The sequence below is a fragment of the Pristiophorus japonicus genome, chromosome 8, assembly GCF_044704955.1.
Source record: "Pristiophorus japonicus isolate sPriJap1 chromosome 8, sPriJap1.hap1, whole genome shotgun sequence".
In the NCBI taxonomy this organism is placed as follows: Eukaryota; Metazoa; Chordata; class Chondrichthyes; family Pristiophoridae; genus Pristiophorus; species Pristiophorus japonicus.
The window spans coordinates 45,823,849-45,965,892 of NC_091984.1; the positions used below are offsets into that span (position 1 = coordinate 45,823,849).

The 142,044-nt window shown below is 49.5% G+C and overlaps 1 protein-coding gene across 1 annotated transcript; it reads left to right on the plus strand.

Moving 5' to 3' along the window:
- The first annotated feature begins 10,365 nt into the window (after positions 1–10,365).
- On the plus strand, positions 10,366–118,210 carry kiss1ra (KISS1 receptor a). Its single transcript, XM_070886745.1, has 5 exons — positions 10,366–10,661; positions 107,019–107,143; positions 108,644–108,779; positions 112,496–112,734; positions 115,093–118,210. The coding sequence occupies exons 1-5, from the start codon at positions 10,427–10,429 to the stop codon at positions 115,447–115,449; spliced, it is 1,092 nt and encodes a 363-aa protein (XP_070742846.1). The 5' UTR covers positions 10,366–10,426; the 3' UTR covers positions 115,450–118,210.
- The last annotated feature ends 23,834 nt before the right edge of the window (positions 118,211–142,044 follow it).

The window sequence follows — 142,044 nt, forward strand, 5'->3', positions numbered from 1 at the left end:
CTTTTCTCATAAGTCAACCCCCTCATCTCCGGAATCGACTTAGTGAACCTTCTCTGAATTGCCCCCAGAGCAAGTATATCCTTCTGTAAATATGGAAACCAAAACTGTACGCAGTATTCCAGGTGTGGCCTCACCAATACCTTACATAACTGTAGCAACACATCCCTGCTTTTATATTCCATCTCCTTTGCAATAAAGGCCAAGATTCCATTGGCCTTCCTGATCACTTGCTGTACCTGCATACTTTCGTGTTTCATGCACAATGTGATAATGACCAGATAATCTGTTTTGTTATGTTAATTGAGGGATAAATATTGGCCAGGACTCTGGGGATAACTCCCCTGCACTTCTTCGAAATAGTGCCATGGGATCTTTTACGGCTGCCTGAGAGTGCAAACAGGATCTTGGTTTAACGTCTCATCTGAAAGACATCACCTTCGACAGTGCAGCACTCCCTCAGCATTGCACTGTTGCGTCAGCCTAGATTTATGTGCTCAAGTGTTGTAAAGAGAACCAAACTTTCATAAGAGCATAAGAAATAGGAACAGGAGGAGGCCATACAGCCCCTCGAGCCTGCTCCGCCATTAAATAAGATCATAGCTGATCTGATCTTGATTTCAACGAAGTCAGGATTGTGAACAATTCTTCCAAATATGAAGGCATCACTACCAGATATAAATCTTCCAGCTTACCTGTTCTTAGTAACATAATTTCAAATAATTGCAGGTACCCGTGACACAAGATTGGGAGCTGTCCTGGAAGAAAATAGCAAAGTTACATCATGCAAGAACCAAACCTTGAATTGCAACATAAGTATTTATAGCTCTTCCCGCTCCTCTGCTGTACCTGGGTCCTGATGATGTTACCCAATCGCCCACCTCGAAGCCGTCACATACCTGGACCAGCTCACGCTGGAAGCTGCAGTGGCGAGGAGTGTTGAGGGACCGTGGCTGAGATTCGGTGGATGATTGTGGCGGAGGTTCTGCGATTGTTTGGTGCGGAGGTGCGGTGGGGGATTGTGGTGAGGTGCGGCGAGTGTTTTGTGGTGGAGGAGCAGTGAGGGATTGTGGCAGAGGTGTGGCGAACGTTTGAAACATAGAAACATAGAAAATCGGTGCAGGAGTAGGCATTCGGTCCTTTGGGCCAGCACCACCATTCAATATGATCATGGCTGATCATGCAACCTCAGTACCCCACCCCTGCCTTCTCTCCATACCCCCTGATCCCTTTAGCCGTAAGGGCCACATCTAACTCCCTCTTGAATATGTCCAACGAACTGGACTCAACAACTTTCTGTGGCAGAGAATTCCATATCTTCACAACTCTCTGCGTGAAAAAGTTTCTCCTCATCTCGGTCCTATATGGCTTACCCCTTATCTTTAGACTGACTCCTGATTCTGAACTTCCCCAACATCGGGAACATTCTACCTGCATCTAACCTGTCCAGTCCCGTCATAATTTTATAAATTTCTTTGAGATCCCCTCTCAGTCTTCTAAATTCTAGTGAGTATAAGCCTAGCCGATCAAGTCTTTCCTCATATGTCAGTCCTGCCATCCTGGGAATCAGTCTGGTGAACCTTCGCTGCACTCGCTCAATAGCAAGAACGTCCTTCCTCAGATTAGGAGACCAAAACTGAACACAATACTCAAGGTGTGGTCTCACCAAGGTCCTGCACAACTGCAATAAGACCTCCCTGCTCCTATACTCAAATCCCCTCGCTATGAAGGCCAGCATGCCATTTGCTTTCTTTACTGCCTGCTGTACCTGCATGCCTACCTTCAATGACTGATGTACCATGACACCCAGGTCTCTTTGCACCTCCCCTTTTACTAATCTGTCACCATTCAGATAATAATCTGCCTTCGTGTTTTTGCCACCAAAGTGGATAACCTCACATTATACTGCATCTGCCATGCATTTGCCCATTCACCTAACCTGTCCAAATCCCCCCTGCAGCCTCTTAGCATCCTCCTGGCAGCTCGCACTGCCACCCAGCTTAGTGTCATCTACAAACTTGGAGATATTACTGTTGTAGGAGGTAGGCACCTTTAGAATATACCAGAATACTAGGCATTAGGCACCTGCTAGATATATCTAAACGCATATAAGTTTAAAGTGGCCACACATAAAATGGCTGCCCAGGCATGATGGGAAATCAGGTAGTCAAGCTGTGAACTGTTGAATGTTCAATGACCGAGCAATAACCCTGTGAGGCCCACTATAGGAATGCCTTGGATGCAGGATAAGAATAATGAGGAGAGAACCCATCTCCCATATTCAAGGCCATAAACCAATTAATTCCCCAGGAAGAAAGAGATAAGAGAACCCATCTCCTGTAAACAAGGTTAGAAACCAATTATTTCTCCAAGAAGAAAGAACTAGTGAGAGAACCTATATCAATCAGCCCAAGCTGACAAAAGACGAACACATGGTTCCTGAGACATAAGGGGAATTCTATTGGGTTAAAATAACCTATATGTAATCTATAATCATTGTGATTGGCTTGTGTCCAGCCGTGATGGGCTGTGTAGCTGTAGTAAAATGTTTTGTAACTGTTGTGAAACATATAAAGGTGCATGTAATCCTTTGTTCTGTGAAGAGAAACCTGGATACGGTCCTGAGTTTTTCCTTCCCGCTGAGCGTAATAAAAGCTGCTTCAGCATTGGAACCGACCCTGAGTGTTGAGTGATTCTTCTAAGAAAACACTAACGCTAACAATGGCGTAGTCGGCAGGATTTCCCGGAGTCGCTGGACGCCCTTGGAAAAAACCCGGGTGAGTATAAAAAAACTATTTTTAAGTATAAAGGGTGCGGAAGGTGGAAGCTGGTTGATCGACATGAGGAGACGGTCTAATATCTCAAACGCCTAGCCTGAGCCTGAATTAAGAGGACTTTTGTCCCACGTGACGGCCAGGAACCAAGTAGGCGTAGGGAACACACTTAGACCGTGGGATCGTGATACCGAGAGACATCTTCCGGACCCAGTAGTGTAATTTGAAATACCCCGGGATAGAACCAAGCGGTGTACAGCGGCTAACGGAATCCAAACCTGTGAACAGGGTCGGACCAACGGGCTGAGCGGTGGTAGGTAGTCGTTAAGGATATGTAGAGCACTGCGGGAATTGCTTAAACGCGTTTTTAAGAATTGTATAAGTTTGTGCAACAGCAGAACTTGTGACCTGACAGTAGCCAAGAGACAGTTTACTACAAGTCGCGCTAGAAAGAAAGCGGACCTCTGAGAGTAGATTCCTAACGGTAGTAGTCCTACCCAGGAATGGCCATGAAAACAAGTAAACTCGAGTGGGGACCAGAAGGGTCGCTTACCCGCCACCTGGCGGAAAAACAAAAGAAGCTAATTGAAAAAAATGATTAAAGCAGGGTGGAATCCTCAGGAATTAGTTATGTGAGGAATTATTTAGATAAAACTACGAATTCCCTGAAAGGTCATGGATCCAAAAATAGAGCCGGCCAAAACAAGAAGAGAGACTGTTGTAAATGTCTGATCGTTGAGTGAGAAGTGTCTGTGTGATTTTTGACTGCAGAATGAATTTTTTTATGTTTTCATGTTCCGAAAGTCTGGTTGGAAGAGGAATGCAAGTGTCTGTTTATTTTAGAAACAGAGTGAAAGTCTTTTTTTTAAACCCTTTGTAATGTTGTCCTGTATGTGGGAAGTTTTAAGACATTTAAGTTAGAAACGCAGGTGTGGATTTATTCGGATGATAAGTTACGGAGCTAGGAAAATAAACAAATAAAGAATAGGTTTGTTGAGCAAAATATTTATTTGACATGCTCACTTACTTGCCGAAAGAAAACATGCAATGATTGATTGGGCTGAAAGACATAAATTTAGTCTCGGAGTGAGATAAAGAATGCTTTAAAAAAAAAAGAGCTTCTAAAAAAAAAAAGTTTTAAATAAAGATTGAAATTACAAAGTTTGAATTGGGATTTTGAGATATTCAGAGAAGGCACAGGAAATACTGAGGTGGATTTAAAAAAAAAAAAGAAAAAGATTAAATTAAATCTGATCAGGTCAAACTCCTGGGCAAGTGGCGAGCTATCTGCGAAGGTGTAAAAGGAACTTTTGGAAAATGTTAAAAAAAAACAGCAAGCTTTAGTAACGACTTTGAAACTGGAGCATTTTGAGATAACGAAAAAGCACTCAAACTCTCAAAGATGGACTTCATTCCAGTTATGGAGAAAAAGAAAAAGATAAAGACGCCACTTTGAAAGTAAACAAATGATTTTAAATTAACAACTTTATGGAGTTACGAACCCTCCGTGTAAAATACAAAACCTAATTTGAAGAAAGGAAAAAAAGATGTAACGGACTAAATGGAAAAAGACATAACTTACTAAATACTAGTTGATGTTTGCTGTGAAAAAGATATTGGTTTAATTAGAAGAAAAAAAAAAAAATTGGAATAAGTAAAAAACACTCTACATGGATTCGAATTTTCAATTATGAAAAAGTTTCAATGCAGTTTGAAAAGATTTCCAAAATGGACAGTGTTTATCAAAAATGTCCCGAACAGTCTAAACAAGCAGGAGGGTTTTGAAGATAACGAGGAGAAAGAGAGAAATAAAAAAAACAGAATTGAATTTCAGTAAACAAAATTGCTATTGTATGTGTGGTCTTGTTTTAAAACAATTTAAAAAAAAAAATTCTTTGGCAAGTACTTGAATTAGAAGTTAAGAAAACATTGGAGTTTACTCTAATGATTTATGCTGTTTAACGGATTCCTAATTTCGAAGCCAGTTTTGAAGGCACAAAGACTTTTTTTTTCAGATGATTACGTGAAGTCACGTAATGACATCAGGTCTTCTTACAAACCTGGAAAGGAGTTAACCCTTTCCATTGACAGCCGTTTTATACTGAACATTATTAATTTGGATTTCTTAATAGGGAAAAAAAAAGACTCACCTAACAGAGGAAACAAAAATAAAAACAGAACTAGCTTATGTAATAATACTTGCCTGATACAATAAAGAAATAGATATTCAATAAAACAAATTGAAGAGTTAAAAGCTAAGATAAACAGGCTGGAAGAGATAACGGGACTAGACGGATAGTGCAGTGCGCAGCCATAGCACCATCACCTCTGGCAATAGAGCCAATGTACCCCACGGTGGGTAGGTGTAGTCCACAAACCCAACCTAACGGTAAAGCAGACAGCGATGTTTGGAGGAATAGCTTTGGCCTTGGTCATAATAGGAGTTTGGGTAATATTTAAGTGGGTAAAGACACGGGCGCACGCCCTACAGATTCAGCTCGAAATGGTTCGATTATAACCTTGTCCTTCTGATTTTGCAGGGTGACAGGGACACTCGTAGAGCAAAAAAACTTAACCCCTGGTGACGACCAGGCCGTCTGTTTAAAATTACAGATAATACTTACCGGAATGGGAATACGAACGGCGCTACTCGTAATATGGATAGCCCTGCGACATGCACGTACCCTGGGCAACACCGACGGACAGCAGAGCACGCTGGAAATAAACAACTATATGAACTATGGAGTCTTGTTTAATTTAACGGACGGAATGTGCATCCCAGCAGCCAAGGACTGGAGCAAGGACAGGACTTATTTTAATGCATGGTTACAAGTGAATCCTAATAAGAATCCTAATAAGAATAAGAGTATGTGTACAGTGCTCCACGGGTATAAGGAGCAGATGCATTAAACGGAGGGATGTCAAAGGGCCTGATGAATGTACTTTCGGCATAATTTGCGCGCCTCCGGGACAATCCCAGCAATCAGTCATCCGCAAGAAGGGAATGGGGCTGTGTGGGTATTACGAGGAGGCGGGGGCGGCTGCAATATAATTGTATGTATGTTTCTCACCCCCTCCGACACCGCGCCCCATAAGAATCACTACATTGCCCGAAGAACTGCCTTGTCCCATAACTACTAAGGGACCAGAAAATGGGATTGCAATGTACAAAAGGGGAATTATTGTATGATAATGTTAAACATGAAATTGTGCCTGTTCTGATCAATATTTCAGGCATCCAGATGCCGGAATATTGTACCGAACAGTCAAGGAAGATGTACAATGTATTAAGTAAAGTCGTAATGCAGCAGGCTGCCGATGCCATGGGTGCCAGTAAGTTCCGGGGACAGGGGTTAGCACCCAAGGTGAAGAGGGAAATAGTAAATGATGTTGCTACCGTTTTCAATACAGGAACCTCCGTAGTGAACTCGATAGACATACAAGGGCTAAATGAGAGGGTAGAACAGCTTAAAGGGGTGATGAAGGGGTTATTGGAGAGGGTGGAGCAAAACCAGGAAGACCAGGCCAACCTAGGAAAGGAGGGTGCCGAAATCCAGTTGGATGGCATCTCAGTCCTGGAAGCTCACGCTAAAACCATCAATCACCTCATTGATAGAGAACAAGAAGATACAATAAAGCAAAGACAGGGGCAACTCTGTCATGCTTATGGTCTGTGGATGGTGGGACAGATCCGCCACAACCTCGACCAGATCCAACGCGGGGAAGTACCCGATTGGATAGACAGTTCACATTTAGCTCAGTTGGCGAACCAAAGGGGGACACTGGATAATTGTACTCTGAAGGGACTGACCCGAGTATACCCCGCAATTCCAGATTGCCAGATGGGTAGGACTACCGGGATAGGGATAGTCCTGTTGATCCCTATAGCAACGCCGGACTCAGGGCCGTTCCCCTTATACCAACTAGAGAATATCGGAGTAATACGGGAAAATGTCTCCATACGCTACTACCTGACCACCACCTCTGCCGTTCGTCGAAACAACATACTTACTGGGATTTCCCTAGCAGATTGCAAGCAAAGGGGGGGAAATCACAGTATGCCCTCACCCGGTGGGCCGAGGTGAACTAGACGAGTGCGGGTTTAACCGAACCAACGGGTGTGTACTAGAAATAGTGCCCGCACACAGGCACTTCGCGAAGGCAGGCTACGGAGGGAGGGGAAGATACTGCGTCTCTACCACAGAGCGTTCATACCAGTATAATGACCTGCAGTGCCCTATACCGCAGCCAAACTTTTGCTTTACACCACGACGACCTGTCGCGATCGGGCAAGCGCATATCACCCAGGTTAGGCGCCGGAAGTCCGAAGTTATTGAAGTAACTGATCAGCTCCATGATCATTTGCAGGATTATGACGAGCCAGAGCAGGTCCCTATCCCACATCTCACGGAGGTATTACGGGAGTTAAGGCTCAGAGTGGGGCAATCCGTAAAACTCTATCACCAGCTACAAACTAAAATCAAAGAACTGGAAGAAGATACCGAGGTAGACTTACAAAGTCAGAGTTGGTGGAGAAAGGTCTGGGACTGGGGAATAAATGTGAACATCCACCCATGGATCCGAATTATTTCACACACACTGGTCGGTATACAATTGATCTTAGCAATAACATGGGGCGTAATGGCCTGCCAGGCATGCAGACACCATGCACAACGAAGACGGACAAATCACCGTTCCCTGGATACTAAACAAGCCTGTTTTATAAGGGGGCAGGAGGATTTGGCCTTTGTCAATTCGATTTAAGCAACCGGGACTCCTGAAACCGCGTGACTGGCCAGCACGTTGAGGCAGGGAGTACCGGGCCGTGCACAAAATCTAATAAAGGTCGAATGATCGGTTAAAAGGGGACTAGGACTAGTCCCTTTACCGAAAGGGGGAGTTGTTGTAGGAGGTAGGCACCTTTAGAATATACCAGAATACTAGGCATTAGGCACCTGCTAGATATATCTAAACGCATATAAGTTTAAAGTGGCCACACATAAAATGGCTGCCCAGGCATGATGGGAAATCAGGTAGTCAAGCTGTGAACTGTTGAATGTTCAATGACCGAGCAATAACCCTGTGAGGCCCACTATAGGAATGCCTTGGATGCAGGATAAGAATAATGAGGAGAGAACCCATCTCCCATATTCAAGGCCATAAACCAATTAATTCCCCAGGAAGAAAGAGATAAGAGAACCCATCTCCTGTAAACAAGGTTAGAAATCAATTATTTCTCCAAGAAGAAAGAACTAGTGAGAGAACCTATATCAATCAGCCCAAGCTGACAAAAGACGAACACATGGTTCCTGAGACATAAGGGGAATTCTATTGGGTTAAAATAACCTATATGTAATCTATAATCATTGTGATTGGCTTGTGTCCAGCCGTGATGGGCTGTGTAGCTGTAGTAAAATGTTTTGTAACTGTTGTGAAACATATAAAGGTGCATGTAATCCTTTGTTCTGTGAAGAGAAACCTGGATACGGTCCTGAGTTTTTCCTTCCCACTGAGCGTAATAAAAGCTGCTTCAGCATTGGAACCGACCCTGAGTGTTGAGTGATTCTTCTAAGAAAACACTAACGCTAACAATTACCATCAATTCCTTCATCTAATTCATTAATGTATATTGTAAATAGCTGGGGTCCCAGCACTGAACCCTGCGGCACCCAACTAGTCACTGCCTGCCATTCTGAAAAAGACCCATTTATTCCTACTCTTTGCTTCCTGTCAGCCAACCAGTTCTCTATCCACGTCAATACATTATCCCCAATATCATGTGCTTTAATTTTGCACATTAATTTCTTGTGTGGGACCTTATCAAAAGCCTTTTGAAAGTCCAAATTTCCCCCCCCCCCACCGATGTCAGGCTAACCGGTCTATAATTCCCTGTTTTCTCTCTCGCTCCTTTTTTAAAAAGTGGGGTTACATTAGCTACCCTCCAATCCATAGGAACTGATCGGTGGTGGGAAAAATGCTGGAATCAATTATTAAAGATGAAATAGCAGCATATCTGGAAAGCAATGATAGGCTTGGTCCAAGGCAGCATGGATTTATGAAAGGGAAATCATGCTTGACAAATCTTACAGAGTTTTTGAGGATTTTGAGTTTTTTGAGGATGTAACTAGTAGAGTGGATAAGGGAGAACAAGTGGATGTGGTGTATTTCTAGGGCCACTTCCTTAAGTACTGTGGGATGCAGACTATCAGGACCTGGGGATTTATCGGCCTTCAATCCCATCAATTTCCCTAACACCATTTCCTGACTGATAAGGAATTCCCTCAGTTGCCCCTTCTCGCTAGACCCTCGGTCCCTTAGTATTTTCGGGAGGTTATTCGTGTCTTCCTTAGTGAAGACAGAACCAAAGTATTTGTTCAATTTGTCTGCCATTTCCTTGTTCCCCATTTGTGGCAGAGGAGCAGCGAGAAATCGTGGTGGAGGTACCGCAAATGAGGGTACGGGGCCCAGAAGAGGCGAAGGCCAGGGGCAGCACGGGCCAGCCCACACTGCGATATGTGTGTGCACTGGGCCCGTGCAGCAGAGCAGGTCTCCAGTCGTCTTGGTTAACTCTTGCCACTGAATAAAGGCCTAGCTCTGTCAAACCTGTGTGGTGGCTGTTGTGCAACGGTCACCACACGTTAAAAATATCCACGCACAGGCATCTTCCACCCTTTCAACTGGAGTTCAGGACTGGAACATCTGTGAACTCATGTGGAAGCAAGTCATCCGAGTTCGAGGGACCGCCGATATTGATGATTTATAGTTGGACAAGAGGAAATAATTCATTGACTAAAATCAAGCCCATTGTGATTTTTCAAATCCTTTTTTATGATCTACATTGATTGATATTTGGCCAACTGAAGAATGATACGCCATGAAAAATGAAAGGCGATGATAGCACTTGGTTAGCAAACTTTTGCTGAGCTTTAGTTCCTGACAGAACTGGCAACACTCCGTTGTGAACATGCAACCGAGCAACTGCCGGTTGCCATTGCATGGCGACGTAAGCATTTGCAATGTGATTTTCTGATTTCTATTCTTGTGGTTAACTCGTACAAAAACGTCTTTAAAAATGCAGCAGGTATAATCAACAAGATTATGAAATTGTATTGGTAATTATATCACTATACACTGCTCTATAAACACTCAGAGAATAAAGATTGGCAAAATTGCATTCTGAGACAATACTTGGATAGTGCAGCACGGCAGATCAGTTACAAACCTTGTCTTCGGTTCTGAAAGCAGCTTTCTCTGTACTTACATCGACCACCAGTTTGCGGCGGGGTGAAATCATCTGTTCATGTCATTCCACAACGTAAATCTGAACGTTCAATCAGTGACTCAATTTAAAACAAAATGATTGGACTTGGGTCTAAAACAGAAATCCTGCCGCTAAATGAAATGTAAACTCCATGAAAACACACTGAAAAGGAGACCACCCACCCTGATCTACTGATAGTTTACACGATTGGGCAATCACAGGACCCACTTGGAAGCAGCTCTGCCTGAGCTGAAATTGACCACCACTGCGGGGCGCAGGCGCTGCCCGCGCTCTACTCACGTGCTGGCACCTCCGGGAGCTATAAAGATCCCAGATAGCGGAGCCCGGGGGATCAGAGCCGCGGTACCTGCCTGGGGAATCTGTCCGCCTGCCGATGGAGCCGGTTGCCGGAAGCCCGGCCGCTCTCCTGGAGACCGGGACCGTATCCGAGCTGAACGTGTCCCTGGTGAACGGCACCGGGGACGGGGAGCCGCCGTTCCTGACCGACGCCTGGCTGGTGCCGCTCTTCTTCGCTCTGATCATGCTGCTGGGACTGCTCGGTAACGCGCTGGTCATCTTCGTGATCACCAAACATCGGCAGATGAGGACAGCCACCAACTTCTACATCGGTAAGGACAGGGGTTGGGTAAGGTCAGGGGACAGGAGGAGAGAGAATGGTCAGGAGTTAGGGAATGGTCAGAGGAGAGAGGGAATGGTCAGAGGAGAGTGGTATTGGTCAGAGGAGAGAGGGAATGGTCAGGGGAGATAGGGATGGTCAGAGGAGAGAGGGAATGGTCAAGGGAGAGAGGGAATGGTCAGAGGAGAGAGGGATGGTCAGAGGAGAGAGGGAATGGTCAGAGGAGAGAGGGAATGGTCAGAGGAGAGAGGGAATGGTCAGAGGAGAGAGGGAATGGTCAGAGGAGAGAGGGAATGGTCAGAGGAGAGAGGGAATGGTCAGAGGAGAGAGGGAATGGTCAGAGGAGAGAGGGAATGGTCAGAGGAGAGAGGGAATGGTCAGAGGAGAGAGGGAATGGTCAGAGGAGAGAGGGAATGGTCAGAGGAGAGAGGGAATGGTCAGAGGAGAGAGGGAATGGTCAGAGGAGAGAGGGAATGGTCAGAGGAGAGAGGGAATGGTCAGAGGAGAGAGGGAATGGTCAGAGGAGAGAGGGAATGGTCAGAGGAGAGAGGGAATGGTCAGAGGAGAGAGGGAATGGTCAGAGGAGAGAGGGAATGGTCAGAGGAGAGAGGGAATGGTCAGAGGAGAGAGGGAATGGTCAGAGGAGAGAGGGAATGGTCAGAGGAGAGAGGGAATGGTCAGAGGAGAGAGGGAATGGTCAGAGGAGAGAGGGAATGGTCAGCGGAGAGAGGGATGGTCAGAGGAGAGAGGGAATGGTCAGAGGAGAGAGAGGAGAGAGGGATGGTCAGAGGAGAGAGAGGAGAGAGGGATGGTCAGAGGAGAGAGATATGGTCACAGGAGAGAGGGATGGTCAGAGGACAGAGAGGAGAGAGGGAATGGTCAGAGGAGAGAGGGAATGGTCAGAGGAGAGAGAGGAGAGAGGGAATGGTCAGAGGAGAGAAGGATGCTCAGGGGAGAGAAAGGGGTGGGCAGAGGAAAGAGAGGGAATGGTCAAAGGAGAGAGGGATGGTCAGAGGAGAGAGAGCGAGAGAGAGAGAATGGTCAGAGGAGAGATGGAATGGTCAGAGGAGAGAGAGGAAAGAGGGAATGGTCATAGGAGAGAGGGATGGGCAGAAGAGAGAGGGAATGGTCAGAGGAGAGAGAGAGGGAATGGTCAGAGGAGAGAGAGGGAATGGTCAGAGGAGAGAGAGGGATGGTCAGAGGAGAGAGGGATGGTCAGAGGAGAGAGGGAATGGTCAGAGGAGAGAGGGAAATGTCAGAGAAGAGAGAAATGGTCAGAGGAGAGAGAGGGAATGGTCAGCGGAGTGAGGGAATGGTCAGAGGAGAGACAGGAGAGAGGGAATGGTCAGAGGAGAAAGGGAATGGTCAGAGGAGAGAGAGGAGAGAGGGAATGGTCAGAGGAGAGAAGGATGCTCAGGGGAGAGAGAGGGGTGGGCAGAGTAAAGAGAGGGAATGGTCAAAGGAGAGAGGGATGGTCAGAGGAGAGAGCGAGAGAGAGGGAATGGTCAGAGGAGATAGGGAATGGTCAGAGGAGAGAGGGAATGGTCAGGGGGGAGAGGGAATGGTCAGAGGAGAGAGGGAATGGTCAGAGGAGAGAGGGAATGGTCAGAGGAGAGAGGGAATGGTCAGAGGAGAGAGGGAATGGTCAGAGGAGAGAGGGAATAGTCAGAGGAGAGAGGGAATGGTCAGAGGAGAGAGGGAATGGTCAGAGGAGAGAGGGAATGGTCAGAGGAGAGAGGGAATGGTCAGAGGAGAGAGGGAATGGTCAGAGGAGAGAGGGAATGGTCAGAGGAGAGAGAGGAGAGATGGAATGGTCAGAGGAGAGAGGGAATGGTCACAGGACAGAGAGGAGAGAGGGAATGGTCAGAGGAGAGAGAGGGGTGGGCAGAGGAAAGAGAGGGAATGGTCAGAGGAGAGAGGGAATGGTCAGAGGAGAGAGGGAATGGTCAGAGGAGAGAGGGAATGGTCAGAGGAGAGAGGGAATGGTCAGAGGAGAGAGGGAATGGTCAGAGGAGAGAGGGAATGGTCAGAGGAGAGAGGGAATGGTCAGAGGAGAGAGGGAATGGTCAGAGGAGAGAGGGAATGGTCAGAGGAGAGAGGGAATGGTCAGAGGAGAGAGGGAATGGTCAGAGGAGAGAGGGATGGTCAGAGGAGAGAGAGCGAGAATGGTCAGAGGAGAGAGGGAATGGTCAGAGGAGAGAAGGATGCTCACGGGAAAGAGAGGGAATGGTCAGAGGAGAGAGGGAATGGTCAGAGGAGAGAGGGAATGGTCAGAGGAGAGAGGGAATGGTCAGAGGAGAGAGGGAATGGTCAGAGGAGAGAGGGAATGGTCAGAGGAGAGAGGGAATGGTCAAAGGAGAGAGGGATGGTCAGAGGAGAGAGAGCGAGAGAGAGAGAATGGTCAGAGGAGAGATGGAATGGTCAGAGGAGAGAGGGAATGGTCAAAGGAGAGAGGGATGGTCAGAGGAGAGAGAGCGAGAGAGAGAGAATGGTCAGAGGAGAGATGGAATGGTCAGAGGAGAGAGAGGAAAGAGGGAATGGTCATAGGAGAGAGGGATGGGCAGAAGAGGGAGGGATGGTCAGAGGAGAGGGAGGGATGGTCAGAGGAGAGGGAGGGATGGTCAGAGGAGAGAGAGGGATGGTCAGAGGAGAGAGAGGGATGGTCAGAGGAGAGAGGGAATGGTCAGAGGAGAGAGGGAAATGTCAGAGAAGAGAGAAATGGTCAGAGGAGAGAGAGGGAATGGTCAGCGGAGCGAGGGAATGGTCAGAGGAGAGACAGGAGAGAGAGAATGGTCAGAGGAGAGAGAGAATGGACAGAGGAGAGAGAGGAGAGAGGGAATGGTCAGAGGAGAGAGGGAATGGTCAGAGGAGAGAGGGAATGGTCAGAGGAGAGAGGGAATGGTCAGAGGAGAGAGGGAATGGTCAGAGGAGAGAGGGAATGGTCAGAGGAGAGAGGGAATGGTCAGAGGAGAGAGGGAATGGTCAGAGGAGAGAGGGAATGGTCAGAGGAGAGAGGGAATGGTCAGAGGAGAGAGGGAATGGTCAGAGGAGAGAGGGAATGGTCAGAGGAGAGAGGGAATGGTCAGAGGGAGGAGAGAGGGAATGGTCAGAGGAGAGTGAGGGAATGGTCAGAGGAGAGTGAGGGAATGGCCAGAGGAGAGAGGGACTGGCCAGAGGAGAGAGGGACTGGCCAGAGGAGAGAGGGACTGGCCAGAGGAGAGAGGGACTGGCCAGAGGAGAGAGGGACTGGCCAGAGGAGCGAGAGGGACTGGCCAGAGGAGAGAGAGGGACTGGCCAGAGGAGAGAGAGGGACTGGCCAGAGGAGAGAGAGGGACTGGCCAGAGGAGAGAGAGGGACTGGCCAGAGGAGAGAGAGGGACTGGCCAGAGGAGAGAGAGGGACTGGCCAGAGGAGAGAGAGGGACTGGCCAGAGGAGAGAGAGGGACTGGCCAGAGGAGAGAGAGGGACTGGCCAGAGGAGAGAGAGGGACTGGCCAGAGGAGAGAGAGGGACTGGCCAGAGGAGAGAGAGGGACTGGCCAGAGGAGAGAGAGGGACTGGCCAGAGGAGAGAGAGGGACTGGCCAGAGGAGAGAGAGGGACTGGCCAGAGGAGAGAGAGGGACTGGCCAGAGGAGAGAGAGGGACTGGCCAGAGGAGAGAGTGAATGGTCAGAGGGAAGAGATAATGGACAGAGGAGAGAGAGGAGAGAGGGAATGGCGAGAGGAGAGAGGGAATGGCGAGAGGAGAGAGGGAATGGCGAGAGGAGAGAGGGATGGTCAGAGGAGAGAGGGATGGTCCAAGGAGAGCGAGGAAATGGTCAGAGAAGAGCGAGTGAATGATCAGAGAGAGGAGAGAGGGAATGGTCGGAGGAGAGAGAGAATGGTCGGAGGAGAGAGAGAATGGTCGGAGGAGAGAGAGGAGAGAGGGAATGGTCAGAGGAGAGAGTGAATGGTCGAGGATAGAGGGAATGGACAGAGAGAGAGATAGGAGAGAGGGCATGGTCAGAGGAGAGAGGGCATGGTCAGAGGAGAGAGGGCATGGTCAGAGGAGAGAGGGCATGGTCAGAGGAGAGAGGGTTGGACAAAGGAGAGAGAGGGAATGGTCAGAGGAGAGAGGGAATGGTCAGAGGAGAGAGAGGAGAGAGGGAATGGTCAGCGGAGCGAGGAGAGAGGGAATGGTCGGAGTAGAGAGAGGGAATGGTCAGAGGAGAGAGGGAATGGTCAGAGGAGAGAGGGAATGGTCAGAAGAGAGAGGGAATGGTCAGAGGAGAGAGAGAATGGACAGAGGAGAGAGAGGAGAGAGGGAATGGTCAGCGGAGCGAGGAGAGAGGGAATGGTCGGAGTAGAGAGAGGGAATGGTCGGAGTAGAGAGAGGGAATGGTCGGAGTAGAGAGAGGGAATGGTCGGAGTAGAGAGAGGGAATGGTCAGAGGAGAGAGAGGGAATGGTCAGAGGAGAGAGAGGGAATGGTCAGAGGAGAGAGAGGGAATGGTCAGAGGAGAGAGAGGGAATGGTCAGAGGAGAGAGAGGGAATGGTCAGAGGAGAGAGAGGGAATGGTCAGAGGAGAGAGAGGGAATGGTCAGAGGAGAGCGAGGGAATGGTCAGAGGAGAGCGAGGGAATGGTCAGAGGAGAGCGAGGGACTGGTCAGAGGAGAGAGAGGACTGGTCAGAGGAGAGAGAGGACTGGTCAGAGGAGAGAGAGGACTGGTCAGAGGAGAGAGAGGACTGGTCAGAGGAGAGAGAGGAATGGTCAGAGGAGAGAGAGGAATGGTCAGAGGAGAGAGAGGAATGGTCAGAGGAGAGAGAGTGAATGGTCAGAGGAGAGAGTGAATGGTCAGAGGATAGAGGGAATGGTCAGAGAGAGATAGGAGAGAGGGAATGGTCAGAGGAGAGAAGGACGGTCAGGGGAGAGAGGGAATGATCAGAGGAGAGAGGGATCATCAAAGGAGAGAGGGATGGTCAGAGGGAAGAGATAATGGACAGAGGAGAGAGGGAATGGCCAGAGGAGAGAGAGTAGAGAGGGAATGGCGAGAGGAGAGAGGGAATGGCGAGAGGAGAGAGAGATGGTCAGAGGAGAGAGGGATGGTCCAAGGAGAGCGAGGAAATGGTCAGAGAAGAGCGAGTGAATGGTCAGAGAGAGGAGAGAGGGAATGGTCGGAGGAGAGAGAGAATGGTCGGAGGAGAGAGAGGAAAGAGTGAATGGTCAGAGGAGAGAGTGAATGGTCGAGGATAGAGGGAATGGACAGAGAGAGAGATAGGAGAGAGGGCATGGTCAGAGGAGAGAGGGCATGGTCAGAGGAGAGAGGGCATGGTCAGAGGAGAGAGGGCATGGACAAAGGAGAGAGAGGGTTGGACAAAGGAGAGAGAGGGAATGGTCAGAGGAGAGAGGGAATGGTCAGAGGAGAGAGGGAATGGTCAGAGGAGAGAGGGAATGGTCAGAGGAGAGAGGGAATGGTCAGAGGAGAGAGGGATGGTCAGAGGGGAGAGAGAATGGACAGAGGAGAGAGAGGTGAGAGGGAATGGCCAGAGGAGAGAGAGGAGAGAGGGAATGGTCAGAGAAGAGAGAGATGGTCAGAGGAGAGAGAAAATGGAGAGGAGAGAGGGATGGTCAGAGAAGAGAGAGGGAATGGTCAGAGGAGAGAGGGATGGTCAGAGGAGAGCGGGGGAATGGTCAGAGAAGAGAGAGTGAATGGTCAGAGAGAAGAGAGAGGGATTGCTTAGAGGAGGGAGGGAATGGTCAGAGGAGAGAGGGCTGGGCAGAGAGGAGAGAGAATTGTCAGAGGAGAGAGAGGAGAGAAGGAATGCTCAGAGGAGAGAAGGAATGCTCAGAGGTGAGAAAGGGATGGGCAGAGAGGAGAGAGGGAATGGTCGGAGGAGAGAGGGAATGGTCGGAGGAGAGGGAATGGTCGGAGGAGAGAGGGAATGGTCATAGGAGAGAGAGGAGAGAGGGAATGGTCAGAGGAGCGAGGGAGTGGTCAGAGAAGAGCGAGGGAATGGTCAGAGAGAGGAGAGAGGAACTGGTCAGAGGAGAGAAGGAATGGTCAGAGGAGAGAGAGGAGGGAGGGCATGTTCAGAGGAGGGAGGGCATGGTCAGAGGAGAGAGGGAATGGTCAGAGGAGAGAGTGAATGGCCAGAGGAGATAGGGATGGTCAGAGGAGGGAGAGAGGGAATGGTCAGAGGAGAGAGGGAATGGTCAGAGGAGAGGGAATGGTCAGAGGAGAGAGGGAATGGTCAGAGCATAGAGGGAATGGTCAGAGAGAGATAGGAGAGAGGGCATGGTCAGAGGAGAGTGGGAATGGTCAGAGGAGAGAGGTTTAGAGAGGAGAGAGGGCTGGTCAGAGGACAGAGACGAGAGAGGGAATGGTCAGAGGAGAGACGGAATGGTCAGAGGAGAGAGATGAGCGATGGAATGGTCAGAGGAGAGAGAGGGAATGGTCAGAGGAGAGAGAGGGAATGGTCAGAGGAGAGAGAGGGAATGGTCAGAGGAGAGAGAGGGAATGGTCAGAGGAGAGAGAGGGAATGGTCAGAGGAGAGAGAGGGAATGGTCAGAGGAGAGAGAGGGAATGGTCAGAGGAGAGAGAGGGAATGGTCAGAGGAGAGAGAGGGAATGGTCAGAGGAGAGAGAGGGAATGGTCAGAGGAGAGAGAGGGAATGGTCAGAGGAGAGAGAGGGAATGGTCAGAGGAGAGAGAGGGAATGGTCAGAGGAGAGAGAGGGAATGGTCAGAGGAGAGAGAGGGAATGGTCAGGGGGGAGAGGGGAATGGTCAGAGGAGAGAGGGAATGGTCAGAGGAGAGAGAAAATGGTCAGAGGAGAGAGAGGAGATAGGGAATGGTCAGAGGAGAGAGAGGGAATGGTCAGAGGAGAGAGGGATGGTCAGAGGAGAGAGGGATGGTCAGAGGAGAGAGGGATGGTCAGAGGAGAGAGGGATGGTCAGAGGTGAGTGAGGGAATGGTCAGAGGTGAGTGAGGGAATGGTCAGAGGAGAGTGAGGGAATGGTCAGAGGAGAGTGAGGGAATGGCCAGAGGAGAGAGGGAATGGCCAGAGGAGAGAGGGAATGGCCAGAGGAGAGAGGGAATGGCCAGAGGAGAGAGGGAATGGCCAGAGGAGAGAGGGACTGGCCAGAGGAGGGAGGGACTGGCCAGAGGAGAGAGGGACTGGCCAGAGGAGAGAGGGACTGGCCAGAGGAGAGAGAGGGACTGGCCAGAGGAGAGAGAGGGAATGGTCAGAGGAGAGAGAGGGAATGGTCAGAGGAGAGAGTGAATGGTCAGAGGATAGAGGGAATGGTCAGAGAGAGATAGGAGAGAGGGAATGGTCAGAGGAGAGAAGGACGGTCAGGGGAGAGAGGGATGATCAGAGGAGAGAGGGATCATCAAAGGAGAGAGGGATGGTCAGAGGGAAGAGATAATGGACAGAGGAGAGAGAGGAGAGAGGGAATGGCCAGAGGAGAGAGAGGAGAGAGGGAATGGCGAGAGGAGAGAGAGAGATGGTCAGAGGAGAGAGAGATGGTCAGAGGAGAGAGAGATGGTCAGAGGAGAGAGGGATGGTCCAAGGAGAGCGAGGAAATGGTCAGAGAAGAGCGAGTGAATGGTCAGAGAGAGGAGAGAGGGAATGGTCGGAGGAGAGAGAGAATGGTCGGAGGAGAGAGAGAATGGTCGGAGGAGAGAGAGGAGAGAGGGAATGGTCAGAGGAGAGAGTGAATGGTCGAGGATAGAGGGAATGGACAGAGAGAGAGATAGGAGAGAGGGCATGGTCAGAGGAGAGAGGGCATGGTCAGAGGAGAGAGGGCATGGTCAGAGGAGAGAGGGCATGGTCAGAGGAGAGAGGGCATGGTCAGAGGAGAGAGGGTTGGACAAAGGAGAGAGAGGGAATGGTCAGAGAAGAGAGAGAGGAGAGAGGGAATGGTCAGCGGAGCGAGGAGAGAGGGAATGGTCGGAGGAGAGAGAGGGAATGGTCGGAGGAGAGAGAGGGAATGGTCGGAGGAGAGAGAGGGAATGGTCGGAGGAGAGAGAGGGAATGGTCAGAGGAGAGAGAGGGAATGGTCAGAGGAGAGAGAGGGAATGGTCAGAGGAGAGAGAGAATGGTCAGAGGAGAGAGAGGAGATAGGGAATGTTCAGAGGAGAGAGGGAATGGTCAGAGGAGAGAGGGAATGGTCAGAGGAGAGAGGGAATGGTGAGAGAAGAGCAAGGGACTGGTCAGAGGAGAGAGGGACTGGTCAGAGGAGAGAGGGACTGGTCAGAGGAGAGAGTGAATGGTCAGAGGATAGAGGGAATGGTCAGAGAGAGATAGGAGAGAGGGAATGGTCAGAGGAGAGAAGGACGGTCAGGGGAGAGAGGGAATGGTCAGAGGAGAGAGGGATGGTCAGAGGGGAGAGGGATCATCAAAGGAGAGAGGGATGGTCAGAGGGAAGAGATAATGGACAGAGGAGAGAGGGAATGGCCAGAGGAGAGAGAGGAGAGAGGGAATGGCGAGAGGAGAGAGGGAATGGCGAGAGGAGAGAGAGATGGTCAGAGGAGAGAGGGATGGTCCAAGGAGAGCGAGGAAATGGTCAGAGAAGAGCGAGTGACTGGTCAGAGAGAGGAGAGAGGGAATGGTCGGAGGAGAGAGAGAATGGTCGGAGGAGAGAGAGGAGAGAGTGAATGGTCAGAGGAGAGAGTGAATGGTCGAGGATAGAGGGAATGGACAGAGAGAGAGATAGGAGAGAGGGCATGGTCAGAGGAGAGAGGGCATGGTCAGAGGAGAGAGGGCATGGTCAGAGGAGAGAGGGCATGACAAAGGAGAGAGAGGGAATGGTCAGAGGAGAGAGGGAATGGTCAGAGGAGAGAGGGTTGGTCAGAGGAGCGAGGGATGGTCAGAGGGGAGAGAGATGGTCAGAGGAGAGAGAGGAGAGAGGGAATGGTCAGAGGAGAGAGGGAATGGTCAGAGGAGAGAGAGATGGTCAGAGGAGAGAGAGGAGAGAGGGAATGGTCAGAGGAGAGAAGGATGCTCAGGGGAGAGAGAGGGGTAGGCAGAGTAAAGAGAGGGAATGGTCAAAGGAGAGAGGGATGGTCAGAGGAGAGAGAGAGCGAGAGAGAGGGAATGGTCAGAGGAGAGAGGGAATGGTCAGAGGAGAGAGGGAATGGTCAGAGGAGAGAGGGAATGGTCAGGGGGGAGAGGGAATGGTCAGGGGGGAGAGGGAATGGTCAGGGGGGAGAGGGAATGGTCAGGGGGGAGAGGGAATGGTCAGAGGAGAGAGGGAATGGTCAGAGGAGAGAGGGAATGGTCAGAGGAGAGAGGGAATGGTCAGAGGAGAGAGGGATGGTCAGAGGAGAGAGAGGAGAGAGGGAATGGTCAGAGGAGAGAGGGAATGGTCAGAGGAGAGAGAGGAGAGAGGGAATGGTCAGAGGAGAGAAGGATGCTCAGGGGAGAGAGAGGGGTGGGCAGAGGAAAGAGAGGGAATGGTCAAAGGAGAGAGGGTTGGTCAGAGGAGAGAGAGCGAGAGAGAGAGAATGGTCAGAGGAGAGATGGAATGGTCAGAGGAGAGAGAGGAAAGAGGGAATGGTCATAGGAGAGAGGGATGGGCAGAAGAGGGAGGAATGGTCAGAGGAGAGAGGGAATGGTCAGAGGAGAGAGGGGAATGGTCAGAGGAGAGAGGGAATGGTCAGAGGAGAGACAGGAGAGAGAGAATGGACAGAGGAGAGAGAGGAGAGCGGGAATGGTCAGCGGAGCGAGGAGAGAGGGAATGGTCGGAGGAGAGAGGGAATGGTCGGAGGAGAGAGGGGGAATGGTCAGAGGAGAGAGAGGGAATGGTCAGAGGAGAGAGAGGGAATGGTCAGAGGAGAGAGAGGGAATGGTCAGAGGAGAGAGGGGGAATGGTCAGAGGAGAGAGGGGGAATGGTCAGAGGAGAGAGGGAATGGTCAGAGGAGAGAGGGAATGGTCAGAGGAGAGAGGGAATGGTCAGAGGAGAGAGGGAATGGTCAGAGGAGAGAGGGAATGGTCAGAGGAGAGAGAGGAGAGAGGGAATGGTCAGAGAGAGGAGAGAGGGAATGGTCAGAGGAGAGCAAGGGAATGGTCAGAGGAGAGAGGAATGGTCAGAGAAGAGAGAGGAGAGAGGGACTGGCCAGAGGAGAGAGAGGGACTGGCCAGAGGAGAGAGAGGGAATGGTCAGAGGAGAGAGAGGGAATGGTCAGAGGAGAGAGAGGGAATGGTCAGAGGAGAGAGAGGGAATGGTCAGAGGAGAGAGAGGGAATGGTCGGAGGAGAGAGAGGGAATGGTAGGAGGAGAGAGAGGGAATGGTCAGAGGAGAGAGGGAATGGTCAGAGAGAGATAGGAGAGAGGGAATGGTCAGAGGAGAGAAGGACGGTCAGGGGAGAGAGGGATGGACAAAGGAGAGAGAGGGAATGGTCAGAGGAGAGAGGGATGGTCAGAGGAGAGAGGGATCATCAAAGGAGAGAGGGATGGTCAGAGGGATGAGATAATGGCCAGAGGAGAGAGAGGAGAGAGGGAATGGCCAGAGGAGAGAGAGGAGAGAGGGAATGGCGAGAGGAGAGAGGGAATGGCGAGAGGAGAGAGAGATGGTCAGAGGAGAGAGGGATGGTCCAAGGAGAGCGAGGAAATGGTCAGAGAAGAGCGAGTGAATGGTCAGAGAGAGGAGAGAGGGAATGTCGGAGGAGAGAGGGAATGGTCGGAGGAGAGAGAGAATGGTCGGAGGAGAGAGAGAATGGTCGGAGGAGAGAGAGGAGAGAGGGAATGGTCAGAGGAGAGAGTGAATGGTCGAGGATAGAGGGAATGGACAGAGGGAGAGATAGGAGAGAGGGCATGGTCAGAGGAGAGAGGGCATGGTCAGAGGAGAGAGGGCATGGTCAGAGGAGAGAGGGCATGGTCAGAGGAGAGAGGGTTGGACAAAGGAGAGAGAGGGAATGGTCAGAGGAGAGAGGGAATGGTCAGAGGAGAGAGAGAATGGACAGAGGAGAGAGAGGAGAGAGGGAATGGTCAGCGGAGCGAGGAGAGAGGGAATGGTCAACGGAGCGAGGAGAGAGGGAATGGTCGGAGGAGAGAGAGGGAATGGTCAGAGGAGAGAGAGGGAATGGTCAGAGGAGAGAGAGGGAATGGTCAGAGGAGAGAGAGGGAATGGTCAGAGGAGAGAGAGGGAATGATCAGAGGAGAGAGAGGGAATGGTCAGAGGAGAGAGGGAATGGTCAGAGGAGAGAGGGAATGGTCAGAGGAGAGCGAGGGACTGGTCAGAGGAGAGAGGGACTGGTCAGAGGAGAGAGGGACTGGTCAGAGGAGAGAGGGACTGGTCAGAGGAGAGAGAGGAATGGTCAGAGGAGAGAGAGTGAATGGTCAGAGGATAGAGGGAATGGTCAGAGAGAGATAGGAGAGAGGGAATGGTCAGAGGAGAGAAGGACGGTCAGGGGAGAGAGGGAATGGTCAGAGGAGAGAGGGAATGGTCAGAGGAGAGAGGGATCATCAAAGGAGAGAGGGAATGGTCAGAGGAGAGAGGGAATGGCCAGAGGAGAGAGAGGAGAGAGGGAATGACGAGAGGAGAGAGGGAATGGCCAGAGGAGAGAGGGATGGTCCAAGGAGAGCGAGGAAATGGTCAGAGAAGAGCGAGTGAATGGTCAGAGAGAGGAGAGAGGGAATGGTCGGTGGAGAGAGAGAATGGTCGGAGGAGAGAGAGGAGAGAGTGAATGGTCAGAGGAGAGAGTGAATGGTCGAGGATAGAGGGAATGGACAGAGAGAGAGATAGGAGAGAGGGCATGGTCAGAGGAGAGAGGGTTGGACAAAGGAGAGAGAGGGAATGGTCAGAGGAGAGAGGGAATGGTCAGAGGAGAGAGGGAATGGTCAGAGGAGAGAGGGATGGTCAGAGGAGAGAGGGATGGTCAGAGGGGAGAGAAAATGGACAGAGGAGAGAGAGGAGAGAGGGAATGGCCAGAGGAGAGAGAGGAGAGAGGGAATGGTCAGAGAAGAGATAGATGGTCAGAGGAGAGAGAAAATGGAGAGGAGAGAGGGATGGTCAGAGAAGAGAGAGGGAATGGTCAGAGGAGAGAGGGATGGTCAGAGGAGAGCGGGGGAATGGTCAGAGAAGAGCGAGTGAATGGTCAGAGAGGGATTGCTTAGAGGAGAGAGAGTGAATGGTCAGAGGAGAGAGAGGAGGGAGGGAATGGTCAGAGGAGAGAGAGGGATGGGCAGAGAGGAGAGAGAGGGATGGGCAGAGAGGAGAGAGAGGGAATGGTCAGAGGAGAGAGAGAGCGAGAGAGAGGGAATGGTCAGAGGAGAGAGGGACTGGTCAGAGGAGAGAGGGACTGGTCAGAGGAGAGAGGGAATGGTCAGAGGAGAGAGGGAATGGTCAGAGGAGAGAGGGAATGGTCAAAGGAGAGAGGGATGGTCAGAGGAGAGAGAGCGAGAGAGAGAGAATGGTCAGAGGAGAGATGGAATGGTCAGAGGAGAGAGGGAATGGTCAAAGGAGAGAGGGATGGTCAGAGGAGAGAGAGCGAGAGAGAGAGAATGGTCAGAGGAGAGATGGAATGGTCAGAGGAGAGAGAGGAAAGAGGGAATGGTCATAGGAGGAAGGGATGGGCAGAAGAGGGAGGGATGGGCAGAGGAGAGGGAGGGATGGTCAGAGGAGAGAGAGAGGGATGGTCAGAGGAGAGAGAGGGATGGTCAGAGGAGAGAGAGGGAATGGTCAGAGGAGAGAGGGAATGGTCAGAGGAGAGAGGGAATGGTCAGAGGAGAGAGGGAAATGTCAGAGAAGAGAGAAATGGTCAGAGGAGAGAGAGGGAATGGTCAGCGGAGCGAGGGAATGGTCAGAGGAGAGACAGGAGAGAGGGAATGGTCAGAGGAGAGAGAGAATGGACAGAGGAGAGAGAGGAGAGAGGGAATGGTCGGAGGAGAGAGGGAATGGTCGGAGGAGAGAGGGAATGGTCGGAGGAGAGAGAGGGAATGGTCGGAGGAGAGAGAGGGAATGGTCAGAGGAGAGAGAGGGAATGGTCAGAGGAGAGAGAGGGAATGGTCAGAGGAGAGAGAGGGAATGGTCAGAGGAGAGAGAGGGAATGGTCAGAGGAGAGAGAGGGAATGGTCAGAGGAGAGAGGGAATGGTCAGAGGAGAGAGGGAATGGTCAGAGGAGAGAGGGAATGGTCAGAGGAGAGAGGGAATGGTCAGAGGGAGGAGAGAGGGAATGGTCAGAGGAGAGTGAGGGAATGGCCAGAGGAGAGAGGGACTGGCCAGAGGAGAGAGGGAATGGTCAGAGGAGAGAGAGGGAATGGTCAGAGGAGAGAGAGGGAATGGTCAGAGGAGAGAGAGGGAATGGTCAGAGGAGAGAGTGAATGGTCAGAGGATAGAGGAAATGGTCAGAGAGAGATAGGAGAGAGGGAATGGTCAGAGGAGAGAAGGATGATCAGGGGAGAGAGGGATGGACAAAGGAGAGAGAGGGAATGGTCAGAGGAGAGAGGGATGGTCAGAGGAGAGAGGGATCATCAAAGGAGAGAGGGATGATCAGAGGGAAGAGATAATGGACAGAGGAGAGAGAGGAGAGAGGGAATGGCCAGAGGAGAGAGAGGAGAGAGGGAATGGCGAGAGGAGAGAGGGAATGGCGAGAGGAGAGAGGGAATGGCGAGAGGAGAGAGGGAATGGCGAGAGGAGAGAGAGATGGTCAGAGGAGAGAGGGATGGTCCAAGGAGAGCGAGGAAATGGTCAGAGAAGAGCGAGTGAATGGTCAGAGAGAGGAGAGAGGGAATGGTCGGAGGAGAGAGGGAATGGTCGGAGGAGAGAGAGAATGGTCGGAGGAGAGAGAGAATGGTCGGAGGAGAGAGAGGAGAGAGGGAATGGTCAGAGGAGAGAGTGAATGGTCGAGGATAGAGGGAATGGACAGAGAGAGAGATAGGAGAGAGGGCATGGTCAGAGGAGAGAGGGCATGGTCAGAGGAGAGAGGGTTGGACAAAGGAGAGAGAGGGAATGGTCAGAGGAGAGAGGGAATGGTCAGAGGAGAGAGGGAATGGTCAGCGGAGCGAGGAGAGAGGGAATGGTCGGAGTAGAGAGAGGGAATGGTCGGAGTAGAGAGAGGGAATGGTCAGAGGAGAGAGGGAATGGTCAGAGGAGAGAGGGAATGGTCAGAGGAGAGAGGGAATGGTCAGAGGAGAGAGGGAATGATCAGAGGAGAGAGAGAATGGACAGAGGAGAGAGAGAATGGACAGAGGAGAGAGAGGAGAGAGGGAATGGTCAGCGGAGCGAGGAGAGAGGGAATGGTCGGAGTAGAGAGAGGGAATGGTCGGAGTAGAGAGAGGGAATGGTCGGAGTAGAGAGAGGGACTGGTCAGAGGAGAGAGAGGGACTGGTCAGAGGAGAGAGAGGGACTGGTCAGAGGAGAGAGAGGAATGGTCAGAGGAGAGAGAGGAATGGTCAGAGGAGAGAGAGGAATGGTCAGAGGAGAGAGAGGGAATGGTCAGAGGAGAGCGAGAATGGTCAGAGGAGAGCGAGAATGGTCAGAGGAGAGCGAGGGAATGGTCAGAGGAGAGCGAGGGAATGGTCAGAGGAGAGCGAGGGACTGGTCAGAGGAGAGAGGGACTGGTCAGAGGAGAGAGGGACTGGTCAGAGGAGAGAGAGGAACTGGTCAGAGGAGAGAGAGGAATGGTCAGAGGAGAGAGAGGAATGGTCAGAGGAGAGAGAGTGAATGGTCAGAGGAGAGAGTGAATGGTCAGAGGATAGAGGGAATGGTCAGAGAGAGATAGGAGAGAGGGCATGGTCAGAGGAGAGAGGGCATGGTCAGAGGAGAGAGGGCATGGACAAAGGAGAGAGAGGGTTGGACAAAGGAGAGAGAGGGAATGGTCAGAGGAGAGAGGGAATGGTCAGAGGAGAGAGGGATCATCAAAGGAGAGAGGGATGGTCAGAGGGAAGAGATAATGGACAGAGGAGAGAGAGGAGAGAGGGAATGGCCAGAGGAGAGAGAGGAGAGAGGGAATGGCGAGAGGAGAGAGGGAATGGCGAGAGGAGAGAGAGATGGTCAGAGGAGAGAGGGATGGTCCAAGGAGAGCGAGGAAATGGTCAGAGAGAGGAGAGAGGGAATGGTCGGAGGAGAGAGAGAATGGTCGGAGGAGAGAGAGGAAAGAGTGAATGGTCAGAGGAGAGAGTGAATGGTCGAGGATAGAGGGAATGGACAGAGAGAGAGATAGGAGAGAGGGCATGGTCAGAGGAGAGAGGGCATGGTCAGAGGAGAGAGGGCATGGACAAAGGAGAGAGAGGGTTGGACAAAGGAGAGAGAGGGAATGGTCAGAGGAGAGAGGGAATGGTCAGAGGAGAGAGGGAATGGTCAGAGGAGAGAGGGAATGGTCAGAGGAGAGAGGGAATGGTCAGAGGAGAGAGGGATGGTCAGAGGGGAGAGAGAATGGACAGAGGAGAGAGAGGAGAGAGGGAATGGCCAGAGGAGAGAGAGGAGAGAGGGAATGGTCAGAGAAGAGAGAGATGGTCAGAGGAGAGAGAAAATGGAGAGGAGAGAGGGATGGTCAGAGAAGAGAGAGGGAATGGTCAGAGGAGAGAGGGATGGTCAGAGGAGAGCGGGGGAATGGTCAGAGAAGAGCGAGTGAATGGTCAGAGAGAAGAGAGAGGGATTGCTTAGAGGAGGGAGGGAATGGTCAGAGGAGAGAGGGATGGGCAGAGAGGAGAGAGAGGGAATGGTCAGAGGAGAGAGAGGGAATGGTCAGAGGAGAGAGAGGGAATGGTCAGAGGAGAGAGAGAATTGTCAGAGGAGAGAGAGGAGAGAAGGAATGCTCAGAGGAGAGAAGGAATGCTCAGAGGTGAGAAAGGGATGGGCAGAGAGGAGAGAGGGAATGGTCGGAGGAGAGAGGGAATGGTCGGAGGAGAGGGAATGGTCGGAGGAGAGAGGGAATGGTCATAGGAGAGAGAGGAGAGAGGGAATGGTCAGAGGAGCGAGGGAGTGGTCAGAGAAGAGCGAGGGAATGGTCAGAGAGAGGAGAGAGGAACTGGTCAGAGGAGAGAAGGAATGGTCAGAGGAGAGAGAGGAGAGGGCATGTTCAGAGGAGGGAGGGCATGGTCAGAGGAGAGAGGGAATGGTCAGAGGAGAGAGTGAATGGCCAGAGGAGATAGGGATGGTCAGAGGAGGGAGAGAGGAATGGTCAGAGGAGAGAGGGAATGGTCAGAGGAGAGAGGGAATGGTCAGAGCATAGAGGGAATGGTCAGAGAGAGATTGGAGAGAGGGCATGGTCAGAGGAGAGAGGGCATGGTCAGAGGAGAGAGGGCATGGTCAGAGGAGAGTGGGAATGGTCAGAGGAGAGAGGTTTAGAGAGGAGAGAGGGCTGGTCAGAGGACAGAGACGAGAGAGGGAATGGTCAGAGGAGAGACGGAATGGTCAGAGGAGAGAGATGAGCGATGGAATGGTCAGAGGAGAGAGGGAATGGTCAGAGGAAAGAGAGGGAATGGTCAGAGGAGAGAGAGGGAATGGTCAGAGGAGAGAGAGGGAATGGTCAGAGGAGAGAGAGGGAATGGTCAGAGGAGAGAGAGGGAATGGTCAGAGGAGAGAGAGGGAATGGTCAGAGGAGAGAGAGGGAATGGTCAGAGGAGAGAGAGGGAATGGTCAGAGGAGAGAGAGGGAATGGTCAGAGGAGAGAGAGGGAATGGTCAGAGGAGAGAGAGGGAATGGTCAGGGGGGAGAGGGGATGGTCAGAGGAGAGAGAAAATGGTCAGAGGAGAGAGAGGAGATAGGGAATGGTCAGAGGAGAGAGAGGGAATGGTCAGAGGAGAGAGGGAATGGTCAGAGGAGAGAGGGAATGGTCAGAGGAGAGAGGGATGGTCAGAGGAGAGAGGGAATGGTCAGAGGAGAGAGGGAATGGTCAGAGGAGAGAGGGAATGGTCAGAGGAGAGTGAGGGAATGGTCAGAGGAGAGTGAGGGAATGGTCAGAGGAGAGTGAGGGAATGGTCAGAGGAGAGTGAGGGAATGGTCAGAGGAGAGTGAGGGAATGGTCAGAGGAGAGTGAGGGAATGGTCAGAGGAGAGTGAGGGAATGGTCAGAGGAGAGTGAGGGAATGGTCAGAGGAGAGTGAGGGAATGGTCAGAGGAGAGTGAGGGAATGGTCAGAGGAGAGAGAGGGACTGGCCAGAGGAGAGAGGGACTGGCCAGAGGAGAGAGGGACTGGCCAGAGGAGAGAGGGACTGGTCAGAGGAGAGAGAGGGAATGGTCAGAGGAGAGAGAGGGAATGGTCAGAGGAGAGAGTGAATGGTCAGAGGATAGAGGGAATGGTCAGAGAGAGATAGGAGAGAGGGAATGGTCAGAGGAGAGAAGGACGGTCAGGGGAGAGAGGGATGGACAAAGGAGAGAGAGGGAATGGTCAGAGGAGAGAGGGATGGTCAGAGGAGAGAGGGATCATCAAAGGAGAGAGGGATGGTCAGAGGGAAGAGATAATGGACAGAGGAGAGAGAGGAGAGAGGGAATGGCCAGAGGAGAGAGAGGAGAGAGGGAATGGCGAGAGGAGAGAGGGAATGGCGAGAGGAGAGAGAGATGGTCAGAGGAGAGAGAGATGGTCAGAGGAGAGAGGGATGGTCCAAGGAGAGCGAGGAAATGGTCAGAGAAGAGCGAGTGAATGGTCAGAGAGAGGAGAGAGGGAATGGTCGGAGGAGAGAGAGAATGGTCGGAGGAGAGAGAGAATGGTCGGAGGAGAGAGAGGAGAGAGGGAATGGTCAGAGGAGAGAGTGAATGGTCGAGGATAGAGGGAATGGACAGAGAGAGAGATAGGAGAGAGGGCATGGTCAGAGGAGAGAGGGCATGGTCAGAGGAGAGAGGGCATGGTCAGAGGAGAGAGGGCATGGTCAGAGGAGAGAGGGCATGGTCAGAGGAGAGAGGGCATGGTCAGAGGAGAGAGGGCATGGTCAGAGGAGAGAGGGTTGGACAAAGGAGAGAGAGGGAATGGTCAGTGGAGAGAGAGAATGGACAGAGGAGAGAGAGGAGAGAGGGAATGGTCGGAGGAGAGAGAGGGAATGGTCGGAGGAGAGAGAGGGAATGGTCAGAGGAGAGAGAGGGAATGGTCAGAGGAGAGAGAGGGAATGGTGAGAGGAGAGAGAGGGAATGGTGAGAGGAGAGAGAGAATGGTCAGAGGAGAGAGAGGAGATAGGGAATGGTCAGAGAGAGGAGAGAGGGAATGGTCAGAGGAGAGAGGGAATGGTCAGAGGAGAGAGGGAATGGTCAGAGGAGAGAGGGAATGGTCAGAGGAGAGAGGGAATGGTCAGAGGAGAGCGAGGGAATGGTCAGAGAAGAGCAAGGGAATGGTCAGAGGAGAGAGGGACTGGTCAGAGGAGAGAGCGACTGGTCAGAGGAGAGAGTGAATGGTCAGAGGATAGAGGGAATGGTCAGAGAGAGATAGGAGAGAGGGAATGGTCAGAGGAGAGAAGGACGGTCAGGGGAGAGAGGGAATGGTCAGAGGAGAGAGGGATGGTCAGAGGGGAGAGGGATCATCAAAGGAGAGAGGGATGGTCAGAGGGAAGAGATAATGGACAGAGGAGAGAGGGAATGGCCAGAGGAGAGAGAGGAGAGAGGGAATGGCGAGAGGAGAGAGGGAATGGCGAGAGGAGAGAGAGATGGTCAGAGGAGAGAGGGATGGTCCAAGGAGAGCGAGGAAATGGTCAGAGAAGAGCGAGTGACTGGTCAGAGAGAGGAGAGAGGGAATGGTCGGAGGAGAGAGAGAATGGTCGGAGGAGAGGAGAGAGTGAATGGTCAGAGGAGAGAGTGAATGGTCGAGGATAGAGGGAATGGACAGAGAGAGAGATAGGAGAGAGGGCATGGTCAGAGGAGAGAGGGCATGGTCAGAGGAGAGAGGGCATGGTCAGAGGAGAGAGGGCTGGACAAAGGAGAGAGAGGGAATGGTCAGAGGAGAGAGGGAATGGTCAGAGGAGAGAGGGAATGGTCAGAGGAGAGAGGGTTGGTCAGAGGAGAGAGGGATGGTCAGAGGGGAGAGAGATCGTCAGAGGAGAGAGAGGAGAGAGGGAATGGTCAGAGGAGAGAGAGATGGTCAGAGGAGAGAGAGGAGAGAGGGAATGGTCAGAGGAGAGAAGGATGCTCAGGGGAGAGAGAGGGGTGGGCAGAGTAAAGAGAGGGAATGGTCAGAGGAGAGAGGGAATGGTCAGAGGAGAGAGGGAATGGTCAGAGGAGAGAGGGAATGGTCAGAGGAGAGAGGGAATGGTCAGAGGAGAGAGGGAATGGTCAGAGGAGAGAGGGAATGGTCAGGGGAGAGAGGGAATGGTCAGGGGGGAGAGGGAATGGTCAGGGGGGAGAGGGAATGGTCAGGGGAGAGAGGGAATGGTCAGAGGAGAGAGGGAATGGTCAGAGGAGAGAGGGAATGGTCAGAGGAGAGAGGGATGGTCAGAGGAGAGAGAGGAGAGAGGGAATGGTCAGAGGAGAGAGGGAATGGTCAGAGGAGAGAGAGGAGAGAGGGAATGGTCAGAGGAGAGAAGGATGCTCAGGGGAGAGAGAGGGGTGGGCAGAGGAAAGAGAGGGAATGGTCAAAGGAGAGAGGGTTGGTCAGAGGAGAGAGAGCGAGAGAGAGAGAATGGTCAGAGGAGAGATGGAATGGTCAGAGGAAAGAGGGAATGGTCATAGGAGAGAGGGATGGGCAGAAGAGGGAGGAATGGTCAGAGGAGAGACAGGGATGGTCAGAGGAGAGAGGGGAATGGTCAGAGGAGAGAGGGAATGGTCAGAGGAGAGAGGGAATGGTCAGAGGAGTGAGGGAATGGTCAGAGGAGAGACAGGAGAGAGAGAATGGACAGAGGAGAGAGAGGAGAGAGGGAATGGTCAGCGGAGCGAGGAGAGAGGGAATGGTCGGAGGAGAGAGGGAATGGTCGGAGGAGAGAGGGGGAATGGTCAGAGGAGAGAGGGGGAATGGTCAGAGGAGAGAGAGGGAATGGTCAGAGGAGAGAGAGGGAATGGTCAGAGGAGAGAGAGGGAATGGTCAGAGGAGAGAGAGGGAATGGTCAGAGGAGAGAGAGGGAATGGTCAGAGGAGAGAGAGGTAATGGTCAGAGGAGAGAGGGAATGGTCAGAGGAGAGAGGGAATGGTCAGAGGAGAGAGGGAATGGTCAGAGGAGAGAGGGAATGGTCAGAGGAGAGAGGGGAGAGAGGGAATGGTCAGAGAGAGGAGAGAGGGAATGGTCAGAGAGAGGAGAGAGGGAATGGTCAGAGAGAGGAGAGAGGGAATGGTCAGAGGAGAGAGGGAATGGTCAGAGGAGAGAGGGAATGGTCAGAGGAGAGAGGGAATGGTCAGAGGAGAGTGAGGGAATGGTCAGAGGAGAGTGAGGGAATGGTCAGAGGAGAGTGAGGGAATGGTCAGAGAAGAGCGAGGGAATGGTCAGAGGAGAGAGGGGAGAGAGGGACTGGCCAGAGGAGAGAGAGGGACTGGCCAGAGGAGAGAGAGGGACTGGTCAGAGGAGAGAGAGGGAATGGTCAGAGGAGAGAGAGGGAATGGTCAGAGGAGAGAGTGAATGGTCAGAGGAGAGAGGGAATGGTCAGAGAGAGATAGGAGAGAGGGAATGGTCAGAGGAGAGAGGGATGGTCAGAGGAGAGAGGGATCATCAAAGGAGAGAGGGATGGTCAGAGGGAAGAGATAATGGCCAGAGGAGAGAGAGGAGAGAGGGAATGGCCAGAGGAGAGAGAGAGGAGAGAGGGAATGGCGAGAGGAGAGAGGGAATGGCGAGAGGAGAGAGGGAATGGCGAGAGGAGAGAGAGATGGTCAGAGGAGAGAGGGATGGTCCAAGGAGAGCGAGGAAATGGTCAGAGAAGACGAGTGAATGGTCAGAGAGAGGAGAGAGGGAATGGTCGGAGGAGAGAGGGAATGGTCGGAGGAGAGAGAGAATGGTCGGAGGAGAGAGAGAATGGTCGGAGGAGAGAGAGGAGAGAGGGAATGGTCAGAGGAGAGAGTGAGTGGTCGAGGATAGAGGGAATGGACAGAGGGAGAGATAGGAGAGAGGGCATGGTCAGAGGAGAGAGGGCATGGTCAGAGGAGAGAGGGCATGGTCAGAGGAGAGAGGGCATGGTGAGAGAGAGGGAATGGTCAGAGGAGAGAGGGAATGGTCAGAGGAGAGAGGGAATGGTCAGAGGAGAGAGAGAATGGACAGAGGAGAGAGAGGAGAGAGGGAATGGTCAGCGGAGCGAGGAGAGAGGGAATGGTCAGCGGAGCGAGGAGAGAGGGAATGGTCAGCGGAGCGAGGAGAGAGAGGGAATGGTCAGAGGAGAGAGAGGGAATGGTCAGAGGAGAGAGAGGGAATGGTCAGAGGAGAGAGAGGGAATGGTCAGAGGAGAGAGAGGGAATGGTCAGAGGAGAGAGGGAATGGTCAGAGGAGAGAGGGAATGGTCAGAGGAGAGAGGGAATGGTCAGAGGAGAGCGAGGGAATGGTCAGAGGAGAGAGGGACTGGTCAGAGGAGAGAGGGACTGGTCAGAGGAGAGAGAGGAATGGTCAGAGGAGAGAGAGTGAATGGTCAGAGGATAGAGGGAATGGTCAGAGAGAGATAGGAGAGAGGGAATGGTCAGAGGAGAGAAGGACGGTCAGGGGAGAGAGGGAATGGTCAGAGGAGAGAGGGATGGTCAGAGGAGAGAGGGATCATCAAAGGAGAGAGGGAATGGTCAGAGGAGAGAGGGAATGGCCAGAGGAGAGAGAGGAGAGAGGGAATGACGAGAGGAGAGAGGGAATGGCGAGAGGAGAGAGAGATGGTCAGAGGAGAGAGGGATGGTCCAAGGAGAGCGAGGAAATGGTCAGAGAAGAGCGAGTGAATGGTCAGAGAGAGGAGAGAGGGAATGGTCGGAGGAGAGAGGGAATGGTCGGAGGAGAGAGAGAATGGTCGGAGGAGAGAGAGGAGAGAGTGAATGGTCAGAGGAGAGAGTGAATGGTCGAGGATAGAGGGAATGGACAGAGAGAGAGATAGGAGAGAGGGCATGGAGAGAGGGTTGGACAAAGGAGAGAGAGGGAATGGTCAGAGGAGAGAGGGAATGGTCAGAGGAGAGAGGGAATGGTCAGAGGAGAGAGGGATGGTCAGAGGAGAGAGGGATGGTCAGAGGGGAGAGAGAATGGACAGAGGAGAGAGAGGGAATGGCCAGAGGAGAGAGAGGAGAGAGGGAATGGTCAGAGAAGAGATAGATGGTCAGAGGAGAGAGAAAATGGAGAGGAGAGAGGGATGGTCAGAGAAGAGAGAGGGAATGGTCAGAGGAGAGAGGGATGGTCAGAGGAGAGCGGGGGAATGGTCAGAGAAGAGCGAGTGAATGGTCAGAGAGAAGAGAGAGGGATTGCTTAGAGGAGAGAGAGTGAATGGTCAGAGGAGAGAGAGGAGGGAGGGAATGGTCAGAGGAGAGAGAGGGATGGGCAGAGAGGAGAGAGAGGGATGGGCAGAGAGGAGAGAGAGGGATGGGCAGAGAGGAGAGAGAGGGAATGGTCAGAGGAGAGAGAGGGAATGGTCAGAGGAGAGAGAGGGAATGGTCAGAGGAGAGAGAGGGAATGGTCAGAGGAGAGAGAGGGAATGGTCAGAGGAGAGAGAGAATTGTCTGAGGAGAGAGAGGAGAGAAGGAATGCTCAGAGCAGAGAAGGAATGCTCAGAGGAGAGAAAGGGATGGGCAGAGAGGAGAGAGGGAATGGTCGGAGGAGAGAGGGAATGGTCGGAGGAGAGGGAATGGTCGGAGGAGAGAGGGAATGGTCATAGGAGAGAGAGGAGAGAGGGAATGGTCAGAGGAGAGAGAGGGATGGTCAGAGGAGCGAGGGAGTGGTCAGAGAAGAGCGAGGGAATGGTCAGAGAGAGGAGAGAAGGAATGGTCAGAGGAGAGAGAGGAGAGGGCATGTTCAGAGGAGGGAGGGCATGTTCAGAGGAGGGAGGGAATGGTCAGAGGAGAGAGTGAATGGCCAGAGGAGATAGGGATGGTCAGAGGAGGGAGAGAGGAATGGTCAGAGGAGAGAGGAATGGTCAGAGGAGAGAGAGGAGAGAGGGAATGGTCAGAGGAGAGAGGGAATGGTCAGAGGAGAGGGAATGGTCAGAGGAGAGAGGGAATGGTCAGAGCATAGAGGGAATGGTCAGAGAGAGATAGGAGAGAGGGCATGGTCAGAGGAGAGAGGGCATGGTCAGAGGAGAGTGGGAATGGTCAGAGGAGAGAGGTTTAGAGAGGAGAGAGGGCTGGTCAGAGGACAGAGACGAGAGAGGGAATGGTCAGAGGAGAGACGGAATGGTCAGAGGAGAGAGATGAGCGATGGAATGGTCAGAGGAGAGAAGGATGCTCAGTGGAGAGAGAGGGATGGGCAGAGGAAAGAGAGGGAATGGTCAGAGGACAGAGGGATGGTCAGAGGAGAGAGAGAGAGAGAGAGAGAATGGTCAGAGGAGAGATGGAATGGTCAGAGGAGAGATGGAATGGTCAGAGGAGAGATGGAATGGTCAGAGGAGAGATGGAATGGTCAGAGGAGAGATGGAATGGTCATAGGAGAGAGGGAATGGTCATAGGAGAGAGGGAATGGTCATAGGAGAGAGAGGGAATGGTCATTGGAGAGAGAGGGAATGGTCATTGGAGAGAGAGGGAATGGTCATTGGAGAGAGAGGGAATGGTCATTGGAGAGAGAGGGAATGGTCATTGGAGAGAGAGGGAATGGTCATTGGAGAGAGAGGGAATGGTCAGAGGAGAGAGAGGGAATGGTCAGAGGAGAGAGAGGGAATGGTCAGAGGAGAGAGAGGGAATGGTCAGAGGAGAGAGAGGGAATGGTCAGAGGAGAGAGAGGGAATGGTCAGAGGAGAGAGAGGGAATGGTCAGAGGAGAGAGAGGGAATGGTCAGAGGAGAGAGAGGGAATGTCAGAGGAGAGAGAGGGATGGTCAGAGGAGAGAGAGGGATGAGCAGAGGGGAGAGAGAATGGACAGAGAGAGAGGAGAGAGGGAATGGTCAGAGGAGAGAGAAAATGGAGAGGAGAGAGGGATGGTCAGAGAAGAGAGAGGGAATGGTCAGAGGAGAGAGGGATGGTCAGAGGAGAGCGGGGGAATGGTCAGAGAAGAGCGAGTGAATGGTCAGAGAGAAGAGAGAGGGATTGCTTAGAGGAGAGAGAGTGAATGGTTAGAGGAGAGAGAGGAGGGAGGGAATGGTCAGAGGAGAGAGAGAGAGGGAATGGTCAGAGGAGAGAGAGAGAGGGAATGGTCAGAGGAGAGAGAGAGAGGGAATGGTCAGAGGAGAGAGAGGGAATGGTCAGAGGAGAGAGAGGGAATGGTCAGAGGAGAGAGAGGGAATTGTCAGAGGAGAGAAAGGGATGGGCAGAGGAGAGAGAGGAGAGAGGCAATGGTCGGAGGAGAGGGGGAATGGTCGGAGGAGAGGGAATGGTTGGAGGAGAGAGGGAATAGTCATAGGAGAGAGAGGAGAGAGGGAATGGTCAGAGGAGAGAGAGGGATGGTCAGAGGAACGAGGGAGTGGTGAGAGAAGAGCGAGGGAATGGTCAGAGAGAGGAGAGAGGAACTGGTCAGAGGAGAGAAGGAATGGTCAGAGGAGAGAGAGGAGAGGGAATGGTCAGAGGAGGGAGGGAATGGTCAGAGGAGAGAGGGAATGGCCAGAGGAAAGAGGGAATGGTCAGAGGAGAGCGTGAATGGCCAGAGGAGATAGGGATGGTCAGAGGAGGGAGAGAGGAATGGTCAGAGGAGAGAGGAATGGTCAGAGGTTAGAGAGGAGAGAGGGCATGGTCAGAGGAGAGAGGGCATGATCAGAGGAGAGAGGGCATGGTCAGAGGAGAGAGGTTTGGTCAAGAGAAAGAGGAGAGAGTGCTGGTCAGAGGACAGAGACGAGAGAGGGAATGGTCAGAGGAGAGACGGAATGGTCAGAGGAGAGAGATGAGCGATGGAATGGTCAGAGGAGAGAAGGATGCTCAGTGGAGAGAGAGGGATGGGCAGAGGAAAGAGAGGGAATGGTCAGAGGACAGAGGGATGGTCAGAGGAGAGAGAGAGAGAGAGAATGGTCAGAGGAGAGAGGAGAGATGGAATGGTCAGAGGAGAGATGGAATGGTCAGAGGAGAGAGAGGAAAGAGGGAATGGTCATAGGAGAGAGGGGAAAGAGGGGATGGTCAGAGGAGAGAGAGGGATGGTCAGAGGAGAGAGAGGGATGGTCAGAGGAGAGAGAGGGATGGTCAGAGGAGAGAGGGATGGTCAGAGGAGAGAGAGAGAGAATGGATAGAGAAGAGAGAGGAGAGAGGGAATGGTCAGAGGAGAGAGGGAAATGTCAGAGAAGAGAGAAATGGTCAGAGGAGAGAGAGGAGAGAGGGAATGGTCAGCGGAGCGAGGGAATGGTCAGAGGAGTGACAGGAGAGAGGGAATGGTCAGAGGAGAGACAGGAGAGAGAGGGAATGGTCAGAGGAGAGAGAGGGAATGGGCAGAGAGGAGAGAGGGAATGGTCGGAGGAGAGAGAGAATGGTCGGAGGAGAGAGAGAATGGTCGGAGGAGAGAGAGAATGGTCAGAGGAGAGAGAGGAGCGAGGGAATGGTGAGAGGAGCGAGGGAATGGTGAGAGGAGAGAGGGAATGGTGAGAGGAGAGAGGGAATGGTGAGAGGAGAGAGGGAATGGTGAGAGGAGAGAGGGAATGGTGAGAGGAGAGAGGGAATGGTGAGAGGAGAGAGGGAATGGTCAGAGAGGAGAGAGGGAATGGTCAGAGAAGAGCGAGGGAATGGTCAGAGAAGAGCGAGGGAATGGTCAGAGGAGAGAGGAATGGTCAGAGGAGAGAGAGGAGAGAGGGACTGGCCAGAGGAGAGAGGGACTGGCCAGAGGAGAGAGGGACTGGCCAGAGGAGAGAGGGACTGGCCAGAGGAGAGAGGGAATTGTCAGAGGAGAGAGGGGGAATTGTCAGAGGAGAGAGGGAATGGTCAGAGGAGAGATAGGAGAGAGGGAATGGTCAGAGGAGAGAGGGCATGATCAGAGGAGAGAGGGCATGGTCAGGGGAGAGAGGGATGGACAAAGGAGAGAGAGGGAATGGTCAGAGGAGAGAAGGATGGTCAAAGGAGAGAGGGATGGTCAGAGGGGAGAGAGAATGGGCAGAGGAGAGAGAGGAGAGAGGGAAATGCCAGAGGAGAGAGAGGAAAGAGGGAATGGTCAGAGGAGAGAGAGATGGTCAGAGGAGAGAGAGGGAATGGTCAGAGGAAAAAGGAATGGTCAGAGGAGAGCGAGGAAATGGTCAGAGAAGAGCGAGTGAATGGTCAGAGGAGAGAGAGAGAGAATGGTCAGAGGAGAGAGGGAATGGTCAGAGGAGATAAGAAATGAGCAGGAGTGAAGGATGGTCAGAGGAGTCAGAGGGGAGAGGGAATGGTCAGAGGGGAGAGGGAATGGTCAGAGGGGAGAGGGAATGGTAAGAGAATAGAGGGAATGGTAAGAGAATATAGGGAATGGTAAGAGAATAGAGGGATGGTCAGAGGAGAGAGCGGAGCGAGGGAATTGTCAGAGGAGAGAGAGAATGGTCAGAGGAGAGAGAGGATAGAGGAAATGGTCACAGGAGAGAGGGAACAGTCACAGGAGAGAGGGAATAGTCACCGGAGAGAGTGATGGTGAGAGGACAGAGAGGGATGGTGAGAGGAGAGAGGGATGGTGAGAGGAGAGAGGGATGGTGAGAGGAGAGCGAGGGAATGGTCAGAGGAGAGCGAGAAGAGTGGAATGGCCATAGGAGAGAGTGAATGGTCAGAGGAGGAGGGGGGGAATGGGCAGGAGAGTGGGATGGTGAGAGAAGAGAGGGATGGTGAGAAGAGATAGAGAATGGTCAGAGGAGAGAGGGAATGGTGAAAGGAGAGACGGTTGGTCAGAGGAGAGAGAGGGAATGGTCAGAGGAGAGAGCGGAGCGAGGGAATTGTCAGAGGAGAGAGAGAATGGTCAGAGGAGAGAGAGGATAGAGGAAATGGTCACAGGAGAGAGGGAACAGTCACAGGAGAGAGGGAATAGTCACCGGAGAGAGTGATGGTGAGAGGACAGAGAGGGATGGTGAGAGGAGAGAGGGATGGTGAGAGGAGAGAGGGATGGTGAGAGGAGAGCGAGGGAATGGTCAGAGGAGAGCGAGGAGAGTGGAATGGCCATAGGAGAGAGTGAATGGTCAGAGGAGGAGGGGGGGAATGGGCAGGAGAGTGGGATGGTGAGAGAAGAGAGGGATGGTGAGAAGAGATAGAGAATGGTCAGAGGAGAGAGGGAATGGTGAAAGGAGAGACGGTTGGTCAGAGGAGAGAGAGGGAATGGTCAGAGGAGAGAGAGGGAATGGTCAGAGGAGAGAGAGGGAATGGTCAGAGGAGAGAGAGGGAATGGTCAGAGAGTAGAGAGGGAATGGTCAGAGAAGAGAGGGTATGGACAGAGGAGCGTGAGGGAATGGTCAGAGGAGAGTGAGCAGAGAGGGATGTCCATAGGATAGAGAGAGATTGGTCAGAGGAGAGAGAGGAGAGAGGGATGGTCAGAGGAGAGCGAGGGAATGGTCAGAGGAGAGCGAGGAGTGAGGGATGGCCAGATTGGAGAGGGATGGTCAGAGGAGAGAGGGATGGTCAGAGAAGAGGGGGAAAGAATGGTCTGGGGAGTGAGAGGAGATAGGGAATGGTCAGAAGGGAGAGGGATGGTCAGAGGAGAGAGAGGGAATGGTCAGCGGAGAGAGGGAATGGTCAGCAGAGAGAGGGAATGGTCAGAGGAGAGAGGGTATGGACAGAGGAGCGTGAGCGAATGGTCAGAGGAGAGTGAGGAGAGAGGGATGTCAAAAGGATAGAGAGAGATTGGTCAGAAGAGAGAGAGGAGAGAGGGATGTCAATAGGATAGAGAGAGATTGGTCAGAGGAGAGAGAGGAGAGAGGGATGTCAATAGGATAGAGAGAGATTGTCAGAGGAGAGAGAGGAGAGAGGGATGGTCAGAGGAGAGTGAGGGGATGGTCAGAGGAGAGAGGGATGGTCAGAGGAGAGAGGGATGGTCAGAGGAGAGAGGGATGGTCAGAGGAGAGAGAGTGAATGGTGAGAGGAGAGAGGGAATGGTCAGAGGAGAGAGAGGAGAGTGGGAATGGTCAGAGGAGAGAGAGTGAATGAATGGTCAGAGGAGAGCAGGAATGGTCAGAGGAGAGAGGGAATGGTCAGAGGAGAGAAGAAATGAGCAGGAGAGAAGGATGGTCAGAGAAGTCAGAGGGGAGAGAGGGAATGGTCAGAGGGGAGAGAGGGAATGGTCAGAGGAGAGAGGGAATGGTCAGAGGAGAGAGGAAATGGTCAGAGAAGAGAGGGTATGGACAGAGGAGCATCAGGGAATGGTCAGAGGAGAGTGAGGAGAGAGGGATGTCCATAGGATAGAGAGAGATTGGTCAGAGGAGAGAGAGGAGAGAGGGATGATCAGAGGAGAGTGAGGGAATGGTCAGAGGAGAGCGAGGAGTGAGGGATGGTCAGATTGGAGAGGGATTGTCAGAGGAGAGAGGGATGGTCAGAGACGAGGGAGAAAGAATGGTCTGGGGAGTGAGAGGACAGAGGGGATAGTCAGAGGAGAGAGAGGGTATGGTCAGAGGAGAGAGGGTATGGTCAGAGGAGAGAGGGTATGGTCAGAGGAGAGAGGGGGTATGGTCAGAGGAGAGAGGGGGTATGGTCAGAGGAGAGAGGGGGTATGGTCAGAGGAGAGAGGGGGTATGGTCAGAGGAGAGAGGGAATGGTCAGAGGAGAGAGGGAATGGTCAGAGGAGAGAGGGTATGGTCAGAGGAGACAGGGTATGGACAGAGGAGCGTGAGGGAATGGTCAGAGGAAAGTGAGGAGAGAGGGATGTCCATAGGATAGAGAGAGATTGGTCAGTGGAGAGAGAGGAGAGAAGTATGGTCAGAGGAGAGTGAGGGAATGGTCAGAGGAGAGAGGGATGGTCAGAGGAGAGAGGGATGGTCAGAGGAGAGAGGGATGGCCAGAGAAGAGGGAGAAAGAATGGTCTGGGGAGAGAGATGAGAGAGAGGGAATGGTCAGAGGAGAGAGAGGGAATGGTCAGAGGAGAGAGAGGGAATGGTCAGAGGAGAGAGAGGGAATGGTCAGAGGAGAGAGGGAATGGTTAGAGGAGAGCGAGGAGAGGCGGATGTCCAGAGGATAGAGAGAGAATGATCAGAGGAGAGAAGGATGGTCAGAGAAGAGCGAGGGAATGGTCAGAGGAGAGAGAGGAGAGAGGAAATGGTCAGAGGAGTGAGGGAATGGTCAAAGGAGAGAGGGCTGGTCGGAGGAGAGAGAGAATGGTCAGAGGGAGTGGTCAGAGGAGAGAGGGAGTGGTCAGAGGAGAGAGGGAGTGGTCAGAGGAGCGAGGGAATGGTCAGAGGAGTGAGAGGAGAGAGGGAATGGTCAGAGGGGAGAGGGAATGGTCAGAGGAGAGAGGGAATGGTCAGAGGCAAGAGGAAATGGTCAGTGGAGCGAGGAAATGGTAAGAGAAGAGAGGGATGGTCAGAGGAGAGAGAGCGATGTTCAGAGGGGAGAGAGGAGAGAGGGAATCGTCAGAGGAGAGGGAAAGAATGGTCAGATGAATGAGGGATGGTCAGAGGATAGAGGGATGGTCAGAGGAGCGAGAGAAAGGTCTGAAGAGAGAGGGAATGTTCAGAGGAGAGGGAATGTTCAGGGTGGGAGAGAGGGAATGGTCAGAGGAGAGAGGGAATGGTCAGAGAAGAGAGAGAATGGAGAGAGGAGAGAGGGAATGGTCAGAGGAGAGAGAGGAGAGAGAGGGAATGGTCAGAGGAGAGAGAGGGAATGGTCAGAGGAGAGAGAGGGAATGGTCAGAGGAGAGAGAGGGAATGGTCAGAGGAGAAAGGGAATGGTCAGAGGAGAGCGAGAATGGTCAGAGGAGAGAGGGAATGATCAGAGGAGAGAGAGAGAGAGAGAGAGAATGGTCAGAGGAGAGAGAGAATGGTCAGAGTAGAGAGGGAATCGTCAGAGGAGAGAGAGGGGAGAGGGAATGGTGAGAGGAGAGAGGGAATGGTCACAGGAGAGAGGGATGGTTAGAGGACAGAGAGGGATGGTCAGAGGATAGAAGGATGGTCAGAGGAGAGAGAAAGGTCTGAAGAGAGAGGGAATGTTCAGAGGAGAGGGAATGTTCAGGGTGGGAGAGAGGGAATGTTCAGGGTGGGAGAGAGGGAATGGTCAGAGGAGAGAGAGGGAATGGTCAGAGGAGAGAGAGGGAATGGTCAGAGGAGAGAGAGGGAATGGTCAGAGGAGAAAGGGAATGGTCAGAGGAGAGCGAGAATGGTCAGAGGAGAGAGAGGAGAGAGAGAGAATGGTCAGAGGAGAGAGAGGGAATGGTCAGAGGAGAAAGGGAATGGTCAGAGGAGAGCGAGAATGGTCAGAGGAGAGAGGGAATGATCAGAGGAGAGAGAGAGAGAGAGAGAGAGAGAGAGAATGGTCAGAGGAAAGAGAGAATGGTCAGAGGAGAGAGAGGGAATGGTCAGAGGAGAGAGAGGGAATGGTCAGAGGAGAGAGAGGGAATGGTCAGAGGAGAAAGGGAATGGTCAGAGGAGAGCGAGAATGGTCAGAGGAGAGAGAGGAGAGAGAGAGAATGGTCAGAGGAGAGAGAGGGAATGGTCAGAGGAGAAAGGGAATGGTCAGAGGAGAGCGAGAATGGTCAGAGGAGAGAGGGAATGATCAGAAGAGAGAGAGAGAGAGAGAATGGTCAGAGGAAAGAGAGAATGGTCAGAGGAGAGAGGGAATGGTCAGAGGAGAGAAGAAATGAGCAAAAGTGAAGGATTGTCAGAGGAGTGAGAGGGGAGAGGGAATGGTCAGAGGAGAGAGGGAATGGTCAGAGGCAAGAGGAAATGGTCAGTGGAGCGAGGGAATGGTAAGAGAAGAGAGGGATGGTCAGAGGAGAGAGAGTGATGTTCAGAGGGGAGAGAGGATAGAGGGAATTGTCAGAGGAGAGGGAAAGAATGGTCAGATGAATGAGGGATGGTCAGAGGAGAGAGGGATGGTCAGAGGAGAGAGAGAGGAGAGAGGAAATGGTCAGAGGAGAGAGAGGACAGAGGGAATGGTCACAGGAGAGAGGGAATAATCACAGGAGAGAGTGATGGTCAGAGGAGAGAGGGATGGTCAGAGGAGAGAGGGATGGTCAGAGGAGAGAGGGATGTTCAGAGCGAGGGAATGGTCAGAGGAGAGCGAGGAGAGTGGGATGGCCATAGGAGAGAGTGAATGGTCAGAGGAGGGGGGAAATGGGCAGGAGAGAGGGATGGTGAGAGAAGAGAGGGATGGTGAGAGGAGAGAGTGAATGGTCGGAGTGGAGAGAGGGAATGCTCAGAGGAGAGAGGGAATCATCAGAAGAGATAGAGAATGGTCAGAGGAGAAAGGGAATAGTCAGATGAATGAGGGATGGTCAGAGGAGAGAGGGATGGTCAGAGGAGAGAGAGAGGAGAGAGGAAATGGTCAGAGGAGAGAGAGGACAGAGGGAATGGTCACAGGAGAGAGGGAATAATCACAGGAGAGAGTGATGGTCAGAGGAGAGAGGGATGGTCAGAGGAGAGAGGGATGGTCAGAGGAGAGAGGGATGTTCAGAGCGAGGGAATGGTCAGAGGAGAGCGAGGAGAGTGGGATGGCCATAGGAGAGAGTGAATGGTCAGAGGAGGGGGGAAATGGGCAGGAGAGAGGGATGGTGAGAGAAGAGAGGGATGGTGAGAGGAGAGAGTGAATGGTCGGAGTGGAGAGAGGGAATGCTCAGAGGAGAGAGGGAATCATCAGAAGAGATAGAGAATGGTCAGAGGAGAAAGGGAATAGTCAGAGGAGAGAGGGAATGGTCAGAGGAGAGAGGGAATGGTCAGAGGAGAGACGGTTGGTCGGAGGAGAAAGAGAATGGTCAGCGGAGAGATTGAGTGGTCAGAGGAGAGATTGAGTGGTCAGAGGCGAGAGAGAATGGTCAGAGGCGAGAGAGAATGGTCAGAGGAGAGAGGGAATGGTCAAAGGAGAGAGGGAATGGTCAGAGGAGAGGGAATGGCCAGGAGAGAGAGAGAATGGTCCATGGAGGGAGGGAATGGTCAGAGGAGAGCGAGGGAATGGTCAGAGGAGAGCGAGGGAATGGTCAGAGGAGAGCGAGGGAATGGTCAGAGGAGAGAGGAAATGGTCAGAGGAGAGAGAGGGAATGGTCAGAGGAGAGAGGGAATGGTCAGAGGAGAGGGGGAATGATCAGAGGAGAGAGGGAATGGTCAGAGGAGGGAAGAAATGAGCAGGAGAGAAGGATGGTCAGAGGAGTGAGAGGAGAGAGGGAATGGTCAGGGGGGAGAGGGAATGGACAGAGGAGCGTGAGGGAATGATCAGAGGAGAGTGAGGAGAGAGGGATGTCCATAGGATAGAGAGAGATTGGTCAGAGGAGAGAGGGAATGGTCAGAGGAGAGCAAGGAGTGAGGGATGGTCAGATTGGAGAGGGATGGTCAGATGAGAGTGGGATTGTCAGAGGAGAGAGGGATGGTCAGAGAAGAGGGAGAAAGAAAGGTCTGGGGAGTGAGAGGAGAGAGGGAATGGTCAGAAGGGAGAGGGAATGGTCAGAGGAGCGTGAGGGAATGGTCAGAGGAGAGTGAGGAGAGAGGGATGTCCATAGGATAGAGAGAGATTGGTCAGAGGAGAGAGAGGAGAAAGGGATGGTCAGAGGAGTGCGAGGGAATGGTCAGACGCGAGCGAGGAGAGAGGGATGGTCAGAGGAGAGAGGGATGATCAGAGGAGAGAGAGGAGAGAGTGGGAATGGTCAGAGGAGAGAGTGGGAATGGTCAGAGGAGAGAGTGGGAATGGTCAGAGGAGAGAGAGAATGGTCAGAGGAGAGAGGGAATGGTCAGAGGAGGGAAGAAATGAGCAGGAGAGAAGGATGGTCAGAGGAGTGAGGAGAGAGGGAATGGTCAGGGGGGAGAGGGAATGGTCAGAGGAGAGAGGGAATGATCAGAGAAGAGAGCAGGAATGGTCAGAGGAGAGAGAGAGGGATGATCAGAGGAGAGAGGGAATGGTCAGAGGAGAGAAGAAATGAGCAGGAGAGAAGGATGGTCAGAGGAGTGAGAGGAGAGAGAGGGAATGGTCAGAGGAGAGAGAGAGGGAATGGTCAGAGGAGAGAGAGGGAATGGTCAGAGGAGAGAGAGGGAATGGTCAGAAGAGAGAAAGGGATGGTCAGAGGAGAGACGGAATGGTCAGAGAAGAGAGGGAATGGTCAGAGGAGAATGAGGAGAGAGGGATGTCCATAGGATAGAGAGAGATTGGCCAGAGGAGAGAGAGGAGAGAGGGATGGTCAGAGGAGAGCGAGGGAATGGTCAGAGGAGAGCGAGGAGAGAGGGATGGTCAGAGGAGAGAGGGATGGTCAGAGAAGAGATGGATTGTCAGAGGAGGGAGGGATGGTCAGAGAAGAGGGAGAAAGAATGGTCTGGGGAGTGAGAAGAGAGAAAGAATGGTCAGAAGGGAGAGGGATGGTCAGAGGAGAGAGGGTATGGTCAGAGGAGAGAGGGTATGGTCAGAGGAGAGAGGGTATGGTCAGAGGAGAGAGGGAATGGTCAGAGGAGAGAGGGAATGGTCAAAGGAGGTATAGGAGAGGGGGAATGGTCAAAGGAGAGAGCGAATGGTCAGAGGATAAAGAGGTGAGCGGAATGGTCGGAGTAGAGGATGGTGGTCAGAGTAGGGAGAGGGAATTGTCGGAGGAGAGAGAGGAGAGAGGGAATGGTCAGAGGAGAAAAAGAATGGCCTGAGGAGAGAGGGATAGTCAGAGGAGAGTGAGGAGAGAGGGAATGATTAGAGGATAGAGGGATATTCAGAGGAGAGAGAGAAAGGTCCGAAGAGAGAGGGAATGTTCAGAGGAGAGGGAATGGTCAGGGGGGAGAGAGGGAATGGTCAGAGGAGAGAGGGAATAGTCAGAGGAGAGAGAGAGAGAATGGTCAGAGGAGAGAGAGGGATTGGTCAGAGGAGAGAGAGGGATTGGTCAGAGGAGAGAGAGGGATTGGTCAGAGGAGAGAGAGGGAATGGATAGAGGAGAGAGGGAATGGTCAGAGGAGGGAAGAAATGAGCAGGAGAGAAGGATGGTCAGAGGAGTGAGGAGAGAGGGTATGGACAGAGGAGAGTGGGATTGTCAGAGGAGAGTGGGATGGTCAGAGAAGAGGGAGAAAGAAAGGTCTGGGGAGTGAGAGGAGAGAGGGAATGGTCAGAAGGGAGAGAGGGAATGGTCAGAGGAGAGAGAGGAGAGAGGGAATGGTCAGAGGTGAGAGAGGGAATAGTCAGAGGACAGGGAGGAGAGAGGGATTTGTCAGAGGAGAGAGGGATGGTCAGAAGAGAGAGGGATGGTCAGAGATGAGTGCGGGAATGGTCAGAGGAGAGAGAGGAGAGAGGGAATGGTCAGAGGTGAGAGAGAGAATGGTCAGAGGAGAGCGAGGGAATGGTCAGAGGAGAGCGAGGAGTGAGGGATGGTCAGAGGAGAGAGGGATAGTCAGAGAAGAGGGAGAAAGAATGGTCTGGGGAGTGAGAAGGGAGAGGGAATGGTCAGAGGAGAGAGGGAATGGTCAGAGGAGAGAGGGAATGGTCAGAGGAGAGAGGGAATGGTCAGAAGAGAGAGCGATGTTCAGAGGGGAGCGAGGATAGAGGGAATCGTCAGAGGAGAGGGAAAGAATGGTCAGATGAATGACGGATGGTCAGAGTAGAGAGAGAATGGTCAGAGTAGAGAGAGAATGGTCAGAGTAGAGAGGGAATCGTCAGAGGAGAGAGAGGGGAGAGGGAATGGTGAGAGGAGAGAGGAAATGGTCACAGGAGAGAGGGAATGGTCACAGGAGAGAGGGAATGGTCACAGGAGAGAGGGATGGTTAGAGGACAGACAGGGATGGTCAGAGGAGACAGGGATGGTCAGAGGAGAGAGGGATGTTCAGAGGAGAGCGTGGGAATGGTCAGAGGAGAGCGAGGAGAGTGGGATGGCCATAGAGAGTGAATGGTCAGAGGAGGGGGCAAATGGGCAGGAGAGTGGGATGGTGAGAGGAGCGAGTGAATGGTCGGAGGAGAGAGAGGAGAGAGGGAATGGTCAGAGGAGAGAGGGAATGGTCAGAGGAGAGAGGGAATGGTCAGAGGAAAAATAGGTGAGCGGAATGGTCGGAGTAGAGGGTGGTGGTCAGAGTAGAGAGAGGGAATTGTCGGAGGAGAGAGAGGAGAGAGTGAATGGTCAGAGGAGAAAAAGAATGGCCTGAGAGAGGGATAGTCAGAGGAGAGTGAGGAGAGAGGGAATGATCAGAGGATAGAAGGATGGTCAGAGGAGAGAGAAAGGTCTGAAGAGAGAGGGAATGTTCAGGGTGGGAGAGAGGGAATGTTCAGGGTGGGAGAGAGGGAATGGTCAGAGGAGAGAGAGGGAATGGTCAGAGGAGAGAGAGGGAATGGTCAGAGGAGAGCGAGAATAGTCAGAGGAGAGAGGGAATGATCAGAGGAGAGAGAGAGTGAGAGAGAATGGTCAGAGGAGAGAGAGAATGGTCAGAGGAGAGAAGAAATGAGCAAAAGTGAAGGATGGTCCGAGGAGTGAGGGGAGAGGGAATGGTCAGAGGAGAGAGGGAATGGTCAGAGGCAAGAGGAAATGGTCAGTGGAGCGAGGGAATGGTAAGAGAAGAGAGGTATGGTCAGAGGAGAGAGAGCGATGTTCAGAGGGGAGAGAGGATAGAGGGAATCGTCAGAGGAGAGGGAAAGAATGGTCAGATGAATGAGGAATGGTCAGAGGAAAGAGGGATGGTCAGAGGAGAGAGAGGAGAGAGGAAATGGTCAGAGAGAGAGGACAGAGGGAATGGTCACAGGAGAGAGGGAATAATCACAGGAGAGAGTGATGGTTAGAGGACAGAGAGGGATGGTAAGAGGAGAGAGGGATGGTCAGAGGAGAGAGGGATGTTCAGAGCGAGGGAATGGTCAGAGGAGAGCGAGGAGAGTGGGATGGCCATAGGAGAGAGTGAATGGTCAGAGGAGGGGGAAAATGGGCAGGAGAGTGGGATGGTGAGAGAAGAGGGATGGTGAGAGGAGAGAGTGAATGGTCGGAGGAGAGAGGGAATCATCAGAAGAGATAGAGAATGGTCAGAGGAGAATGAGAATAGTGAGAGAGGAGAGAGGGAATGGTCAGAGGAGATAGGGAATGGTCGGAGGAGAATGAGAATGGTCAGCGGAGAGAGAGAATGGTCAGAGGAAAGATGGATGGTCAGAGGAGAGAGAGAGGGATGGTCAGAGGAGAGAGGGAATGGTTAAAGAGAGGGAATGGTCAGAGGAGAGAGGGAATGGTCAGAGGAGAGAGGGAATGGTCAGGGGAGAGAGAGAATGGCGAGTGGATAGACAGAATGGTCAGAGGGGGTAGAGGAGAGGGGGTATGGTCAGAGGAGAGAGGGAATGGTCAGAGGAGAAAAAGAATGGCCTGAGGAGAGAGGGATAGTCACAGGAGAGTGAGGAGAGAGGGAATGATCAGAGGATAGAGGGATGGTCAGAGGAGAGAGATAAAGGTCTGAAGAGAGAGGGAATGTTCAGAGGTGAGGGAATGGTCAGGGGGGAGAGAGGGAATGGTCAGAGGAGAGAGGGAATGGTCAGAGGAGAGAGAGGAGAGAGAGGGATTGGTCAGAGGAGAGAGAGGGATTGGTCAGAGGAGAGAGAGGGAATGGTCAGAGGAGAGAGGGAATGGTCAGAGGAGGGAAGAAATGAGCAGGAGAGAAGGATGGTCAGAGGAGTGAGAGGAGAGAGGGAATGGTCAGGGGGGAGAGGGAATGGTCAGAGGAGAGAGGGTATGGACAGAGGAGTGTGAGGGAATGGTCAGAGGAGAGTGAGGAGAGAGGGATGTCCATAGGATAGAGAGAGATTCGTCAGAGGAGAGAGAGGAGAGAGGGAATGGTCAGAGGAGAGCGAGGAGTGAGGGATGGTCAGATTGGAGAGGGACGGTCAGAGAAGAGGGAGAAAGAAAGGTCTGGGGAGTGAGAGGAGAGAGAGGGAATGGTCAGAGGAGAGAGAGGGAATGGTCAGAGGAGAGAGGGGGATGGTCAGAGGAGAGAGGGGATGGACAAAGGAGCGTGAGGGAATGGTCAGAGGAGAGTGAGGAGAGAGGGATGTCCATAGGATAGAGAGAGATTGGTCAGAGGAGAGAGAGGAGAAAGGGATGGTCAGAGGAGTGCGAGGGAATGGTCAGACGAGAGCGAGGAGAGATGGATGGTCAGAGGAGAGAAGGATGATCAGAGAAGAGAGAGGAGAGAGAGGGAATGGTCAGAGGAGAGAGGGAATGGTCAGAGGAGAGAGAGAATGGTCAGAGGAGAGAGGGAATGGTCAGAGGAGAGCAGGAATGGTCAGAGGAGAGAGAGAGGGATGATCAGAGGAGAGAGGGAATGGTCAGAGGAGAGAAGAAATGAGCAGGAGAGAAGGATGGTCAGCGGAGTCAGAGGAGAGAGAGGGAATGGTCAGAGGAGAGAGAGGGAATGGTCAGAGGAGAGAGAGGGATGGTCAGAGGAGAGACGGAATGGTCAGAGAAGAGAGGGAATGGTCAGAGGAGAATGAGGAGAGAGGGATGTCCATAGGATAGAGAGAAATTGGCCAGAGGAGAGAGAGGGATGGTCAGAGGAGAGCGAGGGAATGGTCAGAGGAGAGCGAGGAGTGAGGGATGGTCAGAGGAGAGAGGGATGGTTAGAGGAGAGATGGATTTTCAGAGGAGAGAGGGATGGTCAGAGAAGAAGGAGAAAGAATGGTCTGGGGAATGGTCAGAGGAGAGAGGGAATGGTCAGAGGAGAGAGGGAATGGTCAGAGGAGAGAGGGAATGGTCAGAGGAGAGACGTAATGGTCAGAGGGGGTAGAGGAGAGGGGGAATGGTCAGAGGAGAGAGGGAATGGTCAAAGGAGGTATAGGAGAGGGAGAATGGTCAGAGGAGAGAGCGAATGGTCAGAGGATAAAGAGGTGAGCGGAATGGTCGGAGTAGAGGATGGTGGTCAGAGTAGGGAGAGGGAATTGTCGGAGGAGAGAGAGGAGAAAAAGAATGGCCTGAGGAGAGAGGGATAGTCAGAGGAGAGTGAGGAGAGAGGGAATGATTAGAGGATAGAGGGATAGTCAGAGGAGAGAGAGAAAGATCCGAAGAGAGAGGGAATGGTCAGGGGAGAGAGGGAATGGTCAGAGGAGAGAGGGAATGGTCAGAGGAGAGAGAGAGAGAGAGAATGGTGAGAGGAGAGAGGGATTGGTCGGAGGAGAGAGAGGAGAGCGCGGGAATGGTCAGAGGAGAGCGCGGGAATGGTCAGAGGAGAGCAGGAATGGTCAGAGGAGAGAGAGAGGGATGGTCAGAGGAGAGAGGGAATGGTCAGAGGAGAGAGGGAATGGTCAGAGGAGGGAAGAAATGAGCAGGAGAAGGATGGTCAGAGGAGTGAGAGGAGAGAGGGATGTCTAGAGGATAGAGAAAGAATGGTCAGAGGAGAGAAGGATGGTCAGAGGAGAGAGGGATGGTCAGAGATGAGCGAGGGAATGGTCAGAGGAGAGAGGTGAGAGAGGGAATGGTCAGAGGAGAGAGAGGAGAGAGGGAATGGTCAGAGGAGAGAGGGAATGGTCAGAGGAGAGAGGGAATGGTCAGAGGAGAGAATGATGGTCGGAGGAGAGAGAGAATGGTCAGCGGAGAAAGGGAGTGGTCAGAGGAGAAAGGGAGTGGTCAGAGGAGAAAGGGAGTGGTCAGAGGAGAGTGGGAATGGTCAGAGGAGAGAAGAAATGAGCAGGAGAGAAGGATGGTCAGAGGAGGGAGAGAGGGAATGGTCAGAGGAGAGAGAGGGAATGGTCAGAGGAGAGAGAGGGAATGGTCAGAGGAGAGAGGGAATGGTCAGAGGAGAGAGGGTATGGACAGAAGAGCGTGACGGAATGGTCAGAGGAGAGTGAGGAGAGAGGGATGTCCATAGGATAGAGAGAGAGAGGTGAGAGAGAGAATGGTCAGAGGAGTGAGGGAATGGTCAGAGGAGAGAGAGGAGAGAGGGAATGGCCAGAGGAGAGAGAGAATGGCCAGAGGAGAGTGGGCTTGTCGGAGGAGGCAGAATGGTCAGAGAAGAGGCAATGGTCAGAGGAGAGAGGGAACGGTCAGAGGAGAGAGAGAGGGATGGTCAGAGGTGAGAGGGATGGTCCAAGGAGAGCGAGGGATGGCCAGAGGAGAGAGAGGAGAGGAAATGGTCATGGGGAGAGAGAGAATGGTCAGAGGAGAGAGGGAATGGTCAGAGGAGAGAGAGGGAATGGTCAGAGGAGAGAGGGAATGGTCAGAGGAGAGAATGATGGTCGGAGGAGAGAGAGAATGGTCAGCGGAGAAAGGGAGTGGTCAGAGGAGAAAGGGAGTGGTCAGAGGAGAGTGGGAATGGTCAGAGGAGAGAAGAAATGAGCAGGAGAGAAGGATGGTCAGAGGAGGGAGAGGGAATGGTCAGAGGAGAGAGAGGGAATGGTCAGAAGAGAGAGAGGGAATGGTCAGAGGAGAGGGGGAATGGTCAGAGGAGAGAGGGTATGGACAGAAGAGCATGACGGAATGGTCAGAGGAGAGTGAGGAGAGAGGGATGTCCATAGGATAGAGAGAGATTGGTGAGAGGAGAGAGGAGATGGTCAGAGGTGAGAGAGAGAATGGTCAGAGGAGTGAGGGAATGTTCAGAGGAGAGAGGGATGGTCAGAGAAGAGGGAGAAAGAATGGTCTGGGGAGAGAGGGAATGGTCAGAGGAGAGAGGGATGATCAGAGCGAGAGAGGGAATGGTCAGAGGAGAGACGGATGGTCAGAGGAGAGAGGGAATGGTCATAGGAGAGAAGAAATGAGCAGGAGAGAGGGATGGTCAGAGGAGTCAGAGGAGAGAGAGGGAATGGTCAGAGGAGAGAGAGGGACTGGTAAGAGGAGAGAGAGGAATGGTCAGAGGACAGAGGGAATGGTCAGAGGAGAGCGAGGAGAGACGGATGTCCAGAGGATAGAGAGAAGGATGGTCAGAGGAGAGAAGGATGGTCAGAGGAGAGAGGGATGGTCAGAGAAGAGTGAGTGAATGGTCAGAGGAGAGAGAGGAGATGGTCAGAGGTGAGAAAGAGAATGGTCAGAGGAGAGAGGGAATAGTCAGAGGAGAGAGGGATGATCAGAGGAGAGAGAACGATGTTCAGAGGGGAGAGAGGAGAGATGGAATCGTCAGAGGAGAGGGAAAGAATGGTCAGATGAATGAGGGATGGTCAGAGGAGAGAGGAATGGTCAGAGGAGAGAGAGGGAATGGTCAGAGGAGAGAGGGAATGGTCAGAGGAGAGAATGATGGTCGGAGGAGAGAGAGAATGGTCAGCGGAGAAAGGGAGTGGTCAGAGGAGAAAGGGAGTGGTCAGAGGAGAGTGGGAATGGTCAGAGGAGAGAAGAAATGAGCAGGAGAGAAGGATGGTCAGAGGAGGGAGAGGGAATGGTCAGAGGAGATAGAGGGAATGGTCAGAAGAGAGAGAGGGAATGGTCAGAGGAGAGAGGGAATGGTCAGAGGAGAGAGGGAATGGTCAGAGGAGAGAGGGTATGGACAGAAGAGCGTGACGGAATGGTCAGAGGAGAGTGAGGAGAGAGGGATGTCCATAGGATAGAGAGAGATTGGTCAGAGGAGAGAGAGGAGAGAGGAGATGGTCAGAGGTGAGAGAGAGAATGGTCAGAGGAGTGAGGGAATGGTCAGAGGAGAGAGGGATGGTCAGAGAAGAGGGAGAAAGAATGGTCTGGGGAGAGAGGGAATGGTCAGAGGAGAGAGGGATGATCAGGGCGAGAGAGGGAATGGTCAGAGGAGAGACGGTTGGTCAGAGGAGAGAGGGAATGGTCATAGGAGAGAAGAAATGAGCAGGAGAGAGGGATGGTCAGAGGAGTCAGAGGAGAGAGAGCGAATGGTCAGAGGAGAGCGAGGAGAGACGGATGTCCAGAGGAGAGAAGGATGGTCAGAGGAGAGAGGGATGGTCAGAGAAGAGTGAGTGAATGGTCAGAGGAGAGAGAGGAGATGGTCAGAGGTGAGAAAGAGAATGGTCAGAAGAGAGAGGGAATAGTCAGAGGAGAGAGGGATGATCAGAGGAGAGAGAACGATGTTCAGAGGGGAGAGAGGAGAGATGGAATCGTCAGAGGAGAGGGAAAGAATGGTCAGATGAATGAGGGATGGTCAGAGGAGAGAGAGGGAATGGTCAGAGTAGAGAGGGAATGGTCAGAGGAGAGAGAGGAGAGAGGGAATGGTCACAGGAGAGAGGGAATGGTCACAGGAGAGGAGGATGGTTAGAGGACAGAGAGGGATGGTCAGAGGAGAGAGGGATGTTCAGAGGAGAGCGAGGGAATGGTCAGATGAGAGCGAGGAGAGTGGGATGGCCATAGGAGAGAGTGAATGGTCAGAGGAGGGGGGAAATGGGCAGGAGAGTGGGATGGTGAGAGGAGAGAGGGAATGCTCGGAGGAGAGAGGGGGAATGGTCAGAGGCGAAAGGGAATGGTCAGTGGAGCGATGGAATGGTCAGAGGAGAGAGGGAATGGCCAGGAGAGAGTGCGAATGGTCTGTGGAGAGCGGGAATGGCCAGAGGAGAGAGCGGGAATGGCCAGAGGAGAGATAGTGATGTTCAGAGGAGAGATAGTGATGTTCAGAGGAGAGAGAGGGAATGGTCATAGGAGAGAGGGAATGGTCATAGGAGAGAGGGAATGGTCAGAGGATAGAGGGAATGGTCAGAGGAGAGAAAGAATGGTGAGAGGATCGACGGAATGGTCAGAGGAGGTATAGGAGAGGGGGAATGGTCAGAGGAGAGAGGGAATGGTCAAAGGAGGTATAGGAGAAGGGGAATGGTCAGAGGAGAGAGGGAATGGTCAGAGGAGAGAGGGAATGGTCCGAAGAGAGCGGGAATGTTCAGAGTAGAGGGAATGGTCAGAGGAGAGATGGAATGGTCAGAGGAGACAGAGGAGAGAGGGAATGGTCAGAGGAGAGAGAGGGAATGGTCAGAGGAGAGAGAGGGAATGGTCAGAAGAGAGAGAGATTAGTCAGAGGAGAGAGAATGATGGTCAGAGGCGAGAGAGTGAGTGTCAGAGGAAAGCGAGGGATGGTCAGAGGAGAGAGAGGGAATGGTCAGAGGAGAGAGAGGGAATGGTCAGAGGAGAGAGAGGGAATGGTCAGAGGAGAGAGAGGGAATGGTCAGAGGAGAGTGAGGAGAGAGGGATGTCCATAGGATAGAGAGAGATTGGTCAGAGGAGAGAGAGGAGAGAGGAGATGGTCAGAGGTGAGAGAGAGAATGGTCAGAGGAGTGAGGGAATGGTCAGGGGAGAGAGGGAATGGTCAGAGGAGAGAGGGATGATCAGGGCGAGAGAGGGAATGGTCAGAGGAGAGACGGTTGGTCAGAGGAGAGAGGGAATGGTCATAGGAGAGAAGAAATGAGCAGGAGAGAGGGATGGTCAGAGGAGTCAGAGGCGAGAGAGCGAATGGTCAGAGGAGAGAGAGGGAATGGTCAGAGGAGAGAGAGGGACTGGTAAGAGGAGAGAGAGGAATGGTCAGAGGAGAGCGAGGAGAGACGGATGTCCAGAGGATAGAGAGAAGGATGGTCAGAGGAGAGAAGGATGGTCAGAGGAGAGAGGGATGGTCAGAGAAGAGTGAGTGAATGGTCAGAGGAGAGAGAGGAGATGGTCAGAGGTGAGAAAGAGAATGGTCAGAAGAGAGAGGGAATAGTCAGAGGAGAGAGGGATGATCAGAGGAGAGAGAACGATGTTCAGAGGGGAGAGAGGAGAGATGGAATCGTCAGAGGAGAGGGAAAGAATGGTCAGATGAATGAGGGATGGTCAGAGGAGAGAGAGGGAATGGTCAGAGGAGTGAGGGATGGTCAGAGTAGAGAGGGAATGGTCAGAGGAGAGAGAGGAGAGAGGGAATGGTCACAGGAGAGAGGGAATGGTCACAGGAGAGGAGGATGGTTAGAGGACAGAGAGGGATGGTCAGAGGAGAGAGGGATGTTCAGAGGAGAGCGAGGGAATGGTCAGATGAGAGCGAGGAGAGTGGGATGGCCATAGGAGAGAGTGAATGGTCAGAGGAGGGGGGAAATGGGCAGGAGAGTGGGATGGTGAGAGGAGAGAGGGGGAATGCTCGGAGGAGAGAGGGGGAATGGTCAGAGGCGAAAGGGAATGGTCAGTGGAGCGATGGAATGGTCAGAGGAGAGAGGGAATGGCCAGGAGAGAGTGCGAATGGTCTGTGGAGAGCGGGAATGGCCAGAGGAGAGAGCGGGAATGGCCAGAGGAGAGAGAGTGATGTTCAGAGGAGAGATAGTGATGTTCAGAGGAGAGAGAGGGAATGGTCATAGGAGAGAGGGAATGGTCATAGGAGAGAGGGAATGGTGAGAGGATCGACGGAATGGTCAGAGGAGGTATAGGAGAGGGGGAATGGTCAGAGGAGAGAGGGAATGGTCAAAGGAGGTATAGGAGAAGGGGAATGGTCAGAGGAGAGAGGGAATGGTCAGAGGAGAGAGGGAATGGTCCGAAGAGAGCGGGAATGTTCAGAGTAGAGGGAATGGTCAGAGGAGAGATGGAATGGTCAGAGGAGACAGAGGAGAGAGGGAATGGTCAGAGGAGAGAGAGGGAATGGTCAGAGGAGAGAGAGGGAATGGTCAGAAGAGAGAGAGATTAGTCAGAGGAGAGAGAATGATGGTCAGAGGCGAGAGAGTGAGTGTCAGAGGAAAGCGAGGGATGGTCAGAGGAGAGAGAGGGAATGGTCAGAGGAGAGAGAGGGAATGGTCAGAGGAGAGAGAGGGAATGGTCAGAGGAGAGAGAGGGAATGGTCAGAGGAGAGAAGAAATGAGCAGGAGAGAAGGATGGTCAGAGGAGAGAGAGGGAATGGTCAGAGGAGAGAGAGGGAATGGTCAGAGGAGAGAGAGGGAATGGTCAGAGGAGAGTGAGGAGAGAGGGATGTCCATAGGATAGAGAGAGATTGGTCAGAGGAGAGAGGCAATGGTCAGAGGAGAGCGAGGAGTGAGGGATGGTCAGAGGAGAACGAGGGAATGGTCAGAGAAGAGGGAGAAAGAATGGTCTGGCGAGTGAGAGGAGAGAGGGAATGGTCAGAACGGAGCGGGAATGGTCAGAGGAGAGAGCGGGAATGGTCAGAGGAGAGCGGGAATGGTCAGAGGAGAGAGGGAATGGCAGAGGAGAGAGGGTATGGACAGAGGAGCGTGAGCGAATGGTCAGAGGAGAGTGAGGAGAGTGGGATGTCCATTGAATAGAGAGATAGACTGGTCAGAGTAGAGCGAGGAGAGAGGGATGGTCATAGGAGAGAGGGATGGTCAGATGAGAGAGGCATGGTCAGAGAAGAGGGAGAAAGAATGGTCTGGGGAGAGAGATGAGAGAGGGAATGGTCAGAGGAGAGAGAGGGAATGGTCAGAGGAGAGAGGGGGATGGTCAGAGGAGAGAGGGTATGGACAAAGGAGCGTGAGGGAATGGTCAGAGGAGAGTGAGGAGAGAGGGATGTCCATAGGATAGAGAGAGATTGGTCAGAGGAGAGAGAGGAGAAAGGGATGGTCAGAGGAGTGCGAGGGAATGGTCAGACGAGAGCGAGGAGAGATGGATGGTCAGAGGAGAGAAGGATGATCAGAGGAGAGAGTGGGAATGGTCAGAGGAGAGAGAGGGAATGGTCAGACGAGAGCGAGGAGAGAGGGAATGGTCAGAGGAGAGAGGGAATGGTCAGAGGAGAGCAGGAATGGTCAGAGGAGAGAGAGAGGGAATGGCCAGAGGAGAGAGGGAATGGCCAGAGGAGAGAGGGAATGGCCAGAGGAGAGAGGGAATGGCCAGAGGAGAGTGGGAATGGTCATACGAGAGAAGAATTGAGCAGGAGAGAGGGATGGTCAGAGGAGTGAGAGGATGAGCGAATGGTCAGAGGAGAGAGGGAATGGTCAGAGGAGAGAGGGGGAATGGTCAGAGGAGAGAGAGGGAATGGTCAGAGGAGAGAGGGAATGGTCAGAGGAGAGAGAGAATGGTCAGAGGAGAGAGGGAATGGTCAGAGGAGAGCAGGAATGGTCAGAGGAGAGAGAGAGGGATGATCAGAGGAGAGAGGGAATGGTCAGAGGAGAGAAGAAATGAGCAGGAGAGAAGGATGGTCAGAGGAGTCAGAGGAGAGAGAGGGAATGGTCAGAGGAGAGAGAGAGGGAATGGTCAGAAGAGAGAAAGGGATGGTCAGAGGAGAGACGGAATGGTCAGAGAAGAGAGGGAATGGTCAGAGGAGAATGAGGAGAGAGGGATGTCCATAGGATAGAGAGAAATTGGCCAGAGGAGAGAGAGGAGAGAGAGGGATGGTCAGAGGAGAGCGAGGGAATGGTCAGAGGAGAGCGAGGAGTGAGGGATGGTGAGAGGAGAGATGGATTGTCAGAGGAGAGAGGGATGGTCAGAGAAGAGGGAGAAAGAATGGTCTGGGGAGTGAGAAGGGAGAGGGAATGGTCAGAGGAGAGAGGGGATGGTCAGAGGAGAGAGGGGATGGTCAGAGGAGAGAGGGAATGGTCAGAGGAGAGAGAGAATGGTGAGAGGAGAGACGTAATGGTCAGAGGGGGTAGAGGAGAGGGGGAATGGTCAGAGGAGAGAGGGAATGGTCAGAGGAGAGAGCGAATGGTCAGAGGATAAAGAGGTGAGCGGAATGGTCGGAGTAGAGGATGGTGGTCAGAGTAGGGAGAGGGAATTGTCGGAGGAGAGAGAGGAGAAAAAGAATGGCCTGAGGAGAGAGGGATAGTCAGAGGAGAGTGAGGAGAGAGGGAATGATTAGAGGATAGAGGGATAGTCAGAGGAGAGAGAGAAAAGTCCGAAGAGAGAGGGAATGGTCAGGGGGGAGAGAGGGAATGGTCAGAGGAGAGAGAGAGAGAGAATGGTGAGAGGAGAGAGGGATTGGTCGGAGGAGAGAGAGGGAATGGTCAGAGGAGAGAGCGGGAATGGTCAGAGGAGAGCAGGAATGGTCAGAGGAGAGAGGGAATGATCAGAGGAGAGAGAGAGGGATGGTCAGAGGAGAGAGGGAATGGTCAGAGGAGAGAGGGAATGGTCAGAGGAGGGAAGAAATGAGCAGGAGAGAATTATGGTCAGAGGAGTGAGAGGAGAGAGGGATGTCCAGAGGATAGAGCAAGAATGGTCAGAGGAGAGAGGGATGGTCAGAGATGAGAGAGGGAATGGTCAGAGGAGAGAGAGGAGAGAGGGCATGGTCAGAGGAGTGAGAAGGAATGGTCAGAGGAGAGAGGGAATGGTCAGAGGAGACAGAGAGAATGGTCAGAGGAGAGAGGGATTGGTCAGAGGAGAGAGGGATGGTCAGAGGAGAGAGGGAATGGTCAGAGGAGAGAGGGAATGGTCAGAGGAGAGTGGGAATGGTCAGAGGAGAGAAGAAATGAGCAGGAGAGAAGGATGGTCAGAGGAGGGAGAGGGAATGGTCAGAGGAGATAGAGGGAATGGTCAGAGGAGAGAGAGGGAATGGTCAGAAGAGAGAGAGGGAATGGTCAGAGGAGAGGGGGAATGGTCAGAGGAGAGGGGGAATGGTCAGAGGAGAGAGGGTATGGTCAGAGGAGACAGGGATGGTCAGAGGAGAGAGAGAATGATGGTTGGAGGAGAGAATGATGGTTGGAGGAGAGAGAGAATGGTCAGCGGAGAGAGGGATGGTCAGAGGAGAAAGGGAATGGTCAGAGGAGAGTGGGAATGGTCAGAGGAGAGAAGAAATGAGCAGGAGAGAAGGATGGTCAGAGGAGGGAGAGGGAATGGTCAGAGGAGATAGAGGGAATGGTCACAGGAGAGAGGGAATGGTCACAGGAGAGAGGGATGGTTAGAGGACAGAGAGGGATGGTCAGAGGAGACAGGGATGGTCAGAGGAGAGAGGGATGTTCAGAGGAGAACGAGGGAATGGTCAGAGGAGAGCGAGGAGAGTGGGATGGCCATAGAGATTGAATGGTCAGAGGAGGGGGGAAATGGGCAGGAGAGTGGGATGGTGAGAGGAGCGAGTGAATGGTCGGAGGAGAGAGAGGAGAGAGGGAATGGTCAGAGGAGAGAGGGAATGGTCAGAGGAGAGAGGGAATGGTCAGAGGAGAGAGGGAATGGTCAGAGGAGAGAGGGAATGGTCAGAGGAGAGAGGGAATGGTCAGAGGAGAGAGGGATGGTCAGAGGAGAAAGGGAGTGGTCAGAGGAGAGTGGGAATGGTCAGAGGAGAGAAGAAATGAGCAGGAGAGAAGGATGGTCAGAGGAGGGAGAGGGAATGGTCAGAGGAGATAGAGGGAATGGTCAGAGGAGATAGAGGGAATGGTCAGAGGAGAGAGGGAATGGTCAGAGGAGAGAGGGAATGGTCAGAGGAGAGAGGGTATGGACAGAAGAGCGTGACGGAATGGTCAGAGGAGAGTGAGGAGAGAGGGATGTCCATAGGATAGAGAGAGATTGGTCAGAGGAGAGAGAGGAGAGAGGAGATGGTCAGAGGAGAGAGAGGGAATGGTCAGAGGAGAGAGAAGAGAGCGGGAATGGTCAGAGTAGAGTGAGGAGAGCGGGAATGGTCAGAGGAGAGCGGGAATGGTCAGAGGAGAGAGGGAATGGTCAGAGGAGAGAGGGAATGGTCAGAGGAGAGAGGGTATGGACAGAAGAGCGTGACGGAATGGTCAGAGGAGAGTGAGGAGAGAGGGATGTCCATAGGATAGAGAGAGATTGGTCAGAGGAGAGAGAGGAGAGAGGAGATGGTCAGAGGAGAGAGAAGGAATGGTCAGAGGAGAGAGAAGAGAGAGGGAATGGTCAGAGTAGAGTGAGGAGAGAGGGAATGGTCAGAGGAGAGCGGGAATGGTCAGAGGAGAGACAGGAGAGAGGGAATGGTCAGAGGAGAGAAAGAATAGCCAGAGGAGAGAGGGATGTTCAGAGGAGAGAGAGGGAATGGTCAGAGGAGAGAGAAGAGAGAGGGAATGGTCAGGGGAGAGAGGGAATGGTCAGGGGAGAGAGAGAATGGTCAGGGGAGAGAGAGAATGGTCAGAGGAAGAAGGTAATGGTCGGGAGAGAGAGAATGGTCAGTGGAGAGGGGAAATGGTCAGTGGAGATGGAATGGTGAGAGGAGAGATGGAATGGTGAGAGGAGAGATGGAATGGTCAGGGGAGAGAAAGAGAATGTTCAGGGGAGAGAGAGAATGTTTGGAGGAGAGAGGGAATGGTCAGAGGAGAGAGGGAATGGCCAGAGGAGAGAGAGAATGGCCAGAGGAGAGTGGGCTTGTCGGAGGAGGCAGAATGGTCAGAGAAGAGGCAATGGTCAGAGGAGAGAGGGAACGGTCAGAGGAGAGAGAGAGGGATGGTCAGAGGTGAGAGGGATGGTCCAAGGAGAGCGAGGGATGGCCAGAGGAGAGAGAGGAGAGGAAATGGTCATGGGGAGAGAGAGAATGGTCATGGGGAGAGAGGGATGGTCAGAGGAGAGAGGGAATGGTCAGAGGAGAGAGAGGGAATGGTCAGAGGAGAGAGGGAATGGTCAGAGGAGAGAATGATGGTCGGAGGAGAGAGAGAATGGTCAGCGGAGAAAGGGAGTGGTCAGAGGAGAAAGGGAGTGGTCAGAGGAGAGTGGGAATGGTCAGAGGAGAGAAGAAATGAGCAGGAGAGAAGGATGGTCAGAGGAGGGAGAGGGAATGGTCAGAAGAGAGAGAGGGAATGGTCAGAAGAGAGAGAGGGAATGGTCAGAGGAGAGAGGGAATGGTCAGAGGAGAGGGGGAATGGTCAGAGGAGAGAGGGTATGGACAGAAGAGCGTGACGGAATGGTCAGAGGAGAGTGAGGAGAGAGGGATGTCCATAGGATAGAGAGAGATTGGTGAGAGGAGAGAGGAGATGGTCAGAGGTGAGAGAGAGAATGGTCAGAGGAGTGAGGGAATGTTCAGAGGAGAGAGGGATGGTCAGAGAAGAGGGAGAAAGAATGGTCTGGGGAGAGAGGGAATGGTCAGAGGAGAGAGGGATGATCAGAGCGAGAGAGGGAATGGTCAGAGGAGAGACGGATGGTCAGAGGAGAGAGGGAATGGTCATAGGAGAGAAGAAATGAGCAGGAGAGAGGGATGGTCAGAGGAGTCAGAGGAGAGAGAGCGAATGGTCAGAGGAGAGAGAGCGAATGGTCAGAGGAGAGAGAGGGAATGGTCAGAGGAGAGAGAGGGACTGGTAAGAGGAGAGAGAGGAATGGTCAGAGGACAGAGGGAATGGTCAGAGGAGAGCGAGGAGAGACGGATGTCCAGAGGATAGAGAGAAGGATGGTCAGAGGAGAGAAGGATGGTCAGAGGAGAGAGGGATGGTCAGAGAAGAGTGAGTGAATGGTCAGAGGAGAGAGAGGAGATGGTCAGAGGTGAGAAAGAGAATGGTCAGAGGAGAGAGGGAATAGTCAGAGGAGAGAGGGATGATCAGAGGAGAGAGAACGATGTTCAGAGGGGAGAGAGGAGAGATGGAATCGTCAGAGGAGAGGGAAAGAATGGTCAGATGAATGAGGGATGGTCAGAGGAGAGAGGAATGGTCAGAGGAGAGAGAGGGAATGGTCAGAGGAGAGAGGGAATGGTCAGAGGAGAGAATGATGGTCGGAGGAGAGAGAGAATGGTCAGCGGAGAAAGGGAGTGGTCAGAGGAGAAAGGGAGTGGTCAGAGGAGAGTGGGAATGGTCAGAGGAGAGAAGAAATGAGCAGGAGAGAAGGATGGTCAGAGGAGGGAGAGGGAATGGTCAGAGGAGATAGAGGGAATGGTCAGAAGAGAGAGAGGGAATGGTCAGAGGAGAGAGGGAATGGTCAGAGGAGAGAGGGTATGGACAGAAGAGCGTGACGGAATGGTCAGAGGAGAGTGAGGAGAGAGGGATGTCCATAGGATAGAGAGAGATTGGTCAGAGGAGAGAGAGGAGAGAGGAGATGGTCAGAGGTGAGAGAGAGAATGGTCAGAGGAGTGAGGGAATGGTCAGAGGAGAGAGGGATGGTCAGAGAAGAGGGAGAAAGAATGGTCTGGGGAGAGAGGGAATGGTCAGAGGAGAGAGGGATGATCAGGGCGAGAGAGGGAATGGTCAGAGGAGAGACGGTTGGTCAGAGGAGAGAGGGAATGGTCATAGGAGAGAAGAAATGAGCAGGAGAGAGGGATGGTCAGAGGAGTCAGAGGAGAGAGAGCGAATGGTCAGAGGAGAGAGAGGGAATGGTCAGAGGAGAGAGAGGGACTGGTAAGAGGAGAGAGAGGAATGATCAGAGGAGAGCGAGGAGAGACGGATGTCCAGAGGATAGAGAGAAGGATGGTCAGAGGAGAGAAGGATGGTCAGAGGAGAGAGGGATGGTCAGAGAAGAGTGAGTGAATGGTCAGAGGAGAGAGAGGAGATGGTCAGAGGTGAGAAAGAGAATGGTCAGAAGAGAGAGGGAATAGTCAGAGGAGAGAGGGATGATCAGAGGAGAGAGAACGATGTTCAGAGGGGAGAGAGGAGAGATGGAATCGTCAGAGGAGAGGGAAAGAATGGTCAGATGAATGAGGGATGGTCAGAGGAGAGAGAGGGAATGGTCAGAGGAGTGAGGGATGGTCAGAGTAGAGAGGGAATGGTCAGAGGAGAGAGAGGAGAGAGGGAATGGTCACAGGAGAGAGGGAATGGTCACAGGAGAGGAGGATGGTTAGAGGACAGAGAGGGATGGTCAGAGGAGAGAGGGATGTTCAGAGGAGAGCGAGGGAATGGTCAGATGAGAGCGAGGAGAGTGGGATGGCCATAGGAGAGAGTGAATGGTCAGAGGAGGGGGGAAATGGGCAGGAGAGTGGGATGGTGAGAGGAGAGAGGGAATGCTCGGAGGAGAGAGGGGGAATGGTCAGAGGCGAAAGGGAATGGTCAGTGGAGCGATGGAATGGTCAGAGGAGAGAGGGAATGGCCAGGAGAGAGTGCGAATGGTCTGTGGAGAGCGGGAATGGCCAGAGGAGAGAGCGGGAATGGCCAGAGGAGAGAGAGTGATGTTCAGAGGAGAGATAGTGATGTTCAGAGGAGAGAGAGGGAATGGTCATAGGAGAGAGGGAATGGTCATAGGAGAGAGGGAATGGTCATAGGAGAGAGGGAATGGTCAGAGGAGAGAAAGAATGGTGAGAGGATCGACGGAATGGTCAGAGGAGGTATAGGAGAGGGGGAATGGTCAGAGGAGAGAGGGAATGGTCAAAGGAGGTATAGGAGAAGGGGAATGGTCGGAGGAGAGAGGGAATGGTCAGAGGAGAGAGGGAATGGTCCGAAGAGAGCGGGAATGTTCAGAGTAGAGGGAATGGTCAGAGGAGAGATGGAATGGTCAGAGGAGACAGAGGAGAGAGGGAATGGTCAGAGGAGAGAGAGGGAATGGTCAGAGGAGAGAGAGGGAATGGTCAGAAGAGAGAGAGATTAGTCAGAGGAGAGAGAATGATGGTCAGAGGCGAGAGAGTGAGTGTCAGAGGAAAGCGAGGGATGGTCAGAGGAGAGAGAGGGAATGGTCAGAGGAGAGAGAGGGAATGGTCAGAGGAGAGAGAGGGAATGGTCAGAGGAGAGAGAGGGAATGGTCAGAGGAGAGAGAGGGAATGGTCAGAGGAGAGAAGAAATGAGCAGGAGAGAAGGATGGTCAGAGGAGAGAGGGAATGGTCAGAGGAGAGAGAGGGAATGGTCAGAGGAGAGAGAGGGAATGGTCAGAGGAGAGTGAGGAGAGAGGGATGTCCATAGGATAGAGAGAGATTGGTCAGAGGAGAGAGGCAATGGTCAGAGGAGAGCGAGGAGTGAGGGATGGTCAGAGGAGAACGAGGGAATGGTCAGAGAAGAGGGAGAAAGAATGGTCTGGCGAGTGAGAGGAGAGAGGGAATGGTCAGAAGGGAGCGGGAATTGTCAGAGGAGAGAGCGGGAATGGTCAGAGGAGAGCGGGAATGGTCAGAGGAGAGAGGGAATGGCAGAGGAGAGAGGGTATGGACAGAGGAGCGTGAGCGAATGGTCAGAGGAGAGTGAGGAGAGTGGGATGTCCATTGAATAGAGAGATAGACTGGTCAGAGTAGAGCGAGGAGAGAGGGATGGTCATAGGAGAGAGGGATGGTCAGATGAGAGAGGCATGGTCAGAGAAGAGGGAGAAAGAATGGTCTGGGGAGAGAGATGAGAGAGGGAATGGTCAGAGGAGAGAGAGGGAATGGTCAGAGGAGAGAGGGGGATGGTCAGAGGAGAGAGGGTATGGACAAAGGAGCGTGAGGAAATGGTCAGAGGAGAGTGAGGAGAGAGGGATGTCCATAGGATAGAGAGAGATTGGTCAGAGGAGAGAGAGGAGAAAGGGATGGTCAGAGGAGTGCGAGGGAATGGTCAGACGAGAGCGAGGAGAGATGGATGGTCAGAGGAGAGAAGGATGATCAGAGGAGAGAGTGGGAATGGTCAGAGGAGAGAGAGGGAATGGTCAGACGAGAGCGAGGAGAGAGGGAATGGTCAGAGGAGAGAGGGAATGGTCAGAGGAGAGCAGGAATGGTCAGAGGAGAGAGAGAGGGAATGGCCAGAGGAGAGAGGGAATGGCCAGAGGAGAGAGGGAATGGCCAGAGGAGAGTGGGAATGGTCAGAGGAGGGAAGAAATGAGCAGGAGAGAATTATGGTCAGAGGAGTGAGAGGAGAGAGGGATGTCCAGAGGATAGAGCAAGAATGGTCAGAGGAGAGAGGGATGGTCAGAGATGAGAGAGGGAATGGTCAGAGGAGAGAGAGGAGAGAGGGAATGGTCAGAGGAGAGAGGGAATGGTCAGAGGAGAGCAGGAATGGTCAGAGGAGAGAGAGAGGGAATGGCCAGAGGAGAGAGGGAATGGCCAGAGGAGAGAGGGAATGGCCAGAGGAGAGTGGGAATGGTCATACGAGAGAAGAATTGAGCAGGAGAGAGGGATGGTCAGAGGAGTGAGAGGATGAGCGAATGGTCAGAGGAGAGAGGGAATGGTCAGAGGAGAGAGAGGGAATGGTCAGAGGAGAGAGAGGGAATGGTCAGAGGAGAGAGGGAATGGTCAGAGGAGAGAGAGAATGGTCAGAGGAGAGAGGGAATGGTCAGAGGAGAGCAGGAATGGTCAGAGGAGAGAGAGAGGGATGATCAGAGGAGAGAGGGAATGGTCAGAGGAGAGAAGAAATGAGCAGGAGAGAAGGATGGTCAGAGGAGTCAGAGGAGAGAGAGGGAATGGTCAGAGGAGAGAGAGAGAGGGAATGGTCAGAAGAGAGAAAGGGATGGTCAGAGGAGAGACGGAATGGTCAGAGAAGAGAGGGAATGGTCAGAGGAGAATGAGGAGAGAGGGATGTCCATAGGATAGAGAGAAATTGGCCAGAGGAGAGAGAGGAGAGAGAGGGATGGTCAGAGGAGAGCGAGGGAATGGTCAGAGGAGAGCGAGGAGTGAGGGATGGTGAGAGGAGAGATGGATTGTCAGAGGAGAGAGGGATGGTCAGAGAAGAGGGAGAAAGAATGGTCTGGGGAGTGAGAAGGGAGAGGGAATGGTCAGAGGAGAGAGGGGATGGTCAGAGGAGAGAGGGGATGGTCAGAGGAGAGAGGGAATGGTCAGAGGAGAGAGGGAATGGTCAGAGGAGAGAGAGAATGGTGAGAGGAGAGACGTAATGGTCAGAGGGGGTAGAGGAGAGGGGGAATGGTCAGAGGAGAGAGGGAATGGTCAGAGGAGAGAGCGAATGGTCAGAGGATAAAGAGGTGAGCGGAATGGTCGGAGTAGAGGATGGTGGTCAGAGTAGGGAGAGGGAATTGTCGGAGGAGAGAGAGGAGAAAAAGAATGGCCTGAGGAGAGAGGGATAGTCAGAGGAGAGTGAGGAGAGAGGGAATGATTAGAGGATAGAGGGATAGTCAGAGGAGAGAGAGAAAAGTCCGAAGAGAGAGGGAATGGTCAGGGGGGAGAGAGGGAATGGTCAGAGGAGAGAGAGAGAGAGAATGGTGAGAGGAGAGAGGGATTGGTCGGAGGAGAGAGAGGGAATGGTCAGAGGAGAGAGCGGGAATGGTCAGAGGAGAGCAGGAATGGTCAGAGGAGAGAGGGAATGATCAGAGGAGAGAGAGAGGGATGGTCAGAGGAGAGAGGGAATGGTCAGAGGAGAGAGGGAATGGTCAGAGGAGGGAAGAAATGAGCAGGAGAGAATTATGGTCAGAGGAGTGAGAGGAGAGAGGGATGTCCAGAGGATAGAGCAAGAATGGTCAGAGGAGAGAGGGATGGTCAGAGATGAGAGAGGGAATGGTCAGAGGAGAGAGAGGAGAGAGGGCATGGTCAGAGGAGTGAGAAGGAATGGTCAGAGGAGAGAGGGAATGGTCAGAGGAGACAGAGAGAATGGTCAGAGGAGAGAGGGATTGGTCAGAGGAGAGAGGGATGGTCAGAAGAGAGAGAGCGATGTTCAGAGGGGAGCGAGGATAGAGGGAATCGTCAGAGGAGAGGGAAAGAATGGTCAGAGGGGAGAGGGAATGGTCAGAGGAGAGAGGGAATGGTCAGAGGAGAGAGGGAATGGTCAGAGGAGAGAGGGAATGGTCAGAGGAGAGAATGATGGTTGGAGGAGAGAGAGAATGGTCAGCGGAGAGAGGGATGGTCAGAGGAGAGTGGGAATGGTCAGAGGAGAGAAGAAATGAGCAGGAGAGAAGGATGGTCAGAGGAGGGAGAGGGAATGGTCAGAGGAGAGAGAGGGAATGGTCAGAAGAGAGAGAGGGAATGGTCAGAGGAGAGAGGGAATGGTCAGAGGAGAGAGGGAATGGTCAGAGGAGAGGGGGAATGGTCAGAGGAGAGAGGGTATGGTCAGAGGAGACAGGGATGGTCAGAGGAGACAGGGATGGTCAGAGGAGAGAGAGAATGATGGTTGGAGGAGAGAGAGAATGGTCAGCGGAGAGAGGGATGGTCAGAGGAGAAAGGGAATGGTCAGAGGAGAGTGGGAATGGTCAGAGGAGAGAAGAAATGAGCAGGAGAGAAGGATGGTCAGAGGAGGGAGAGGGAATGGTCAGAGGAGATAGAGGGAATGGTCACAGGAGAGAGGGAATGGTCACAGGAGAGAGGGATGGTTAGAGGACAGAGAGGGATGGTCAGAGGAGACAGGGATGGTCAGAGGAGAGAGGGATGTTCAGAGGAGAACGAGGGAATGGTCAGAGGAGAGCGAGGAGAGTGGGATGGCCATAGAGATTGAATGGTCAGAGGAGGGGGGAAATGGGCAGGAGAGTGGGATGGTGAGAGGAGCGAGTGAATGGTCGGAGGAGAGAGAGGAGAGAGGGAATGGTCAGAGGAGAGAGGGAATGGTCAGAGGAGAGAGGGAATGGTCAGAGGAGAGAGGGAATGGTCAGAGGAGAGAATGATGGTCAGCGGAGAGAGGGATGGTCAGAGGAGAAAGGGAGTGGTCAGAGGAGAGTGGGAATGGTCAGAGGAGAGAAGAAATGAGCAGGAGAGAAGGATGGTCAGAGGAGGGAGAGGGAATGGTCAGAGGAGAAAGAGGGAATGGTCAGAGAAGATAGAGGGAATGGTCAGAGGAGAGAGGGAATGGTCAGAGGAGAGAGGGAATGGTCAGAGGAGAGACGGTATGGACAGAAGAGCGTGACGGAATGGTCAGAGGAGAGTGAGGAGAGAGGGATGTCCATAGGATAGAGAGAGATTGGTCAGAGGAGAGAGAGGAGAGAGGAGATGGTCAGAGGAGAGAGAGGGAATGGTCAGAGGAGAGAGAAGAGAGCGGGAATGGTCAGAGTAGAGTGAGGAGAGCGGGAATGGTCAGAGGAGAGCGGGAATGGTCAGAGGAGAGAGGGAATGGTCAGAGGAGAGAGGGAATGGTCAGAGGAGAGAGGGTATGGACAGAAGAGCGTGACGGAATGGTCAGAGGAGAGTGAGGAGAGAGGGATGTCCATAGGATAGAGAGAGATTGGTCAGAGGAGAGAGAGGAGAGAGGAGATGGTCAGAGGAGAGAGAAGGAATGGTCAGAGGAGAGAGAAGAGAGAGGGAATGGTCAGAGTAGAGTGAGGAGAGAGGGAATGGTCAGAGGAGAGCGGGAATGGTCAGAGGAGAGACAGGAGAGAGGGAATGGTCAGAGGAGAGAAAGAATAGCCAGAGGAGAGAGGGATGTTCAGAGGAGAGAGAGGGAATGGTCAGAGGAGAGAGAAGAGAGAGGGAATGGTCAGGGGAGAGAGGGAATGGTCAGGGGAGAGAGAGAATGGTCAGGGGAGAGAGAGAATGGTCAGAGGAAGAAGGTAATGGTCGGGAGAGAGAGAATGGTCAGTGGAGAGGGGAAATGGTCAGTGGAGATGGAATGGTGAGAGGAGAGATGGAATGGTGAGAGGAGAGATGGAATGGTCAGGGGAGAGAAAGAGAATGTTCAGGGGAGAGAGAGAATGTTTGGAGGAGAGAGGGAATGGTCAGAGGAGAGAGAGGAGAGAGGGAATGGCCAGAGGAGAGAGAGAATGGCCAGAGGAGAGTGGGCTTGTCGGAGGAGGCAGAATGGTCAGAGAAGAGGCAATGGTCAGAGGAGAGAGGGAACGGTCAGAGGAGAGAGAGAGGGATGGTCAGAGGTGAGAGGGATGGTCCAAGGAGAGCGAGGGATGGCCAGAGGAGAGAGAGGAGAGGAAATGGTCATGGGGAGAGAGAGAATGGTCATGGGGAGAGAGGGATGGTCAGAGGAGAGAGGGAATGGTCAGAGGAGAGAGAGGGAATGGTCAGAGGAGAGAGAAGAGAGAGGGAATGGTCAGAGTAGAGTGAGGAGAGAGGGAATGGTCAGAGGAGAGAGAGGAGAGAGGGAATGGCCAGAGGAGAGAGAGAATGGCCAGAGGAGAGTGGGCTTGTCGGAGGAGGCAGAATGGTCAGAGAAGAGGCAATGGTCAGAGGAGAGAGGGAACGGTCAGAGGAGAGAGAGAGGGATGGTCAGAGGTGAGAGGGATGGTCCAAGGAGAGCGAGGGATGGCCAGAGGAGAGAGAGGAGAGGAAATGGTCATGGGGAGAGAGAGAATGGTCATGGGGAGAGAGGGATGGTCAGAGGAGAGAGGGAATGGTCAGAGGAGAGAGAGGGAATGGTCAGAGGAGAGAGAAGAGAGAGGGAATGGTCAGAGTAGAGTGAGGAGAGAGGGAATGGTCAGAGGAGAGAGGGAATGGTCAGAGGAGAGACAGGAGAGAGGGAATGGTCAGAGGAGAGAAAGAATAGCCAGAGGAGAGAGGGATGTTCAGAGGAGAGAGAGGGAATGGTCAGAGGAGAGAGAAGAGAGAGGAAATGGTCTGAGGAGAGAGGGAATGGTCAGGGGAGAGAGAGAATGGTCAGGCGAGAGAGTGCGAATGGTCAGAGGAGAAAGGTAATGGTCGAGAGAGAGAGAATGGTCAGTGGAGAGGGGAAATGGTCAGTGGAGATGGAATAGTGAGAGGAGAGATGGAATGGTCAGGGGAGAGAGAGAGAGAATGTTCAGGGGACAGAGGGAATGTTTGGAGGAGAGAGAGGAGAGAGGGAATGGTCATGGGGAGAGAGGGATGGTCAGAGGCGAGCGGGAATGGTTAGAGGAGAGAGAGGAGGGAGGGAATGGTCAGAGGAGAGAGAGGGATGGTCAGAGGAGAGAGAGAGGGATGGTCAGAGGAGAGAGAGAGAATGGTCAGAGGAGAGAGAGAATGGTCAGAGGAGAGAGGGATGGTCTGAGGAGAGAGAGGAGCGAGGGAATGGTCAGAGAGGAGAGAGGGAATGGTCAGAAGAGAGAGGGAATGGTCAGAGGAGAGATAGGAGAGAGGGAATGGTCAAATGGTCAGAGTAGAGCGAGGAGAGAGGGAATGGTCAGAGGAGAGAGGGAATAGTCAGAGGAGAGAGAAGAGAGAGGGAATGGTCAGGGGAGAGAGGGAATGGTCAGGGGAGAGAGGGAATGATCAGAGGAGAGAGGGAATGGTCAGGGGAGAGAGAGAGAATGGTCAGAGGAGAAAGGTAATGGTCGGGAGAGAGGGAATGGTCAGGGGAGATGGAATAGTGAGAGGAGAGATGGAATGGTCAGGGGAGAGAGAGAGAGAATGTTCAGGGGACAGAGGGAATGTTTGGAGGAGAGAGAGGAGAGAGGGAATGGTCATGGGGAGAGAGGGATGGTCAGAGGCGAGCGGGAATGGTTAGAGGAGAGAGAGGAGGGAGGGAATGGTCAGAGGAGAGAGAGGGATGGTCAGAGGAGAGAGAGAGGGATGGTCAGAGGAGAGAGAGAGAATGGTCAGAGGAGAGAGAGAATGGTCAGAGGAGAGAGGGATGGTCTGAGGAGAGAGAGGAGCGAGGGAATGGTCAGAGAGGAGAGAGGGAATGGTCAGAAGAGAGAGGGAATGGTCAGAGGAGAGATAGGAGAGAGGGAATGGTCAAATGGTCAGAGTAGAGCGAGGAGAGAGGGAATGGTCAGAGGAGAGAGGGAATAGTCAGAGGAGAGAGAAGAGAGAGGGAATGGTCAGGGGAGAGAGGGAATGGTCAGGGGAGAGAGGGAATGATCAGAGGAGAGAGGGAATGGTCAGGGGAGAGAGAGAGAATGGTCAGAGGAGAAAGGTAATGGTCGGGAGAGAGGGAATGGTCAGGGGAGAGAGAGGGAATGGTCAGGGGAGAGAGAGGGAATGGTCAGGGGAGAGAGAGGGAATGGTCAGGGGAGAGAGATGGAATGGTGAGAGGAGCGATGGAATGGTGAGAGGAGCGATGGAATCGTCAGGGGAGAGAGGGAATGTTCGGAGGAGAGAGGGAATGGTCAGAGGAGAGAGAGAGGGAATGTTCAGGGGAGAGAGGGAATGATAAGAGGAGAGAGGGAGAATGGTCAGAGTGAGAGCCAGAATGGTCAGAGGAGAGAGAGGAGAAAGGAAATGGTCAGAGAAGGGAGAGAATGGTCAGGAGAGAGAGAAAATGGTTGGAGGAGAGAGGGAATGGTCAGGGGAGGGAGAGAATGGTCAGAGGAGAGAAGGATGGTGTTAGCGCGAATGTTCCCTCCCAAGAATCACCCATCACTCTGGGTTGGTTCCATACATCAAAACGGTTTATTACGCAGGCGGGGAGATGAAGCCAATGGTTCATCTAGGCACCCCTCTCCACTGACCAAAGGATTTCATGGATATTTATATGTTTTACAACAGTTTGCTACAGTTACATCAGCCCATTTCGGCAGGACACATCCAATCATATTGATTATAGATTACATATAGATTTAATTAGACCAATAGAATTGGTCTCTAAACATCAAGTGGCTGTGTGATCGCCTCATGTGTTGCTAAGTGTGGTGTATGTAGCACCCAAATCACTGACACCACACGGTCTGGTATTGATCTAACTGCCGTGACCTTAGTCCTTTATTGAACAGCTCCAGAGTGGCCTCCAGGTGTGGTGGACAGCCTTTTGCACTGATTCGTGCAGGTACTTTCAGGTCTCCCACCACAGCGCCCTCTGTGGTGCACCATTGTAATTATATCATACATTTAATGTACCAGAGCAACACACAACATCTCACTCCACCCCGCTCCAGTTCAAAAAGCCGTTGCTTGAATCCCCTAAATCGAACTTCGCATTAGCCCATGTCCCTTTTTCTTGAACCTCGTGGTATCAACTCTTCCCATGATTCATGTCCATGATTTCAAGCACAGTGACCATTCAGCATTGAAATATTAACTCTTGTCGTAATTCGCAATTCATATCCACTATTTTAAACACGGCAACCATCCAGGATTAAAATATTAATTTTTATCATAAATCCATCATCCTACATTCACATAGCACATTTAGACTCGTTCTTGCCTTACAAAAATCTTTACGTGGGGACCGCCAATGGTGTAAGGCCCTTTTAAGACTCCCGGGAGCATTTCCCTTTTAACACGCCATCTTGTGGCTTCCCACGAGGCGCAGTCATCTTGAGCTCACTGGCGAAGAAAGAAGAGGGGTCAAGGAAGCAGGGAAGGGGAAAAAGAGAAAAAAAACCGGCCCATCTTGCAGAAGTCGGTCTGGACTCGATCAGGCACTGTCCCTGTGAATCGCTCCGTGCCTGCTGCCGCATCCACCGCTCTGGCTCGCGTTCTCCCGAGTCACGCCCGCTGCTGCCGCAGCCTCTGCTCCCGTCGTTGTCTCCACACTTGCCCGGTGCAAACTCCAGCTGTTGATCTCCCCACTTGTCGCCCCTCCTGCTGCTACCGTAGTCGCCCCTCCTGCGGCCGCCGTGGCCGTTTCTCCTGCGGCCGTCTCTCCTGCGGCCGCTGTGGCCGTCTCTCCTGCGGCCGCCGTGGCCGTTTCTCCTGCGGCCGTCTCTCCTGCGGCCGCTGTGGCCGTCTCTCCTGCGGCCGCCGTGGCTGTCTCTCCTGCGGCCGTCTCTCCTGCGGCCGCTGTGGCCGTCTCTCCTGCGGCCGCCGTGGCTGTCTCTCCTGCGGCCGTCTCTCCTGCGGCCGCCGTGGCCGTTTCTCCTGCGGCTGTTTCTCCTGTGGCCGCCTCTCCTGCGGCCGCCGTGGCCGCCTCTCCTGCGGCTGTTTCTCCTGCGGCCGCCTCTCCTGCGGCCGCCGTGGCCGTTTCTCCTGCGGCTGTTTCTCCTGTGGCCGCCTCTCCTGTGGCCGCCGTGGCCGTTTCTCCTGCGGCTGTTTCTCCTGCGGCCGTCTCTCCTGCGGCCGCCGTGGCCGCCTCTCCTGCGGCCGCCGTGGCCGCCTCTCCATGGCCGCCGTGGCCGTTTCTCCTGTGGCCGCCGTGGCCGCCACCATTGCAGCTGCTGCCGCCGCCCGACTGTTCCGCTGCGTGGGCCCCCCGGATCTGCCGGCCACCGATGGGCCTCCCGCTTCTCGCCCGCAGCGCCCCGCCGGCCCGCACCCCAGCAATAGACCCGGACCTGCAACTTCGTTCTTCCAGGGTCTGCTCATCTGTGCAGCCTGACCTGCAAACCTGTTCTTCCAGGGTCCGTTCGTCTGTGGAGGCTGAGGCTGCAGGATTGCTTGGGGTCAGGAGTTCTGGGCTGCTGTCGCCTGTGTGTGGATTTAGGCTACAGCTCCAGCTCGGCCGGCGCTGCTCTTTGGGAACCCGGGGAGCAGCAGTCTGTGGAGGAGTGAAGTCTTCCCAGCTCCCATGGACCTTTCCCATCCATCTTCTGCCGAGGAGCGTCGGCCCATCGCCTGCAATGACCCACAAAGGTAAACCGTGCGTCTTGCCCCCGTGAGATACCTGCACATCCGCTCTGCCGAGAACAGGTATCTGTGCCCCGGTGTAGGTAGGCAGCTTTGCCGTGACCGGGATCAGCTCGGGTCGTGCAGCCGGGTTGTCCCACAGTTTCTCAAAAGTTCTCTGACTCATCAACGACGGACCCGATCCCATATCCACTGCCATACTCACTGGTACTCCGTCAATTTTTACTTCCATTATCAGTGGGGGCGAATCGTCGGTGCACGTATACAGTCCCAACACCTCATCTTCTTCTGCCTGCTCCTCGCTGAACAGTGGATCACCCACCATCTCCTCAGCCACATGGTGAGTCCAATTTCTTTTACACATACACTGAAGATGGCCTTTCAGGTGGCAGGTATTGCACATATACTTCGCAAACCTGCACCGGTGAGCTCCATGGCTTCCTCCGCAGTGCCAGCAGGTGCTGCTTGATTGGCCCCCCTCAGCGGACTCTGAGTTCCAGGACCCCAAGGTCCGTGCTCTCTGCCCCGGGCAGAGCCACGTTCTGCAGTTTTGTCCGTGGTGGGCGCTATCCTGTGGACAGTGCCTGCCGGGTTCGAGACTGTGTGGATCATTTGCTTGGTGCTGCACGTCGAGGTCATATATGGTCTGATGGTGATGGCCTTTGTCAGGGTGACTGTGGGTTCCGTGGCTAGCAGCTTGTGAAGGAGGCCCTCATGGCCAATCCCCATGACGAAAACATCCCGCAGCGCCTCGTCAAGGTGTGCCCCAAAATCACACGGCGCCACGAGTCTCCTGAGGTCCGCAGCATATTTGGTGACATCCTGGCCCTCGGATCTGCAGTGATGGTAAAATTTGTATCTGGCCGCGAGGATGCTCTCCTTCGGTTTCAACTGGTCACGAATGAGTGCGACCAGCTCCTCATATGACTTGTCCCTGGCGCTCGCGGGTGCCAGCAAATCCCTGACGAGACAGTAAACCTCATCGCCACAAAGCAATATCGCCTTACGCTTATCTCTCATTGCGTCCGTACTCCCCGTCAGGTCGTTTGCTGTGAAGTAATATTCGAGCCTTTCCGTAAAGGCCTCATAGAAATAGATAGAAACATAGAAAATAGGTGCAGGAGTAAGCCATTCAACCCTTCGAGTCTGCACCGCCATTCAATGAGTTCATGGCTGAACATGCAACTTCAGTACCCCATTCCTGCTTTCTCGCCATACCCCTTGATCCCCCTCGTAGTAAGGACTTCATCTAACTCCTTTTTGAATATATTTAGTAAATTGGCCTCAACAACTTTCTGTGGTAGAGAATTCCACAGGTTCACCACTCTCTGGGTGAAGAAGTTTCTTCTCATCTCGGTCCTAAATGGCTTACCCCTTATCCTTAGACTGTGACCCTGGTTCTGGACTTCCCCAACATTAATAAGAACATAAGAATTAGGAACAGGAGTAGGCCATCTAGCCCCTCGAGCCTGCTCCGCCACCCAACAAGATCACGGCTGATCTGGCCGTGGACTCAGCTCCACTTACCCGCCCGCTCCCCATAACCCTTAATTCCCTTATTGGTTAAAAGTCTATCTATCTGTGATTTGAATATATTCAATGAGCTAGCCTCAACTGCTTCCTTGGGCAGAGAATTCCACAGATTCACAACCCTCTGGGAGAATAAATTCCTTCTCAACTCGGTTTTAAATTGGCTCCCCCGTACTTTGAGGCTGTGCCCCCTAGTTCTAGTCTCCCCGACCAGTGGAAACAACCTCTCTGCCTCTATCCGGTCTATCCCCTTCATTATTTTAAATATTTCTATAAGATCACCCCTCATCCTTCTGAACTCCAACGAGTAAAGACCCAGTCTACTCAATCTATCATCATAAGGTAACCCCCTCATCTCCGGAATCAGTCGAGTGAATCGTCTCTGTACCCCCTCCAAAGCCAGTATATCCTTCCTTAAGTAAGGTGACCAAAACTGCACGCAGTACTCCAGGTGCGGCCTCACCAATACCCTGTACAGTTGCAGCAGGACCTCCCTGCTTTTGTACTCCATCCCTCTCGCAATGAAGGCCAACAGTTCATTCGCCTTCCTGATTACCTGCTGCACCTGCAAACTAACTTTTTGGGATTCATGCACAAGGACCCCTAGGTCCCTCTGCACCGCAGCATGTTGTAATTTCTCCCCATTCAAATAATATTCCATTTTACTGTTTTTTTTCCCAAGGTGGATGACCTCACATTTTCCAACATTGTATTCCATCTGCCAAACCTTAGCTCATTCGCTTAACCTATCTAAATCTCTTTGCAGCCCCTCTGTGTCCTCTACACAACCCGCTTTCCCACTAATCTTTGTGTCATCTGCAAATTTTGTTACACTACACTCTGTCCCCTCTTCCAGGTCATCTATGTATATTGTAAACAGTTGTGGTCCCAGCACCGATCTCCGTGGCACACCGCTAACCACCGATTTCCAACCCGAAAAGGACCAATTTATCCCGACTCTCTGCTTTCTGTTAGCCAGCCAATTCTCTATCCATGCTAATACATTTCCTCTGACTCCGCGTATCTTTATCTTCTGCAGTAACCTTTTGTGTGGCACCTTATCGAATGCCTTTTGGAAATCTAAATACACCACATCCATCGCTACACCTCTATCCACCATGCTCGTTATATCCTCAAAGAATTCCAGTAAATTAGTTACACATGATTTCCCCTTCATGAATCCATGTTGCGTCTGCTTGATTGCACTATTCCTATCTAGATGTCCCGCTATTTCTTCCTTAATGATAGCTTCAAGCATTTTCCCCACTACAGATGTTAAACTAACCGGCCTATAGTTACCTGCCTTTTGTCTGCCCCCTTTTTTAAACAGAGGCGTTACATTAGCTGCTTTCCAATCCAATGGCACCTCCCCAGAGTCCAGAGAATTTTGGTAGATTATAACGAATGCATCTGCTATAACTTCCACCATCTCTTTTAATACCCTGGGATGCATTTCATCAGGACCAGGGGACTTGTCTACCTTGAGTCCCATTAGTCTGTCCAGCACTACCCCCCCTAGTGATAGTGATTATCTCAAGGTCCTCCCTTCCCACATTCCCGTGACCAGCAATTTTTGGCATTGTTTTTGTGTCTTCCACTGTGAAGACCGAAGCAAAATAATTGTTTAAGGTCTCAGCCATTTCCACATTTCCCATTATTAAATCCCCTTTCTCATCTTCTAAGGGACCAACATTTACTTTAGTCACTCTTTTCCATTTTACATATCGGTAAAAGTTTTTACTATCTGTTTTTATGTTTTGTGCAAATTTACATTCGTAATCTATCTTCCCCTTCTTTATTACTTTCTTAGTCATTCTTTGTTGTCGTTTAAAATTTTCCTAATCTTCCCACTAACCTTGGCCACCTTATACACATTGGTTTTTAATTTGATACTCTCCTTTATTTCCTTGGTTATCCACGGCTGGTTATCCCTTCTCTTACCGCCCTTTTTCACTGGAATATATTTTTGTTGAGCACTATGAAAGAGCTCCTTAAAAGTCCTCCACACTTCCTCAATTAAGCCGCCGTTTAGTCTGTATTCCCAGTCTACTTTAGCCAACTCTGCCCTCATCCCACTGTAGTCCCTTTGTTTAAGCATAGTACGCTCGTTTGAGACACTACTTCCTCACCCTCAATCTGTATTACAATTCAACCATACTGTGATCACTCATTCCGAGAGGATCTTTTACTAGGAGATCGTATATTATTCCTGTCTCATTACACAGGTCCAGATCTAAGATAGCTTGCTCCCTTGTAGGTTCTGTAACATATTGTTCTAAGAAACAATCCCGTATGCATTCTATGAATTCCTCCTCAAGGCTACCCCGTGCGATTTGATTTTACCAATCGATATGTAGGTTAAAATCCCCCATGATTATTGCCGTTCCTTTTTCACATGCCTCCATTATTCCCTTGATTATTGTGCACCCCACCGTGAAGTTATTATTTTGGGGCCTATAAACTACGCCCACCAGTGACTTTTTCCCCTTACTATCTCTAATCTCCACCCAAAATGATTCAACATTTTGTTCATTAGAGCCAATATCGTCTCTCACAACTGCCCTGATATCATCCTTTATTAACAGAGCTACCCCACCTCCTTTCCCTTCTTGTCTATCTTTCCGAATTGTCAGATACCCCTGTATGTTTAATTCCCAGTCTTGGCCACCCTGCAACCACGTTTCTGTAATGGCCACCCAATCATACCCATTTGTAATGATTTGTGCCGTCAACTCATTTACTTTATTTCAAATGCTGCGTGCGTTTAGGTCGAGTGTTTTAATACTAGTTTTTAAACCATGGTTTTTATTTTGACCCCTCCTGCAGCCCCTTTATATTCATACATATTGTCCCTTCCTATCACCTTGTGGTTTACACTTATCCCAGTGCTACTCTGCTCTATTGCCTCCTGGCTTTTGCATTCTTTCTTGGGGTTCTGTTCATCTGAGCTCTCACCCACTCTAACTAGCTCAGAGCCCTCTCCTGGGTTCCCATCCCCCTGCCAAGCTAGTTTAAAGCCCTCCCAACCGTACTATCAAAACCACCCGCGAGAACATTGGTCCCGTCTCTGTTGAGGTGTAACCTGTCCGACTTGTACAGGTCCCACCTTCCCCAGAAGCGGTCCCAATTGTTCAGGAAACTAAAGCCCCCCCTCCTACACCAACGGGAGAGTGGAGAGCACCAGTTCCAACTGTCATAGGATGGGAGAGTGGAGCGCACCAGTTCCAACTGTCACAGGAGAGAGTGGAGAGCACCAGTTCCAACTGTCGCAGGACGGGAGAGTGGAGAGCACCAGCTCCAACTGTCACATGAGAGAGAGTGGAGAGCACCAGTTCAAACTGTCACAGGAGAGAGAGTGGAGAGCACCATTTCCAACTGTCACAGGAGAGAGTGGAGAGCACCAGTTCCAACTGTCGCAGGAGAGAGAGTGGAGAGCACCATTTCCCACTGTCACAGGAGAGAGTGGAGAGCACCAGTTCCAACTGTCACAGGAGAGAGTGGAGAGCACCAGCTCCAACTGTCACAGGAGAGAGAGTGGAGAGCACCAGCTCCAACTGTCGCAGGAGAGAGAGTGGAGAGCACCAGCTCCAACTGTCGCAGGAGAGAGAGTGGAGAGCACCAGCTCCAACTGTCGCAGGAGAGAGAGTGGAGAGCACCAGCTCCAACTGTCGCAGGAGAGAGAGTGGAGAGCACCAGCTCCAACTGTCGCAGGAGAGAGAGTGGAGAGCACCAGCTCCAACTGTCGCAGGAGAGAGAGTGGAGAGCACCAGCTCCAACTGTCGCAGGAGAGAGAGTGGAGAGCACCAGTTCCAACTGTCGCAGGAGAGAGAGTGGAGAGCACCAGTTCCAACTGTCGCAGGACGGGAGAGTGGAGAGCACCAGCTCCAACTGTCATAGGAGAGAGAGTGGAGAGCACCAGCTCCAACTGTCGCAGGACGGGAGAGTGGAGAGCACCAGCTCCAACTGTCATAGGAGAGAGAGTGGAGAGCACCAGTTCCAACTGTCGCAGGACGGGAGAGTGGAGAGCACCAGCTCCAACTGTCACAGGACGGGAGAGTGGAGAGCACCAGCTCCAACTGTCACAGGAGAGAGAGTGGAGAGCACCAGCTCCAACTGTCGCAGGAGAGAGAGTGGAGAGCACCAGCTCCAACTGTAGCAGGACGGGAGAGTGGAGAGCACCAGCTCCAACTGTCGCAGGAGAGAGAGTGGAGAGCACCAGCTCCAACTGTCGCAGGACGGGAGAGTGGAGAGCACCAGTTCCAACTGTCACAGGAGAGAGAGTGGAGAGCACCAGTTCCAACTGTCGCAGGACGGGAGAGTGGAGAGCACCAGTTCCAACTGTCACAGGAGAGAGAGTGGAGAGCACCAGCTCCAACTGTCGCAGGACGGGAGAGTGGAGAGCACCAGCTCCAACTGTCGCAGGACGGGAGAGTGGAGAGCACCAGCTCCAACTGTCACAGGAGAGAGAGTGGAGAGCACCAGCTCCAACTGTCGCAGGACGGGAGAGTGGAGAGCACCAGCTCCAACTGTCGCAGGACGGGAGAGTGGAGAGCACCAGCTCCAACTGTCGCAGGACGGGAGAGTGGAGAGCACCAGCTCCAACTGTCGCAGGACGGGAGAGTGGAGAGCACCAGCTCCAACTGTCGCAGGACAGAGAGTGGAGAGCACCAGCTCCAACTGTCGCAGGAGAGAGAGTGGAGAGCACCAGCTCCAACTGTCACAGGACGAGAGAATGGAGAGCACCAGCTTGTTGATTAAACACATCTGCTGAGCTCGTCTTTTCTGTGTATTCCTGTGTGAGGAACGGCAGTTATCAGTAACTAGGAATGTGGTCAATTCTGCTCGCTGTACTCCCTTAGTGCTTTGCTGAATCACTGGCAGCCATCTTCATACATATCCTGCCACCATTTTACACATACATATTTAATTCTAAGATTACACACATTTTTAATTCTAACATTATGCCACAGGTGCCTTTGCTCTATGGAAACGCTCTCCAACAGATGGTCAGAGGAAAGAGAGGATGGTCAGAGGAGAGAGAGGTAATGGTCAGGGGAAGAGAGGAGAGCAGGGGAATGGTTGGGGCGAGAAAAGAGAAGGAATGGTCAGAGGAGAGGAGTGAGGGGGGGATGGTCAGGGGAAGGAGGGAAGGGGGATCGTCAGGGAGGGGAGAGGAGGGGGGGAATGTCAGGAAGGGGAGAGGAGGGGGAATGGTCAGGGAGGGGAGAGGAGGTGGGAAGAATGGTCAGGGAGGGGAGAGGAGGGGGAATGGTCAGGGGGAGGAGAGGAGGTGGGGGGAATGGTCAGGGGGAGGAGAGGAGGTGGGGGGGATGGTCAGGGAGGGTAGAGGAGGTGGGGGGAATGGTCAGGGAGGGGAGAGGAGGAGGGAATGGTCAGGGGGAGGAGAGGAGGTGGGGGAATGGTCAGGGAGGGGAGAGGAGGTGGGGAGAATGGGAGGGGAGGGGGAATGGTCAGGGAGAGGAGAGGAGAGGAGGGGGGGTGGTCAGGGGGAGGGGGAATGGTCAGGAAGGGGAGAGGAGGGGGGAATGGTCAGGAAGGGGAGAGGAGGGGGGGAAATGTCAACGAGAGGAGGGGGAATGGTCAGGGGGGGAGGAAAGGGGGAATGGTCAGGGAGGGGAGGGGGGATGATCAGGGGGAGGAGGGGGGGGGGGGATGGTCAGGGAGATCCGGAGGAGAGGCGAAAGGGGATCGAGTGAGGGGGTGAGAGAAGGATGGGGGTTAACGGTGAGGTGGCCGGTTGAGAAAAGGAGAATACAGCTGAATGCAGGTGAACAATTAACAATGGAAACATTTGTGAGGAAAAAAAAGAAGTCGGGAGGAAAAGCACGGATTGGCCCGAAATCCTTCAACAGGTAGGGCAGGAACGGGTCATGTTGGGATATCGGAGGAGTCAGTGGGGTGGAGAGGGGGAGGAGAACGGATTGAAGGTTTAGAACTGAAATAAAGCGAGGCAGACACGACATTATGTGGTGGTAAATTGTGACGGCCATGAAAGACATACTCGGAGCGATGTGTGTTTCTGGGCTCCTTGCAGTGCTACATTGCCCCTTGCAGTAAAAGTCCGGGGGAACCGGTGGAAACGCTGACTTACCCAACTGAAATATTACATATTCGCACAAAGTGTATTCTCTTTCTGTTCGGCATGTGCTTTTCCCGATGTGGGCTGTAAGTTTTATATTTAACACCCAAATCATCTTCTGGTTTTTACTGTGATGGAAATCCTTCGATATGCCAGTATCAATTGCTGAACATTGAGAAATCGGCGAAATGCAGGAGAAAGGGAAAGAGGACATTCGAAGATTAACCCTCAGCATCAACTGAAATCCCGGCCTCCCGGTCCATGGAGTGTGTACGGACAGGGAAGGCATCGCAAAAGCCGGTTTTCCGTGTGCGATGCGGCTTTTGCCGATATGTCAAGCTTTGGTCGACAGATCCTTTGTTTCCCCACAGCCAGGACATTCGCATGGGCAAGGTTGCGATATTTGCCCATCTCTTGCCCAGCAAATGTCCTGAAAACTCTTGCGCCTGGTAAAAGCAGGCGCATTGCCTACTTTTGCCAGCGTGAGAGTTTTAAAACATACAAAAACATATATTAAAATGAAATAACAAAAAAACATTTTAATGTTAAAAACCCTGTCGTTGAGGGAAGGGGTGGGTGGGACTGGTTTGCCGCACGCTCTTTCCGCTGTCTGCGCTTGATTTCTGCATGCTCTCGGCGATGAGACTCGAGGTGCTTAGCACCTTCCCGGATGCACTTCCTCCACTTAGGGCAGTCTTTGGCCAGGGATTCCCAGGTGGTGGTGAGGATGTTGCACTGTATCAGGGAGGCTTTGAGGGTAACGTTTCCGCTGTCCACCTTTGGCTCATTTGCCGCGAAGGAGTTCCGAGTAGAGCACTTGCTTTGGGAGTCTCATGTCTGGCATGCGAACTATGTGGCCTGCCCAGCGGAGCTGATTGAGTGTGGTCAGTGCTTCAATGCTGGGGATCGAGGACGCTAATGTTTGTGTGTCTGTCCTCCCAGGGGATTTGTAGGATCTTGCAGAGACATCGTTGATGATATTTCTCCAGCGACTTGAGGTGTCTACTGTACATGGTCCATATTTCTGAGCCATACAGGAGGGCAGCTTTTATTATTATAGCCCTGTAGACCATGAGCTTGGTGGCAGATTTGAGGGCCTGGTCTTCGAACACTCTTTTCCTCAGGTGGCCGAAGGCTGCACTGGCGCACTGGACGTGGTGTTGAATCATGTCATCAATGTCTGCTCTTGTTGATAAGAGGCTCCCGAGGTATGGGAAATGGTCCATGTTGTCCAGGACTGCGCCATGGACCTTGATGACTGGGGGGCAGTGCTGTGTGGCGAGGGCAGGCTGGTGGAGGACATTTATCTTGCGCATGTTTAGCATAAGGCCCATGCTTTTGTATGCCTCAGTAAATACGTCGACTATGTCCTGGAGTTCAGCCTCTGTGTACTGTAGCTCGATGACAGATGTTGGGGTGGTGTTGGACCTGGCCTGGAGATGGCGAAGGTTGAACAGGTTCCCACTGGTTCTGTAGTTTAATTCCACTCCAGCGGGGAGCTTATTGACTGTGAGGTGGAGCACGGCAGCGAGGAAGATTGAGAAGAGGGTTGGGGCAATGACGCAGCCCTGTTTGACCCCAGTCTGGACGTGGATTGGGTCTGTAATGGATTAGTTGATGAGGATCACGGCCTGCATGTTGTCATGTAACAGGTGAAGGATGTTGATGAACTTTTGGGGGCATTCGAAATGGAGGAGGACACTCCATAGACCCTCGCGGTTGACAGTGTCAAGCCTTTGTAAGGTCGAAGAAGGCCATGTATAAGGGCTGGCGCAGTTCCCTGCATTTTTCCTGCAGCTGTCGTGCTGCAAAAATCATGTCCGTTGTGCCCCGTAGGGGACGAAATCCGCACTGTGACTCCGGGAGGAGCTCCTCGGCCACAGGGAGAAGACGGCTGAGGAGGATTCTAATGACCACTTTCCCAGTGGCTGATAGCAGGGAGATTCCTCTGTAGTTGCCGCAGTCGGACTTGTCCCCATTTTCAAAGATGGTCACGATCACTGCATCTCTGCGATCTCCTGGCATGCTCTCCTCCCTCCAGATGAGATGAGGTTGTGTATTCATGTCAACAGTGCCTCTCCGCCTTACTTTAGTGCCTCAGCAGGGATTCCATCGCTCCCGTAGTCTTGTCATTCTTAAGCTGTCTTATGGCTTTTTCTACCTCGTACAGTGTTGGGGTTTTACTGAATGGTGGTGGTGGGTAGCATGCTGCGGGATGGAGTCGAGGAGTCAAAGGCAGAGTCTCGATTGAGGAGATCTTCGAAGTGCTCCTTCCAGCAGGTCCTGACTGCCTCAGTGTCCTTGATGAGTGTTTCCCCGTTCTTAGCCAGCAGTGGGGTGGGGCCTTGGGTGTTTGGACCATAGGTGACTTGACTGCGATGAAGAATCCTCGCACATCATGGCTGTCGGCCAGCTGCTGTATCTCCTGTGCTTTCTCCATCTACCACCTGTTCTTTAGGTCCCGGGTTTTTTGTTGGACCTCAGCCTTGAGCCGTCTGTAATGCTGCTTTTCTGCTCCCGAGTTGGGTTATTGCTTAAGGCTCAGAAATGCTCTGCACTTGCGATCTATTAGCTCTTGGATCTCCTGATCATTCTCATCAAAGCAGTCCTGTTGTTTCCTGGTTGAGTGACTGAGCATCTCTCCGCAGGCATTGGTTATGGAGATTTGGAGGACACACCAAGGTGCTGTGGGCATTCTGCCTCTCAGGGTCATCAAGACGCGCCAGGTTAGCTGTGACGCGCTGACTATATAGGGCTCTCTTAGCTGAGTCTTTAAGTGCCCCGGCATTGACTTTTTTGCGACATTGCTTCTGCTGCCCCCTCCGCTTTGGGTCTATGTTGATGTCAATGATGGATTGCATTAGGCGGTGGTCCGTCCAGCAGTTGTCAGCTCCTGTCATGGCGCGGGTGATGCGCATATCCATGCGATCCCTGGCTCGGACAATGTCATAGTCGAGCAGGTGCCAGTGTTTGGAGCGAGGGTGTTGTCACGATGCCTTGTATTTGTCCCTCTGGCGGAACAAGATGTTGGTGATGACAAGTTCATGATCTAGACATTTTGTCAGGAGTAGGATACCACTGGAGTTGGCTTTCCCTACCCCCTCTCTGTCAATCACACCTCCCCAGAGGGCTGTGTATTTGCCGACCCTGGCATTGAAGTCACCAAGGAGGATCAGTTTGTCGTCCGTGGGGACGCGGGATAGGGATTTTTCGAAGTTGGAGTAAAAACCCTCTTTGGTCTCATCTGTTGAATCGAGTGTTGGGGCGTACGCATTAATGACTGTGGCACATTGATTCCGGGATAGGGTGAGTTGAAGAGTCATGAGGCATTCATTAACCCCGCAGGGGGAGCTTTTGAGGCAGTCAACCAGCTCGTTTTTGATGGCAAAGCCGAGACTCCGTGAAGGCGGCGTTCTTCCTCTGGTTTCCCTTTCCAGAAGAAGGTGTAACCTCCACCTTGTTCCTTGAGCTGGCCTTCCCCTGCCCGCTGGGTCTCGCTTAGGGCGGTGATGTCAATATCAAAATATCTAAGTTCCCGGGCAACTATGGCTGGTGCGGCGTTCTGGCCTACCGCTGCTGGAGTTGTCCATGAGGGTCCTGACGTTCCAGGTCCCGAACTTCATGTTAACGGAGTGGAAGATGCCTGTACGTGAGTTCTTTTAATGTGGGCTGGCCATTGCACACGGGCTGCCACACGGGCTTAGCTGAGTGAGGTCTTGGTCCAATGGCAGAGGGGTCCAAGATGACTGGAGACCAGGCACTGCTGTATGAGCCTAGTTGCCTACAGCAAGATGTTGGCTGCAAGCTCGGCACTGAGTAGTGCCCTTGGTGGTAGGTGATCCGAGGCTTTAATTTAAATTAATGTTAAATATGTGATTTTTTTTCCCTTATTTTTTATTGGTGTTTTGATGTTTTGGGGGGGGGAGGCGGAGGAGGGTTGGTGTTTCTCAATCATAATAATGGCCTGGAAATCCCGGCCTCCCCAGGTCTGTACGAAGTTTCTACGGACCCGGGAAGGCATTGGAAAAGCTGGTTTTCAGCGTGCAATGCGCATGCACTGAAAACCGACTTTTCCGATCTGTTAAGTTTCTGGCTTGACAGATCTTGCGCATATCGGGAGTGAGGATATTTGCATGGGCAAGATTGCGGGATTTACGCATATCTTGCCCAGCAAATGTCCTCAAAACTCTTGTACCTGGTAAAAGCATAGTCTACTTTTACAGGCGTAAGACTTTAAAAACATATCAAAAACATGATTAAAATTAAATTAAAAATAAATATTTATGTTAAAACCCTGCCCACTCAGGTAATTTAATTTTAAACCATAATTTTCTTTAGTAAACATTTCTATCAACTTTAATTTCTATAGTGTATTTATGTGACGTGTTTTTTAAAATGTTTTATGTAGTGTTTGGGTGTTTGGGGATGTTTCTCATTCATAGCAATAGGAGTTTCAAACTTACGAAACTGCTATTACCATGAATGATAAAATACTTTATCGTGATTGGGTGTCCAGGCCCACGTGACTCCTGCAGACATCCCAACATGACCGCACTCTGTTGCGCAAGAAGAGGAGGCCTCAAGTCCAGGATTTCTGGTGGGTATTCGGCCAAAAGGTAGGTGCGTATTTTCTCTCCTATTTTTAGTCGAATGCCCGCGGGATGAAGAAACAGGGATTTCTGGGCCAATGAGAACTCCTACTTACGGAGTTCCCATTATTATGAATGAGAATACTGTACCTTGATTGGCTGTCCAGTGCCATGTGACTCCAGTTTCGCCCTGCGCATCTGCAAGATGTGAACGTGCTGCGATGCACAGGGAGAGGAGGCCTCCGACCGGGATTGCTGGAGGGTGCAGCAGGAAAACGTACGTGTGCATCTTTTTAACTATTTTCACGCGAATGCCTACGGGAAGCCCAGCACCGGGATTTCAGGGAAAACAAAAAATGCTGGAAACTCAGCAGGTCAGGCAGCAACTGTGGAGCGAGAAAGAGAGTTAACGTTTCAGGTCGATGACCCTTCCTCAGTGCATCGTAGTATTTTGATTTTGTAATAATAATTGATATGCTTGCATGAAATCTACAGCATAACTGGAGACTTAGGGACTAGAAATTCGGCTCCGTAGTACCCAAATTTTTGGTGCTATGTGTGGCACTTTGTGTCGAAAATGGAGTCTTGGCCGCGTGCACACCATTCTGGTGCGGGTTGCATCGGACGTCATTTTGGTGAGGGCGATAGGGCCGGCATTAGGTGCGTGTGGCGGAACTATGTTGCGTGGGCAGATCATGATGTCAGTCAGAGTGCAGCGCTGATTTGAAGCCAGCGCTGCCATTTTCGTCCTCAACACTGGAAGTAATGCCCTGTGTTAACATCGCTCAGCTGAACATGTGTTCAGCAGCTCCAGCAGCGCTATTTAAAGGGATCATTAACCAATCTCAGGCCAGTTGTTTAATTCTACTGTCTCTGTGTAAGTTTGTGGAAGTGGTTGGAGCTTTCTAGAGATGTTTAAAGTTGGTGCAGTGACAGGGAGTGGTGCTGCAAGTGAAGAAGGCCTTGCTTCCGACTTCAAGGGTTCTGGTCAGACCTCTTGTTCCCAGCCACGGGTGCTCTAGTTATCATCCCCTTTGGTCGACAGCATGACAGGGAGATGGAGCAGAGGCAGCAAAGAAGAATAGGACAAGCTGCTCAAAGTGGAGGAGGGGAGAAGGGTGCTCAGCAGGAGGCCTTACCCACCTTGGGCCTTCTGAGAGCAATTTATTTACCTCAGCCTGAGCCAGGAGCAGTGTGTGAGGTATCTTTGCTTTACAAAAGAGGTGCTCACAAAGCTCTGCCGCCTCTTGCAACCAGACCTGCAGCCTCTCTCCGGGGCAAAGACAGCACTGCCAATGGCTGTGAAGGTGATTGTGGCCCTGAATTTTCTCGCATCCATGCTGAAGTAAGTGACGTCTGTAATATTTCCCAGTTCGACGTCCACTGCTGCTTTAAAGAGGTGACAGGCACTCTTTATGCCAAGAGAAATAACTTCATTGTATTCTCTCTCACCAGAGTGAAGCAGGCTGAGTGTGCACTTGGCTTTGTCAGGATAGCGGGCTTTGCCATGGTGCAGGGCACCATCGACTGCACACATGTAGCTTTGCGAGGGCCGCATCTAAGCACTGAGATGTACCGCAACCACAAGGGTTGCAACTGACTGAATTTCTCTCAGAATGTGCAGTTGGCACGTGACCATGCTCAGCACATCATGATGGTGAATGCTCAGTATCCTGGCAGCAGTCATGTTGCTTTTTACAATCCGCAGTTCCCTCAGATTTTAGCCACCACAACAAAACAGAGGGTAGCTACTGTGTGACAAGGACAATCCACTAACCACCTGGCTCAAGACTCCACTGCTCCAGCCATCCACACGTGGACAGCATGCATTTAACGAAAGCCATGCTGCCAGATGGAACCTAATAGAGCAGATTATTAACGTCCTTAAACAATACTTCCACTGCCTGGACCGCGTCTGAAGATTCGTCGTGGTTTTCTGCGTGGTCCACAACCTTGACATCATGAGGACACAACCCTTGCCACCAGGCATATCCCAGTGGCCGCAGCATGGTTGGTGGAAGGTTGCTGAGTTTCTATGGGGGAGACTGCAGGTGGCCTTGCAGGACAACCTTGGGCAGCTCTGGGCTGACAAGATCTGTCTGTAGACTGCACCACCTTGGATTGGGTGGCAGCAGTCTGGGCTGGCTGACAGACAACAGCCAGGGTATTGGTGGAGTGGCAGTAGTGGGAGGCTGAATGCTAGAGGACAGCAGGTTCTTGGTCCGCAGAGGCACTTTCAATTCCCCGTGGTGGCCTCTCAGCATTCCTGGTAATCTGTTGGTGGCACCCTACAAGCCCCTTTCCAGACTGTATGAAAGCAGTCTGAGCTTGCATGACAGAAATATGAGCTTCAGTGGCAGCACTTGTGTTCCAATGGAAGCTGAGTCATCGGTCACCAGATGCTGCATGATGGTTGGGTCCTCAAGTGTGCTAATGGAGTTGCCCATCACTTTCTTACTGGAAATCATGGGTTCCAAACTCTGCACAAAGCTCTGTGCAAGTTCGATGCTGGACCCTCCATGCTCCTTGACGTTGCACTCAGGATTTCTCGCAAGCCTGCCAATGCACCAAGCATTTCATTGTACATACCCATCAGCATTCTTCTGTAGGCTGTCCCATCAAAGTCCTTATGTGAGTCCTCCGCAGCAGAACTCATGTGCAACCTTGCACTCCGGGGAACTGGCATCTGTGCTACCCCTTCCCCCGGCCTGGCTGCAGTCCACTCGTGCCCGGTGTCTCACCATGTGCGGATCCCATCTCGAACTTATCCTCTAAACTACGTGGAGCGTGAGTATCGGAGCTCGTGGCTGCATGACATCATGACATCGCATCATCACTCCATTTTGCACTTGCAGGCACTGGTGGAGGAGCACTGCTGCTCCTCCACCAGTGCCGGACCAGGTGATAGTTCTTGGCTATCTGAAAAGAGTAAGGCACAAGGTAAGGTTGTGGTGCAGGGAGGGGCGGAAAGCAAAATGCGCATGCTGATACCGTGTGCAGATTGTAAATCAGAAGAGCTTGTGAGTTGAAGGTGAGGTGGGATGCGAGAAGGAAGATTACGTTTGAGGATACTGGGATCATGTATTCTTTCAGCCCCACCGCTGACCATGGGCTCAGTGATGGCCCTCCCAATAATGGCCAGCACTGTCTCCTCTATTGGTGGTCAGGTTAATCAGGCGCACCTGTCCCCCGCCAATTAGGTCATGCTGTCACCAGTTGTGAGCTACTTTTCCTGCAAGAGAAAGGGAAGTAGGTCAGTGAGTGTCGTATAATGTGTTTGGGCAATATGCCTGTCATGGTTGAATAGCTCACAGTGTGTGCAAGCTGAGAGATGTGGATGTGAGGCTTGCAGCAGTGGTAAGTGTGTGAGGGTGAGACGAAGCTATGAATGTGAGTTATGAGTCGTGTTTGGCAGAGATTGTTGGTAGGTGAGTGATGGCGTGCATTGAGCCTTGTGTAAGGCTAGTGGTGCAGATGGTGGAATATGGCAAAATCTTCCTGCACTGCGTCCAGGCCCTCGGGGCAACACTGCTGGCATTCATCACGATGGCCATCTCCTCCAATTGTATTTTATCCATTTGCCTGGAGGGCCTCCTGGCCTCCTGTGGAAGGAGGACCTCATTCCTCGTGTTCACCTCCTGCATCAAGGCCTCCAGTGCTGCATCGAAGAACCTTGGACCATACTGTCTCCCCTGTTTTGACATTGGTTATTTTTGCTGCTCTGACTTTTTCGGTTGAATGGCCTGCTGCAGGCAGAATGCACCTCCCCTTTAACAGCTGCAGACTGCCTTTAAGAAGTGCAGGCTAGCTTTAATTGCTGCTTGCCTCACATGAACTTGGGGCCCCCCTCTCGAATGTTTAGCACTGGGCTGAACACCATAATCATGTTAATCAACAGGCAGCATGAAGTTAGCGTGCTTCCTGCATTACATTGATCGGGCAGGGGTACATCGCCCATCACATAGCTGAACTCTGACTCACACACTTTGGTTTCTTTTGCAGGCCAAGATGGCACAAAAGGAGGGAGCAGCAGAGGACAGGCGGGGATGAACCTCAGCTGCAGCAGCTCTCCGACCTCGAGGAGCGAGGTTCATTGGCAGCAGCTGGTGGGCGCTGTGGCCGATGGCAACGTCGGCCCTGTTGGGGGCAACAACGGTATCTTCATCCTCTCTCCTTTTCTCATCCCACTTCTCCCTCACACCAAAAGGCCTTATCACTTATCTCCATTCCTGCCTCACGGTCCTCACCTTAACGCGAGTCTTGTGTCTTTATGCTTTCAGATAATCAGCCAGCAGATGACCAGCCTGTCCCTGAACCCCTCAATGAGAGTGAGGAAGGACAAGAGGAGGAGGACCCAAGCACCGCTTCACTATATCTCTTACCCGCAGGCACCAGCTCAGAGACTGGCGCAATCGTTAGCGGCAAGCTTAGTAGAGGGGTCTGCATTGAGTGATGCAGCAAGGCCAGGGGGAAAGGGTAGCTCGGGGGCCAGCTCCCCTGAGGAAGAGTTCGCGCGCGAGTTCTGCTACACAGGATTTAGATGAGGACCTCGATGGGGAGGTGTTCACAACAAGGGTGATGGCCATGCACTCCGAGATGATAGGTGCAATTGCCTGAGAGCCTCTTGGCAATGGTAAGGAGCATGGAGGAGTTTGCCACCAACATTGTACAGAGCTCTGTGCACATCATGGAGCCCATCATTTCCAGTTTACAGATGATGGTTGACTCCCAGAGAGACTGTGCGGACCCAGACCTCATGACGTGTCATGGGCTATGTGGCAGCTTCCATTGCAGCACAGGCGGAAGTAACATGACGTCTTGCAGATGATGGTTTCTGGCATCGAAGCTCAGACTGCACTCACGCAGTCTCAGCTGGATGCCACACGTGCTCTGACTGCTGCGTCGCCACTGGGTCCACCACAGAACACTGGGGATCTCACGGTGTCATAGCAGCTCACCAAACTGTGTTCCAACAGATTGATGGGGATGCTGAGGTGCTGCCCCAGGGGAATGGCAGTGGGTCAGTGAAACAGGAACCTGCTGTCCTCTCTCAGAATGACAGCATTCCTGATCCCACCACTGCCACTCCGCCATTGCACTTGTCATAAGAACATAAGAACATAAGAAATAGGAGCAGGAGTAGGCCATACGGTCTTCGAGCCTGCACCACTATTCAATAAGATCATGGCTGATCATCGACCTCAACTCCACTTTTCTGCCCGATCTCCATATCCCTTGATTCCCCAAGACTCCAAAAAATCTATCTCAGCCTTGAATATATTTAGAGACTCAGTATCCACAGCCCTCTGGGGCAGAGAATTCCAAAGATTCACAACCCTCTGAGTGAAGAAATTCCTCCTCATCTCTGTCTTAAATGGCCTACCCATTTATCCTGAGACTGTGGCCCCGAGTTCTAGACAGTCCAGCTAGGGGAAACAACCTTTTAACATCTATCTTGTCAATCTTCTTCAGAATCTTGTATGTTTCAATGAGATCACCTCTCATTCTTTAAACTTCAGAGGGTATAGGCCCATTCTACACAATCTCTCATCATAAGACAGCCCTCTCATCACAGGGATCAATCTAGTGAACCTTTGTTGCCCCTCCTCCAAGGCAAGTATATCCTTCCTTAGATAAGGAGACCAAAACTGTATACAGTACTCCAGGTGTGGTCTCACAAAGGTCCTGTACAATTGTAGCAAGACTTCCTTACTCTTATACACCAACCCCCTTACAATAAAGGACATTTGCCTTCCTTGCTTGCTGTACCTGCATGCTAGTTTTCTTGCTCAAGGATACCCAAATCTCTCTGAACACCAACAATTTAAAAGTTTCTCACCATATAAAAAATTATTCTGGTTTTCTATTCTTCCTACCAAAGTGAATAACCTCACATTTCCTTACATTATACTCCATCTGCCACCTAACTGCCCACTCACTTAGTCTATCTATGTCCCTTTATAGACGCTTTGGGGCCGAATTTGCCCCTTTCCTTAAGGCCTGTTACCACTGCAAATCGGCGGCCATGCTGTGGAGTGGAGTGGCCGCCGACTTTTGGTGGAATGGCCACTGATAGCCCAATTGCCCTCCCGAATTTTCCTGGTGGTGCCCCGATCCCCCCTTTACCGCTCTGCTCCGTGGTATGCGCATCATCACTGTGCACACTGCCGATCTAACCCCCCGATGGCGACATTCCATTCTGAAAATCTTCGGCCCGCCCGGCAGTGCCAAAACAATCTTTTTCCCGGTGGTCCAGTGAGGCTGCGGCCTTCTACAGCGGCGGTGTGGCTTCCCTTAAAGGGGTGGACCTACTACTGCTGCCGCCAGGTTGACCCGACAAATATGCTCCCGGGTTCGGCCGGGCTGCCAACAGGCAGCATGGCACCCCAGCCGAAACCCTCCCTGGTGGCCCAGTGGCCCGAAGTTTAAAAATCGCGTAGGCTCTCCTGTTTAAGTGAAGGGGAGAGCCGTGGTGACGCGGTGCCATGATTATGTCATCACGGCGGTGAGTCTGCACCCACCCCCAACTTCCGCCCCTCAGTTCTTGTCACCGCCGCGTATCTGACCCTCAGGTATAGTCACCGCCCCCGTTATGACCGACTTCCGGATCAAAACCAAAAAAGCAAAGAGCGCAATTATGCGAAAGAGTTGACCTGAACCGCAGCTGCAGTAAAAACACCAAAACAGGGTGGGATCGTCCTGTTTCGGGCAGGGGACAATTTGTACCCCCTTGTGTTCTTCTCACAGCTTACTGGTCCCACCTAGCTTTGTATCGTCAGTAAACTTCGATACAGTACACGCGGTGCCTTCATCTAGGTCATTAATATAGATTGTAAAAACTCCAACACTGATCCTTGCAGCACCCCACTACTCACAGCCTGCCAACCTGAAAAGGACCCGGTTATCCCTACTCTCTGTTTTCTGTCCGTTACCCAATCCTCTATCCATGCTAATACATTACCTCCAATCCCATCAACCCTTATCTTGTGTAATAATCTTTTATGCGGCACCTTATCAAATGCCTTTTGGAAATCCAAATATACTACATCCATCAGTTCCCCTTTGTCTACCCTGTTAGTTACATCCTTAATAAATTTGTCAAACACAATTTCCCTTTCATAAAACCATGTTGACTCTGCCTAATCATGTTATGATTTTCTAAGAGCCCTGATACCACTTCTTTAACAATGGATTCCAGCATTTTCCCGACAACTGATATCAGGCTAACTGGCCTGTAATTCCCTGTTTTCTCTCTCCCTCCTTTCTTGAATAGGAGGGTTACATTTGCTCCCTTCCAATCCGCTGGGTCCGTTCTAGAATCTAGGGAATTTTGAAAGATCAAAACCAATGGATCCACTATCTCTGCAGCCACCTCTTTTAGAATCCCAGAATGTAGACCGTCAGCTCCAGGGCATTTGTCGGCTTTTAGTCCCATACGTTTCTCTACTTATATTAATTACATTAAATTCCTCACCCTCATTAGACCCTTGTTTCCCCACCATTTTAGGTATGCTTTTTGAGCCTTTAATGCGAAGACAGATACAAAATATTTGTTTAACGCTTCTGCTATTTCCTTATTCCCCATAATAATTTCTCCTGTCTCAGTCTCTAAAGGACCAATTTTTCTTTTGCTACTCTCTTCCTTCTTACATACTTGTAGATGCTCTTACAATCTTTTTATATTTCTTGCTAGTTTTCTCTCATAGTCTATTTTTTCCCTTTTTATCAATTTTTTGGTCATCCTTTGCTGGTTTCTGAAACTCACCCAATCTTCTGACTTATCACTATTCTTCGCAACATTATATGCTTCTTCTTTCAATGCTATCCTTAACTTCTTTAGTTAGCCACGGATGGATTACTTTTCTTGTGTAGTTTTTGTTTCTCAATGGAATGTATTTTTGATGAGAATGATGAAATATTTCTTTAAATGCTAGCCACTGCCATACCTTTTAATCTATTTTACAATCTACCTGAGCCATCTCGCCCTTCATACCTATGTAATTGGTTTTATTTAAGTTTAAGACTCTAGTTTCGGATTTAGACTAGTCACTCTCAAACGTAACGTGAAATGCTATCGTATTATGATCATAGTGCCCCAGAGGATCCTTTACTATGAGATTGCTAATTAACCCTATCTCATTACACAAAACAAGATCTAAAATAGCCTTTTCCCTGGTTGGTTCCATGACGTATTGTTCTGGAAAACTGTCCAGAATGCATTCCATGAACTCATCCTCCAGACTACCTTTGCCAATCTGATTTGTCCAGTCTATATGAAGATTAAAACCCTCCATGCTTATTGCATTACCTTCTCCTTGTTACAATCTCCTGTCGCTGTCTGTCATCCAGTCAGTCCCGACTTCTGCCGCCCAGCCTGAGGTGCTGCAGTCTACAGCCAGGCCTTCCAGGCCCAGAGCTTCCACGAGGGCCCTGACACTCAGCAGCCTTCCACCAGCCCCGCTGCAGCCACTGGGGAGACACTATGTAGGAGCAGTAGAATAGGTAAAGTGTGTGTCAAGAGGCTTATAACGTTTTGCACAAGAGTGAATAGTAAAGTTAATTGTTATTTATATAATTTGGTTAATGTTTTTAGATAAAATTTTAATTGGAATTTTGTATAAATTGGTGCTGTCTCTCATTTCAATTTTGGGGCTGTGGTATGGATTGAGAAATTGATGCAATGATGGGAATGTGCAGAGCAACTGGGAAGTGCCTGGAATTCATTGGAACCGAAGTCTGATGAGGCCATTGTGGACTGAGCTTGCAGTAGGCCGATGCATTCCTGCCTCCTCTGTCATTGCTCCTCCTCCTCCTTCTGAGGTGGTGCGGCAATGCCTAGTGGCAATGGCTGCACTCTCATGATGGCCAAGTTGTGCAGCATGCAGCAGACGACAACAAAAAGGGACACCCACTCAGCCGAGTACTGGAGGACTCCTGCCGAGTGGTCAAGGCAGTGGAACCGTTGCTTGAGCACTCCGATGGTCTGCTCAATGATGTTCCTGGGAGCAGCATGGCTCTCATTATATGAGTGCTGGGCAGGAGTGTTGGGGTTGCGGAGGGGAGTCATGAGCCAGGTCGAGAGCGGAGCGCCATTGTCTCCGACCAGCCAGCCGCGAGCTTGATGTGGTGGCTGGAAGAGAGCTGACACATCGATCTGGCGCAGGATGAAGGCATCGTGGCTCCTGCCAGGTGTAGGGGTTTTTCCTTCTACGGTTGCTGGTGACCGGGCGCAACCTTCAGACTATGGTAATTTGAGTTGCTATCACCAGTGGACCTTTTGTTTTCCTGCTTATACCCAATTACGGCTTAGTGATATGTTTGATATCACCAATATGCTTGAGGCTGCTTTTATCCAATTACAGCTTAGTGATATGTTTGATACGCCAATATGTCTGCGGCCGCTTATATCCAATCGCAACCTTGACGTTTTTGAGGCATCCTGTACCCCTATCTGGTTCTGAACTCAGAATTTAGGTGGATAGTGAGCTTCCCACAATAAAACACTCAGAGATGCAAAAGACAAGAAATGTTCCTGGAAAATTCAGGTAAGTCCTACTTTATTAAACCCCAGGTGAGCGTTTAAACAAGGTTACATTGCTAAAACAACACAAAGGCTAATACACACATGTATATTTGGTACGAGCCCCCAAAGTGTGGACCAAGTGAAATACAAGGTCGACGCACTGGCTTGTTGAACCACCTTGAACTAAGAAAAGGTCTATGGGAGGAAAGGACACATTGAAAGCTTTACACAAGTTTAAAATCCTTACACCCACTCTATCACCTACCCCCTCCTTTACACCTAACTAGCCTAAGCTGACAGTTGGGAAAAGACTCCAGGGTGATACTCACAGTTTCCCTTTTGACAGGTATAGTGGGTCCCACCTTACATCGGGCTTCTCCAGTCGGCCTCGGAGGTTTTATCCGCTGCGAGGCTGAGTCCCTCTCGCTTCCTTCGAGCTGTCGTCAGGTCTCTGTCTCTGTCTGAGTGTGTCTCCTTCCGAGTGTGTCTCCTTCTTGTGTGCGTCTTCTTTTTCGCCTGTGTGTCCTTCTTGCTCTTGCCTTTATATCCGGTTTGGTTCCGGCCCCTTTTGCGCCCAAACTGAATCAATGTCTCATTTTTTTAGTCGAGGTGGGGATGAGGTGTTAAATGTAAAGCATTGTTTCTGTGCACCTTGGTGCCGAATCATCTGGCTGGCTATTGTGTGAGGGTCAGGATGTACTGAGGTGTGAGGCTTTCCTATTGTCTTTATGTACATGGGTAATGGGCTGGTAATAGGTCCATCTCCTTGATTAGATCCAGGTAAGCTGTTCTTTACAAAATGGGCCAGGTATTCCCCATTGGTCGCGATTTCCTTGCTTCTGGCCCGGCTCGATTCACTGATTGGCCGGCCCAGGATGCACTTTCCCGGGATTGGCTGGCTTCTCAGCCTGCCTGTGGTCTTCAAATTCAAAAAGTGTCTAGCCACAGACATCCTTCCCAGCCTGCCTTTCTTCCTGTGGCTTGTCTTGGCCAAAGTTCGATTAGAGGATGATCCCATGCTCTGTTTCCTTGTTACCTGGTGCCCTTTTTTTTAATAGTGTAGCACTGGATTTTCGACCCTTACACAGGATTGTGGGCATTGACGGTGAGGATTTGGTGTGTGTGGTCACACAGAAACTGGACATTAAGTGAGTGGTAGATTTGTGGTTATGGAGTACCTCAGGGTTGTTATGCAGTGCCCTGGGGCCCTGCACCATGGGAAAGCCCACTATCCTGGTAAAGCCACATGCACGCTCCAGCTGCTTTGCTCTGGTGATGGAGAAGGAAATATGGTCCCTCCTCCTTCTGTACAGATCATCTGTGACCTCACGGATGGAGCAATGGACGGCAAACTGGGAGACGTTGGAGATGTCTCCTGTTGCACACTGGAAGGATCTATTGGTGTAGAAATTGAATGCGATGGTGACCTTGACTGCCACTCAGAGAGCCGTCCTCACCCTGGTCTGAGGCTCGAGGTCTGGTTGCAGGAGGTGGCAGAGCTCTGTGAGTACGTCTTTGCTTAAGCACACTGTTCCTCAGTGAAATTGATGTGGGAGAACTGCTGCCGGAATACCCTGGGAGGGTAAGGTCTCCTGTTGGGAGCCCTGTTGGCCCTCCAACCTCTGGCCACATTTTGCAGTCTTTCTCTGTGCCTCAGTTGTCTCCGATGGTGACGCTGGAGCGCGAGGTTCAGTGCCAGCACGGCTCCCATGAAACGATATAAATGTTGAAGTTCCAAATCTGCCCTCAATAAAAGTCATGAATCTTTGAACCAATACACTCCTTCAATTGCAAATCATCCAAATCGGTCAAAACGCCTGCCTGCCTGCCTATGTGAAACTAAGAAGCAACCATTATTGGCTGACTAAAAGTAAACCGGACACTGATGCCTTTAAATAGCGCTCTTCCAGCCGACATCTGACTGAGACCCGGCTGCTGAAGCTGTCGTTGTCAGCGCAAGGCGCTCAATCGGGGCAAGGGCTAATTTTTGTTTGGGGGACTACTGGGGTGCTGCGCATGGTGATGATGTCAGCATTGACAGGTGCAGCAGAGTGGGGCACTACGTGTTACCGCCGTTGCAAAACTCTCGCCGAATTTAGCGGGAGTCACTGTTTTTGCCGTGTCCAGTTGCAAACTCATTTGCGCCCAGTTAGCACCCAAGGTGCGCTGACGGCAGTTGCAAAGTTGCCCAATTTCTCCCCCATAGCGTCTACAGCACAGAAAAAGACCATACGGCACAACTGGTCTCTGTTATGCTCCACACAAGCTTCCTCCCATTCCTCGTCATCTAACCATATCAGCAGATCCCTCTATTCCGCTCTCTGTCATGTGCTTATCTAGCTTCCCCTTAAATACATCTATGCTGTTTGCCTCAACTGCTCTTTGTGGTAGCGAATTCTACATTATTACCACTTTGGATAAAAGAGTTTCTCCTGAATTCCCTATTGGTTTTATTAGAGACTATCTTATATTTATGGCCCCTAGTTTTGATCTCCCTTACAAGTTGAAACATCTTTTCTATGTCTACCCTTTCAAACCATTTCATAATCTTAACGACCTCTATCGGGTCACCCCTTGGCCTTCTCTTTTCTGGAGAAAAGAGCCCCAGCCCAACCATATATCCTGATGAGAATATCCTCTTAGTTCTAGTATCATCCTTGTGAATCTTTTTTGCACTTACTCCAGTGCTTTTATATCCTTTTTATATCTTGGCTTTTCAATTTTATCCCTTTAGAAATGAACCCCAGTGCTTGGTTTGCTTTTTTAATGGTCTTATTAACTTGTGTCGCTACTTTTAGTGATTTGTGTATCTGGACCCCTAGATCCCTTTGTTCCTCTACCTTAATTAGACTTATTATCCAAGCAGTATGTGGCCTCCTTATTCTTCCTACCAAAATGTAATACCTTACACTTATCGATATTGAAATTAATTTGCCAATTACACACCCATTCTGTAGGTTTATTAATATCTTCTTGTGTTTTGTCACAGTCTTCCAAGGTATTTACAATCCCCCCCAACTTGGTGTTGCCTGCAAATTAGAATCCTTGGGGCCGAATTTGGTCAAAGCCTCCGCCCGCCCAAGTGCCGCCCAAAGCGCCGCCGAGGTACGGGACGGTACCTTCGGCGGGGTTTTCATTACCAAGGTCCCTCGAAGGGCGGCGGGCGGCAAATCAACGACGTACACCACCAATCTGGGCAGCAGCGGGCGGGAGCTCTCATTCTCGGCAGCAGAGGCGCTTGCTGCCCAAGTGCCGCCGAGGATGGAGTCAGGCCCACGGAGGGTCTAAGAGGTAAAAATAAAAATCAACAAAAAAAAATCTGAGTAACTTCCGAGGAACCCATCCAGGTAAGTACCTGTAAAGAAATAATGTAAAAACATGCCACTTGCCTTTTTTACAGGATCTTGGCACTCACCATTCAGGACAGAGCAGCCTCCATGCAGCGCTCCACCGCCGTCCTGCCGCTGACTCCTGCCGACTCCCGCCCACACCGATCTGACATCTCAGCAGGCGGGAGGTCACTTATGTGCATCGGCCGTCCGCTGACGTCGGCAGGCGCTTCCGGTGGCTCTCCCTTCCCACCCACTCCAGTCATTAATATAGATCAAGAAAAGCAGCGGTCTGAGACCTGGGGAAGACCACTGTGTGCCTTCCTCCAGTCCAAAAAACAACCGTTCACCACTACTCTCTAGTGCCTAAATTGCCCTGTTTTATAGCTCCATTAGCACCCCCGGAGGGCGCTAATGGGGCACAATGGCATTTTCACCTGGGGGGTGGGGGAGGGTCACTAGCCTCTCCGGGGAAATTGCCCCAGAGGTTTGAGGTGCGCCCTCCCAGCAGCACGCGCCCCGCAATTAGAGCCCCGGGCCAGCGCACAACTGGCAATGACATCATCGCGTGCGCCAACCCATCATTGCCCTGCGCCGACCCCTTTCTGCCCCGCAGGAGAAATTGCCCCATAGGCTGCAAAGTTGGCGCGAGCGCATGTCAGCTCCAGCTTCAAGGGTCGTGAAGCTGGCATCATCCGCCACTGGGGCGCCCTGTAAAGGGGAGGCCTTTGCACTCTGCCCCGACAATGGTGGCCATCGCATCGACCGGGCTGCCATCGTGCAGCCCAGCACTCCGTTTTGGGTGCCGGGCCACTGGCCATCAAATGGCCTGCAGAGTCTGCAGCGGCCCTCCCCTTTTAATTGAGGGGGAGGGATGTTGTGCGTCAGCGCACCACAGAGCTTCCACATAGTGCTGGCCTGCTCCGTGTAGTGCTGAACTCAGCGCCGCACTGCCAGCCCGAGACCGCCTCTCCAAGGAAGCAGAGCACCCGAGACAGCGTTCCGCTTCCTTTGAGGGACGCACGGCCCAATTCCGCGTCAGGGACGGAACTTCCAGGCTGGGCACGGTAAGTCCCGGTCCCAGAAGGTTGCCACCTGCAATCAAGGCAAAGGGCAACTTCCAGCCCTCTGTTTCCTGTCACTTAGCCAATTTCATATCCATGCTGCCATTTTTATTCCATGGGCTTCAACTTTGCTGGCAAGCCTATTATATGGCACTTTGTTGAACGCCATTTGGAAATCCATGTACACCACATTGCCATCAACCCTCTCTGTTATCTCATCAAAAAACTTGATCAAGTAGTTAAACACCGTTTTCCTTTAACAAATCTGTGCTGGCTTTCCTTAATTAATCCACATGTGTCTAAGTGACTGTTAATTTTGTCCCTGATTATGTGGAATGTAACTCGACTATACCCGAACTATTTCCTCTTTAAAGGCAGCACATTGTTCCACTACAGTTTTGCTTGACAATCTTTGATTCCAGTTTAATCGGGCCAGATCTGTTCTTATCCCACTAAAATTTGCCTTCCTCCAATTAAGTATTTTTATTCTAGAATGCTCCCTGTCATTTTCCATAGCTAATCTAAACTTTATGATACTATGATCACTGTTCCCTAAATGTTCACCTACTGACACTTGCTCCACTTGACCTACCTCAATCCCCAGAACCAGATCCAGCTATGCCTCCTTCCACATACTGATCAAGAAAGTTCTTCTGAACACTCCAGAAATTCTTCCTTGTCTTTGCCCTATACACTATTATTATTCCAGTCTATGGGCTCAATTTTCCCCAATGCCGTTTTTGGCGTATTGCCCGAGTTACGCGTTTTTTCTTGGCTCCAACTACTCAAAAAAAAAAAAAAAAAATAGCAAGTTTCCCCATTCTATTTTTTAAATTTGGCATCGCGCAGCCTGTCCTGTAGCTTCGGGGGGATGGAACCTAATGACTGCGCCAAAAGAACGATGCCCCCCTTCTGCACATGCACGAAAAAAAAGGATGTTTTTGACGTGATTGCTATGGGCGCGCATGCCCTGTACAGCTCCCAGTCTGCATTCAGCCATTTTTAATGAGCCAGTTGTGTGTGAGAACTTTAATTCTCTTTGGAAAAATTGGAGCTTCAATACAATATGCAACACGGCTCAAGGACCAAGAATTTCTTACAGAATGAAGTGGAGGCACTAGTTACTGTTATTAAGGCCAGATGGCACGAGCTGGACACCAGCAGAGGTCAAATAAAAGTTTCACCAAAAGAAATGAAGAAATGCTGGAACCAACTTGCAGAAGATTACTGTGCAATGGTGACCACCCCGAGGTCTGGAGGCCAGGGCAAAAAGAAGTGACAGGACCTTGGTCAAGTAGTTAGTGTAAATAATATTTTCATTTATTCAATGAAATTGCAATTGTAAATGTGACCATCTGTATCTATCCCACCCAGCAGAAAGGCATCCTCTCTTTAAAAAGTTATAATTTCATCTTTGCAGAGGAAGGTGGCACACAACAAATGGGAAAGAACTTGAACAGGAGGAGGCCCGGCAAATCTGCAGCCACTGACACCCTTGGAAGAGAGGGTCGCTGCTTTGATGGGTCCTGCCTGGAGAAAAGCAACCACCACTGCACAAGCTGGGCCCACACTCGAGGGAGAGGGTAAGTCCTGCAAATTCCACAGTCTGGCTTTGCTAAATGTTAAGTACTGCACGGGCTAGCCATGCTTTTGTTCATGGGGATGTCTCTGTCAGCTACGTTTCAGTTGATGCAATGTGCTATCATTCATGGTGGTCCTTCAAATGAGCCTGCTGCCTGCGCTGTGTGAGCCTACTCATGCCACCCACCCTGCCCCCTCCTCTGCTGCTAACCATTTGTCTGTTCTGTTATATTTTGAAGAACTTGAGGCCAACCCCAACGAGGCTGAAGCCGATGCAGAAGGAGACTCGGATGCGGATGAGCCTGAAGAGGAGAACAGCTTCCAATCCCACCTTCCAGACCAAGAGCGTGGGGGAGGGGGAGGATGAAGCCCCCATTGTTGTACTCACTCTGGAAGAGGTGCAGGTGCCACCAATTGAGGTGCCAGCCCCTTTCCTGAGTGGTACAAGTGTTGTTGGGACATTCCATGGTTTCCCATCGTCCGAGGCTGCAGGTCCCAGTGGGATGCAGCGAAGCACACCCAGGACCCCACCGTCCAAGGCTGCGGGTCCCAGTAGGATGCAGCGAGCCACACCCAGGGTGAGGAGGGGAAGGAGAGCTCGACAGCGCTCTCCTGAGGTGCAGGATTTAACAGATGTGGTTCAGATGATGGCAATAACTGCGGAGAGCATTGACCTTACATGATCACTCCTGGACACCATCAGTGCAGTGGGTGATGAGATATCAGGACTGTTGGGAGAAGTAACAACACTCTCACGAGAAATGGAACACAGTCTGGGAACATGAGGGAGGGACTGTCTCAGGCAGCGGATAAAATGGTGGTGCACATTTGAGAGGGAATGTCGCAGGTAGCTGATGCATTGTCAGTGAACATGAGGGAGGGAATGTTTTGGGTAGTTGAAACACTCGGTGAACATGAAGGAGGGAATGTCACAGGTAGCTGATGCACTGTCAGTGAACATGAGGAAGGGAATGTTTCGGGTAGTTGACACACTGTTGGTGAACATGAGGGAGGGAATGTTGCAGGTAGTTCACACACTGTCAGGCACATGAGGGAGGGAATGTCGGAATTAGCTACTGCAATAAGGGAACACTTCCAGACCTCACGCCCATTGACAGAATCAACTGTCACTCCCACTCCAATCCCCAGACCAGCCTCTGAAGAGGCCCAAGCCAGGCCCTCCACATTACCGCCTGCTCCCCCCCACCCCCCCCATCAAGAAGTGCACATTACCAGAGGTGTTTGAAAGAATAAGCTTGGTACCAACCCAAGAAACACTGCGCCACCGCCTGCGGGCAGGGGTGGAGTCAACAAGACCAAGTGCAGCGGGTGGTCTTAGAATAGGGTGGAGGAGAGATAGGTGCAGCCTTTCTTTGCTGCTGCTGCTGCTGTTATTATTGTTGTTACTGTTGTAACTGTTCTCAAATTAAAAGTTTGTTGTAAGTTATGTAAATTTACAAGTTTAAAAGTTTGTAAGTGATCTTAAAGTTTTTAAGTGATCTTAGAGTTTATACATGATAAAGTTTGGAAGTGATCTTAACTGAAAACTTTAAAGTTTGATACAAGAATATTTTTATTAAAGTTAAGTTAAGTACAAACAAATGTTTGTTGAACTTTTTAATAAAATATATTTTACATTATAACTGAATCATTTCCATTATTTATTCCATTATTAACACAACTTTTTGAAATAAACAAGAATCATTTCCATCATTTGCTCCATTAACACAACACAACATTACAGGACAGGCCCAAACAGTAAACACCGTCCATTTAGACTAGTTGCCTCAGCCTTCAGGCAGCAAAGCATTCACGAATGAGTTGTTGGCGCAAGGCTCAAGCAATCATTAAAGGGGCACAACGGCCTGCCCTCCTCTGCCATCGTGCTCCTGCCTCAGGTCGTTGTATGTCTTTCTCGTCCTCCTCTTCCTCCTCATCATCTGCATCTTCCTCATCATCACCCACTCTCTCCTCAGGTTGTTCTTCTACTACCAGCTGCTGCTGCCTCATGATGGCTAAGTTATGCAGAATGCAGCACACAATAGTGAACTGACCGATAATCTCGGAGTATTGCAAGTAGCCTCCAGCATAGTCCAGGCATCAAAAAAGCTGTTTCAAGATGCCAATGGTCCTCTCTATTATGCTGCGCATTGCAATGCGCGACATGTTGTATTCCTGGTCAGCTTCCGTCCGGGTTACACGTAGGAGCGTCATGGGCCAAGTGGTGAGGCCGTACCCTTTGTCCCCTAATAGCCAGCTCTGCCCTTCTGGCTGCTGCTGAAACATGGCAGATATAGTGCTCTCGCGTAGGATGAATGCATCATGGGTTGCTCCCAGGATATCTTGCATCAACTGACATGATGCAATGCATGTCATCACACATGAGTTGCACATTAATGGAGTGGAAGCCTTTTCTGTTCCTGCACATCTCACAAGGCGATGTGGGCACAATCAATGCAGCCCTGTACCTTTGGCAAGCCAGCAATCCTGGAGAAGCCCACAGCCCTTTCATGCATTGCCTGGGCAGTCATGGGGAACTTTATGTAGTCATTCCTCCGGGCATATAGTGCAGCAGTCACCTGCTGAATGCATATATGTGTTGCATGTTGAGAAATGGCACACACCTCCCCAGTTGTAGCCTGGAACGATCCAGATGTATACAATGAAAGTGCAGCTGTAACCTTTACTTCAACTGACAAAGCAGTCCTCCCAATGCTTCTAGGTTGCAGGTCTGCTTTTACTAACTCACAGATCTCAGTTACAACTTTTTTGCGGAAACGCAGCCTTCTGATACAGTTTGCAGCACTTAAGTGCAGGTACGAACGCCTGTTTCGATATACCCGATGTAGGTAAGGCCTCCTGCCCATCATCCTACGTGCTCAGAGGTTCCTCATGCAATGACGTTGAATCAATTGTCTCCTCCACAGCACCATCATGCAGAAGGCTTGCACAAGGTATGGCATTGTCAGTTTTGCCCTCATGATTAAGTTGTACTTTTGCAAGAAGCTCAAAATGGCAGACACGACAAGATTCTTTGTTCTCTCTCTCCCCAAAGTCGATGCCCTAGTATGAACCACACCCAGGTCTGAGCAGACACAATGATTGTGGAAAAAAAAAACTCCCCCCCCCCCCCCCCCCCATTCCGGGAGCTTCATTTGATGCATAGTGGCACAATGTAAGACTTATGCCTTCAGTTCGCCTTCCACACACCCCCACTTCCCCCCCACCCCCCGCCGGGCTTCTTTTCAAGCTGATCCCCCAGCCCCTATGTCTGGCCAAGGGACCAATTCTGCCGACCGATGCTTTGACCCTTGAGCCCGGTTTGGAGATGTTTGGTTGTGGCGTGGCACTTTAAAAAAAAATCAATACTTAAATAATTCCATGAAACTTCCATTTTCTGCAATTTAAGTTTGAAAAATTTAAGCTTAAGGATGGATATTTATGTGTTCTTGACTCCAAAGCTTTGCCTTAAAACAATGGCCTCTTTCAGCACCAATCTTTTGATGTGCGCTGGTTTTTCTTAAGTGCCCAGAAGGTTTTTCGGGATTGGTCACATATGCCATCCTAGGATAAATGTAAGTTGGCCAAACTTGCATAACTGTTACGCCCCCTATAACGCAAAAAAAAACTAACCTAAAAAATCGTAACTAACTGAGTTACGCTGGCGCACAATCTTTGGGGAAACTTGGATATTTAAATTTGGTCAACAAAAGCGGCGTGCACAAAAAAAAAGGTGCAAATCACACGGGAAAATTGAGCCCTATATTAGGATAGTTGAAGTCACCCATTATCACTACTCTATAATTCTTGCATCTCTCTCTAATTTCTCTGCAATTTTGCTCCTCCATATTTTTCCTACCAGAATACACCTAGTAGTGTAATGGCACCTCTATTATTTCTTAACTCTAACCATATAGATTCTCCCCTTGACCCTTCCAGGATATCCTCTGTCTCCAGCACTGTAATATTCTCCTTAACCAATGCTGCCATTGCATCTCCTATTTTTCCTTTCCTATCTTTCCTGAACACACTATATGCAGGAATATTTAATACCCAATTCCCAGATCTCCATTATTGCCACAACATAATTGCTGGAGTTCTTTGAGGATGTAACAAACAGGGTGGATAAAGGGGAACCAGTGGATGTGATGTATTTGGACTTCCAGAAGGCATTTGACAAGGTGCCACATAAAAGGTTACTGCTCAAGATAAAAGTTCATGGGGTTGGGGGTAATATATTAGGATGGATAAAGGATTGGTTAACTAACAGAGAACAGAGAGTCGGAATAAATGGTTCATTCTCTGGTTGGAAACCAATAACTAGTGGGGTGCCGCAGGGATCAGTGCTGGGACCCCAACTATTTACAATCTATATTAATGACTTGGAAGAAGGGACTGAGAGTAACAAAGCCAAGTTTTCTGATGATACAAAGATGGGAGGAAAAGCAATGTGTAAGGAGGACACAAAAAATCTGCAAAAGGACATAGACAGACTAAGTGAATGGGCAAAAATTTGGCAGATGGAGTATAATGTTGGAAAGTGTGAGATCATGCACTTTGGCAGAAAAAATCAAAGAGCAAGTTATTATTTAAATGGAGAAAGATTGCAAAGTGCCGCAGTACAGCGGGACCTGGGGGTACGTGTGCATGAAACACAACAGATTAGTATGCAGGTACAGCAAGTGATCAGGGAGGCCAATGGTATCTTGGTCTTTATTGCAAAGGGGTTGGAGTATAAAAGCAGGGAAGTGTTGCTACAGCTATATAAGGTATTGGTGAGGTCACACCTGGAATACTGTGTGCAGTTTTGGTTTCCATATTTATGAACGGATATACTTGCTTTGGAGGCAGTTCAGAGAATGTTCACTAGGTTGATTCCGGGGATGAGGGGGTTGACTTATGAGGAAAGGTTGGGCCTCTACTCATTGGAATTCAGAAGAATGAGAGGTGATCTTATTGAAACGTATAAGATTATGAGGGGGCTTGATAAGGTGGATGCAGAGAGGATGTTTCCACTGATGGAGGAGACTAGAATTAGGGGGCATGATCTTAGAATAAGGGGCCGCCCATTTAAAACAGAGATGAGAAGAAATTTCTTCTCTCGGAGGGTTGTAAATCTGTGGAATTCGCTGCCTCAGAGAGCTGTGGAAGCTGGGACATTGAATAAATTTAACACAGAAATAGACAGTTTCTTAAACGATAAGGGGATAAGGGGTTATGGGGAGTGGGCAGGGAAGTGGAGCTGAGTCCATGATCAGATCAGCCATGATCTTATTGAATGGCAGAGAAGGCTCGAGGGGCCGTATGGCCTACTCCTGTTCCTATTTCTTATGTTTATTATATTTCTATGTGGCTATTTGTGCCTGCAGATCACCAACCTTGTTTACTATGCTTCGTGCATTCACATATATACACTTTAAACCTATATTAGATCATCCTGTGTTCTCTCTTAACCTGATCCCACCTAACACCTATTTCTTACTTGAGTGCTATCTGTCTCTCCCAATCCTTTGTGCCCTTTGTTTCTCTTTTCTAATCTTACATCCCTAGTGCCCATCCCCCTGCCAAGCTAATTCAAACCCTCCTCAACAGCACTCGCAAACCTCCCTGCGAGGATATTGGTCCAGGTTTGTTGAGGTGCAACCCATCTGGCCTGCACAGGTCCCACCTCCCCCAGAACCGGGCCCCAATGCCCCAGGAATCTGAAACCCTCCCTCCTGCACCATCTCTCCATCCATGCATTCATCTGTTTTATCCTGTTAGTTCTATACTCACTAGCTCATGGCACTGGGAGTAATCCACAGATTACTACCTTTGAGGTCCTGCTTTTTAATCTCTTTCCTAGCACCCTAAAATCTGCTTGCTGGACCTCATCCCTCTTTCTGCCTATGTCGCTGGTACCAATATGGACCACGACTTCTGGCTGTTCACCCTTCCCCCTCAGAATGTTCTGCAGCCGCTCAGTGACATCCTTAACCCTGGCACAAGGGAGGCAACATACCAAGCTGGAGTCTGGTCTGCGGCCACAGAAAAGCCTGTCTGCTCCCCTAACTATGGAATCCCCTACCACTATTGCTTTCCCTGTCTTCCTCCTCCCTGCCACCTAACCCCTCCTGTACAGCTGAGACACCCGTGGTGCCATGGACATGGCTCTGGCTGCACTCCCCAAGGGAACCATTGCCCTCACCAGCACTCAGAACAGAATACTGGTTGGGAGCAAAATGCACTCAGGATTGGGTGTTGTCTGCAGATTATTTGGTGTTGTGGCTTTGACTGATGTGGTGCAGTCTGCTGGTTCTTCAATATGTTATACCACTGTGCCACTTGCAGCAGTGTACCTTTAATTTTCCAAACATTCCTGTAAATAGAGCTGGATTTATTAGTGAGATAGATTGCAATTACACCGCAAATGAATAGTGTTAGGCTTTATTACAGTGAATGGTTGCAAACACATTACTGCAATTGAGAGAGCAAGGATTATCAGAGAGCAGATTGCCTTTTGTCACACAAATCAGTAAGTCTTGTGGATGGTGTGGATGCATTTTTGATGTATTCACAATGGCTCAGGTTCCGTATAAATACAAACCAGACATCTCTCTATCCCGTGTCCTGTTCTCTCTCTCAAACAAATTCCGTTCTCTTTTCTTTTTCTGATTTTTTTTTCTTTCCGTCCTCCTTTATTCTTTGTGTCTTTCTTTCAGAATAATTCTAGTTCAAAATACCATTTCACAAATGCCTGCAATGTTTTTTGCCATGATGCGTGAGGCGTGTGATTAGAAAACTTTCAGCACTCTCAGTTTTACTGACGGGTGAATTGCTGCCCTCTAGTGGAAATGAAGAAGACGCCACTGTTATAGACAAAAAGCAAAAAACAACTCTGCGAATGCTGGAAATTTGAACTAGAGGACAGACAAAACTTTTCCTGTGCCACATTTGTACGGGCTGTGATTGCGACCAAACTATATTAATTTCCAACCACAAAGTTGTTGGACACCAGTTATTTTGTGTTGGGGTCCACTACACTGAGAGAGTTTGCGAGAGAATTGCTCTGGGGTTCATGCTTGATCTGCATCGATGTGTGCCATTTTAAACACACCATAATCCTCTAGCAGTGGCAACAAATTTTCAGGAGCAATTAATTTTGTTTTCTAGCACTGGCGCCTATGAACATTATGTGGGAGATGTGAGTAAATGCAAGAAATTAAGACATTAAGGTGCCAAACGTTTTGTGCATCTGAACTTATCCAAATTGTTAGATGTCTGACCTGAAAAACATATTTGGTATACAGACTTCGACCATTCTCTGCCACTGTGCTCTTTGATACAGTGGGCTCTTCCAGTTTGTTTCTTCACTTTTCACTGACATTAGGTTGAAGAGGCTGAAAAACAATAAATCCTGTAGTGTAGATGAACTAAAATCCAAAATAATTTGATAAAAGAGGACATTTGTGAACTACTGAGTTATGTTGAGGGAGAGTGGGGGTGTGAATCAGTGATCAATGTGGAGGTTGTGACCGAGCTGGAAAACACAGTTCTCGTATTCATAAATACTGACAGAGCCATACCTGGTAAGTGCAGACCTTATCTCAATAATTGATGATTAAAGATATGAATAATCAGAAATAAAATGGAGGTGCTGTTGTATGTATGAAACATAATAAATGACAGCCAACTAAGCTTCAGATGTGCAGATCTCCACTGACGAACCTCATGGACTTTTTATTTGTGGAAGTGATTCCCAAATTGACGGTGAAAAGCCATGCGGACTGACAAAAAGCTTTTGATCCTAATAATATTTTCTTTCTTGCTCAAAGCTAACCTGGCTGCTACAGACATCATATTCCTGGTTTGCTGTGTTCCATTTACTGCCACTCTGTACCCCCTACCCAGCTGGATCTTCGGAGACTTCATGTGCAAATTTGTCAACTACTTACAACAGGTAAGCGAGAGTACAAATGTTGAGAGGATAGGAACTGAAAGAAGCATATGCCCACCAGACAAGAATGATTGTGATGACTGATGCTTAGTGCTGCATCAATAGAGACATCGACTAGTTAGGAAGAATCAAGTTAATAAAGAAGGGAAACATGGTTAGAGCGAGCATTCTGTGTTAAAATAGCACACAAGAATTTGTCATAAATTCGTTAACCATAGTAAATCGAACCTTAAGAAGTCAAAATGGAGAACAAGTGAATGCAATAATGATGCTCTACGCCTAGATTTATTCTGGTTATGTGCTTTAATTGTGACCTAGGTTAGCATTCACTAAATGTGCTACTGACACTGACCTGGACAATGCATTTATACTGACTGAGGCACAGCTGTAAGTTGAATGGATCGAAATGCTGCATTTATAATTATTGGGATTAAAGTGTGTACTTGCACTATTAAATGAAAGCGGAACAGGACTGCAGTGGGACTGGGTAATGTTGCCCCACCCTTTCAGTGGATAGGCAAACGTAACTTTAACGGGGAAAGTATATAGAGGAGAAATTCATTATTGCTCCCTTTGGGAGCAGTAACTTTTGAAAGCCGGGAAACTTAGCGCCAGGCACTAATGTCTCTCTGCTCCCAAAAAATTGGCTTTAGTGTTCCTGCCCACTTTTAATGAAGATAATAAACAGTGCATGTTATCACACCTGAGGGAAATGGAGAAAGGGTGACTTTACCTGTATAGATTTGAGGGGTGTGAATAGAGGATTTGAGGGTTGTCATTAGATGATATAATGGAAGACCCAGGCCCACAAATAGTTCAGCATTCAGGAACCATGAACAAGATACCACTGAAAAACGCAAGAGTGAAAAAAATGCTTTTTTTACTTAGTTGAACACTAATTTCTTTGTCCCATTCAGCACAATAAACTCCTTGCAGTATCTTAGAGAGTGTCTGTTGGAATGCATCAAATTTAGATTGCTATTCAGCAAGAAACATTTTGTATAATCTGTAGTGAATAATTTGGTTAATGTGAATGCCATTGGGTAGAATGGTACTTATAAATATCAAGAGCAGGAGTCAGTTAACCAGTCAAAGATGTAATCTCGCCAACAATTCCCAAGAATGACCTCCCCAAATGGCTTCCACTCTATTCATAAAAGAGAACATAATTTACTGTTTTTTCATCTCCCCCACTAATGTTGCACACGCACACACTCTCACACTTTAATTTTGAAAAGGGGTTACTATCCCAAATGAATTTCTGAAAAAGGATTTCTGTAAAGCAGAACACAGGGAGAATATCTAAATTCAATTCACGGATTGAAAGCAGTCCTATTTTCTATCTAGACCTTTACTAGTTGGTTCTTGAAGTTCTCAGTTGTACATTCATTCTCAGGACCTGATTGTCAATTTGCACTCACCAATAACTAGACTGAATTCCTTCCTCATCCCAGTCATTGCCTCATAATGTAAGAAAGATGTTTATATATTTGTTTTCTACAGGTTACTGTCCAGGCAACCTGTATTACCTTGACTGCGATGAGTGCTGACCGATGTTATGCTACAGTTTATCCACTCAAGTCGTTGCGTCATCGTACTCCCAAGGTTGCCATGGTGGTCAGCATGTGCATATGGATAGGTATACTCTGATGTAACACTGTGGATGTGAAAGCATGTATGTCTATATTTGTGTTTGCATATTTGAGGATTAACAGAACTACGTCAATCAAAATTGTCCCTTCCTTTGTACCCAATGAGTACATTAGATGCTTCTATATTGGGGCCTTGTGTGAACCAGTTACAGTGGGGAGCGCCCCATGCATTTCATTAGCCTGGATTTCGCAGTCAGCGGCGAAGTGATGCCGTTTGCCGCTGACCTCAAAGAAAGCTGTGCACAAACTTTTAGCGGGCTCTGTGTCACCAATTTCATCTTTCCCAATGTTAATTTCATTCTGGCACCATCTAGAGGGGATCTCTGGCGTCCAGCACAGTGATCATCAAGCAGGCTAAGCAGCCAATCACATTGAAGAATTGTCAAAGACAGCAAACCAGGAAGTGAAAAGCAGGTTTTATCATTCACTTTTTAATACTTTTATAGAAAGCAAGATAAAGATTAGGACATACACATGGGATAAAGGTAGAAAGTAAAATATTATAAACAAACTTTATATTTTTTTCTTTATAATTTAAAAAATCTATAGACTTTTCATCATGGAATGTAAGGAATGAGACTGGTCAATATAAAATTAGTTTATCAGGGCCAGGGAGTTTGTTCAGCAGTAATTTTGACTGAGTGCACTGTTAAAAACCCAGTTATACCTCATTCAACAAGGCTTAACTAGTTCAAGGGTTTTTAACCGCAAGAATAGAGCGCAAAAAGTGGAAGTTCACGTCAATTCAGTGATTTTAATTGATTTCCTTCTGTGAGAACTAATACAGCGTACCCTGTGGAGGAGCAGGGTATCACTGACAGCAACTTCAAGATTTCCACATTTAACTGCACGTTGAGATTACAGAAGTTGCTCTCAGTTTCACAGGGTAATCACAGCGAACGCTGACAGTTTCGCTGTCACTACAACCACAAATTCTGGGCCAATGTCTTAGTTGATGAGGGGTTGATGAAATCAAAATGATACACATTAAACTGAAGCTACATTCAGATTTTTCAGGTGTTGTCATTAGCAGGGGCACGAACCATCAAGGTGATGTCAGTCTTGTGATGCTCATGCTTTTTCCTTTTCAAGGTATGTTTTCTTTCCTATTAGGGAAGCTGCCCTTTATCTTCCTTGCTTTCTTCCCTCGCAGTTCTTCCTCGATCATGCACCCATCTCAGCGGAGCAAGCAGCACAGGCAGTTTGTTATGAGATCACTCTCATTGCTACTCCAAACTGGCTGCAACGAGATGCCACAAAATGTCCCATTAGATATTCCACTGAGTGGAAGATGTCTGGGCTCTGCTCAGCATTTCCCACACCTGAGTACATAAACTCAAACCGCGATCTCCCCAACCGTGGTGGGTCCAAGGCATACGACATCAGTGGCAGGTCCCGGCTCTGCTGCAGGTTCCATCCCGCTGTCCGACATGTCTTTCCCCTGATTGGGCTTGTTAAACCTGCCCAGCGCGTTTCCCGGCCAATTAAAGGAATGGGTCTGGTGACGTAATTTCATGACATCGTCAGCCGGTTTCCTAAAGAGAACTTGTGCAAATTGATTTTGATATTTGTGCTGTCAGTGTTGTACAGCATTGAGGTGCTGAAAACACTGACACGCACTGCACAGAGGTGCATGGCTGCACCCAGGCTCTCCCATCACTACCTTCATATGCTTATGAAGAGAGTCACAGCATGCAGGGAGATTCTCTTCCCTTCCAATGGGCGGAAGAGATCTCCCCAGGAGACCAACACAGCCTGGTTGCACATTGCACAGGGCACAAGCAGGGATGTCGTCAGGAGGACCAGGCTGCAGTGGTGCAAACCTTTCAATGATCTCAGTAGATCACGAAACGTTACTGCAAAGCCACACTCAACCTCATCCTGCTGTGCCACTCATCACGTCCCTATCACTCTGTCTTCCCTACCCTACTCCTGCACATCCTTACTCACACCAACTTACCTTGCACCTCCACCCATCCCTCTTTATCTACATTATCACATCTCCATCTCACTCGCCACCACTGACACTCGTCTTCATCCTAGTCCGATCATACCAACTAACAGCACACAAGGGTAGGGTGTTTTAGCCATGTAAAGTTACTGTTAATATGTTGTTAAACATTGAAACCTTTATTTTCAACTCTTGGACAAATTTGTGTGCACCTTTGAAAGTGTCTTAGTGAGTTGCAGTGAATGGTGACACATAATGGTAACCCCCGCGATGATGATGAGTATGAAAGGAATGGCTTGGGCAGCGCAGGGATGCTTTATGGTGTTGGTGTGGGGTGGTGCCAACCTGGCATATCATGTGGCAGCCAAGGTGTGCAGCGCCAAGTGAAGTAAATGTGGCCAAGGTGAGGCCATCCCGGCCTTCTGGGCAGCAATGTGGTCGGGTGCTGATGTCCTCTGTCCTGTACTGCATCGGGTGATTTCAGAGAAGGTTGGTGTGCTTGTTGGTGCGGATGACGTGCCTGGTGCTGCTGGTGTTGGGGCTGATTGTGGTAAGATTCTGAGGACCAAAGTGAGAGAGTATAAAGTGCACCCATGCTGATGGAATAGACAGCATGTGAAGTAGAGATGACAAAAGTGATCGATCAATGGTGAGAGAGGGAATGAGGCCAGACTGCATGGAGACTTGTGTAAAGACTTGCAGCATGCTGAATCTGTTGTGGAAATGCAGTGAGAAACAGTTTGTGGCTGAGGGAAGATATCTCTGTAAGGTAGGAGCTTTTACTGTACATTTGAGCAGCTGATTCAATGGCCACTGACCTCCTGCCTCAGCTTCACTGACGAGAACGAGGCACAGTGGGAAACCAGTGGAGACCTGTGAAAGTTAAAAAGCTGGCAAAAAAAAACATTAAATGACTGTAAACAAGCTACTAATGATTTGAATTGGGGCCCCTGCCACTGCTTGTCGGTCTGCTCAGCGCTGGCAGACCCAACATGGGAAATGCAGGTGTGCGTGTTTTGACAGCGTTTTCCCGACCCGCAGTCAATCATTTAAAATTTCACAGCTGACCCGCCACCAATTGGGTCCGCTGAACACCAGCATGGAGACCCACCTTGGAGTGAGTTGGTTACAGAGTGAGGTGGGAACAGAGTGAAAATAGTACTTCCAATAGCATTAGGTGGAGAGGGAGAAGGGGGAACAGAAGAGTAGTTTAATTGAAATTTAACTAAAGAATAGAAGCTTAAAACTTAACTATAACTTTACCATTTATAGCACCACTGAAAGGGGCAGTGATGTGCGGTTCCTGCAGAATATTTAGGAGTTTCAGTAGCAAACGTTAACTTGGACAAGCATGTCTGCAGGAAGTGTCTCTAATTGCAATTATTTGAGCTCAAGAACTCAGAACTTTTGGCAAATTTAACTCAATTAATACAGTTATCTCTTCAGTTTATCATGTGGTAACCTCATGAGTGCAATTTTGTCAGTACAGATGCAAGAACTTCCTGTTCATTCTGTTAATAACATGTTTATTTACCATGTATAAGTAATTTTACTTTATAATATAAAGAATAACAAAATATCCAAACATAAGATTTTAAAGCGGTAATACATCGTGGAGGTTCTAACAAAATTAATAAATGGCATCCAAGTCTCTTGATTTAATGGCAGCCCTGTATTACCATCCCTGCTACATGGCATTCACCATATAGGCTCATGATTGATCTCAGTAACATCAGTGCCTTTTGATTCTAGGTTCCTTTGTTCTGTCTTTCCCAATTATTATGTACCAGAAGATTGAAAAGGGATACTGGTATGGACCTAGGACATATTGTGCAGAGGCCTTTCCATCAGATGCCCATCAGAAAGGCTTCATACTCTACCACTTTCTTGCTGTCTACCTTCTGCCTTTGCTCACCATCTCTTTGTGCTACTCCTTGATGATTAAGAGAGTCGGAAAACCTGTTGTTGAGCCCATTGACAACAACTACCAGGTATGTGCAGAGACTTGTGTAACTTTCTCCAACCAAACACTAAAAGTAAATTTTCCATGACACTTTAATCTCTATGTGGGGTATCTCTACCTACTAAGGAAAAAACGGACATGTGATATTGAAGTGGTGGTTTATGTTTTTGTTGTGTTTTTTTTCCCAACCAATCATGCTCCTTCATTCTTTTCAATCCCGATACTCTGAATACTTTTTCAACCTAAACTCAAACTTCAGTTGAATTTGATACAATCTGTGTTTGGCATTCAGGGGCTAGATTTAAAAAATAAAAGTTAACTGTCTGCTGTCTTGCAGGTTGTAATATTTTTGTATAGTAAACTGACACAACAAAAGAGTGCAGCCAAAGTGAACTGCAACAAGGACAAGTGGCCCACACAATTGACCTTGGCGGCTGCTGAGACCATAGGATAGGGAAGTATGCAATGGAGAACCAGCAAAAATACCAGAGTTTTCAAATGCCCAACAATTCAGGTTCAACTGATAGTGGCTAGATCTTCCTTTGAACTTCTGAATACAAAGAACAGAGTTACTTCGAGCAAAATGTCTGGGAGAAAGCTTCACGGGTAGGATGAGCTTGCTGGCAGTATTCCGCTGAGATGTTTTGGTGCAGCTGCAGCAGTTGTTGGGCTCCAGGTATAAATACTGAAATCTGGCTTAGCATTAGTAAGGCTTGTGGCATCAACTTGTAGACGATTGACAGCTTGGCTATATTTCTCCATTGTAGAGGAATAACACTGACATGGGCAAAGCCTTTTGTATCCAGTGATCTTAATAACTTTAGACTGGAGCAAGAAATAAATTTTTCTCTGCATTGTGCGAAATAGGATCACAGTATTCCGTCATTCTACAACAGTAACATTAGTGACTATGAGAACTGCGGCCAATGTTTCTTGATCATTTCTACTTTTTGTTTTGTTTCTGTGTACCTTGAATATGATTACAACCCAAAGAGCTGAAGTTTTGTAATTGGACAGAGCTTATAGTGGAGATAAGGGTGGATAGTATCAGATCAAGCTTTCTTGACAGAATTATTAATTTGATTGTTTCACCATTACAGTTAATACATCATTGTCCATGTCTATAGTGATTTTGTTACTGCTGATGTTTTAGATCGAAAGTCAATTATGTTGTAAAAGTGATAAGTGTAGAAGTAAAAGCCATTAGCAAAAGGTAAAATGTTACTTTTGATAACATCCATCAACAATTGTCATTAGTACAAATGAGCAGAATTGGGCCTTTCCTAGGAGATCCAGTAAGATAAATATCCATCAGTGCTGATTGTATTTGAATCTTCTAAAAATATATACATCTTATTCAATACCTCACCAGATGTTCTACAAGAGGACATCTTACAGTCAAATCAGGAAGCTATATCCTGCTAGATCCTTTGGAAATAGCAAGGGCTACTGCTCTGACTTTGCATAAAATAGTATGATTTCCAACTATGTGACTCGGCAGATATGATGCAAGATCTGTTAGATATTTATATTTGTTTCCAACATTAGGCGCAACCTTATTATTTCCTTCTTTGAGAAAAATGGAGCTACATGCCACAGTTATGTGGGTTAAGAAGAGTTTTTTTTTTACATACCACAGGTGCTAAATCACCTGAAATCTAAGGCCAGTTTTGAAAAGTTTTGTAACATGGCAAGGAATTACAGTATAATAAACAGAAAAATTCAATTTTGCTAATATTATGCAGTGTCATTTCACTAATGTATATCTGTTTTCAACTAGGTTCAGTCTTTATTCACAAATTTAACAAGTGTGTTGATTTACTTAAAATAATTTCCCAGCTTGAAGGATGGTTTCAGTGTCAGTTGGCCATGGAGCAGCCTTTGGGCAGGTTTGAAGACATGCCTCTGCTGTTGTAATGGAGTCACTCTGGGACACAAGCTCTCAGTGATATAATTGGAGCAGCCTAGCAGTGAAGGAAAACCCACTTGTCAGTTTTAATTTAATCTCTAAAAAGGGCAGTATTTTGAACAAAAGTGACCATCCCTAGACTTTCCTTCCCTTTTACTAGGTAACTACTTTATACATTAGTGCCATTGAATTTAAAAATAGTCTAACAATCAAGTTTTTGAAGAAGCACTGAAAGAAATATATAAGTTCTTGAGGGAGCAGGAAGCAGAGGATCTGGAATAGTTGCATGGCAAGATATGCATAGTCTGAGCAAATGCTGAGTCAAGCAAAATAGGCTGTGCATGCCCTTTTCTCAGTCCTTCCTTCTTTTGTTGCTCATTGGTCTCATTAGAATTTTTGTTTTACACTGCAGCAACTCAAATTTGGTACAATTGTCTTTTGAGAGTGTAACACTAATTTATATCTGTTTACAACCAGGTTCAACTTTTGTCTGAAAGGACAATGGCAATGAGAAGCAAGATTTCTAAAATGGTGGTGGTAATTGTGCTCCTGTTTACAGTCTGTTGGGGACCCATCCAGCTCTTCATCCTCTTCCAGGGGTTTTACCCACATTTCCAGGCCAACTATGCGACGTACAAGATCAAGACTTGGGCCAACTGCATGTCATATGCCAACTCCTGCATCAACCCCATAGTTTATGGGTTTATGGGAGCCAGCTTCAGGAAGTCTTTTAAGAAGGCTTTCCCATTCATGTTTAGACGGAAAGTGAGGGGCAACAACATGACCTCTGGCAGTGGTAATGCAGAAATGAAGTTTGTCACTGCAGAATCATAATTGTTATGGATTGTCGTGAATGAACATGGTTAAAGATGCACAAGCACAGACCATCGATTTGTGTGGCCCATAGAATTCCTAGAGGGCAAATATACCTTCAATAAAACATTTGTTTATTTATGGCAAACTTAGCAGAGCTCACCTCTATTAAGTCGCACTTACTAGTTTGGCCATGTTTTGTGGTTTGCTGTAAAACGTATTTTACCTTCAGAAAGATTTAGAAGCACAACTGAATCCTTTGTAATCAGTTTGCCAAGAAAAATTACCCTTGGATTTGGAATTCTGTAAACTGCAGATGGAAACAGCTAATGTGTAAATCTTTCGCCAAGGCCCATTAAGTCACTCCTTGAACAATTCAACCGAAAAGCATTAAAAAAAAAATCATAAAGCTTGGACTTGGAACAGACTTTATTTTTAGAGTTATATTTGGATCAAAAGTATTATAATGGAAATAAATGGGAAATGATTTGAACTTTTGGAATTTAATATAAGGGGAGATATAGGAAATAGCTCAATCCATTGAAATTTGACATTTAATTGGCATAAAAGAGAAGTAATTTGATTCACTGAAATTAGATGGAGAATTGATTAGGAAATGGTTTGATCTATTGGAAATGCATCCAATGGTGTGAATGGGAAACCTTGTGATCCACTGGGAGTTAATGGATTGCTCATTGAAATTTAACATGGTGAATATAAAGCAGGTTTGGATTAGAATTAATTCTGGTTGAAGGGTATGGAAATTGGTTTAACACATCGGAATTGTTTTGTTGTTGATACACATATTCTGTGTATTTGGGTCTTTGGGAGCTCATCACAATGTCTCATTATAGTTGTACCATTTCATCTGGGTGATGCAGATTCTTTTGCGATTTTGGTTTGAGTGATATTGAAGTAAAGTAAATAGGATCAATAAAGTTTTCAATTACTGGGATACCACATTCACATTCAGAGGTTATCAGACAGATTGATGGAGCCAAGAATATACCAAGTAAAACGTGATTTAAATTAAAAAGCAAATGCTACCAATGAACAGCCAGACCTTCTGAAGTCATCAGATAAATGGTGGGGAGTCCAGGCCATTGTAATCAAGAATTGATGGCAAGTTTGTTTGTGTTTTGGGATCATTGTTCTGTGCACAGAGTGGCTAAAGGAACCAAATTTGTTCTAATTTGAGGGAAAAGACTAAGGGCCCGAATTTGGTGAAGGCTCCCGTCCGCCCAATGCCGTCCAAAGGACCGCTGATGGCCGCCGAGGTGCCTGATGGTACTTTGGGTGGGGTTTTCATCAAAAAGGTCCTTCAAAGGGCGGCGGGTGGCAGATGAGGGACTTCCGCTGCCAATCTGGGCGGCAGTCGGCGGCAGTGGACGGTGAGTGCATCAATTTCAGGCCCTAGAGGTGGAACATTTTAATTTATTTTTAAATAATGATGAGAATTAATGAACTGAATGAGGAGTATTTTATATGAAGCACTAATCAGAAAACCAGTGATTACGACTAAAAGCTAATGAAGCCATAGTTGAAATATAAGTTAAGGAGTACATTTTTAAGGGTTGAAGGACAGACTGTTACTGAATGTGGTGAATTTGGGATATGGGTCGATCCCTGAATGAGGAAAGGGTTGAGGGAAATGTGCTGGGAGCAGGAAGGAAGTAAAAAGTGGTCAATGTACATCCTGAATGGTGATGTTCATGATAGATCGACCTCGGTGGGATCAATGTCCTTTGCTGCTTCCTTATGGATAAATAAAGAAACCAGAGCATTGTGAATTCTTTAATAGGACCCTGTCTCTCATAGATGTTAAATGTGAGTCAATGGATTGTGACAGATGTGTTGATCGTTGTTGACATGAAATCTGGGTACAGGAGCCCTTGGTTGGATTATCTTGGGTCTGACATGCCTGATTAGAAATACCATCTGATGAAAGAAAGAGCGTGATAAGGATAATATTCAGTTAAGCTGTGCTGCAATATATTGTGTACTGTATGTCTAATAATATACCACATTGTAGGAGAAATTACAAGACAAATATTATACAAATGTATCTGTCATTACACATTATTTCAGTGCTTTTGGTGAGTTCAGATTATTTTAAAAAAAGTTTTTAAGCTGTGGTTTTTTTTTACAATGTAAAACATCAAGTCAGTACTCTGTAATACTGAGAACCTCAATTTTCCTGCTTTATTTGTTCCTTACTGCCTGCGGTATTTTTATTTCCTGGGTTTTCTTTATCTGCCTCTGCTACGTTTATCTTTCTTTTGGGATGGGAATCTCTTGCATTGCCAGTGTTTTCACTTTTTATCGTCCCTGTAATCTTTGGTCGGCAGATATCTTCTCGTGAGTAAATTTAATTTTCCTCTAAACTGAACCTCACTCTGCAGACCTGAATCTTTTGGCTCATTGAAGAATGTATCCTACTGGCCCTGCTCCAAAAGTTAGCTAAAAGGTTTTTGCTGCCAATAATGGAATTTTGACCTCCTGATCCACCCTGATTATATGATTTTGAGGCTAGCCTCCCATTCCCATCCATCAAATGTCATCCTATTTTGGGAGTAAATTAGACATGGTTGATTGTCCCACAGTTGTATTTGCTGCTTGGAAACGAGTGGTGCTTACAATAATGTTATCATTGTCACTGATTGTCCTGACAAATTTTACTTTTTTATGAACAAGTAATGAAGAAAAGTATACACACATTGGAGAAGTTTACTCTGAAAGAATAATAACTTCTGCTGCAGAATAAACTTATTTTAGTGACTGACTCAGGGTTTTTGGATATTTCGACTGTTCCTTGGTCTGCTTAAAAACATGCCAGTAAACAAGGCATTGCCTTGTCAATAACAATAACTTGCAATATATAATGCCGTCAACGTAGAAAAATGTTCCAAGGCACTTCACAGAAGTGGAATCGCATAAAAATTGACACAGAGCCAAACAACAATAACACCTTGCATTTATATAGTGTCTTTAATGTAGTAAAACATCCCAAGTCACTTCACGGGAGCATTATCAAACAAAATTTGACACCGAGCCACATAAGGAGATATTAGGACAGATGACCAAAAGCTTGGTGAAAGAGGTAGGGCTAAAATGCACTCACTATTAGAGCCAAGGTAATTTAAACAGTGGAAGATTTGGGGAGATGGGGGGAGGGCAACGGATGGCAACAGATGGCCAAGGTAGAGTTGCACAGCAAAGGAGCTCTCTAGGGAGCTGCCAGCCTAGGAGCTAGGAGTTCTCAATCCAAAGCAAGAGATATTGGGAGAGGTGAACAAAAACTTGGTCAGAGTTAGGATTTATGGAGAAACAGAGAGGTTTAGGGAGGGAATTCCAGAGCTTGGGCTGAGGTGGCTGAAGGCACAACTACCAATGATGGAGTGAAGGGAGTGGGGGAGGCTCAAAAGACCAGAGTTGGAGGAATGCAGAGCCTACAGGCTGAAATGGTGTTCGGTATTTGTAATGAAAAGGCAGGACTGCATCTTGTTGCTTCTGATCTCAGATATGAGAGAGGCTGGGCGCTTTAACCCTACTCCCACCTCATTTGCATGGCTACATTCGTTATAACTCTTCATAATCCTCAAGATGTTGCTAGGCAACATAAAAGGGGATGGAGATCCAGAGTAACAGGTTTATATTTTTTGTCTTTCCCCAACTTCCCTTTTCTCATAGAATTGTACCTGGGAACTGAGCATTACACAGACAGAAAGGAAAAGAAATTCATAGATGTGGAATGATACAGCACGGAAGGAGAACATTCGGCTCATCATGCCTGCGACGGTTCTTTGAAAGAGCTGTCCAATTAGTCCTATTCCCCTACCCTTCCCCCATAAATCTGCAAATCTTCCCCTTTAAGTAGTTCCCCATCAATTCATCTATACCATGCCTTTGAAATCAATATAAGGAGCAGTTTTATGCTCCAAGCTTGCAGTGAGCGTAACTTGGCGAATCAGGGCTATCATTTTGTAGCCCTATCTCTGACCCACATTCCCTTCTACCACAGTTTCTCTGCAGTGAGCTTGGGATCACAGGCTAGTCCCTATAGAACAGAGCTCTAAAATCAACACATCTCAAACAAACTTTATCCATTAGAAAAGATTCCAGCTTTGATACCTACTTGGAATCCTGATGAAACCCTAACATGGTCTGGACATTCTCTTGTAAGAAAAGTCACCGTGTTTGCTGGCACAAGCACAATAGGCTGAATGGGCTTCTGTGTTGTATGATTATGATTCCGTTTAAGAGAATACTTGCAGTACGACGATGGCTCGGATTGTCAGCATTGTCATTGTATACTATAAACTAAGTAAAATGGGTCCATTGTAATCTGAACATTCTATAGTATTTCACCAAGATATTCTTTGACAATCCAGCTGTTATATTGGATCTGTAACCTGATGCATAATAGTGTGGGTCATGGAAGCATCTCTCTTCTTTGCTGATTTTTGTCAATAAGTATTGAAATAAGTTCTCTCCCTCAAAACTGCTCTCAATTTATCTATTGTAATCTATATAAGGTTGTACATGCTCCCACAACTTTTGTGAGACCGTTGCCGATCCTCCTCAACACTGCCACTGTTCTCAATATCATTGCTGCCCATTGCAACCCTGTGATACAAATCAAATAAATCAACAGCGACCACACAATTCTTCATGGATTTTTTTTAACATTCCTATCCAAAGTACAAACATTTAAAGTCTATGATAGAAAATCAACCTATTGGTAAATGTGCAATCATCCCCACTTTTGTATGCAGCAGAAAGCATTTTAAGAACGTAACAGTAAATAAAACATCAAAACCAGTCTAGAACAGTGTTTTGTAAAAAACTGATATATTTTGAGAACCTAGATGAATTACTGAGCACAAATATTAGGTCAACGATCCAATACAAACATTGAATCACCGAAGCCCCAAATAAATTGCTTGGAACTCAGAATGACTTAGAGTGAATCATGGGGCTGGAAATATAGACTTCCCTCAACAAACATAATGTGCAACTGGAAAAATCCAGCAAGTAGTGTCTGAATGAATCATAACTATTTAATGGAAACATTTACTGTCGACAGGGATTAGATTCTCCTTGAAGAAAACTGAGGTAACTGGAATTCCTGAACAGAGCAAAGCAGGGTCTGGATTTGTGTTTCACGAACTTATATTTATATAGCGCCTTTAACGTAATAAAACATCCCAAGGCGCTTCACAGGAGTGTTATCAGAAAATACCAAAATTTGACATTGAGCCATATAAGGAGATATTGGCCTGGAAATCCCGACGACCCCAGGTCTGTACGGAGTGTGTACGGACCCGGGAAGGATCGCAAAAGCTGGTTTTCAACGCACAATACGCATGCGCTGAAAACCGGCTTTTCCGATCTGTCAAGCTCCAGCTTGACAGATCCTCCGCATCTCCACAGCCAGGACATTCGCATGGGCAAGATTGCGGGATTTACCCATATCTTGCCCAGCGAATGTCCTGAAAACTCCTGCACCTGATAAAAGCAGGTGCATAGCCTACTTTTACAGGTGTAAGAGTTTTAAAACACACAAAAACATTGTAAAATAAAATTAAAAAAAAACTTTTATTTTTAAAAACCCTGCCCACTGAGATCAATTTATTTTAAACCATAATTAAAAACATTTTTTTTTTAAATCAGAAAAATATATTTTTTTCTAAGACATTTAATAACTTTAATTTCAATTAATTTTAATTATGTGAGATGTTTTAAAAATTTTTTTAATATGGTGTTTGTTTTTTTTTCTCATCAATAGCAATGAGAACTCGTAGATACAAAGTTCTCATTGCTATTAATGAGAAAGCTGTGGAATACTGTACCTGATTGGTTGTGCAGTCACACGTGACTGCAGTTTCTGCATCCGAACCTGGAGGACGGGAGCGCGCGTCGCAGTGCGGGAAGAGAAGGCCTCCCCACTGGAATCCCAGGTGCCTCCGAGACCACCAGGTAAATTCGTAAAAATTCTCCGGTTAGAGACGTTCGTCCGAAAGAAGCCTCCGACCATAATTTCAGGGCCATTAGGGCAGATTAGTTGAAGAGGTAGGTTTTAAGGAGTGCCTTAAAGGAGGAAAGAGAAGCAAAAAGGTGGAGTGGTTTAGGGAGGGAATTCCAGAGCTTAGGACCCAGGCAGCTGCAGGTACGACCACCGATGGTGCAGCATTTAAAATCAGGGATGTTCAAAAGGCCAGAATTAGAGGAACTTGGAGGTCTAGGGGGATTATATGGCTGGAAGAGATTACAGTGATAAGGAAGGCTGAGGCCATGGAAGGAGTTGAAAACAAGGATGAGAATCTTAAAACTGAGGCGTTGCTTAATTGGGAGCCAATGTAGGTCAGCGAGCACAGGGGAGATGGTTGAGCGGGACTTGGTGCAAGTTTGCACATGGGCGGCAGAGTTTTGGATTACCCCAACTTTATGGAGGGTGGAACTAGGCAGGGCGGCCAGGAGTGTGGTGAAATAATCAAGTCTAGAGATGATAAAGACATGGATAAGTTTCAGCAACAGATAAGTTGAGGTAAGGGAGAGACGGGCAATATTAGATGGAAATGGACGGTGTTTGTAATAGAGTGGATGTGAGGTAGGAACGGTGTTAGTGATAGAATGGATGCGAGATAGGAATGGTGTTAGTGATAGAATGGATGTGTGCTGGGAACGGTGTTAGTGATAGAATGGATGCGAGATAGGAACGGTGTTAGTGATAGAATGGATGTGGGGTAGGAAGCTCAATTGGTGATCTAATATGACACCAAATTTTCTAATATAAAACCGATTGTTGATCCATTAAAGAAAGTGTTATGTCTTGAATAAAGAATCTGACCAGATACTGTAAGCTCAAAGTAATGTGTGACTGTAGTCCTTTATTACAGGTCTCCAGAGTGCCTCTCCAGCCTGTGAGGCCTCCTTATGTACAGGTGCTCCCAAGGGATTGTGGGATCCCTTGGGACTCCAGGGGATGAGCCCTCTGGTGGTTAAACAAGGTATTTACAGGTTTACATATATAACAGAAAGGATAACAGATACCTCATTCAACATGTAATTACAGTCACAAGTTAATCAATTAAGGAGGTTCAGATGACAAACTTTGAAAGTTAACTCAGTATCCCTAACTCTCGCCAAGCTTCTCCCTCTCATCAGGTAACTGACTCATTCTCCCTACTCCCTTTCCCAGCTACCTTCTCTATCTCTCAGCTACCTTCGTAGCTTTGCTTCCTTGATTCTTATCTCCTCACAAATTCTTTCACCCACATTGACATTCTCTTGGTCTCCTAGCTTGACTCTCATTGCAAAAATCATTTGCTGACGCTTCAAGCTTCTCTGCCTCTCATTCCTGGCTTCGCTCTATCTCTTAGAAACATAGAATCATAGACATTTACAGCACAGCAGGAGGTCGTTTAGCCCATTGTGTCTGTGCCAGCCGAAAAAGAGCTATCCAGCCTAATCCCACTTTCCTGCTCTTGGTCCGTAGCCTTGTAGGTTTTGGCACTTCAAGTGCATATCCAAGTATTTTTTAAATGCTATGAGGGTTTCTGCCTCTACAACCCTTTCAGGCAGTGAGTTCCAGAGCCCCGCCACGCTCTGGGTGAAAAAAGTTCTCCTCAACTCCCCTCTAATCCTTTTAGCTATTACTTTAAATCTACGCTCCCTGGCTATTGACCTCTCTACGATGGGAAATAGATCGTTCCTACCCGCTCTATCTAGGTCCCTCATAACTTTGTACACCTCAATTAAGTCTCTCCTCAGCCTCCTCTGTTCCAAAGAAAACAACCCCAGTCTATCCAATCTGTCCTCATAGCTAAAATTATCCAGTCTTGGCAACATCCTTGCAAATTTCCTCTGTATCCTCTCTAGTGCAATCACATCTTTCCTGTAATGTGGTGTCTAGAACTGTACGCAGTACTCTATTGTCTCTTCTATTTTATTCTGCCAAATTTGTTCTCATTCTCCTTATCTGCTCTTCTCCCTTCCAGACTCTCTAAACGACTCAACTAATCAGTCTTTCTGGATTCTCTTCCCCTTCTTTCTGGTTTTCTCTCTCTCTATCTCTCTTTCTCTCACTCTCTGTATCTCTCTACCTGCACTCACAACTTCGTTTCCCCCAAACCAATTACTTTACTTCCTGACTTTGCTTTCTCCTCATGGCTTTTGTCTGGCTCACAATTTCTCTCTTCCTCCCAGGTCATTTCTCTTTCTCTGGGTTGTGTTCTCTTCGATGCTTTATCATAACCTCAGGGTGGGGGCGGGGGGGCAGGGGAGCGGGAAAAAAAGAGAAAATGCAAAATGTTCTATTCCCTCAAAAGTGACATTCACCAAAAAAGTATAAAAAATGAGTACGTTCCCACAGTAGACTAGTTACTCAAGGCATTGAGTAGCTGAACCACACAGACTGCGAAGATTCAAGTTTCAATCTCTTACCTGTGCTGAATTAATTGATCTTGGCCACGGCAGCAGTACAGGCACAACAATGTCCCTCAGCAGCCCAGACTTACGGTGGGGAAATCTTCGAGTGTTCTTATTTCCTAACCTGCTAGAAATGTCCACGGGAGGATGTTGTGTAAGCACAGATCGGGCTGACATTCATTGTCAAGTTTAATATATGAATATTGGCCACTTGGGTGAGATACCAAAAGGTGGCCTGTATCTGTCGAACCATACCCACCAAGGTGCATGTACCTATAGAACTATACCCCACCAATGGCCATGCACCTGCAGAACTATACACAACCGAGGGGCATGTACCTATAGAACTATACCCCACCAAGGGGCATGTACCTATAGAGCTATACCCCACCAAGGGGCAGATACCTATAGAACTATACCCTAGCTAGGGGCATGTACCTGTAGAACTATACCCCAGCGAGGAGCATGTACATATAAAACTTTACCCCACCAAGGGGCATGTAGCTATAGAACTATACCCCACCGAGGGACATGGACCTATAGAATTATACACAACCAAGGGGCATGTACCTATAGAACTATACCCCACTGAGGGGCATGCACCTATAGAACTATACCCCACCAAGGGGCATGTAGCTATGGAACTATACCCCGCCAAGGAGCATGTGCCTAAAGAACTATACCCCACCAAGGGGCATGCACCTATAGAACTATAACCCACCGAGGGGCATGGACCTATAGAACTATACCCCAGCGAGGGGCATGTACCTATAGAACTATACCCCACCGAGGGGCATGTACCTATAGAACTATACCCCACCAATGGCCATGCACCTGCAGCACTATACACAACCGAGGGGCATGTACCTATAGAACTATACCCCACCAAGGGGCATGTACCTATAGAGCTATACCCCACCAAGGGGCAGATACCTATAGAACTATACCCTAGCTAGGGGCATGTACCTGTAGAACTATACCCCAGCGAGGAGCATGTACATATAAAACTTTACCCCACCAAGGGGCATGTAGCTATAGAACTATACCCCACCGAGGGACATGGACCTATAGAATTATACACAACCAAGGGGCATGTACCTATAGAACTATACCCCACCGAGGGGCATGCACCTATAGAACTATACCCCACCAAGGGGCATGTAGCTATGGAACTATACCCCGCCAAGGAGCATGTGCCTAAAGAACTATACCCCACCAAGGGGCATGCACCTATAGAACTATAACCCACCGAGGGGCATGGACCTATAGAACTATACCCCAGCGAGGGGCATGTACCTATAGAACTATACCCCACCGAGGGGCATGTACCTATAGAACTATACCCCACCAAGCGACACGTACCTATAGAACTATACCCCACCGAGGGGCATGTACCTATGGGACTAAACTCCACCAAAGGGCATGTGCCTATAGAACTATACCTCACCAAGGGGCATGTGCCTATAGAACTATACCCCACTAATGGCCATGCACCTGCAGAACTATACCCCACCAAGGGGCATATACCTATAGAACTATACCCCAGCGATGGGCATGTACCTATAGAACTATTCCCCAGCGAGGAGCATTTACCTGTAGAACTATACCCCAGCGAGGGGCACTGCTTTTGGAAGGGTGGTAGTGGAGAGAAGCTATAACTGAATCAGAAATGTAACGATGATCATAGCATATTTTCAAAATGATTAATGACTGATTAAAATCAAGGGCATTTATACAGGTCCCCCGGCCCACCTCCTTCGCACCCCACCCCACCTTCCCAACCTCCCACCCACAGGCATGTAGTCACTTAATACGAAGCTTTTCTTTAGTATATGCCCACTGTCATATTAATTGATAAGCATTCCTTTATTATACAAAGGAAAGGTTTTTCTTTAGCTTACAGAGGCATTCACATTACCTGATTTTTCCGGATAGACTGCAGTAATGATCTTATCCTCTAGTTTGCTGCTTTGCCCACTGATATGTTTTTCTGATAAAACAATATTTCTACTTCTGCAGTGTAAGCTACCTAGGGCTGACTTTGTAACACACAGCCAGATATTCTTAGTTATGGACTACTGTTCAGCCTTTTACATGCAGAGCATTCCTGTCAGTGAGGACATTTCAGTCAGAACAACTTTCATAAACTTATTGGCATACTTTTTAAGGACTTCCCATACTAAGGATTTCTTCCAATTCTATCCATTATTTTCCACTAAGGATACATTAAGATTTCTCTGCTTCTCCCCTGTTTTCTTGCCCAAGTCTTGATGGGCTAGTACCTCCTACGGCCAAGGGAAAATACAAATGTCCTTCTAAGTGCCACAGTTAGTTGCTTGGAGACAAAGACAAAAATCTGACAGCAGCTGATTCTGGGAATTTCCATCCTTTTGTGGATGCTCTGTGCATGCGAGTGATCCAATTTTGGTTACTTCACGCTGTGTGGTGCCATGTTGGTGTTCTAGTACATATTTCCTCTCCATATTTTAAAATTTAAACTGAATTAAAAGTTCTCATCCTCATGTTCAAATACCTCCATGTCCTCGTCTCTCCCTATCTCCTCTGGCCTTACAACTCTCTGAGATTCTCCAATTCTGGTCTCTTGTGTATTCCCAATTTCCATTTCCCCACCATTGGCGGCCAAGCTTTCAACTGCCTGTGTCCTCAGCTCTAGGATTCCCTCCCTACCTCTCCGTCGCTCTACCTCTTTCTCCTTCTTTAAGACACTCTTTAAAACCTACCTCTTTGACCAAGCTTTTAGTCACCTGTCCTAATATCTCTTTAAGCGACTCAGCATCAAACTTTGTCTGATAACGCTCCTGTGAACCGCCTTGGGATGTTTTACTATGTTAAATGTGCTAAATAAATGCAATTTGTTGTTGTTTATAATCTTATATCCTTTCATTAACGATTCAGTGACTGATAAGGAAGCTGTTAACCAGTTTTAGAAGTATAAAGATGTATACAATACATATGGTTTAAGAAGGCAACTTAGATATGGGGCCGGATATTCAGCTATCAGTTTTTTTTCGGCGAAAATGGTAGCGATACGTGAAACTTACTGTTTTCACTGCGCTACCGTTTTTAGGCCGAACTTTCGGGTTTTACGTCTTGGTAAGGGGGGCATTGCACAATGATTCGTGGTGAGAGAGGCCTTGGGAGGGGAAAAAAAAATTCCAAAAAATATTCCAGAAACATTTACAAGGCCCTTAACTATGTAATCGCTGAAAAAAAAATTAAAGAATAAAAACTTTTACTTACCCTTTTTTCACGTTTTCATACTTACTGCTGCTGGCAGGGCTGCACCGACAGGTTTGAGCCTGTCAGTATTCTGGGCGTGGCGTACGGGTCGTGAGAGAGCCGAAAGTCCGACAGTAATACAATCGGCATCGTTGCACGTTGGCGCTCCCCTCCCTGGCGGTACTTCCCATCGCTGCCGCAAACAGGAACCCGAGGATCCCACCCGGGCTTTGTGACAGGGTTTCCGCCCCGGACGGTCAAATCGCGGTGAAAACCCTGTCGCAAATTTCTCAAAAATCTGGCCCATAGGGTCATATCCTGATATACCTTTCAACAGGAGATCACATTCATATGCTTGCCCTGCAGGTGGAGCCAGAGTCAACTGCAACTGTATCCATGATGAAAGTCAGTTTGCTGATCTCTCATGCTTGAGTATGGTCACTATTATGCTGGACGAATAAACAGTGAAATATTGTTAAATCCTTCAATTTTTGCAAATGTCAGGAGCAATCCTTGTGACTAAACACTGTTATTTGATGAGTCACTAACTGCGCTTAAAATAAGTCATGAGGTTCACACAGTTATCTAATACAGGGCAGAAATGCCTCAAACTTTATTGGAAAATGTTGTTACAACAGCAGTACAGTTTTTCCAAGAATGAAGGATCTCTTAAATAAGTAAGTACAAATAAAAGGGCAAGTGTAGCCTAAATTTTCTCAAGTCACGGTGGCCTCTGAGATACCAAATATCAAACTTGCCATATCTACTGCTTCTATTTCCCATCTTAACCAATACTTCTGCAATATTTGTGGCATCTCCTTCAATCCCGACTCTCTCTGTTTCCACCTCCAGTCGTCCGATCTTCATCTATTGTTTATAACTACAATCTAAGTTTTTTATTGACTATTCATAGAAACATAGAAAATAGGTGCAGGAGTAGGCCATTCAGCCCTTCAAGCCTGCACCGCCATTCAATGAGATCATGGCTGATCATTCACCTCAGTATCCCTTTCCTGCTTTCTCTTCATACCCCTTGATCCCTTTAGCTGTAAGGGCCATATCTAACTCCTTCTTGAAGATATCCAATGAACTGGCATCAACAACTCTCTGCTGTAGAGAATTCCACAGGTTAACAACTCTCTGAGTGAAGAAGTTTCTCCTCATCTCAGTCCTAAATGGCTTATCCCTTATCCTTAGATTGTGTCCCCTGGTTACCAGCATCGGGAACATTCTTCCTGCATCTAACCTGTCCAGTCCCTTCAGAATTTTATATGTTTCTATGAGATCCCCTCTCATCCTTCTAAATTCCAGTGAATACAGGCCCAGTCGATCCAGTCTCTCCTCATATGTCAGTCCTGCCATCCCGGGAATCAGTCTGGTGAACCTTCACTGCACTCCCTCAATAGCAAGAACGTCCTTCCTCAGATTAGGAGACCAAAACTGAACACAATATTCCAGGTGAGGCCTCACCAAGGCCCTGTACAACTGCAGTAAGACCTCCCTGCTCCTATACTCAAATCCCCTAGCTATGAAGGCCAACATACCATTTGCCTTCTTCACCACCTGCTGTACCTGCATGCCAACTTTCAATGACTGATGTACCATGACACCCAGGTCTCGTTCCACCTCTCCTTTTCCTAATCTGCTGCCATTCAGATAATATTCTGCCTTCCTGTTTTTGCCACTAAAGTGGATAACCTCAAATTTATCCACATTATACTGCAACTGCCATGCATTTGCCCACTCACCGAACTTGTCCAAGTCACTCTGCAGCCTCTTAGCATCCTTCTCACAGCTCATACCGCCACCCAGCTTAGTGTCAGCTGCAAACTTGGAGATATTAAACTCAATTCCTTCATCTAAATCATTAATGTATATTGTAAATAGCTGGGGTCCCAGCACTGAGCCCTGCGGCACCCCACTAGTCACTGCCTGCCATTCTGAAAAAGACCCTTGATCCTGACTCTCTGCTTCCTGTCTGCCAACTAGTTCTCAATCCACATTAGTAGATTACCCCCAATACCATGTGCTTTAATTTTGCACACCAATCTCTGGTGTGGGACCTTGTCAAAAGCCATTTAAAAGTCCAAATACACCACATCCACTGGTTCTCCCTTGTTCACTTTACGAGTTACATCCTCAAAAAATTCTAGAAGATTTGTCAAGCATGATTTCCCCTTCATAAATCCATGCTGACTTGGACCGATCCTGTCACTGCTTTCCAGAAATGCTGCTATTTCATCTTTAATAATTGATTCCAACATTTTCCCCACTACTGATGTCAGGCTAATCGGTCTATAATTACCCGTTTTCTCTCTCCCTCCTTTTGTAAAAAGTGGTGTTACATTAGCTACCCTCCAGTCCATAGCAACTAATCCAGAGTCGATCGACTGTTGGAAAATGATCACTAATGCATCCACTATTTCTAGGGCCACTTCCTTAGGTACTCTGGGATGCAGATTATCAGGCCCCGGGGATTTATCGGCCTTCAATCCCATCAATTTCCCTAACATAATTTCCCGCATAATACAGATTTCCTTCAGTTCCTCCTTCTCACTAGACCCTCGGTATTTCTGGAAGGTTATTTGTGTCTTCCTTTATGAAGACAGAACCAAAGTATTTGTTCAATTGGTCTGCCATTTCTTTGTTCCCCATTATTAATTCACCTGATTCTGACTGCAAGGGACCTACATTTGTCTTCACTAATCTTTTTCTCTTCACATATCTATAGAAGCTTTTGCAGTCAGTTTTTATGTTCCCCGCAAGCTTCCTCTCATACTCTATTTTCTCCCTGCTAATTAAACCTTTTGTCCTCCTCTGCTAAATTCTAAATTTCTCCCAGGTTTGTTGCTTTTTCTGGCCAATTTATATGCCTCTTCCTTGGATTTAACACTATTCTTAATTTCCCTTGTTAGCCACGGTTGATTCACCCTCTCCGTTTTATTTTTACTCCAGACAGGGATGTATAATTGTTGAAGTTCATCCATGTGATCTTTAAATGTTTGCCATTGCCTATCCACCGTCAACCCTTTAAGTATCATTCGCCAGTCTATTCTAGCCAATTCACATCTCATACCATCGAAGTTAGCTTTCCTTAAGTTCAGGACCCTAGTCTCGGAATTAACTGTGTCACTCTCCATCTTAATAAATAATTCTACCATATTATGGTCACTCTTCCCCAAGGGGCCTTGCACAACAAGATTGCTAATTTGTCCTTTCTCATCACACAACACCCAGTCTAGGATGGCCAGCCCTCTAGTTGGTTCCTCAACATATTGGTCTAAAAAACCATTCCTAATACACTCCAGGAAATCCTCCTCCACCGTATTGCTACCAGATTTGTTCGCCCAATCTATTTGTAGATTAAAGTCGTCCATAATAACCGCTGTACCTTTATTGCATGCGTCCCTAATTTCATGTTTGATGCTGTCCCCAACCTCACTACTACTGTTTGGTGGTCTGTACACAACTCCCACTAGTGTTTTCTGCCCTTTGGTATTCCGCAGCTCCACCCATACAGATTCCACATCATCCAAGCTAATGTCCTTCCTTACTATTGCGTTAATTTCCTCTTTAACCGGCAACGCTACCCCACCTCCTTTTCCTTTCTGGCTATCCTTCCTGAATGTTGAATACCCCTGGATGTTGAGTTCCCAGCCTTGGTCACCCTGGAGCCATGTCTCCATGATGCCAATTATATCATATTCGTAATTGCTGCCTGCGCAGCTAATTTGGCCACTTTATTACGAATACTCCTCGCATTGAGGCACAGAGCCTTCAGGCTTATCTTTTTAACACACTTTGCCCCTTTAGAATTTTGCTGTAATGTGGCCCTTTTTGATTTTTGCCTTAGGTTTCTCTGCCCTCCACTTTTACTTTTCTTCTTTCTATCTTTTGCTTCTGCCCCCATTCTACTTCCCTCTGTCTCCCTGCATAGGTTCCCATCCCCCCTGCAATATTAGCTTGACCCCTCCCCAGCATCATCATCATAGGCAGTCCCTCAGAATCGAGGAGGACTTGCTTCCACTCCCAAAGTGAGTTCTTTGATGGCTGAACAGTCTGATACGAAAGCCACAGACCCTGTTAGAGGTGGGACAGACATTCGTCGAGGGAAGGGGTGGATGGGGCTGGTTTGTTGCCGCTCCTTCCACTGCCTGCGCTTGGCCTCTTCACGCTCTTTGCTTTGGGGTTATCTTGGACCTGGCCTAGAGGCGGCGTAGGTTAAACAGTTTCCCACTGGTTCTGTAGTTTAGTTCCACTCCAGCGGGGAGCTTGTTGATTGTGAGGTGGAGCATGGTGGCGAGGAAGATTGAGAAGAGGGTTGGAGCGACAACACAGTCCTGTTTGACCCCGATCCGGACGTGGATTGGGTCTGTAATGGATCCGTTGGTAAGGATCACGGCCTGCATGTCATCGTGAAGCAGGCGAAGGATGTTCACAAGCTTTTGGGGGCATCCGAAACGGAGGAGGATGCTCCATAGACCCTCACGGTTGACAATGTCAAAGGCCTTTGTAAGATCGAAAACGGCCATGTATAAGGGCTGGCGCTGCTCCCTGCATTTTTCCTACAACTGGCGCGCTGCAAAGATCATGTCCGTTGTGCTCCGTAGGGGACGAAATCCGCATTGTGATTCCGGGAGGAGCTCCTCGGCCACAGGGAGAAGACGATTGAGGAGAACTCGAGCGACAACTTTCCCAGTGACTGAAAGCAGGGAGATTCCCCTGTAGTTGCCGCAGTCAGGTGTCCTTTTTAAAAATGGTCATAATCACTGCATCTCTCAGATCTCCCGGCATGCTCACCTCCCACAGCGCCTTTCCACCATATTTTAGCGCCTCAGTAGGGATTCCATCTGCACCTGTAGCCTTGTCATTTTTAAGCTGTTTTATGGCTTTACCTACCTTGTGCAATGTTGGGGTTGATGTCGGGTCGCATACTGCGGGATAAAATCGGGAGCACTCGAGTCAAAGGCAGAGTCTCGAACTCCCCAACAGCACAAACAAATATTTCCCCTAGGATATTGGTTCCGGTCCTGCCCAGGTGCAGACCGTCCGATTTGTACTGGTCCCACCTCCCCCAGAACCGGTTCCAATGTCCCAGGAATTTGAATCCCTCCCTTCTGCACCACTCCTCAAGCCACGCATTCATCTTAACTATCCTGCTATTTCTACTCTGACTAGCACGTGGCACTGGTAGCAATCCTGAGATTTCTACCTTTGAGGTCCTACTTTTTAATTTAACTCCTAGCTCCCTAAATTCAGGTTGTAGGACCTCATCCCATTTTTTACTTATATTGTTGGTACCTATATGCACCACGACAACTGGCTGTTCACCCTCCCCCTCCAAAATGTCCTGCAGCCGCTCCAACATATCCTTGACACCCTTGCACCAGGGAGGCAACATACCATCCTGGAGTCTCGATTGCGGCCGCAGAAACGTCTATCTGTTCTCATTACAATAGAATCCCCTACCTCTATAGCTCTCCCACTCTTCTTCTTGCCCTCCTGTGCAGCAGAGCCACCAATGGTGCCATGAACTTGTCTGCTGCTGCCCTCTCCTGATGAATCATCCTCCCCAACAGTACCCAAAACAGTGTATCTTTTGGAGGAGGATGACCGCAGGGAACCCCTGCACTAGCTTCCTTCCACTGCTCTTCCTGCTGGTCTCCCATTCCCTATCTGTCTGTGTAACCTTTACCTGCAGTAAGACCAACGCACTAAACTTGCTATTCACGGCATCCTCAGCATCACGGATGCTCCAGAGTGAATCCACCTGCAGCTCCAGTGCTGCAGCAGAATACACTTCCTGCACATGTAGTCATCAGGGACACTGGAAGCGTCCCTGAGTTCCCACATAGCACAGGAGGAGCATGACATGTGTGTGGGCTCTCCTGCCATGACTTAACCCTTAGATTACTTAATTTGGCAACAATGTCAAAGGTTACCTACTGATAATGAAATTCCCCTTCCAGTTTCCCTCTGGCACTGTCTGTTCAAACTTTGGATCCAAAGAATCTATATATCATGCTCAGTCTGATATCCCCGCATACAGTCGCTCCCTGGAATTATCTAATATCCTCGGTGAAAAACATCACTTTATCTTCCTCACTGTACCAAATTCAGCTGCTGTTCTGCTACTCTTCGAACCTTGATTCTTAAAACTTTCAACTTGTCAAATAACATCATTTTTTCCTCTCTGATGAAATCGAGCTACTGTGTGTCAGAGCCTTTCTATTTTGTTACTATCACTGCAGTCAGTGTTCCTCTGAACTTTCTTCTCTTGTTCCTTCTGTACAGAACACCCATTCTACTGTGAGAAAGAGAAGGGAGTTCTCCTGTTGTCCCAGGCAGCATTGCTCCTGCAGCCGATGGCACCAGAAAACCACATTAAATAGGCATTCATCTCTATTTCTGGCACAATGCTGCTCCAGAATGAGTGCTATGATTGCCGATATAACAATCGCTGGTCTGGCATGTATGTTAATACAGTTTCCTCCTACTGTCAGCTTCAATAGCTCCTGTGTCGCCAACATTCAAGCTGTCGAACATTAAACAAGAAACCTTAACATCAGGACCTCTTATAAAAATTAAAGAGGTAAAATGAAATATTATTACCTTGAATTTTTTGGGGTCTGTTTTGCAGAGTAAAAAAATTAAAGGTAATAATACTTCATTTTACCTCTTTAATTTTTATAAGAGGTCCTGATGTTAAGATTTCTTGTTTAATTACAGACTTGATGAAAGACAGCCTGTGCAATTAACCCTAACATTAAGCAAGTCTGGCTTTGGAACTTCCAACTTCCAACTTGGATATATTGTAAATACTTGAATACTGACATCAAAGGAGAATGCGCTTAGCTTAGGGCAAGGTGTGTAAAGCTGTTATTGAAAACAACATTTCCCTGTTGTCAGGATTATATATCCTGTTATGCACAGATTTAATATTTGACAGATTGTGCCACACCCTTCACATTCTTCTTGTTTGAAAGGGAAATCAAATCCCTCCACGTTTTGTGAGACATTTTGACCTCCTTAGTTAGGGCTGGATTATAAACCTATGAATAATCAGAGCATGCTTTTTGCCCGTGGGGATCCAGAAGTTACTGGGTGAATGCACGACCTTTGGAACAACATGGTGGCATGTTGTAATGGAGTCCAATGTACGATGCCAAAGCATAGTAAGGTGGGTCTGTGCCCATGTCTTCATTAGAAATCTAATTTATGAAGAAAAGTTACTGAAATTAAGTTTGTTCTTCTTGGACAAAAATGAGACAGCGAAGTGATTAATGGAAGTTTTCAAGACAATGAAGGGAATTGATATATTTGTTCATGGCAACTTGTTCACCCTGACAGGAAGTTTAAAAACTAGTGGATGTAATTTAGCAACCATGAAATTATGAGTAAATTGGGAATTCAGGCAAAACTAATTGACACACAAAGATCGATTTTAACCCTGCCTATCCGGCGGGAACGGTGCAGAGGGTCGGTTAAAATGGAGGCCAGGGGACAGCCTCTGTATTCCCGCTGAGTTCCCACTCCCCACCCCCTTAACTCCTGGGTTTTTGAGAGGACGGAGGTTGCTCGCTGCAGGGGAGTCAGAGGTCTCGTAAATATTGAAATGTTGGGATCTGATGATGTCATTCGGATCCCGACACCAATTTAATTTGGAGAGGTGTCAATCTCCAAGCCACCAGCAAAAGCTGGAATTAAACAGCATCGGACCAGAGAGGCCCAGGTAAGTTATACATTTTTTAATTTCTGAGAGCTTCCTTGTGGCACAGGAGGAGTAGGTGTGCCCGCTCCCACCACCCTCCTTACTAATCCTACCGGGAATGTTTCCTTCGGTCTACAGCAGCGGTTCTACATTCCAGCGTCAGGAAATTTATAAGAAGCCCAGGATTTAAAATCTTCCGGGACTCAGAAAAACCTGACAAATCACCATCCTCTTTGGTCCCCTCCACCACTTCGTGCCCCTGATTCTTGCCCCGGGTTAAAATCAGGCCTATAATATAATAATATCGAGTAAGTTACCAGGGAAGACCATAGCAGCAAATAGTGTAAATGGATTTAAGCGACAATTAACTGGGGGAGAAATTCAACTCATGGTCACCTGTTTTGCACTTGGAAAATCGTTGAAAATGGGCAGGGCACCTCAGCCGTCCCATTGACTTCCAAGGCTCACCAAATGCAATATTCAGATTGGCCTGGGAACTGGTGAGCAGCCTGTCCTAAATATGATTGTTTTTTTTTACGATTTTATAGTGATGGCGTGAGGTATTTTTTGGGAATGTTTTGGTGTTTTTTTTTCCCCCAGGTTTTTTTTTCTCCCCAGGTCTCTCTTAGAGCGCTCCGAGGCCGGCTCTTCAGCTCGGGATTTTCCCATACTAAGCCTAAGAGAGGTGTGCAATGCCTCCCTTATCACTCAGCCCCACACTCAGCACCCAGCTGCCCAATTTTGTTGACTGACGCGCAACTTTTTCCAGGTGGTATCAGGACCGTTCCGCCGCCATTAATGACCCGAAATCTTAAAAGCCGAAAATCCAGCACCAAGGATTCTTTTAGCCTCATCCTTAGCTATTACAACACCATTCATAAAGTATGTGTGTCATCTGTTTTTCCTTCCTATTTTATACTTGTCTGCATTAAGTTGCATCCTCAAGATTTGCCCAATTACACATTTTCTTTAAACATTTGTTCTGGGGATGTGGGTTTTGTTATGTATGCAATAAAGGTTCAAACTGAGTACTGTTTAACTAAGTAAGGTACAACCTTGCTTCTGCTTTATTTGGGCCCAAAGTGTCTGACTCCAAAATGGCTGGCCTTTTATACCAGAGCAGCACCCTGTTCGTGCTGCTCAGTGGTCTCCAACAATGACACCATCTGGTGGCTATAAACAGCATGTACATACATGACAATACCCTCCTCTGAGATCTTATCACAGTCTTTCACAGGTTGAGACGGTCCGGTGCTTTACGCTCCCGGGTTGACTGTCTCTGTTCAATTCCGGCCTTGGGTGAATGTACGGAGTCTGTTGTGGCTGGTGGCTGGATGGCAGACTTGTTGGGGGTGGCAGTGGCCATGTCAGGAACTGCAAGTCCATTTTTATTGAACACATCCGTGATGGAAATTCTGGGTTCACTGATGACCCTTGAGTTCACTGAAGACTGCTGGTAGGTTGGTTCGTCGTCAACGGTTTCTTTGTCCGACTGCTCTGGCTCGTCTGTATGCCTCAGCTTTGTTTGATCCATGTGTTTCCTGCAAGTTTGCCCATTCTTGAGCTTAATAACAAATACTCTGTTGCCTTCCTTGGCCATGACCGTACCAGCGATCCATTTGGGACCCTGACCATAATTCAACACATATACAGGATCATTAACAGAAATCGCGCGTGACACAGTTGCGTGATCGTGGTACACTTGTTGACTCTGTCTTCTGTATTCAACATGATTACTTAAATCCATGTGTACAAGAGATAACTTGGTCTTAAGATCTCTTTTCATCATGAGTTCAGCAGGCGAGACCCCTGTGAGTGTGTGGGGTCTTGTCCTGTAACTCAGCAGTATGCAGGACAAGCGGGTCTGCAGTGACGCTTGGGTTACTCTCCTCATGCTTTGCTTGATAATTTGTACTGCACGTTCTGCTTGCCCGTTGGACACAGGCTTGAATGGTGCTGACCTTATATGTTTTATGCCGTTAAGTTTTACAAACTCCTGAAACTCCTGACTGGTGAAGAATGACCCATTGTCGCTCACCACTATGTCAGGCAGACCATGTGTTGCGAACATGACATTGAGATTCTCTATGGTTGCCGTGGACGTATTGGATGACATGATTATGCATTCTATCCACTTTGAATAAGCATCCACCACCACTAAAAACATCTTGCCCAAGGTTTGGATGGCCATGACCACAGACTCAGCGGCGATTCCGCTGGTGCTTTGCTGAGCTGCATGCAGGTGTTGCACTGATGCATGCATGCTTCCAGCTCAGAATCAATTCCTGGCCACCATATGTGGGACCTGGCGATGGCCTTCATCATCACTATACCAGGATGTGTGCTGTGTAACTCCCGCACAAACTTCTCTCTCCCTTTGTTAGGCATTACAACGCGATTGCCCCACAATATGCAATCTGCTTGAACAGTCAGTTCATCCTTGCGACGAATATACGGTTTGGCCTCCTCACACATTTGCTTAGGTATGGCGGATCAATCCCCTTTGAGGATGCATACCTTTACCAACAATAAGATGGGGTCCTGGCTGGTCCAGGTCTTAACTTGTTGAGCCGTGACAGGGGTGCCTTCATGCTCAAAAGCATCCATGATTAACATTAAATCTGCCGATTGTGGCGTTTCCACCTCCTTTGTGGGCAATGGCAACTGGCTCAAAGCATTGGCATAATTCTCTTTGCCAGGTCTGTGGCAAATGACATAATCATAGGCAGATAATGTCAGCGCCCACCTTTGGATGCGGGATGAATCTTTGCTTTCGGAAAAAAACAAAATGAGCGTCTTGTGATCGGTCTCTAATCCGAACCTCAGACCAAACAGGTATTGATGCATCTTTTTAACCGTACACACATGCTAAAGCTTCTTTTTCTACCATACTGTAGGCTCTTTCTGCTTTAGACAAACTTTTGGATGCATACGCGACAGGTTGAAGTTTCCTCGACTAATTGGCTTGTTGTAACACACAACCAATTCCATATGACGATGCGTCACAGGCCATAACTAATCGTTTACATGGGACATAATGTACCAGCAGCTTGTTCGAGCAAAGCAGATGGGTGGTTTTCTCAAAAGCTCCGTCTTGCAATGCGCCCCACACCCAATTGTTGCCTTTTCTCAATGGTGCAGTGGTTCAAGTAAGGTGCTTAATTTAGGTAGGAAGTTACCAAAGTAGTTGAGTAGACCCAGGAACGAACGCAGCTCTGTCACATTCTGCAGCTTGGGTGCATTCTTGATGGCTTTGGTTTTCAAGTCAGTAGGTCTGATGCCATCAGTGGTGATTTTCCTCCCGAAGAATTCAACCTCCGGTGCCATGAAGACACACTTCGAGCGTTTCAGTCTGAGTCCCACTCTGTCCAAACGCAGTAGAACCTCTTCCAGGTTGTTCAGATGTTTCTTGGAGTCACGACCGGTGATCAGGATATCATCTTGGACCACGACGGTTCTGGGAATGGACTTCAGTAGACTTTCCATATTCCTCTGGAATATTGCTGCAGCCGAGCGAACTCAAAATGGGCACCTGTGGTAAATAAACAGTCCTTTGTGCGTGTTAATGCACGTAAGTCTCTTCGACGTCTCGACCAACTCCTGTGTCATATAGGCCGACGTCAAGTCCAGTTTTGTGAACGACTTCCCTCTGGCTAGCATTGCAAACAAGTCAGCAGCCTTCGGTAATGGGTACTGATCTTGTTTTGAAACCCTGTTGTTCGTAGCCTTGTAGTCTCCACAGACTCTGACTGTGCCATCACTTTTCAGCACAGGAACAATGGGGCTGGCCCATTCATTAAATTCGACCGTGATATGATCCCTTCTCGTTGGAGTCCGTCCAGTTCAATTTCGACCTTCTCCCTCATCGTATACGGCACTGCCCGAGCTTTATGATGGACAGGTCATGCATCTGAGTCCACTTGGATCTGCACCTTGGCTCCCGTGAAGTTGCCGATACCCGGTTCGAACAGCAAGGAGAACTAGCTCAATACTTGGGCACATGTATCTTCCTCCGATGACAACGCCTTTATGTCATTCCAGTCGCATCTGATTATCTCCAACCAGCTCCTGCCGAGCAGCATTGGGCCATTGCTTGGAACAATCGTGAAGCGCACCGTTATACGACACATCAATTTGTGCACTGCCAATCACCATTATCTGTTCTTTGGTGTACATACGCAGCTTGGCATTAACAGGGCTCAGCCTGGGCCTCACAGTATTAGTATCCCATAGCTTATTAAATGCCCTCTCGTTCATGATCGATTGACTCGCCCCTATGTCCAGTTCCATCGATACCGGTATCCCGTTAAACTTCACATTAATCAAGATTGGTTTACTCTTGGTTATGAAGGAGTACAGTCCATATACTTCCTCCTCTGGCATCTCGGATTGCGTATCCGATCCGCGCTAGTCTGAATCTTATCCTCCACGTGGTATGTCACAGCTCGCTTGCTCATCTGCGGACATTTGCGCTGGAGGTGGCCCACTCTCAGACAGCCTTTGCACTATATTACTTAAATCAGCACTGCTGGTGCCGATGATTTCCCCCACAATGCCAACATGGAGAAATCGGATACATTCCCGCTGGTGGACTTTTGGCAGCCACAGTTTTCGCGAACGCAGCTGGATAGGCCCTGCCATGTGCCGCTCTGCCGGACGCCAAATCAATGGCATTTACAGTACTTGCTGAGGTTCGGGTCTTCACCGATATTTGCTTTAGACTCCTGTCCGTTGTCACACATAATTGAGTGAACTGGATGGCCCTTTTTAAATCCAACTCCTTCACCGCCAGAAGTTTGCACAGGATCACCTCGTGGTTGATACCGATAACAAAGAAGTCCCGCAGCATGTCTGCCAACACCGTCCCGAACTTGCACGGTCCCGCTAGACGTCTCAGGTCGGCAACAAATTCCGCCACAGTCTGGCCCTCCGATCGAACGTGTGTATAAAATCTGTATCTCGAGATGATGATGCCGTCGTCTGGCTTGAGGTGCTCCCGTACCAATGTACACAACTCCTTGTACGTTTTCTCTGTTAGATCACTCGGCATGAGTAGATTCTTTATCAGACCGTAGATCTTTGAACCGCACACAGTGAGGAACACGGCCCGGCGCCGATCTGCATCGTCGACCCCCTTTATTTTGTTGGCCACGAAGTACTGGTTCAAACGGCTCACAAAGTCTGCCCAATCTTCTCCCTCCACGAATCGCTCTAAAAATCCAATTGTGCTCATTTTGCAAACAAAGGTTCTTGTATTCTCATCACCAAATGTTATGTATGCAATAAAGGTTCAAACTGAGTACTGTTTAACTAAGCAAGGTACAACCTTGCTTCTGCTTTATTTGGGCTTAAAGTGCCTGACTCCAAAATGGCTGGCCTTTTATACCAGAGCAGCACCCTGTGCGTGCTGCTCAGTGGCCTCCAACGATGACACCATCTGGTGGTCACAAACAGCATGTACATACATGACAGGTTTATACTGCATTTATTGCCCATCCCCATTTGCTCTGAGAAGGTAGTGGTTTCTTTTTTTCCTTGAACTGCTGCCATCCTTGTGGTAATGGTGCTCTCACATTGGTGTTGGGTATAGAATTCTAGGATATTGACCCAGCGATGAGTAGGAATGGCAATATATCTCCAGTTCAGGATGGTGTGTGACTTGGAGGGGAACACAGAGGTGATGTGGTGTCTATATGACATTACTACTCTTGTCCTCCTTGGTAGGTGTCACAGGGATCCAACTCATGTACTTTCTGAGCTGCGCCTTTGACTCCACTGCACCTTCTGGTTTGGTATTATCTGCAAATTTGACCACTTTGTCTTGAATACTTTCTCCTTGCCTCGAGTTAACATTCAACAAGCACTTGTTTTCTGCCCTTCCGCCCATTCCTTATCCATTCTCATGGTTTACTTTGAATCCCTCCTCCTGCCTTCACCTACCTAGTTTAAGTGATTCTTGATAGTGTCCCAATGTTCTTCAAAAGTCAAATTGTACATGATATGTTTATGTGCAGCCTCTATCTTCGTTACCAGAACTTTTTGTCTTGAAAATGTATCTGGGTTGCATACAAAAGTTGCATAATTATTTTTTCACTAGATTATGAACCACATACTTACATTCTCTGATTTGTTACATTTGCATCCTCCTCTTGCCCCCCACCCCTCATTACCCAACATTCTTTGAGTTTTGAACGAGCCCGGAATGTGACTTTTAAGGCCCCTATATTCTCCCTATGTTCCTGCCCACGCTCCAAACGGCGACCTGGGTTCTGATGACGTCACCCAGTTACCCACTTCGAAGCCGTCGCACACTTGGAGCATCTCGCGCTGGAGGTTGTAGTGGCATGCTCTTTTATCCTCCCAACCTGCGGTGGTGACCTCTTGCAGGTCGGGGTGGCCCACATTGTTCCAGGACCATGGGCAGGAACATCGGTGGGTCCCAAGTACAGTGGAGGAGCGGGAAGATCGGGCGGTTGAGCAGCGAGAGATCGTGGCGGAGGAACGGTGAGAGATCGTGGCGGAGGTGCGGCAAAGGTTTGTGGCGGAGGAGCGGCGAGAGATTGTAGCGGAGGAGCGGCAAGAGTTTGTAGCGGAGGAGCAGCGAGAGATCGTGGCGGAGGTGTGGTGAATGAGGGTACGGGGCCCAGAAGAGCCGAGGGCCCAGAGGCATCACGGGCCAGCCCACACTGCATATGCGATATGTAAGGGGTGGTTTGCAGGGGGTCAGCTTTCCCTTCTGACCTTATATGAGCGGTTCCGAATCGCTCCCACACCATTGGTTCTAGACACTGGAATTATGAAGGGACTGTGACAGACTTGGACAGACAATCGGTTTCAAGGTAGGAAGCAGGTATGGCTTTATTGTGTTTAAAAAGAAGTAAAAAGGCACACCTTTAATAACACACACAGACCAATACACACTGAAGGGTACAACACATTGAATAAATTGTCCAATTACAGTCTGTGGGGAAAAGAATACAGCTTAAACTCTAAATGGGGTCAAGAGGCGAATGCAGATACATTTACACAAGTTATCCCAGCCTCCCCCACCTCCCAATTCCCCTAACTAACTAAGTTATAGCTCTCAGGGTTCAGGGGCTATGCTCACCAATCCCTTTAGACAGTTGCCGGTGAATCACGGTTTCGGGGTTCACTGCACTTGGCCTTCTAGGTGAGCCGTACCCCGGACGGAGGAGAGGACTTCGGACTGCGTAGTCTTCAGTTGGGGTGTGTCC

Bases quoted from the DNA above. Each gene is read 5' to 3' on its own strand.
- kiss1ra (XM_070886745.1), top strand. From the start codon at position 10,427: ATGGAGCCGGTTGCCGGAAGCCCGGCCGCTCTCCTGGAGACCGGGACC. The intron at 108,780-112,495 runs GTATACTCTGAT...TTTTGATTCTAG, and splicing joins CAGCATGTGCATATGGATAG to GTTCCTTTGTTCTGTCTTTC. The intron at 112,735-115,092 runs GTATGTGCAGAG...GTTTACAACCAG, and splicing joins CCATTGACAACAACTACCAG to GTTCAACTTTTGTCTGAAAG.